Source organism: Mytilus californianus, unplaced genomic scaffold (assembly GCF_021869535.1).
Source record: "Mytilus californianus isolate M0D057914Y unplaced genomic scaffold, xbMytCali1.0.p SCAF_8, whole genome shotgun sequence".
Classification (NCBI taxonomy): domain Eukaryota; kingdom Metazoa; phylum Mollusca; class Bivalvia; order Mytilida; family Mytilidae; genus Mytilus; species Mytilus californianus.
The window spans coordinates 18052005-18185399 of NW_026262734.1; the positions used below are offsets into that span (position 1 = coordinate 18052005).

Sequence of the window (133395 nt, forward strand, 5' to 3'; positions counted from 1 at the left end):
AATATTTCCAACTTTTGTAACAATGTGATGGGACAAATCTGTAGAAATCTTGTGGCGGCATTTCCTGTCGACTTCTTTATTCATTTCTATTCTAGCCATTTACTGTAAAGCAAACTATCAATAAATATTTCTTCCTTTGAAAGAATTAATTCACATAGAATATGATCAATATATACATGATATAGGCAACAGCACTGATATGAGTACAATAAACTTTTATCAGAAGTTGAGAATTATGCGTATTACATGTAAAAACAAACAAAAAGCAAATATAGTTGCCATATTAAAGGATAATAGGAGTCGAATAAACACACATAGAAATAGATCGCCATTTACCTTAATACAGAAAGGTATATACATTTGTAAGATCATTACAATAGACAGCAATATACCTTAATACAGAAAGGTATATACATTTGTAAGATCATTTGAAATAATTTGTGATGTAATGTTTACCACTTTTACATGGTTCCGATATTCCTTCTTTAATTTGAATAATCCAATAGGACTATTGTAGAATTGAATGCTACATGTGAGTCTTATGAAGACGGAACGCGCGTCTGGTGCAGCAAATTATAAGCCTAAAATCGTTGATAAGTTTTTTCATCAGATTTTAGAACATCAAAAAGGTAAAAGAATGCATCATCGAATACATTCATATTCCTTTTTGTTTAATTGAAATAAACACAAGTATGATTTGTCTTAGATTTACCAGTATTACTGATTGTAATATTCTACTCTACCAAGTAGTTGTCAGCTTCAACAAATTGAAGATTATGACACATGAGGATTACTAACAACCAGATATACATTGATTATCATGATACCATCATTATCATGATTATATACAATTTCAAATAGATCAAAAAGGAATCTATAATAAATGTACAATAGAACTAATATGTACAGCTAGTTTGAGATTGAAGATTTGAGAGAGTCTACTGAATGATGTTCTATTTATGACTGAGATTTATGATGTTGTCGGGTAGTTTGTTCCAATCGGTTATTTTTATTTGATACACAATTTTTTTACAGGATTGAAGAACGAAACTGTTAGACGCGTAGAAATTCTATTGATATAAATGATATGAACCTACCGAGATCTTATTAAATGAAATTTCACCAGACGAGTGCTCTTCTTTTATTTTTTTTTTTTAGAAACGGATCTCTGTAGCAACATCCCGAGCCACATACATAACTAACAAAATCTGGCATAATTCAGATTTCTTCGAGCAGAATATAGTATAATTTACATAGATCACTAAGGTAAATTATTATATATATTATACATGTTATAGCTTTAATACATCCGGTTCATTTTGGGTTCAATTATAACTGTAATTTACGTGATTATATACCTTAAAATCACAGTAGATTGTTTAAAAAGTAAAAATTGTAAGGAATAAACATACCATTTACTGGTTGGCGAGAATCTTTAACTGTATATTGGTTAACATAATGTATATAAACAGGTATTGACCAATCTGGACGTCATGTCTAAATATAGATATGATCAGTTTTACCTTTTCATTTCGAACAGTGAGCTAAAAATAAAAATGATTTATTTATACATATCTACGTCACTTTCGTTATTTTTGTAATAATCGGTTATATAGTTGTTAGTAATACACATAAACCATGTTAACATATTTGAACTTGATAATATAAAAATAAGGAGATGTGGTATTATGGGGGCCCCTATATATATATATGATTGCCAATGAGACAAATATACACCAGAGTTCAAATGAAGTGGATGAATCGTACGGCCTTCAACAACGAGAAAAATGCATACCATACAATCGGTTATAAAAGTCCCCAACATGAAAAATAAAAGAATGTGGCTGAGTTAAACATATTTTTTCAGGGGCGGATCCAGCCATTTTTAAAAGGGGGTTCCCAACCCAGGATAAAGGGGGGGGGTCCAACTATTTGTCCCCACTCTAATGCATTGATCGTCAAAAAAAGGGGGGTTCCAACCACCGGAACAGCCCCCCCCCCCTTTTTATGGATCCGCCACTGTGTTTATCAGCGCTCAACCCTCTCCATAACATGGGACAGTGGTATATATAACAGCACACAACATAAGAACAAACTGTAAAACTCAGTAGCAATTGACTTACTAGTAACTCAAAAGATTGACTAATGTTGTTTGCTTCATTTCCAGTGGCAAATATTTCCTATAATATTCAGTTTACACATTTATATAATTACAAATACAATGTTCGATAGGTACAAAAAGTTATTGCTTTAACCAAGGATTTGTATACAAATCCTTGCTTTAACAAAGATGAAGGACGAGAAATTTGCCATGTTTGCGTTACAACGCAAACCTTCGCATTATAACGCAAACATTTGCGAAATAACGCAAACCTTCGGGTTATATAACGCAGACATTTGTATAATAACGCAAATCTTTGCTTTATGACGCAAACATTTTAATTTTAATTATTCATTAAGTTTTGAATATTTTATTCATGATCAAAAACTTTTATTTTGAATTTACATTTTATGTTTATTATATAACTTGAAAGTTTTTGTTTACTTTTTCTGTTTTTTTCCTTTCGCTCTCCTTCTTTTCTTTGATTCAGTATATAATTGCTTCAAGTTTTAAATCAGTCATTGTTATGACAGAAATGAGAAGATACGATTAAAGATCAAGTTGCTCCTGAAATAAAATATATTTATTACTATCTCTGAATTTTAGAATCAAATGTTGAATCCTTGTGTACGGTAACGGATTTTGAATAGTTTGATACTATTAAACTACTGAATGTGCTTTTATATTTTTGAACCGATTGCGGCAGATATGTCGCATATAAATCGTCCGCATTGGCCAGTTTACAGTATGAAGGTGGTCGGTAAAAGTGGTAACCCGAACCCGAACCCGAACCGGAATTTGCCGGAAATTCGCCGAACCGGAAATCTTTAAATATGTTTTGTTATCATTTTTTAGAGATTTTTGTTACAAACATTAATGGACATGGTGTAAAATATAAAGTTTTATGTTATGTATGAGTACGCTTTTGTTCTTAACTTACTAAAGATTGAAAAATAAGTTTTCTATATTTCCACCTTGGTAAAAGTGGTAACCCGAACTCGGGAACCTATTTTCTTTATTTTCTCTGTTTTATCTGATTTCTTGAGGAACACTCTGATTTCGTGTGATGAATATCATCTTTCATATCATAAAAACAAAGATTTTTTTTCAAACTGTATAAAACACAACCATTTATTTCATTTCTAAAGGAATAAGTGGGAAACCGAACCCGAAAGGGAGACAACCCGTTTTTGAAATAGTATGCACAGGTAAATGAACACAATAAAACCGTAACGGATTCCGGATGGACTTTGGTATGAACCCGGGCTCTGGAAAGATTTTAACCACTTCAATGCTTTTAAGATTATTGTCAGGAAAAAACAGTATAAATAACAAGAGAAAAAAACAACTAAACTTTTAAATTAATAAACAAACAAACAAACAATCAAACAAACAAATGAATAAATAAATAAGTAAATAAGTAAATAAATAAATAAATAAATAAATAGATAAATAAATAAATAAATAAATAATAATAATAATGATAATAATAATAATAATTAATTAATTAATTAATTAAATAAATAAATAAATAAATAAATAAATAAATAAATAAATAAATAAATGAATAAATTATTTTTTCTTTGTCTGCCGAATTGTTTATTGTTTTATGGTTATGAATTAATGGAAATAAAAATATAATGAAAAAGTTGAAAGAATTTCATAGAAAGCCAACATAATTCCATAACACATCACCGTGTTTTTTCTATTATTTTTGACAGTCCAAAGCATTACTGGTAAGTTATTGCGGAACGGAAAATATAAGTAAATTGTCGTCGTGCAATTGATTCTGAATGATAAATGTCAAATATAATGAAGATGGTATATTGCGGAATAATGGACATAACTTTTGACATTTCATCAACATAATATAGAAACTGTCCTAAGATCGGTCCTAAGAATTTCTAAGGACAAAGATAAGGATAAAGTTAGGACCGACTGACGGCATGTCTTAGCATGCACATCGAAGCTATCTTATGATTATATTAGCTAGGATGTCCTAACCGCTGTCCTAAGTATTGGCGTAAAATGGCGTAAAAGAAAATGGTAAATTAAAACGAACAAAAATGAAAATATTGTATCAAACCAATAGTCATAAATCTATATTAGAAAAAAATATTAATTTTAAATTAAAGTAAATAAATAATTGTTATATAATAATTGAACATTCAAACTCTATGAAACAAAAAAATAATACAAAAATTATAACTACGTTTTATATAAGCTTATTGTAAATAGTTATAGCTAAATATGTAATCGATAAAAAACATTTTATGTTTTGAGTGAGGTTGAATTGAGATGGCAAAACATTCCACGAGAACAGAGAAAGTGTCCTTTGTGCAGAGTTGCTATCGGTGACGAATACCACTATTTAATGGAATGCGACAGTCTACAGACAGATAAAGCACTACTAATTGACAAGAAATACCTATCGAGCTCTAATGTTTTTAAATTTAAAGCTATTATGAACCAAAAACAGAAATCTAAACTTCGAAAATTGTGCCAATTTATTAGAATTACAAATGACAAACTGGATTCTCTCTGATGTTAACCTGTCGGCTGTACTGCTCCTGATCTTACCGTTGTAATATAACTCATATTTAATGCTTCCTCAACAAAAGTACAACGCAATGTAATGTTTATTAATATGTTTTTCTGTATACCTTTGTTCAACTTAGGTGATACCAGAATAAAATGATATATATGATTATATAAATATATATATCTTTATTCTCACAAACCAAATTACAAAGGTATAGAGATAATTATACATATTTCAATACAATTACATAAATAAATAATGTACGAAAGTAGATAAAGGCATTCACAATTCTTCACCCAGAAAAGTTCAATTTGTTATTGATCTCCTTAATAAGTTTACATAGTTCGTTCAGTTCTGTACATTTTTTAGAATTCATTAAGTCATAAAACTTCAATGTGTTTGGTCTATTTCTATAGTAAAATGCAATACATTGTTTTCTACAGTTATCAAAAGCTGAGCAATTAAAAATGTAATGGTATTCATCACCAATGGCATCTGAATTATAACTACTCTAACTATCTCTTTCTATGTTTTGCCATTTTCCAGTTTTTATTGGAAATTTTATGTTCAAAGTTCGAAATTTAAGAAATAAGGATATCTGCCTGTCATCCAAAATATTTAAATATTTCTCAAACTCCAAAGTATCTTTAAATAAACGATAATTTAATGCTTTTGGTGATTCCTGTAGGCTTGCTAGCCATTTTTGTTTGAATTGATCTATTAAATTCTGTTTGATGGTTACATGTAGCCATGTTCTATTTACAAAATAGATATTGTCCCATACATATGACAAGCCACACGTGTCTAAAATTGATTTGACTTGTTTAATATTGTTTAATATTTGTACCATATTTGACAGATGCTAAGTTATACAAAATATAAGGCAATTTGTCATGTTTTCCAGTTACCAACTTGAACCAATAATTTATCGTTCGTAACTTGATTGAAATATCTAATGGATATCTTCCCAATTCACCATAAATCATAAAATCAGGAGTAGACTTTTTTACTCCAAGTAATATTTTACAAAATTTAATATGAACCCTCTCGATTATTGAATTATTTCCAAAACCCAAAACTTCACACCCATACAAAAGTATTGGTTTCACAATTTTATCAAAAAGATCAAGTTGGCATTCAATTGACAAATTATGTACTCTACCTTTTCGAATTATATCGTACATAGCATGTGTTGCTTTTTCACATTGCATTTTTTTAGCTCTTGAAAAATTTCCTGACCTAGACAGTAATACACCAAGATAAGTAAATTCACTCACAATATCTAGTATTATATTATCATACTTAAAAACAATATTCTGCGGTAGTCTACCTTGTGAAAAAATTACAATCTTACTTTTTTGCATAAAGTTTCCATAACTCACAATATTCATATAAGGAGTCCAGTTGTCTTTGTAAATCTATCTGAGATTCTGCCATTAAGACAGTATCGTCAGCATATAAAATGACAAACAATTTTAAATAAACATTTAACTCTATTTCTAACTCATCAGAGATAGTGCACAAACCTTCTATATTATTATTCTGTAAAAACAATTCCAGATCGTTTAGATAAATGGAAAAAAGCAAAGGAGAGAGATTCTCTCCCTGCCTAACACCAATGGAACAAGGGAAAAATTCAGAAAAATCTGATCCAAAGTGAATACGTGATTTGATATTATTGTACATGTTGACAATAACGTTATACATCTTTCCGTTAATCGAGTGTTTTATAAGTTTTGACCAGAGACCAGACCGCCAAACAGTATCAAAAGCTTTCGCAAAGTCCACGAATGCACAATATAGTTTCTTCTTTTTCCTCTTTAGCAACTCAAATAATATGTGAATAACAAATATATTGTCTACTGTGGAATAACCTTTTCTGAAGCCAGCCTGGTTTTCATTTAATAATAAATAATCCTCTAAGAAAGAACTCAATCTAAAATTTAAGACAGATGTGAAAAGTTTTCCCAGGCAGCTGAGTATAGTAATTGGTCTATAATTTTAGGGATCAGATTGGTCACCCTTGTTTTTATAAAAAGGTATAATATTTCCCATAAGCCATATTTCAGGTAAAGTACCAGAATCAAAAATCATATTAAAAAATTTCAAATAAACGGGTATAAAAATGTGTGATGTGCTTTTAATAAATTCATTGATTATTAAATCATCGCCACTGGCCTTTCCGTTTTTCATTTCTCGTATACACTTGCTAATCTCTTCTGCGGTAATTTCTGAATTCAAAACTTCATTTACACCTTGAATTTTATTCGGTTCAGTTGTGACGTCATTTGTATTCTCGGCGTTATTTACATTTTTGAAAAAGTCAAACAGTACATCTAATGCTATGTTAGGTTTATTTCTTTTCCCTCCCCTTTTTAAAATTTTCCAATATTCCTTCGGATTTTTTGTCCTCAGGTTTTTCATATGTTTTTGAAATTTTTTTCTATATTCCCTCATCGATTTATCCATCTGGCGTTTATATTCCCGTTCTTTCTTTTTCATTTCTTCCCTTTTTGCTTCTGATCTATTACTGTTATAATTTCTTTTTGCCCCCCTGTAAATCTTTCTCTTATTCCAACATTGCTTATCAAACCATGGTTTGTTCCCCTTTTTGCCCATTTTTTTCCCTGTACGACTCCCTTGGCTAGCATTATATGTACCTAGAACATTATCTGCAGCATCCAAAAATATGCTGTTAATTTTTTCAACTACTTTGTTTATTTTGCCTTGAGATAAAAGGTTACTGTCAACTGAATCTAATTCGGCAACCAAATCTGAAATTTTGTCCTTATCAATAAATTCTACGAATTCATTCTTTTTCTCAGCATCCCATTTTTGTACCCGTTTTACTTCTCTTGCATTTTCCACGCTGTTCTCAGCAATATGCACATCTTCCTCAATACCATCTTTAAAATTTAAAGATAATATTAATGGAGAGTGGACATCTGAGAACAGATTGGAAAAGTCTTGAAACTACATATTTACAACGAAACACAGAAAACACAGATTCGAAGTGTCACGGTTTCATTCTTCAAAGTTAAAAGGCAAATCTCGTGCATCTTTCATATTAATACGGAGTACTTCAACTATTGTGCGTTTGTAGATTTTGAAAAAAAAGCCGTTGACTTTGTACATAGAAACTCTTTATATTTCAAACTTCTACAAAACCACATGAACCGGATTTTTTTTTAGAGTTGTAAAAATATGTATCAGATACAAAATCTTGCATAGTTTATAATAATGAAAAGTCCGGCTTATTTTTTGGTATGTGATATAGGAGCAAGACAAGGGAGAATCTCTAATCTATCTCGTTTTCTTTATTTTTTAACTTGCAACACTTTCTAGAAACTACAAAATCTAAAGGGTTAGAACTATATTAAAGAGATACAGAAAATGAATTAATGGTTTATTTTACTGTATGCTGATGATACAATGTTCATGTCAGAAACTTGTAGGATTAACAGATGATGCTAAACTTCTTTTTTTTTAATTAAACACTGGAAACTGAAAGTAAATGTGAAGAAAACAAAAGATATGATGTTTCAAAGGTCGATTGTCAAAGAATTTGAAATTTGATATTGATAATCATAAAATTGTGACAGTAAATGAATATAAAGATGCTGGACTTATATTTTCGAAAAAGGGCTCATTTGTTGAAGGCCGTACGGTGACCTATAGTTGTTTAAGGCCTTGTGGGTGCCCATAATTGCTTTCATTCTCTTTATTAGAACTTTATTTATAGTCTTCTCATTGGCAATCCTACCACATCTTCTTATTTGTATATTTAGAATCTCATGTAGTTTGTTTGTTTTTTATTTGCAACTCTTGTTTGTAATTATCAGCGTGTGATTCAAGTTATGCTTTGTAATCTCATTGTGTTTTTTCCAAGTGTAAATTTTTTAAAAGATGATCTAACATATACATTTCCATGTGTCAGTGTATTAGAGGGGCACATTTATGTTCCACTATATACCCTTTTGTGCACATCTTTACTTTGCTTTTTGGCTTGCCTATGACGAGAGTCGCAGAATGCGAGACATAGGTATTACAATTCGGCGGCGTTTTTATAAAATGACGATGTGATATGATTGCCAATGAGACAACTCTCACAAGAAACCAAATGTCACACAAATTTTAAAAACTATAAGTCACCTTATGGTCTTCAACAATGAGCAAAGCTCATACCGCATAGCCAGCTATAAAAGGCCCCGAAATGACAAATGTGAAACAATTCAAACGAGAAAACAAACTGCCTAGGCATTAAGTTATTGCCTAAATAATGTTAGGCATTAGTCTTTAATCCTAGGATTTAAGTCTAAATCCTGAAAATTATGTCCAGGCATTAATGTTAATGCCTAAACTGAAAATGAGAACAAAAGCCTCAAATTTCACTTATTGCCTGAAATGATGTAAGTCAATTGGCTGAATAATCATCATCAGATTTCAGGAAATAAGCTTAATGCCTTGAAATTTCAGACAATAACTTAATGCCTAGGCGTTAGCTTATTGCCTATGATTTAAGCTTAATGCCTAATTTCGCTTATTGCCGCAAACATATATATAAAGGAAAGATGTTGTTCGTTGGAAAAGAATATAAAGCAAAACAAGGAAAGATATTGTTCGTAGGAAAAGAATATAAAGCAAAAAAGGAAAGATATTGTTCGTAGGAAAAGAATATAAATAAAAAAAGGAAAGATATTGTGGTCTTAGGAAAAGAATATAAAACAAATATGTTTTCTTAGGTGAACACATAATTTAAAAAAAATATCCTAAAGTTTAAATTACTAATAAAATCAAATTCGGGAGAATTGACAACCATTTATATGTACAATGACTATGAGACACTTCAAATTGGGATGCTCAGATGCTGCATAGAATGGGACATGCCATTATAATTTGTGAGGTTATCCTAATGACCAATTTTACTCACAAAGCACTTTTCTATTTAGATAACATTTCCCAATTATGTATAACAAATGTTAATCCAGTGTAATGAATATTGTATTAAAAAAATAATAAAATAAGTCATTGAAGTCTTCCAAGAATTTTTTTAATGCTTTTAAATAGAATCGGAACAGTTGAACTGTTCAATATGCCTATTCAGACAATTTGTATGTTTATAAGTAAAATGTAATAGAAATCACATTGAAGTTCGCAGAAAATTGGTGTAAGGCCTCACTTTGACCTAAGATGAAGAACAGCAATAAAAGTGCTATTCCTTTGCGAGAACAAACGAATAACTATAACTATAGCAACGTAGGCTGACCAGGAAGAAGGATTGGAAATTTGAACCTCCACTGAAAACAATTATGTGATCAATAGAGACTGAAAATTTGCCTTGAAGAAGGCAATAGTGCTATGGACTCCTCATAGAAATGCTGTAAAAAAGTGCTGATACCATGGCCCTAATTGTCCTAATTCTACCATGGAGGTGTCGCACAATCGGTGAGCTACATAATACATCTTGCAAAGCGAACGACTTCTTTAATATATAACAGAAATAATTAAATACCCTAAAACTCAGGTTTACAAATTAAAACAAAAAGCATATCTCAACTTGTCTTCATTTTGCATTTTATTACTTTGATCACAATAACTGATATTCGCATGATAGTGCAAGAAGTTCTATGACGACATGCATAGCAACTGTGTAATCATTCTATCCCAAATTTTAATAATAGTTAAAGCAGGTATAAAATCCCCCTTTTGGTATGGTAACAATCGGAACATTTTGCAGTATACGTTGGAGTGATCCATATCAAGACGATTTGCATTAATTGTATAATTTCTGGAATTATTCATATGCATTCTGTAGCAAGAGAAATTTGCCTACATGCTCAAGTCGGTTCCAATATAAAAGAATATTTTTTTATAAAATCATAGTGGGAAATAACCAAGTTCTGTCAATACAGGAAAGTTGGCGGTATTTTTATAAATTCAGGAAAAAAAGTCACATTAGTTTTTGTATGAAAATTGTCATATGGTCTGCACATGACCAGGTTGTCTCATTGGCAATCATACCACATCTTCTTTTTTATATTTCCTATAAACATTTAAAAATCTACCTTTTACAATAACTAATCTGATACAAGTGTATTATAACTTTTTACCATGCATTCAAAAAACATTTTGACGGTTTATTTCATACATGTACATAATGATTTATCATGTGCATTCCAACATAGTTTTACTTAAATCTTATATCAAATTTTACTCAATCATATATTGTGACTTTTTTCTGTGAATTTTTTCTAGGGATTTGTGACTTTTCCGTTTACTATTTTTATGTAGCCTATAACATATTTACAAAACTTTACATGCAGTCTTTCGCTTATTAGATGTGAATATAAATTGTATGGTGATAGTAATCTTGCTGTATTTGAATTAGCAGTGACCCAGATTTCTCTACCGTAAAAGGTCAGATACCAGCCATTACTATCTCTATCTTAAGCTAAGCTTGGAGGCCTTTGCAGTGGAGGATAACAGAATAATATCACCGGCATATATTAAGCAATTCATTTTTATAGAAGTTTTAAATACATTAAACATAAAAATTCGAGGAATCACACTTAAATCTCAAAATAAACAACAACAAAAAATTGAATACATTAATGTCATAAAACAAACAGATAATTACGATTTCTGGGGGGGGGGGAATCTTTTATTTATTTTTTTATTAGGTTTAACCAAAGTATCATAACCATTAAATACTGAATGTTTTATTTTTTCATAAATTGATGAAAAAAAAATGAAAAAAAACAACATTATAGCCAATAAACTAAGACAATTAATACTCTATCTATTTGGCAAAACAAAAACTATATAGAAAAAAAAAAAGAAATAATAATTCAGAAAACACATTCATCAATTATAGGCCGAAGTTATGGTCCGAATTTGGTATAGGCCGAGTTAACCAGTAGCGTCATAAAGATACAAATACAAAATGGAGTTGTCTCCCTTTCGGGTTCGGGCGACCATATATTTTGGAATTTCCACGATAAAAAGTTTTCGGCAAAGTTGTAAGAACAATTTTAAGTAAAATATGAAAGATTATTACATTCAGGACATAAAATAAGAAAGCGAATTAAAATACTTAGGCAGATTAAGGTTTAGTTTAAGAAAAACTTTCAGGTTCGGGTTACCACTTGTATCGAGGTGGAAATTAATAAACCTTAAATTTATCATTGTTAGTGATGTTTAGACAAAAACCTTTTCATACAAGAGATAAAATTTAATTATACATCAAATGCATACACGTTTGTAGAAAAAAACAAAATACAAAGAGCATAATATATGTAAAATAGATTTCCGGTTCGGCAAATTTCCAGCAAATTCCGGTTCGGGTTCGGGTTCGGGTTACCACTTTTACCGAGTACCCAGTATGAATACTCCGAAACGACGGTAATTGATTAAACTTTGGCGAAATTACCGTATTGTATGGATACATGTAGTCCAAATAATTATGACGGCTTGAAAGGCTATTTTAACGTTTTGATGTGACGCCTTCCTATAGTCTTTCAAGTCGTCATAATTATTTGGACACAATAGAATACATGCCGCCGCATGAAATATGGACCATGAAATATTGGTAAAGAATGTTGTGTGGTTGTGTGTATTGTGTGTGTGTGTATGGGGGATTTTTTTTCCTCATAAAAACATTTTAAAAAATGTGCCCTACAAAAAAAAGCTGAACGGTCGGTGTCAAACCCTTAAATTGTACAGGATTATCTTTTTTGACATTAGTCGGTAGTCAGTCAGACATATTTTAGCAGTACCGTGCACATGATCTTGTAAGAAAATGTCACATGACTGAAGAAAATTTGAGAAATGCCGACGATAATCTATCTTTTCGCTTTATTAATTATTAACAATGCTGCTGCATCAGGAATGTTGTACCCGAGGTTTTCAGAAACTCGAACTATAATTGAAATTAATGGCATGTGGAAATTTAGAGCTGACATGTCTCCTACAAGAAACGAAGGTTTCTTGAAAAAGTGGTATACACAACCACTGTCACAGGTGTTTATCATGTTTACAATTGGTATTTAAGAGAGTTTTTGAAAGAAAATAAATTTGTCGCTGCAGTGTCTCATAAGGAAAAAGTTTTGTCCATGAGTCATGCTAGGACTGTTATACTAGTATTAAATATAATATGTCCCAGAGTTTTGGTTATAAACTCAAACAGAAGTTGTTACAAAATATTTAGGCGTCACCATGAAAATTGGACCAAATAGCAAAATAACCATGCAGATGAAATAACATTACATGCAAATTGACAGCTAAATTTCCTTAAGTAACATCTCAAAGTACACGAAGTATCTTCAAAACAAATGAAAGAGAGGGCATACATAAAAATTTAAAATAGACCTAAGCTTGAGTGCAACTCTTGTGTCTGTGTCCAGCACAACAAAAAAAACAACAAATCAACTTAATTGAAATGGTATAGTACAGAACTCATCGCTATACATGTAATATAGATACCACAATACCAGCTCTGTCTTAGATTATGCTTGAACAGCTACAGTGGCCTTCACTACAAATTAGACATTTAAAATACAATAGTGGGTGATGAGCGATGAGGACCCCAAATTCAACATGGACGTAAACAGTAATTAGATCTTAGCCATTCACACAAGAGAAGTAGCAGACTATTTACTTATACTATACAAATATGGCTTGATGTTATCTGTACACTTATATTTGTATAGGAGATTAGGAAGGTTGATTGCAGGATAAATAATTTTATAGGTATAAGTTGTACCCTGGACAACAAACTTTACAGTACATTCCTATATTCAAGTATAAATACAAAACTGTTTCCAACACAGAAATTTTGAATGCCTTGAAGGATATAAATGATACTTGATATTATCAGTCCCCACCACCAAGGTGTACATAGTTGGAATGTCTGTCTGTTAGGTTCTCAAGACACAAATCATAATAAAAAAAAATATGTCCAACTCGAAACTTTTGAATCTCTTGAAGAGTACTAATGATACTGGATATTATTGTTCTGATTGTTACATGCCTGCCTATGGAGGGGATGTCCTAATTAAGGTCGAAATGTCTGTCTGCAAGTTCAAGGTCATACTGTAAGTTCAACTTTAAATCCCTATATTTAAATATACAAAGTTGAAAGCCATGAAGGATATTCTTGATGCTTGATATTGTTGCCAAGCATGATAGGATGTGTTCAAATTACAAATAGGATGGGAATTTGTGTCATCAAGGTCAAGGTCTATACTTTGTACTTTAGTCAGAGAATTCCAAAATCTATTTTCATTTCAAATTAAGGGCATGCAGTGTTCTCCCAAGGGCCTTTTACCATCATGGTAATGTAATGCTATATTGCTTGAATGTGATGCTATCTGAGATTATTATGTTATAGATTGTGTTATGGATGTGATGCTATAATTTCTAGAAATAAGATGGTATTTTAAAATTCCCTGTTGACCCAAATGCTATATGAAATTTGTGGGGAGAATGCTGGCATGTATCATAATATGAGGCTTTTTAAAGATATAATCAATTACAATAAGTATAGATTATATGAGCTGTAGTATAATGTGACCAATTATCAGAAAAAATGTCTACTTTTATAAATCCATATATCAGTCATGTCAGTAGTATGGATAAACATGCAGATACTTCAATAATCTATTTTACAACAGACAGGAGATGTGATTCCTATGCCAGTACCAGCAAGTTACAATGATATAACACAGGATAGAAAGTTGAGAGATTTTATTGGTTGGGTTTGGTACGAGACCGAGTTCTTTGTTCCAGTAGAATGGCAACAGAAACGTGTTGTTTTAAGATTTGATAGTGCTCATTATAACACTGTTGTGGTAAGTAAATAAAATTAGCAAACATGTGCAACATGATAAACAGATCTGTGTGCATATTATTAGGTAAAATAAAGATATGTGGGATACTTTCATGTTATTCATCAATTTTTATTAATAGTCTTTTGAATTTTCTGGAATCAATGTGTTTGAAACTCATCTAAGAATCCATTATTTAGTCTAGATCTCTGGTGGTGAGTTGTCTCATTGGCAATCATACCACATCTTTTTATTTTTATATAGAATGCAACTTAATGTATTGCTATAATGAAAATTTAACAAAAAATCACATATAGGGGAATAATTTACATTCCTCAACATTGATGTTTGTTGATCTTTGTTGTAGATATTGCATAAAAATGTTTTCTATTTCATTAGTCATGTTAGTCTGTTCTGTTACAATGCTAATAGAAATATGTATTTTAATTCATTTAATTTTTTACATGCATTCACTGTCATCTTACTTTTTCCAGTGGGTAAATTCTAAAGAGGTTTTAAGTCATGTTGGAGGCCATCTTCCTTTTGAAGTTCAACTCAATTCCTCATTGAATATTAATGGAGTGAACAGACTTACTGTATCAGTTAACAATACTCTAACACCGAGCACTCTGCCTCCAGGGACAATCCATTATATGAAAGATACAAACAGGTTAGTTTAATAAAGCAGTCTGTTTCTAGGAGAGGTCATTTACATAAAATATACAGGGAGGTGAGTTTAACAATATATGTACTATGACACGCTGCACTCTACCTAAAGTGCAAACGGGTTTGTATAAGAAAGGAGTCCTTTTGCAGTAGAGATTTATTACACAAAACAGATTGGCAAGTTTAACATGCATGTACTCTGACAAGGGCAAGTTTAACATACATGTACTCTGACAAGGGCAAGTTTAACATACATGTACTCTGACAAGGGCAAGTTTAACATACATGTACTCTGACAAGGGCAAGTTTAACATACATGTACTCTGACAAGGGCAAGTTTAACATGGCAAGTTTAACATGCATGTACTATGACAAGGGCAAGTTTAACATGCATGTACTCTGACAAGGGCAAGTTTAACATGCATGTACTCTGACAAGGGCAAGTTTAACATGCATGTACTCTGACAAGGGCAAGTTTAACATGCATGTACTCTGACAAGGGCAAGTTTAACATGCATGTACTCTGACAAGGGCAAGTTTAACATGCATGTACTCTGACAAGGGCAAGTTTAACATACATGTACTCTGACAAGGGCAAGTTTAACATGCATGTACCCTGACAAAGGCAAGTTTAACATGTATGTACCCTGACAAGGGCAAGTTTAACATACATGTACCCTGACAAGGGCAAGTTTAACATACATGTACTCTGACAAAGGCAAGTTTAACATGCATGTACTCTGACAAGGGCAAGTTTAACATGCATGTACTCTGACAAGGGCAAGTTTAACATACATGTACCCTGACAAAGGCAAGTTTAACATACATGTACTCTGACAAGGGCAAGTTTAACATACATGTACCCTGACAAAGGCAAGTTTAACATACATGTACTCTGACAAGGGCAAGTTTAACATACATGTACTCTGACAAGGGCAAGTTTAACATGCATGTACTCTGACAAGGGCAAGTTTAACATGCATGTACTCTGACAAGGGCAAGTTTAACATACATGTACTCTGACAAGGGCAAGTTTAACATACATGTACTCTGACAAAACCTTTTATTTCCATGTCTCATCATTTGTATGTACTGAGATTAAGGTTGTACCATTGATAGCAAAGTTATTGAAATTTAACACTAGTCTGCTACTACTTTTTCTACTCATTTTTGTAAATGAGTTTAATTCTGTTGATAAACTGCATGTGAACTATTTCCATCACTAAATCTTTATTCATCTTCTTATGTCTTTTTACTTTTTCATTTTCAATTTTTCTTCTTTTTTACAGACAAGTTTGAATCAAACTTTATAGGAAGGACCATGGTTCCTTTAAAAAATAATTGTTTTTTCCTGTATAGGATGGAGAACATGACTTCAAACAGGAATGCTGGATTTTTAATTTCTTCCTTTTTGAATTTTTGGGAGTTTCCAAACGCTATAGAAATAATGCTTTAAAAGACTCTATGCTAATATGTCTTACAATGTGCTGATCTCATTGTGTTTCATAGTCAAAATAGACCATCTATTGTATATGTATTTATTTTTTTACACACAGAAGATATCACTCTGAGAAAGTTTTCAACGATCACCAGTGCCTCTTATATTGTTTCGAAGATGAATTAAAATGCTTTTTTTACCACATTTATTTATATTTTGATATGGAGTGCATACAAAATATTACTTTATTATAGATATCCAGCAGGCTATTTTGTTCAAGACATCCCTTTTGATTTCTTCAACTATGCTGGTATTCATCGCTCTGTCAAACTGTATACAACACCAAATGTTTTTATTGATGATATCACCATAGTAACAGATGTAAAGGGATCTGATGGTTAGTAAATATAGAATAATTTAAACACAAATGTGACATAATTTTGTATGAAAAAAACTTGTATATATATATATATGTCAAAGAGTAATTGTTTTGTAGGGAGACAAGGACCAATCATTTATATTTACCATGTTTACCATACTTTAACAATAGATCTACATTTATCAGATTGATATCAACAATGACAAAAATGGTGATCTTCTTTTTCTTTCCAGAATATGAGTAAACAGCTGATATTCATTATCTGAGAAGATAAACAGAATAATATAAATTTAACCTTTTTCTGTGTTTTTTTTCACTAAAGTAAACAAAAATATAAATCTACCTTCACCTTACTACCAAATCCAAAAACCATCCAAACAAGTTGTTATTTTTATATCCAGGTTTTTTCTTGTATGTGTATTATCATTCCAAAACAGCTGATTTTTTTTCTGAATCTAACAATGTTGAAGCTACAACAAAAAGCCTAATCAGTCTGTTTTTTTCCTTTGACAAATAAAAGGTCAAGTTTTTCTGCAAAGTTTTAAAATTCAATAGACCACTTTCGAGTTATGTCCTTCACAGGAAAAAGTTCGTCAATTATGTGCGCCTTTATGACGTCATTTACCAGATAGAGGAGATTGCCTGTATCCCTGCACTATTAAAGTTCATCAAGCGTCTTCGTGATCATCATTATGCAGGATAAACTAGAAATAATGTTTATTCCTTTAAGTACTTAATCATAATTCCCTAATGACAGCAGTGCTGATTATCAATTACTAGAATTTAATTTGCCAAATAATTCGTGCAATATAGCGTCATATTTTTTTCAACCGCTTGCTCAACATGGGAAGGAAGTGACGATGCTCCTGAACGCATGAATGATGTTCACTAAAACCAAAGTTTTTGACGGAAATGCAACGAACTCAAAAGTGGTCTATTGTGTTACCACTGTCTACGTAATTGCAATGGTAACCAAGGTAAAAATTCACATAAGATATTGGTAGATCATAGTGACTGAAACAGATGTCAAATATAATCTAAAGGGGTTTTGAGGTATATATATATATGTCAAATAGACAGCAACCCAACAACACAGAAAAAAGTAGAGAATCAGCTTTTGCCAAAAAGGCTGTTCAGAAATGTAGATAAATACTAGAGATAACTGCAGATTTATTTTTGATGTTTGAGTTTTCATTGATTTGTGTTTGGAGATAATTCTAAGTCGTGAAGGAAATACAGTCTTCAAAAGCAAGTTTTAGGTCAGGGAACGAAACATTGAGATCAAATTTCTTTTAAAACTACAGAATTGGTGTCCAAGAAAAAAATGATTAAAGAAAAAAGCTTTCAACATGTTCAATCTGCATGTTTCAACTGCCCGATGTAGTTTTTCTAGCACTTCCTGTAAATACCTGAAAAATAGTAACATTTGAAAATATGTATTTATAAACACAACCATATATTGTGACCTATGATTTCTTACTTCCACTTCATTTGTACTCCGGTGGATAGATGTCTCATTGGCAATCATTCCATATCTCATTATTTTTATATGTATATTCTATTAGGACTGTCAAATTGATACATTTTGGATAATTATTTAATGAATATACAGGTATTGTGAATTATTCAATTACTGGAGGAGGACCATCAAATGACACCACCATTACAGTCGAAGTTCTTGATGCAGATGGCATTCCTGTTGCTACTAGTATTAAACAGAATGGACGGATGATTATACGCAATGTTAATCTGTGGTGGCCATTTGGTATGAGTAAAAAGCCCACTGCTTATATGTATACATTAAAGGTGATTGTTAGATAACAAGACGACAGATTTTTCTGATGAATATTATTTGAATTAATTAAAATACGCAACATGAATATTTGATTAAGAACTAGAATAATTTTGTGGTAGTAATGTCAATTAGACATTAGTTCAAAAACACCGTCAACTTTCAGCATTCTTCTACTAAAATCAAACCTTTACCAAAAAGCAAGTTCAAAAATACCTTCCCTCAAAAAATTGGTAAAGAGTTCAACATTTTATTTGGCAAATATTTGTTATCAACATACAAAAAGGGAGATAACTATACTGAACAAGTTCTGGTCTGGATATCCACACAATTATATGATGCAGTAAAGCTCTTTATTGAAGGTAAAGTACTGTGGATTTATTTAGTTTTGTGGGTACCAGTTTTCTTGGATTGAGGAAAAGTTGTGTATTCTGGATACTTGATTTCAAGGATTTGCCAAAGTCTGCATTCTAGCCTATAGAAAATTAATACTTCATTGAATATTTAAATTTTTGGTTTATCTATAATAATGAATCCACAGTATATACATGAATAACTTGGACAGATGGAGACTAATCCACAATATACATCTTTTGCCTTTTGAGTGTCTATAGAACATGAATAACTTTGACAGATGGAGACTAATCCACAATAAACACCTTTTGCCTTTTGAGTGTCTATAGAACATGAATAACTTGGACAGATGGAGACTAATCCACAATATACACCTTTTGCCTTTTGAGTGTCTATAGAACATGAATAACTTGGACAGATGGAGACTCATGCACAATATACATCTTTTGCCTTTTGAGTGTCTATAGAACATGAATAACTTGGACAGATGGAGAACAGTTCTCATTGAAATATATTTGGTCATTATTGAATTTAAATTACAAGATTTGAGCTTAGTCAATGTTACAATGTCAGTTGTTGGAGATTGCACGCTGCTCTGTCTTGTGGTTATTTATGTAGTTTGGTTGATATCTCATTATTTATACTCCTTTCATTCACATATACGTAAAGATTTATTTTCTGTTCATTATCTTTTTCAACACTTACCTTAGAAGGTTTTGAATTCTGTAAATTCAGAAATTTTTTATTACATTTATTAGTGTAATAATGTTGAACAAAATAGACAAATTTTAGATTAATTAGTGCGATTTCAGGAAATGTTGCATACAAAAAATATAATCATAATGCTTTCAAATTTTTGAAATGCAATATTTTATTTTTGTGAGTCATTTTCTGTCACAATTTTTCGCAATGATGATATATTTATACAGTATGTTAAAACGTCAGAAAACCTGCATTAAAGAGTAATAGTAATCATGGTAATGCTAGTATCTCGGTTGTGACATATACATAAAACTTCTAAAAATAGTGTATACGCTATTTTCAAATTGATTTAAGATAAGGAGACCACATGATGTAGATGATAGCAACTAATGTTGAGTTATTTATAGATCTGATATATCTATTTTTTTGCTGACAAAATTTTATTTTAGGTGATATTGAAATCTAGTGCTGGTATAGATGTATACAGACAACCATTTGGTGTAAGGACCGTCAAAGTCACAAGTACACAACTACTGATAAACAACAAACCATTTTATTGTCATGGTGTACCAAAACATGAAGATTCTGATGTAAGCTTTTCTTAAATTTAACTTAAAAACTTTCCTTATGCATGATTTACCAACTGATGCTTTTTGCAAGAAAAATTTGACGTCACAAAGCAAATATTTTCACGTCATAATGTCCAATGACAAGTTTTCCCCTGAATGACCCCAGTTCAACTATGGCAGTTCATCTATAAAATCCAAATTGGAATCTCATCTATTCAAATTTTTAGAGAAATAAATTTTGTTTTTGTAAAATTGAAATTGAAAACTGTAAGGCTAAAATCAAATGATTTTTTCCTTTGTGCTATACACTGTAGTGTTATGTTTAACAAAGGGGATTGATGATGATGATGATGATGTAGAGTTGTCAAGAAAATCCTGTATTTGTACTTAGTTAAAATGTGTAAAATGGTATTTTCTTTCAGTAGAAAAATTGCTTATATTATGATGATAGTTAACAAGAAACATTTCACTTTTGATTGAAAAAACTTGACATCTTTCATAATTTGATTTAATAAGGATAAAAGCCCATATAGATGGAATTGTGAAAAAAAGATTCATCTTTAGTGGTGGAGATTGGGGTATCAATCTCCAAAGCCAGGTACACCAAAAACATTATTTAATGTTTTCCCTTAAGCATTAGGTAATTACATAGTTAAAGCAGAGACGGAGAATAAGGTTTGCCACTGGGATGGCACTTCTTACTCTCACCTGGTTACCCAGCATAACTACCTGTTTACTACAGGACAGGTTGGGATGGCACTTCTTTCTGTCATCTGGTTACCCAGCATAACACCTGTTTACTACAGGACAGGCTGGGATGGCACTTCTTACTGTTACCTGGTTACCCAGCATAACTGCCTGTTTACTCCAGGACAGGTTGGGATGGCACTTCTTACTGTTACCTGGTTACCCAGCATAACTATCTGTTTACTACAGGACAGGCTGGGATGGCACTTCTTACTGTTACCTGGTTACCCAGCATAACTGCCTGTTTACTCCAGGACAGGTTGGGATGGCACTACTTACTGTTACCTGGTTACCCAGCATAACTATCTGTTTACTACAGGACAGGTTGGGATGGCACTTCTTACTGTTACCTGGTTACCCAGCATAACTATCTGTTTACTACAGGACAGGCTGGGATGGCACTTCTTACTGTCACCTGGTTACCCACCATAACTACCTGTTTACTACAGGACAGTCTGGGATGGCACTTCTTACTGTTACCTGGTTACCCAGCATAACTACCTGTTTATTACAGGACAGGCTGGGATGGCACTACTTACTGTCACCTGGTTACCCAGCATAACTACCTGTTTACTACAGGACAGGCTGGGATGGCACTTCTTACTGTTACCTGGTTACCCAGCATAACTACCTTTTTACTACAGAACAGGTTGGGATGGCACTTCTTACTGTCATCTGGTTACCCAGCATAACTACCTGTTTACTACAGGACAGGCTGGGATGGCACTTCTTACTGTTACCTGGTTACCCAGCATAACTACCTTTTTACTACAGGACAGGTTGGTATGGCACTTCTTACTGTCACCTGGTTACCCATCATAACTACCTGTTTATTACAGGACAGGCTGGGATGGCACTTCTTACTGTTACCTGGTTACCCAGCATAACTATCTGTTTACTACAGGACAGGCTGGGATGGCACTTCTTACTGTTACCTGGTTACCCAGCATAACTGCCTGTTTACTCCAGGACAGGTTGGGATGGCACTACTTACTGTTACCTGGTTACCCAGCATAACTGCCTGTTTACTCCAGGACAGGTTGGGATGGCACTTCTTACTGTTACCTGGTTACCCAGCATAACTATCTGTTTACTACAGGACAGGCTGGGATGGCACTACTTACTGTTACCTGGTTACCCAGCATAACTGCCTGTTTACTCCAGGACAGGTTGGGATGGCACTTCTTACTGTTACCTGGTTACCCAGCATAACTATCTGTTTACTACAGGACAGGCTGGGATGGCACTTCTTACTGTCACCTGGTTACCCAGCATAACTACCTGTTTATTACAGGACAGGCTGGGAAGGCACTTCTTACTGTTACCTGGTTACCCAGCATAACTACCTGTTTATTACAGGACAGGCTGGGATGGCACTTCTTACTGTTACCTGGTTACCCAGCATAACTACCTGTTTATTACAGGACAGGCTGGGATGGCACTACTTACTGTCACCTGGTTACCCAGCATAACTACCTGTTTACTACAGGACAGGCTGGGATGGCACTTCTTACTGTCACCTGGTTACCCAGCATAACCATCTGTTTACTACAGGACAGGTTTATATTTATACCACATGTTCTCATCCTGAATATTGTTTGGGATTAGCCATAAATTTCTGATGTATGCTTAATTCAAAATTTCACTAGAAATGGAGACTGGACCTTCATTTACTATAGGGAACCCTGTACTTTAGAGGTTGGGTTCATTTTATGGTTAGGATTAAGTTTAAGGGCTAGTGTTAGGGTTAGGTATGGGTAAGGCTTATTTTTAGGGTTAGTGTTAATTTAGTAGTACATAAATGTATTGCGCTATATGGGTTTGGTCTCCTAAAGTAAATGAAGACTGCTAACTGCACAAATATTGAAATGACAGTGCTTTGAGTGGCAAAAAAATATTATTTCTTTACTAAATGTTTTCAGGAAAATATTTTATCTTCTAGATAAGAGGTAAAGGACTAGATTATGCTCTTATAGCTAAAGATTTCAACTTACTGAAATGGTTAGGAGCTACGTGTATACGAACATCACATTACCCTTATGCTGAGGAAATCATGGATCAGTGTGATCAACAAGGCATTGCAGTTATTGATGAAAGTCCTGGTGTAGGAATTACCTCGTATGTATATACCAGTACTGAATATTTTTATGTATAATTGTGTTATATTGAGTGTATTGTAAAAGTTATTACATACATGGATGAAGCTAAGTGATAATTTTAGTTGTCATATAGCGCTGGTTTTATGATGAGGTTTTCCACACTAAAACCAGAATAGATAGGGCAGGTTTGAGTCTGTAAGCATATATATTACACACTTACTGCATTTTTTGTATGTCTTAAGAATGTGATACTGAACTTATTACAAGAATGCTATAATGTATAGTGTATTTCAAATGTAATGCTGGAAAAGTAATATTGCCATGAATTAAACTCCTCCTATCATCACAACATATTCGAGCCTTTAACCATACCTCAAGCAAGTGGTATTTCCTCTGTTAATTCATGTATTCCTGAAAATGATACATTACTCTGATCTAATTGTCAGGTTGTGTTTCATCATGAAATATATGTATCTATCATATATTAAGTACTTGTTACTGCGATTTTGAATATTTGATAAAGATGGAAACTCCAGACCTGTATTGCATACCCTGTATCACACCCCTTTTGGTACATCTTGAGACTGTTTTTGGAACTCCTCAGTTGTTATCCGCTTGAAATTTCAGCAGACGCCAATGTCAGACATGTTAACCCTCTTGCTGCTTGAGGGACACATGTGCCCATATATTTAATTTTGCTGCCGGAGGGACACATGTGCCCATATATTTTTTATTTATGCAAGCACTTGTTCATTACAGCATCTCTTCCAAATAAAACATCAAAGATTATATAGTGTAATCTTTTTCTTCAATAGGTCTCTAATGTAACGTCATCAAAGCATGACATCATATATCGAATGACAAAGTTGGACATATGACGTTCAGTTGCTGTTTTTCCTGGCATGTCACAAAATGTAACCACATTTAATTAGCGACAACTAGAGGTTTAAGACACAGTCTACAAGGAGTGGAAATGGAAGAAAAACAGAATTTACTTCAACCATGCCTGACATTTGTTCATATCGGACTTCGATTTTCTAATTGTCTGATTGTGTTTGCATAATTTAAAATAAGAACAAAAACTGATCATCTCAGAGTGAGAAAAATGGGGGTTTTCCCCTCTCATTTCCTCTGTAGGGTGAACTGAACTGGGCATAACATGGACCAATTCTAGACACTTTGTCACCAAGTTAAATCGGTGCCAGGACAATTCGGCATCCGTGATAGACATTTGGGCACCCAAGAAAGACAGTTAGTATCAAAACACATCAGCATCTAGACAAATCAGGACCTCACAAAAGTTACTTTTTTTATATTCCACTGTTGAGCTTTCAGACTTTATTATTATCAGCTAATTAAGTGGCCAAAGTGGCCTGATACTGATGTAGGTTTTCTAAGAAAATAATACATGTTTTTGATTCGGAAATTTTGTGTATTTTTTGGGTTCATGCAGTCATAGCAAATATTTTGTAATATGAAATCATTTATGGAGTACATTATGAATTTGTAATCTATGTTTTTAAATTGTAATTTGGAGAAGTAGGTATTGATGGCAGATCCTTTTATCAGATATGTTTCACCATGCATGCAACAATTTGTATGTAAATGTATACTGGTAAATTTCATCTATGGTGATATGCATGGATCTTAAGTTCAATATCAAAATACATGTAACACATTTATTCTATTTATTTCAACTATCAATTCAATTAAAATGAAAACAATAAATAAACATCAACAGCACTACATGAACCATAATTGCTTAGAAGAAGCACACATGAAAGTTAAAATGAAGAACTAAGAACTAATACTGTTCAGTACATCAAGTTTTACTTGTTTATATTGTCATTTTAGTGGTGGGCCATACACACTTGCACATTCTTTTAGGAGCCTGAATGCAATGGTGGTGCTGTTGCAATACTGGTCCCAGAGCGCTACTTAAAAAGTCGGCACTGGGTCTGTCTACTGTGTGATGTCAAATCCATATTGGATGCTATATCAATCCTCAACAAATATAATTTTCGGAAGAAGACTTCAATTTGGAAAAACTAAAATTCTCTGTTTAAATATATGATAAAGTGATTAATACATGATAAAATCGGTACCACATACTGTATCACCATCAACCAATATCTGCCCTTGGGCCTTTGGTCCTCTGACTGATATTGGTTACTAGGGCTGATACAGCATGTGATACAGAATTTACCATGTATTATTCTCTATATAAAAATAAGAAAATAGGATATGATTGCCAATGAGACAACTCCATCAGAGACCAAATGACGTAGAAGTTATCAACTATAGGTCACCCTACAGCCTTCAATAATGAGCAAAATCCATACCACATAGCAAGCTATAAAAGGCCCTGAATTTTAGACATCGCTTTCTACAAAAAATGTATATGCTAATGAATTGTTCTTCTGTGTACACACATAAGACTCGATTCTATATTACAGTATGTTGATTGAAAAAAGTTTATTTCAGAATGTTTTTCTCATTTCAGTGTTCATAATTTTGGCAATGCTTCACTGACACATCATTTAGAAGTAATGAACGAGATGGTTAGACGAGACAAGAATAGACCAGCAGTCATTATCTGGTCTGTAGCTAACGAACCATTAGTCACAGTACCACAGGCAGAGCATTATTTCAAGTGAGTTACAAGTAAAATGATTTAATTAATTTACCTATAGATCTATATTGATTAGATCAATTTATTTTGCTTTGGTGCATTTTAAGAGAAGGTTGTTATTGGAGCTTTTAATCTTCTGGTCTCAAGTAATTACCAATTAAATCAAAGTATAGGTTATTTAGAACAAGTGATGTCCATTCATTTGTTTTACACCTGTATATAGATTTCAACACATGTAAGAGTAATCAGCAGATTATATTGAAACTTTACCAACTCTACAGTTTCATTTTGTTTATATACATATGAACAATAAAGATAGTTTTTGTTCAACATAATTTGAGAAAGAGTTATTTCCCTTTCCCACTATATATATTGAATGTCAACATACACAAATTCCTTCATCAATTATCCAAATTCCATTTCTCGATCTTTAGAAATAGTTGTTTTCTGAACAATTTACATTTGATTAAGCCCTGTTCATCACTAAGATCTAATAAAGATGTCTTGTAAATAAGAAGATGTGGTATGATTATCAAATAGACAACTCTTCTTAGACTTGATTGTACCACATACTTTAATTTAGTTTGTCAAATAAGATAATCAACCAGTTACACCTCCAACATGACAACCAAGGGAAATAAGTGAAATTTAAATCGTGACATTTAGTTGAAAACTATTCTCATTCTAGTTCTCATTTGCCAATGTCATAGATTTAAGCGATTAACTCTCACACATTAGATATTTCGTTACATTTCTTTTGTTCTTATCAGTAATCATAAATGTGATAATTTGTAGATCTGTTATTATGCATACAAAGAATTTAGACCCAACAAGACCGGTTACATTTGTAGCAGCTGTTGGACCTAATGGTGACTATGCTGTAGGTATTATATAATCTATAAAACAATTATAGAACAACTAATCCGAGAATTAAAATATAGAAAAAAATATTCAACAAGTTACCGAACAATGCATTAATTCACTAATACACGCATAATTAATCATCAGTGTTGTTCGGTCACAAGTTGAATCTTTTTCGATATCTAACTTCTTGGATAAGTTATTCTTTTTATTACATTGACCATGAATTATAATATTTTAACAAATACAAAAATACTATTTCTATTATTTGAGTCTTTATAAAACATTTGATAAATAATTTTTATTTTTCAGACCAAGTATGTAGATATATTATGTATAAACAGATATTTTGCATGGTATTCAGACTGTGGCCATACTGAACTTATTCAAAAACAAGTGGAATATGATATGAATAAATGGCGGGAACATCACAATATTCCAATAATAGTAACAGAATATGGAGCAGATACTGTTGCAGGATTACATCAGGTATAATTATAGTAACAGAATATGGAGCAGATACTGTTGCAGGATTACATCAGGTATAATTATAGTAACAGAATATGGAGCAGATACTGTTGCAGGATTACATCAGGTATAATTATAGTAACAGAATATGGAGCAGATACTGTCGCAGGATTACATCAGGTATAATTATAGTAACAGAATATGGAGCAGATCTGTACCAGGATTACATCAGGTATAATTATAGTAACAGAATATGGAGCAGATACTGTCGCAGGATTACATCAGGTATAATTATAGTAACAGAATATGGAGCAGATACAGTAGCAAGTTTACATCAGGTATAATTATAGTAAAAGAATATGGAGCAGATACTGTAGCAGGATTACATTAGGTATAATTATAGTAACAGAATATGGAGCAGATACTGTCGCAGGATTACATCAGGTATAATTATAGTAACAGAATATGGAGCAGATTCTGCACCAGGATTACATCAGGTATAATTATAGTAACAGAATATGGAGCAGATACTGTCGCAGGATTACATCAGGTATAATTATGGTAACAGAATATGGAGCAGATACTGTCACAGGATTACATCAGGTATAATTATAGTAACAGAATATGGAGCAGATACAGTAGCAAGTTTACATCAGGTATAATTATAGTAAAAGAATATGGAGCAGATACTGTAGCAGGATTACATTAGGTATAATTATAGTAACAGAATATGGAGCAGATACTGTCGCAGGATTACATCAGGTATAATTATAGTAACAGAATATGGAGCAGATTCTGCACCAGGATTACATCAGGTATAATTATAGTAACAGAATATGGAGCAGATACTGTCGCAGGATTACATCAGGTATAATTATAGTAACAGAATATGGAGCAGATACTGTCACAGGATTACATCAGGTATAATTATAGTAACAGAATATGGAGCGGATACAGTAGCAAGTTTACATCAGGTATAATTATAGTAAAAGAATATGGAGCAGATACTGTAGCAGGTATAATTATAGTAACAGTTAATGGACCAGATACTGTAGCCGGATTACATTTGGTATATAATTATACAGAAGTAGCAGAAGATGAATTTTTTGTCTCATATTGATGTTTACTCTGAATTGTAATATAGTTTGTTTTTGTTGATCCTTTGCTTTGGTGTTGTAAGGAAGTTGACTATCAATCAGTGAGCCAGTTTTCTTTTTTAGAGTCCATCCTTTGTGTTTACTGAAGAATATCAAGTAGAATTTCTCTCTGAGTATCATGCAGCATTTGACAAGCTGAGGAAGAAATTCTTAGTTGGAGAAATGGTCTGGAACTTTGCTGACTTTATGACAAAGGAAGGTATGATCCATAATATAGGCTATAAAACTAAATGCTTTAAAAGGGAGGGGAGAAGATACAGGGGAAGGGCAATCAAAAACAATAAGTCTAAGAAAGAGAGAACATCATGGCCAAATGAATAAAGAGCTGTGCCATGAGCACATGATACGCCGGTTGCCCTTTAAGCTCGTCTTAATGCTTTAAATGAATTTATGTGATGAACTAGAAATATTGTAAGCACTACACAAATAGACCCCACCCCAAATGATCCCAAATCAATCTCTTTTGCTTTCATAACTAAAGGCAATCAGACCAATCAAGGGTAAGGAACTTTGTCACAACAGCTTAAATATATACTTCATATTTTTTATTCCATTTACTGGCAGTAACTCCTCTATTTATATGAGTTCAGTTATCTAACAGTGATAATATGAAGTGCGGAAAGTCAAGGGACTAGATTACGTGTTATACTATTAATGCAATAGCATTCTGACAAAAAAGTTTTTATAACTGGCATATGTTAACCTTATACCAGCTGTTGACCTGACAGTTATAAATCTTGGAAGAGAGACAGAATACATATAATCTGTGTATGACATGCACATTTATTAAGCACCGAAAGTTATGTATATTTTCATGTTTCTTAAAAAAACATATGATAAGTCATGCAACTTACATGACTTATTTATTCATTTTGAAAACTTTTGTATGCATATTTTCACACTTGCATGCATAGGTATGTATACAAACACCAGTCATTTTTTTTTTCTCAAAAACCTTTTAAATTTGATTTTCTTTTGACATACTACATCATTTATTGCTAAAATGAATAAGTTGCAAACCATACGAACATGAAAGACAACTTCAAAAAGACTGATTGATATGTACTTTTTTTCCCGTTAGGTGTATAGGTAAATAACAGCTATCTAACCTTTGCTAGTTAAATTAGACTTGTTTTTACAGTTGTTACTCTTTGTCATTTTTACGACCAAAATATGTGTCTGTTTGGAAAAAACTATACAGCCATAAAAGATTGTCTAAACAACAATTTTATATCTTAATCAAATGAATTATTTGTCAGATCCTGTTCAGTGTTGATATAGTATATCCTGACATTTATTTATAAGAAACAGATTTTTCCTGGAAATATGACTGTTTTGGAAGCCCTTGTCACAATGCATTTAAATTTGGAAAATATTACACAGGTATTTTAAAATATCTTGTGATAAATATACCATATAACAATAAAATTCCCTGCAGAGCGCAGCTTGATACAACCGCAGAAGTCGAACCCTGAACAGTTGGGTCAAGTATGGAAACAACATTCAAGCTTGATACAGCCCTGAATTTGGATTGTGATTAAATATTTGACACAGCATAGGTTTCTGACAAAGAATGAATGTGGTCTAACAACTTAAAAATTTGAAATTGGACATTTACTTATTATGGTCCAATATCCAAAATCTTAATACATGGTTAGATTAAGCATATCAAAGAACCCAAAGATTCAATTTTTGATGAAATCAAACAAAGTTTAATTTTGGACCAATTTGATAACAGGCCTCAAAATCCAAAATCTAAATAGATATAAGAAGATGTGGTATGAGTGCCAATGAGACAACTCTCCATCCAAGTCACAATTTATAAAAGTAAACCATTATAGGTCAAAGTAAGGTCTTCAACACGGAGCCTTGGCTCACACCACACAGTAAGCTATAAAGGGCCCCAAAAGTTACTAGTGTAAAACCCTTCAAACGGGAAAACCAATGGTCTAATCTATATAAAAAACAAGAAACGAGAAACACTTATGAACCACATCGACAAACGACAACTACTGAACATCAGATTCCTGACTTAAGACAGGTGCAAACAATTGCAGTGGGTTTAAACGTTTTAACGGTACCAAACCTTAACCCTTATCTGAGACAATAGTGAAACATCACAACATAGAAAGACACACTATAAAATATCAATTGAAATGGCTTAATTCAATCAAAAGACATATTCACACAAGTGAACATACACTGAAAAAATAAATTTGATCTATGATACAATGTAAATACAAAATCAATAAAATAAGGGATGAATAATTAAAGTAACAGTATTATACCGCTCTGAAATGTTAAACAATTTCAATTTACACGGTTAGATTAAGGATATCAAAAAAACGCATATATTCAATTTTTGTTCCTATCAAACAAAGTTTAATTTTTTGACCCCCATTTGAACAACTTGAAAACTGGGCCAGAAATCAAAAAAGAAAAAAAAAATTAGATTCAGCATATCCAAAAACCCCAAGAATTCAATTTTTGTTAAAATCAAACTTAAGTTTAATTTTGGACCATTTGGACCTTAATGTGGGCCAATTTGAAATTGGGCCCAAAATTCAAAATCTAAATACACAGCTGTTAGATTCAGCATATCAAAGAACCCCAATAATTCAATTTTTGATGAAATCAAACAAAGTTTAATTTTGAACCCTATGGACCTCAATGTGGACCACTTTGAAATGGGGCCCAAAATCAAAACACACGGTTTGATTCAGCATATTGAAGAACCCCAAGAATTCAAGACTTTCAATTAAATAAACCCCATTGAAATTGGTCAAGCAAGAAATAAGCAATTTATACAAAGTATTAGAAAAGTATTGTTTTTGGCTCCTAAATGGTTAGGGCCATAACCCCCAAAATCAATCACAAACCTTCCTTTTTTGGTATGGAACCTTATGGTACATTTCCATAGAGATCCATAGAATTATACTCAAGTTATTTGTCCGGAAACCAGATAATCCTTGTTTTAAGCCCCTAATTCCCAAACGGTTTGCAATTGGGCCATAACCCCAAAAATCAATCCAACCTTCCTTTTGAGGTATGAAACCTTGTGGTACAATTTCATAGCGATCCATACATTTATACACAAGTTATTGACCTGAAACAAGAAAAATGCTTGTTTTAATTTTGGCCCCTAATTCCTAAACAGTTAGGACACATTAAAAATGTCCTGCAGAGATATGAAATTTTCATCGTTTACTTTTATAAATTGTAACTTGGATGGAGAGTTGTCTCATTAGCACTCATACCACATCTTCCTATATCTATATAATACCTTGGATTCATTATTATTTCATGGTGTACCTATTTTTGTAGATTTCATAACCATAAATTCAAATGTTCAACAAAGTATCAAATTTCTACAAAAAATTACGACAAAAAACAATTTTTCCTCCATCCAAGACAATTGTTATCCATGAAGATAAATAAATCAATAATAACAACATTTAGTGGGGTTATATTAAAATACTATTTTGTTGTTTTGCAGATATAACCAGAGTGGTAGGAAACAGAAAAGGACTGTTTACGAGGCAGAGACAACCCAAAATGTCTGCACACTTGTTAAAGAAAAGATATGAATCTATAATGAATCAAACTATATCAGTAATTCATTAACATTGTCATATTTTAGAACTGAATTATTGAAAGGAGCTCACAGGGTCCATAACATATATTGGTCATTTGATACTGAAGACTAAGAATAATAATAATAAAGTGTGTCCATTGCTGTGGTTCAATATTAAAATGAAAGGAAATTTAAAGTCATAGTTGTGTTCAAAGATTACACAGCAAATTACACATTTATTAAGAAAAAGAATTGGGGCTGGTATGTTTATGGTACTAGAAATTTCAGCTTACCTTGAATATTTTGAGAATTCTGTTTTGAGGGATTTTGATATAATATTGTAACCAAAGCTTAAATTGTTTCATTCATTGCAAAAGCATTTTGTTATCAGGGTTATTGTATAATGTAAACCAACTTATTTTCACGGAATCTTTATTTCGCTTTTAGCCATTGCTCTCCTACTTCGCGATTTAATTTCGCGATTTTCAAATATAGTTGATGTAGTTAAGTAGGAAAGATCCAAGTTTAACGTATTCACAGCGATTTATATCCGCGTTATTTTTCTTCTCGCGAAAGTCGCAAAAAAATAAATTGTACACGAAAATTAGTTGGTTTACAGTATGTCACAACAATATGAGATCTCAGTAATTCATTTGGTATATTGGTTATTAAAATGTACTGTACTGAATTCAAATTAATCAATACTGCCTTATCACATGTTGTTGGCAATTCAAACCAATAAATATAGGTTTTAGTTGTGAATTTATAGTAACACAAATTTTTTTTCTACATGCTTGCATTTAGATAATTAAAATTTTGTATTTTGGTAAAAGGATATATTTATATGTTTATGTTTTGTAGTTTTAGTGAAGGATATTGTTGGTGGAAGCTTGTAGCTTCATAGAGGGTGTTTTGTTTTGTTTAGATTTACAATGTAAGCATAATATTTAGGGGAAGGGTGTGGAATTATGATCACAATAAAATCAAATACTTAAATTTGGTATTTATACAGAATAAAATGAATTGTAAGATATTTTAATTAGAATAAGATATAAATATATGATTAGCCATAAACATAAGTTTTGAAAAGCTTGGTTTCCGATAAAGTTTAGTCTTTGCTATTTCAAGACAATGTTATTGACATATCCTGTACATGAACTGTTACAAGTATGAGTTTCCCTGGTGAGAAGTTAAAAATCTGTCAAATGTGCATCCAAAATAAACAAATATCTTCAATAATTAGGACCATTGTATTTTAGTAATATACACTGTGGTGTACTTTTGTAAAGGGGTTTTCAATATTTGGAAAAATGTTTGCATTGCTCAATCTTTGTAATGGTATTATTCAGACATGAATATTAATAACAAGATAGTTGTCTCATTGGTAATCATGCCACATCTCCTTATTTTTATAATGAATATTAATATAAAGTAAGTCTTGTTTTTTTTGTTTTTTTGTTTATATTATACCCCACTCTACAAAGACTGGCTATATTGAAAACACCTTTGTCCATCCCTCATTTTGTCTTGATGTTTTCTCTCATATATATAATGTTTTTGTGATTCCAACAGTTGTCTCCCATATCTAATGTATCTTGAGATTTGCAAACATTGTCTCTAATAGGATGGTTCCTCCTATGGCATTAACTTAAGTGTGTTATAGTTCTATTTTAAATCACATGTTAAGCTTTAGAAAGCTGGACTTGCATTGTAATTTATCCAGAATATCAGAATATATTATTTTAAATAGTCAAATTGCAGAAACATTCCAGGGTACTTTATTTAAATCTAATTTGAGCCATTATTAAAAAAAATATATATTATTTTGCAATGTTATATGCAGGATGACAATTCTAATAGTTTATGATGTTTACATTTTATAAATATTTAAAAAAATAAGATGTAAAAAAAAGGAAAAAGCTTATATGAATATATCTTGCCAAATAGGGCATTACTCTTATTGAAGTATCATATTTTGTAAATAGAAAATAGAGAAAGTAAGTGAATTTACTTATTCAACAATTGCCTGCATTTTATACATGCAAATTTTGTATGATGTCTCATGTCAGCTTTGGACTGAATCTCTGCATTTTGCAACAAATATGGTAGTAGTCATCATTTTAAACATTTGATCATTGAAATGTATTAAACAAATAGACAACCGTAGACAATTGCAGGAGAGAATTACTGCAAATAAAAATTAGTTTAATAAGAATGCATTTTGTCATGTAAAATTAGGAAAAATTCTTTAAACAACTCCATTTTGAAAATGCACAACCTCAGTTATAAGCAAACTCTGCGAATTTCCAAAGATCTTGGTTAAAAACACTTTGTTCCTAAATCTGAAAAAATGAGAAAAAATTATTTAAACAAATCACAACAGTCTGATTAAAATCAAATCTATCAGCGCTCCCATTTTCTAAACATTAATAGCAAGTAAGAGGTATGACAACTTCAATGTATGTGCTTGCCCTACATTACCATTCTATAAGCTGGTTTTGGACTTTGTCCAATCCAGCCAAAACATAGATAAATTCAAATTAGAATTATTCTTCACATGTGTGTTAAGTCTATTAAACTTTCTCATGTGCATGAATTTCAATGGAATAAAATAAAGTGACTATCTGTGTCAGATATTTATAACTGCAATACTGTAGAACTAATTTCAGTTACACTAAATGTTGCCTAGTGGGTAAAGACAATATTAATATTTTTGTGTTTTAATTTGTTTAGTTTCTTTTGTTGTTCAACCCATTTCTTTGTTGATAACTAGTATTGCTACTATATTTCTCAATATTGTTACTTTTATAAAACAAAGGGCAGTATTGGACAAAATGTTTATTATTTTTTATATACAAAACATTTTATCATATTTTGTTATCTCTATATTATATTTAGAAAATAAACTTTGTCATATATTTGTACTTTATTATTACCTATAAGTATAATTACAATACCGAAGCATGAACAAAATAATTCAAAGAAAAAGATTCTTTTTAGCTCACCTGGCCCATAGGGCCAAGTGAGTTTTTCTCAACACTTGGCATCCGTCGCTGTCGTCCGTTAACTTTTACAAAAATCTTTTCTTCTGAAACTACTGGACCAAATTTAACCAAACTTGGCCACAATTATCATTGGGGTATCTAGTTTGAAAAATATTTATGATGACCCTGCCTGCCAACCAAGATCGCTGACATGGCTAAAAATAGAACATAGGGTAAAATGCAAGTTTTGTCTATTTTAATTGAAAACCGTTATAAAAAAAGAAAATCTAACTGTGGCAAAAATGTTCAGAATGTTGAGCTCTACCAATTGTTCATATACATTAAAACTGTCTGGGAATTTCTTATAGGAGTTATTGCCCTTAAATGACAAATTTTACCATTTTTTTTTTCACTTTTGCCTATTATCTTGAAATCTATAATAGCTACAGAGAAACTTTAAACAGCAAAAATAATCAGCTAGACAAGGTCCACATGGTCGAAAGCGTCAGTCGACTCCTTGTTAGAGTTATCACCCTTTGAAGATGATTTTTACCAATTTTTTGCTTAAATAAGCAAAAATGACCAGCCAATTAAGACAATATAGAGGAAATCGTCTGATGACTCCTTATTGGAGTTATTGCCCTTTAATGAAGATTTTTACCATTTGTTTTGCGTTTTGCCTTATATGATAAAAACGATAATAGATAAATAAAATCTTTAAATAACAAAAATGATCAGCAAGGCAAGAACTACAAACAAGTCAAATGTTGCCGATATAGTTAGTAGACTGTCACTCTTTATAGGAGTGATTGCCCTTAAATGAGGATTTTGTTTTTACCCTCTATTGTGTTTTGAGCAAAAACTAAAGAAGACAGAGAGAAACTAAACAGACAAAACGATCACCAATACAAGATCAACTAAAAAGAGATTTTTGTCATGAATTTCTCGTGAGAGTGTCCTTTGTTGAATATGCACAGGTTAGAGACACAGGCTCATTAGAGCCTTTAGTTTAATTTTATCCAACCTAAACTAGACTTGTAACCCAAGGAGAGCATGTCATAATGTTGCACCAATAAATTATTTGATGATATTTGTTCACCCTTCAGGGCCATCTGCTTAGAGAAGTAAAGATCACCATATTTCTTTGCCTTAGTCACCCTAAAGATACTACCTATAGAAGCAATAACGAATCTGCATTTAGATTTCATTTATTCAGTTAAAATTCAGTCATTTAGAGAAGTATTTTCTATTACTGTGGATTTATTATTTTTCATTGGATACCAATTTTCGTGGATTTCGTGAGTACAGGTGAACCACAAATTTAAATGTTAAACGAATTACAAATTTTCCATAGACTTGTATGCAGACTTTAGCAAAACCACGAAATAAAATATCCACGAAAGTGTAAGTTTTCCTCAATCCATGAAATTGGTACCCACGAAAATAAATGAATCCACAGTAAATAAGGATTGTATTATTTGTATACTGAATATCCCACACAGTGAGAACAACATTACTACAAAAACTTTTACAATCTATTTTGCAAGTACATATGGTCGAACGAACAAACAAATGAACGCCCCTCTACTATCGTAGGTGGGAAATAAAAAACGAAAATAAAAAAATATCAAAATATGAGGATTATGAGAAGAAAATTAAGGGAAAGTTGTTTAAATTCAATGTGTGTTTGTTTTACTCTTTATAACAGAACAATCTTAAGAATCTGAGTTGTTTCTTAATATAAAGCACAAAACGGTTGACGTGAGAGCCTTGGAAAGGAGTCATTGGTAAAAGTCTTCAGATTGCTTGACAGCAATCTTATGTCAAAAACCATGCAACAATTTCCAAATTTACAGTATTAAATATAGCTCTAAAATGCATTCAGCTGTATGGAAGATGTCTGACAGAAAAAGACACATTTGAATTTGACTATTTAATCTGAATCCATCTCGACATCGGGTTCACTAGGTTCAACAGTTTGTAAACATTCGTCAGCAAATTCCAGAAATAAAGGTTCATGCATGAATTTCTCCATTTGTTTGGCAGGGTTCTTTGATTTGGCTAAATCTTGTAATATTGTTCGTAAATGTGGGTTCTCTAACATTTGTCTCAAGGGCACAGAGTGCTCTGCAAAATAAGATAAAAAACATTTTTTTAGATAATATTTGAATAAGCATTGTAAAACTCGCTGTATTGTAATACTGTAATATTGATGTAAGATTTTGACAGAATCCAAGGTAATAAGACTAAATAGTCTTCAAGTTTGTAGAAGTTCAGATTTTTGATACAGTTTAAATATACTATTTCAAAGACCTACATACTTCCATGAACTGCACTAAAGGTATAACCCTAATTGTTCACAGTTCATGTATGTATATGTACACAGACATGAGAATTATTGTGAGCTTTATTTCAGTGTGTATAGATAAAGTAGCTAATATCGATACTTCCTGTATGGAAGGCTAAAGCCTTAGGATAGAATTGGAGCAGTAGTTTAATTTTTTTTAATAAATGAAAATAACTCTGGTATTTTTAGTGAGATGATAAAGACTTACTTAACAGGAGTTGGTATAATAAAAAAAAAGAAATAAAATAACAAGAACCAGAACCAGAACAATAAAAGTGACGCTACCCAAATTCGTACTTGATCTGAGTTTTGTGGTAATAAGCATTGTGTATAAGTTTCATACCATTTGGTTGAAGCAAACTAATGTTAGAGAACGGAAACCAATTTTCGGGACATACAGACGAATGTACAGACGGACAAGATTAAAACTTAAAAAGTAGAATATAAGGCATCTGTATACAAGTTAAAGTTATGAAGTATCCAGATCTTCTGAAAGCTTTACAAAAAAATTTATGCCATTATGAATAAGTATCCTTATGTCTCCCACTCTGCAACTATGGCATACATGTAGGTAAGAAAAGATCATTAATTGTGACAATAGTGACTGATACTAAAATCTGTGAGTTCACTTTAAAACTGGTTTCTTCTCTTGGGTAGAAGTATGTTTTTTGTTGAAGCCCTTAAAGATGAACTACTTAACAGTTGGATGAAAACTTTTGAATACCATTAGAAAGATTTTTGTGTGAATGAATGTGTCAGTTTTTAGTTGATGCTAAAATTTGCATAGCAATTTACTAATTCTTGTCTTTTTTAAGTAACATAAATGATTTATTAAAAAGGGAGATAACACTCAAATCTCTGAGATTTCTATTGCAAATCACGACATCTCTGGGAAATTTTGTCAAAAATCATCATACATATAAAGTCTTTGATATGAGTGCTGAACCAACTATCTCACAGCACCTAATTGCTTTTCTGTCTCCAGTTCAATGTGCTTATCATTATTTCATTGAAACGCTCAAAAGCATTATCTTTTGAGATTGGAATCAAAGAAAACAAATGAATTGTTTTTTTTTCAGAATGACAATGAGATCACTGAACTTCAATAGTTTACATTACATAATATCAATCAGAAAACAATACCTAATTCTTCCAATTTTTCAACTGAAACTCTATCTTCTGTTTGTTCATCTGCTAAAAAAAAATAAAGTATTTATATAAATTTAAAAAATAATTTCAAGTGGTTAATCAATGTATACAAATAAAAGAAATAGGAAAAAAAACCATTGTGACTTCTTTGCTATACGTGTCATAACACCAATTCACTAACTCATATTTGGACCTTGGGTAAAAGTAGCCCTACGCTGACAAAAATAGTGCTTTTAATGTTGTTCTTCACTTTAAACTAGCAAAATGAATTTACATGAAGGTAATTTTTTTTTATTGAGAAATATATGTTAATCATTTTGAGCCCATATTTAAATGTGCATCCTGTAGGCAGAAAATGAATTTCATTTATGTTTTGTTAAAGTCATATATTACAGTCAGTTCAGACTGAGCTTTCAATTTTGCCAAAATAAGTTGCAATATGACACAATATGATTTAATTTATTACAGATTGACCAAGGAGTCAGATAAAGAAAAACAAAAGACTTATGATAAACTTTTATGTCTCTTTAGGTGTCACATAACTAATTCACTCTCACATTTAGAACAAATTGAATTTGAACAAGGTGAACCAACACCTGAAGTTGTATTCGTGCGGTTGGGTAATAGTGGGTGGATACCGAAAGGTATTCACAGTTGTCTTTCACTATATAAGTAAAATAAACGACAATAAAGACAACAACACCCATCAATTACCGCATGGTAGGAGTTTATTCTGGTCGACATGTTTTGCCAACAAGCGTGGCGTCTTCAGGACAATATTACATATGAAATCAAACAGTGAAGTACAAATTTTGCGGTTGTGTGGTTCGCCGAAAGTAACGTAACAATAGAGGTTGTTATGACGACGTTATAGATATAAATAGAAAGTGAAAGTAAAATAAAATAAGAATCTAGTTAAGTTAAAAGTGAAAGTTAGTCAATAAAGTCATTAACGATGTGGTTAGCTGCTATTCTTACACGTCTGTGTAGTTGTTCTCATGGAGGTTTCTAGTGGTAATATTGTAGAAATGATGAAAGTATAGATCATACAATGTCAGTTCATTTCCAAATTGGACAACACCCCACTGGCCATCCCTTACCAATTCAACTGGCTTCGCTCCAAGGGAGGTACTGCTTCCAATCGCGTAGGTAATAGGGTGAAGTGTATGATCGCCGCAATTTTGTGAATTGTAAATCTTGGTAGATTCGTTCATAAACTTTCACTTTTAACTTAACTAGATTCTTATTTCATTTTCCTTTCACTTTCTATTTATATCTATAACGTCGTCATAACAACCTCTATTGTTACATTACTTTCGGCGAACCACACAACCGCAAAATTTGTACTTCACTGTTTGATTTCATATGTAATATTGTCCTGAAGAAGCCACGCTTGTTGGCGAAACATGTCGACCAGACTAAACTCCTACCATGCGGTAATTGATGGGTGTTGTTGTCTTTATTGTCGTTTATTTCACTTATATAGTGAAAGACAACTGTGAATACCTTTCGGTATCCACCCACTATTACCCAACCGCACGATTACCACTTCAGGTGTTGGTTCACCTTGTTCAAATTCAAGTTTACTTTTTTACTGTGAACCCCTGCATCCGAAAGGATCCACCTTTGCCAAACTAGCGTTGTACCTAACAACCATCCAGCATGGATGAAAAACTGGACCATTTAAAACGTTCTCGATCCGTTCCCGAAAATTACCAGATACGAGGAAAAAAGGAGAGATTTGGAAACAGAAGCAACCACAGAAACATACAAATAAGAAGCAGTCCATCACTGAAGATTAACATATTTATAAAGAAAAGCTTGATCCACGGACACTTTATTAGCAAAGTAAATTTTTATGAACGAATCTACCAAGATTTACAATTCACAAAATTGCGGCCTATTACCTACGCGATTGGAAGCAGTACCTCCCTTGGAGCGAAGCCAGTTGAATTGGTAAGGGATGGCCAGTGGGGTGTTGTCCAATTTGGAAATGAACTGACATTGTATGATCTATACTTTCATCATTTCTACAATATTACCACTAGAAACCTCCATGAGAACAACTACACAGACGTGTAAGAATAGCAGCTAACCACATTGTTAATGACTTTATTGACTAACTTTCACTTTTAACTTAACTAGATTCTTATTTTATTTTACTTTCACTTTCTATTTATATCTATAATGTCGTCATAACAACCTCTATTGTTACGTTACTTTCGGCGAACCACACAACCGCAAAATTTGTACTTCACTGTTTGATTTCATATGTAATATTGTCCTGAAGACGCCACGCTTGTTGGCAAAACATGTCGACCAGAATAAACTCCTACCATGCGGTAATTGATGGGTGTTGTTGTCTTTATTGTCGTTTATTTAGAACAAATGTAAAAGTTGCCCTACTCTGACAAAAAAGAGCTTTGTTGATGTCATGGTTGTTGTTTTCTAAAACTAGCAAATAAATTCACATGAATGTATCTTTTTCTGATTTTATATTTTTATTTTGATCATTTTGAGCCCATATTTACTTGTGCATGAACTTGCAACATAATTGTAGGGTAGATGTGCTAAATAGTCTGCTAGTTAAGATTATCAGTACATGTATATAAACATGATATTTTTAGTAGAAGGGGAATTCCAGAACATCATGTGTCACTACAAAATCAAAGTACAATATATACCTAATTCTTCCAACTTTTCAACTGAAACTCTTTCTTCTGTTTGTTCAACTGTTAAAAAAATAGAAAAGTATCTGTATGATTTAAAAAAATAATGTCAAAAGGTTAATGCATGTATACAAATAAAAAAAAGTGATAAGGAAAATTGCAACTTCTTTGCTATATAGTAAACACTTAAGGCAATAAATTTTGCAATCTTTATAATTTGCATGTTTTCATTTTACAACACCATTCCTAATTGTTGTTATCATGTTATAGAGTAAAACAGCCTTTTAGATACGTACACAACATAAAAGATCAAATTTGTAAAAATCAAAGCAAAATAAAAATAATAAAATGCTTCGCTGGGCGCAGCTTGATACGACCGCAGAGGTCGAACCCTGAACAGTTGGGGCAAGTATGGACACAACATTCAAGCTTGATAAAGCTCTGAATTTGGATTGTGATTAAATATTTGACACAGCATAGGTTTCTGACATAGAAAGAATGTGGTCTAAGAACTTGAATTTTTTTGATTTACCTATTATGGTCCAATGTCCAAAATCAAAATACATGGTTAGATTCAGCATATCAAAGAACCCCATATATTCAATTTTTGTTGAAATCAAACAAAGTTTAATTTTGGACCCCAACTTGGACAAACTTGAAAACTGGGCCTATAATCAAAAATCTAAACACATGTTTAGATTCAGCATATCAAAGAACCCCAAGAATTCAATTTTTGTTAAAATCAAACTAAGTTTAATTTTGGACCCTTTGGATCTTAATGTAGACCAATTTAAAAAACGGGACCCAAAATTACAAATCTAAATACACGGTTAGATTGGAAATATCAAAGAACCCCAATAACTCAATTTTTGATGAATTCAAACAAAGTTTAATTTTGGACCCTTTTGACCTCAACATGAACCAATTTGATAGCAGGGCCCACAAATAAAAAATCTAAATACATGGTTAGATTCAGCATATCAAAGAACCCCATATATTCAATTTTTGTTGAAATCAAAAAAAGTTTAATTTTGGACCCCAACTTGGACCAACTTGAAAACTGGGCCAAAAATCTAAAATCTAAATACATGTTTAGATTCAGCATATCAAAGAACCCCAAGAATTCAATTTTTGTTAAAATCAAACTAAGTTTAATTTTGGACCCTTTGGACCTTAATGTAGACAAATTTAAAAAACAGGACCCAAAATTAAAAATCTAAATACACGGTTAGACTTGGCATATCAAAGAACCCCAATAATTCAATTTTTGATGAAATCAAACAAAGTTTAATTTTGGACCCTTTTGACCTCAATATAAACCAATTTGATAGCGGGGCCCACAAATAAACAATCTAAATACATGGTTAGATTCAGCATATCAAAGAACCCCATATATTCAATTTTTGTTGAAATCAAAAAAAGTTTAATTTTGGACCCCAACTTGGACCAACTTGAAAAATGGGCCCATTATAAAAAATCTAAACACATGTTTAGATTCAGCATATCAAAGAACCCCAAGAATTCAATTTTTGTTAAAATCAAACTAAGTTTAATTTTTGACCCTTTGGACCTTAATGTAGACCAATTTAAAAAAACTGGACCCAAAATTAAAAATCTAAATACACGGTTAGATTTGGCATATCAAAGAACCCCAATAATTCAATTTTTGATGAAATCAAACGAAGTTTAATTTTGGACCCTTTTGACCTCAATATGAACCAATTTGATAGCGGGGTCCACAAATAAAAAATCTAAATACATGGTTAGATTCAGCATATCAAAGAACCCCATATATTCAATTTTTGTTGAAATCAAACAAAGTTTAATTTTGGACCCCAATTTGGACCAACTTGAAAACTGGGCCAAAAATCAAAAATCTAAATACTGTGGATTCATTTATTTTCGTGGGTATTAATTTTTTCGTTGATAGAGAAAAAAAGACGTTTCGTGGTATACGTAAATTCGTGGATCGCTGATTACGAAAAAAAAAAATCAGATATGTAATTCGTGGATTTCTTTTAGATTTAGGAGATCATATAACCTCCTTGTTTGATCAATAATAAAACAAACAAAAAAGAAGGAATTCATTGAAAAAGTTTTGAATTGTCAAAATCTTCGCTTGGTCATTCTAGGTTAAAGTGTTCATTGAAAACTTCTATCACAATAATGAACAGAGACAACTAATTATTTGTTTGTTTTACAATTTATAAATTCTTGTCGGAATTTCATAAGGCATTCAAAACTCTATGATTGAAAGCTCATTTCCCTAATCACGATACAATAAACAGTCATATAAGTAAAAGGTGTGAAAATAAATGTTCCTGTCATAAACAATATTACCTACGGGCAATATCCCGGTACTTAATCCTATTGATTTTTAATCACCATGCAGTAAACCAAACTATGACACGGTAATTAACAACTTGCAGTTATTTTCCATGAAAAGTTTTAATCAATTTTAAAAAGTAAAGTATCACTGATATTCGATATATTTGTTATTGATTTAATCAAAATACTTGTATCTTCTTTCATTAAAAACACGTGTTATGTTACAATGTTTATCGCTAGTCAGCACTATACTAGAACTGCATAACATAACCTGAAATAAACATCCGACTCCATACACATTTTTCGGGATTATTCTTCGTTGAATTCTTAAATTCGTGGTTCGCTGTGACCCACGAAACCCACGAAAATTGGTATACCACGAATAAAAATGAATCCACAGTACATGTTTAGATTCAGCATATCAAAGAACCCCATTAATTCAATTTTTGTTAAAATCAAACAAAGTTTAATATTGGACCCTTTGGACCTTAATGTAGACCAATTTGAAAACTGGACCCAAAATTAAAAATCTAAATACACGGTTAGATTCGGCATAACAAATAAATAAATGTGGTCAAAGATTTTTAAAATCTAATGCGCCATACTGTGCAATTAAAGATTACTTCTTGAAATTTTTCATTTGAAATTTGAAAAAAAAAAATATTTGAAGAATAATTCTTTTTACTTTCTGAAATCTGAAATGAGAAAAAATTGACCCCCACAATTTCTTTTTACCCCCCCCCCCCCCCCCCTTTTTTCCCCAAAAAAATTCTTTCCCTCAAGATATGGTCATAATCTCAATCAAATTTCCAATGGAGTTTGCAACCATAATTACCCATTTAAATTTACCATAGTGCTAACTTAATCTATTTTATAATAGAATTTAAAATATAGTGTCAAATCTTTCATATGGATTTTTTTGTAAAAAAAAAAGATGCAACATTTGCAGATATTTTTACTGGTCTTCCTTTATAAATATGCATTTCTTTAAACATAATTTAAAAGCAGTGTAAGGGAAGTAACCAAAACGTTGTATTTGGATTACCTCCCTTACACTGTTTTAAATTATCTTAATTGTTCATTAACCATTACTTTATACATAATTTAAAAGCAGTGTAAGGGAGATAATTTCAATGATGTATTTGATTTATCTCCCTTACACTGCTTTAAATTATGTTTTGTACTAAAGTATTTGTCCTTTAACCAGGACAACCTTGTTTTTCCCCCTTTTTTGCCCCTAATTCCTTAACGGTTTGAGCCATAACCCCCCAAAGCAAATCCTAACCATCCCTTTGTGGTATGGAAACTTGTAGTATAATTTCAGAGAGATCCATACACCGTTCCACAGTTATTGTCTGGAAACTAGAAAATGCTTATTTTTGGCCCCTTTGTGGCCCCTTATTCCTTAACTGTTGGAACCATAACCCCCAAAATCAATCCCCACCTTCCTTTTGTGGTATTGAACCTTATGGTAAAATTTCAAAGAGATCCATTCACTTAAACTAAAGTTAGTGTGCGAAAACCAATGTTTCTTCGGACGACGACGACGGACGACGATGACGACGCCAACGTCATACCAATATACGACCGCAAAAATTTTTTGCGCTCGTATAAAAATCTAACATAAATTTCTATATCAAGCTATGAAGAGACTAAAAAATAATTGTGAAAATAAAGTTTTGAGATTCATTCAATCAAAGCTAAAGTTTCAAGAAAATCATAAAATTGCTACCTGAATGAATAACATTGGTGTCTTCTTCACTTTTCTTTGACTGTTCTGTCTTGTCTTTGGTGTCTTTGCAAGCTTCTGTGAATAACAATGAGATTGTGTATAGCAGTACTTGTATTTTCAATAATGTTGTAACAATTTACATGATTTAAGGCTATTTGCGTGCTTTGTGTTCACTTCCACTCTTGCTATGGAGTACAAAAAATTACATTGAGTTGGTAATTTGGAAAAGGAACCTTAAACCCTTAAAAATTACCTAAAATGAGAGGGATTTAAAAATTGATAAAGGAGGACACGACAGGAAGGGAATTGTTTTCATTTATATTGCACATTCATTTCAACAGGGGTGGTACATGTATATCAGATTCTCTACTATTCCTGAAAATTGTTTGTGACAACAGATTTTGAATAGCTTTCTTTAAAATAATTCATTGAATCTCTTGAAAAATAACTCCTATAAACTGCCTTTTGTGGGGAATTTGAGAAAAATAATGAAATATTTGAAACCACATAAAGTTCAAGCAATATTCTTAGAAATGCTTAATAAAAAAATTCTAAAACACAAATGGTTTGTTATTAGCCTAGTAATGCTTATAGATAAAGGCAAAAACTAATTAAACTTTTCAATGTTTTTGAAAAAAGTAAATGCTAGAATGATTCATCCAAATTAATGGTGCAGAATGGAGTTTCAAATTATTTAGAAATACCATAACTAAAAACTGAAAATTAATATAAAAATATGAAGATGTGGTATCTTTGCTAATGAATAAGAATATTTTATTAAATCCAATTGTTTCCGATCATATACATATATATATAATATCAATTCTACAGTAATGTTTAATATATATTACAACATGTACAATGAGACAACATAACCATTAACAAGAGACAAAAGAATGTTAACAACTAAGTGTCATTGTACAACCTTCAACAATGACATGAATGAGTAAAACCCAACAAAATACACACCGTATAGTAAGCAATCAAAGGCTGCATTATGACAAAATATGTAACAATTCAAAAGAGAAATCTCAGACAGCCTGAATTATGTTTGTTTGTCTAATTTCTATTTCAACTACTGTATCACTAGCCTAACAACACTAAGGCTGTGATTTCAAACCTCACACTTGGGACGAGTGTTTGACTCCAATCTTAATTGACTAGGATTGTCAGTTTTCCTGCTGAAGGTCGTTGGTTCTCTCAGGGCACTTTGGCTTACTCCACCAATAAAAATTGACTGCTATAAAATAACCAATAGTACGGAAAGTGATGTTAAATACCAATTAATCAATTAATCCATCATATTTTTAATGGGTATGATCTGTAATCACTGACCGAACAAGTTTACAATTTTTTCATATTAAATAAATATTACAACATGCACAATACTTCATACCAATCATCCTAGAAAATTCAGGTGTTTTATACATACCTTTGTGTTTTTTGTAACATAGCAATGAGCAACTGAAAAATAAAATAGAAACAAAACTCATGTAGTTATGCAATCAAACAAATATGCACAAGTATATTTCTCTTATCATATATCATAAAAAAGTTTACAACAATTTAGTCCATGGTTCTTAATACATAAATTATACCCATGGTTAAATAAATGGGGAATGTGTCCCATGGACACAGATGATGCCCCCGCTTGCATATCATATACAGTTATAAAGGCACATAACTGAAGAATGGTAAAAGTGACGCTACCCAAATATGTACTTGATCTGAGTTTTGTAGTAACAAATATTGTGTACAAGTTTCATAACATTTGGTTGAGGCCAACGTAAGTTAGAGAACTGAAACAAAAAATTCAGCAATTTTTCCATTTGTAAACAGGCATAACTCTGGAACAGTTAAAGTGACACCACCAATATTCAAACTTGATCAGTATTTTGTGGTAATAAGCATTGTGTAAAAGTTTCATAACATTTGGTTGAGGCAAACTAAAGTAAGAGAACGGAAATGAAAAATTCAACAATTTTTCCATTTGTAAAGGGGCATACCTCTAGAACAATAAAAGTGATGCCACCAAAATTGAAACTTGATCTGTGTTTTGTAGTAATAAGAATTGTGTAAAAGTTTCATAACATTTAATTGAGGTAAATTAAAGTGAGAGAACGGAAACGAAAAAATCAGCAATTTTTCCATTTGTAAAGGGGCATCACTCTAGAACTGTAAAAGTGACGCCACCAAAATTCAAACTTGATCTGTGTTTTGTGGTAATAAGCATTGTATATAAGTTTCATATCATTTGGTTGAGGCAAACTAAAGTTAGAGAATGGAAACCAATTTTAGGACGTACGGACAGACAGACAAGGGTAAAACTTAATGCCCCCTCCACTACGACGGGGGTAACAATGTAACAAAGTAAATGATAATTATATATTAATGGTCTTACTATTTCAGAAGGCAAGCTGGACATTTGTATTTGGATTCATTTTCTGTGCAAACTTCACACACTTGCTTGTTTGTCATCTGAAAATATTAAGAAAAATGTATAGCTCCATTCATTTGTGTTCAACATATCAAATATTAAATAGATCATAAATTTCTATTCTCATTATTGACATGATTAAAGGAAATGTGTGTGTGTGTGTGTGTGTTTGAATGTTAGATGGATGCAACATGTAAAAACACCTGTCTGCATATTACATGTATTTACACATTTACGTATCTTAATCATGTTAATTAATATTGTGAAAACGATTTTGATATTATTTCATATACCCTTAATAGTTTCTACACATAAATTTGTGTACTAATAGGCCTACAGTCTAACCCTTCAAATTTTTGTAATACATGTAATAAATAAGTATTGAAATAATGATCTGATGGTTTCCAATTGTCATTTATATTATTCCACACAAGTCTTATACACCTACCTCTTGAAGTAACAAGTTCATCATTCTAAATGTGAAATTTTTGAGTTTTTTAGATAATTACCTAGTGGATCACTGTTTACATATTACTCAGAAGAAATTATTTCGAGCATTATTTATTTTGATTGGTTAGCAGCACATTTGAAATTTATTGTTGAAAAAATTATTTACCCATTACTTAAAAGAGTATCAAAATAAGCTTAGATATTTGATACAAAAACAGGTCGAAATTCTTTAGCTTACTCTACCTACAGCTTTAGGAGAGGGGGAGCTTCATTGGCCTTTGACGCAGAGGTTCCTAAAGAGTTAATTCAACTGCATGGAGACTCTTTTCAGTGCATGAGTATTGTTCACACTGTGGGGTGCTGTTCTTATCATATGAGATATTGTTTCTTGTATGGAGAAAAAAGTTTATGTTCATGGTTGATATTGTTTCTTGCTTGCTTGCTTTGCTTATTTAGTTTTTGCTTGATGTAATTTCTTGCATGCTAGATTTACAAGCATATTGTTTAATATTCTTTATCTATTTAGTTATAACAAGCATTCTGTGAGTATTGCATGGCAATACATAGTCCCCTACGGGTTAAAAATTCATTGTAATGGAGCAAACCTACCACTAAATTCTTCAAACAATTTACTAAAGAAAAGGAAAAAAATCCAAAATGTCATTTATCTTAATACAATGTCTTTTACAAATCTTTAAAAAAAAAAAATGAGTTATTTCCCTTTCAAAAGAAATCTAGTAATTAATAAGTGTTTCATCAAAAACTTAATTCTAGGGAAAGTTAAAAAATGAGTTAATTCCCTTGGAATAGAAATCTAGTAATTAATAAGTATTTCATCAAAAATTTAATTCTAGGGAAAGGGCTTTAACTGAACAAGGAGAAAAGCTAAAATCGTGAAAATCGAACTTGACCTGTAACTTGTCATGATAAAACACTACACCAAATATCAAATCAATATCTTCAAGCATGAAGAAAAAAAGTCTGGAAAACTGTTTTGCCGGACTGATGGATGGACGGACGGACGGATGGACGGACAGACAGACAGAGTGCAAACCTAAAGTCCCCTTCGACTTCGTCAGTAGGGGACTAAAAAGTATTGTTCAGCACAGTTGTTTGTTTTTTGGCTGTCGTTAGCTTGGCGGCTAGCTCAAATGTGTATTCGATGTTTTTGGCTTTATTATGTCTATTTATTTCTAATGGCTTGTCACTTATTTGCTTACTAACAATTTTGATTTGACTGCCAGTTAAATATATTTGTTTGTATGTCTTGTTACTATATATTGTGCCGTAATAAAATTGAGTAACTTTGATTTCGTTTGTGAGAAGCCTGGTAATTGTAAAAAGTAATCAAAGCACTGTAAGCGCTATAGGCAGTTAACCAAAAACCAAGGCAAACGTAATTATGAAAACTGTGGCAGTGTTGCTTCATTTTTTTTTTAAAGATTTGAAAGAACAAACATCAAATATTCGTATATTGTACATGTATGTTTATTTAATGAATTGATTATTAAGGCAAATTAATTAATATTTTATCAAGGTTTTCAAAAGCAATGCATATATCAATGTTTATTTTTAATGATGAGTTTGCAGTGGTACAAGTTCATATTATGATTGCAGTTGTTCTAGTTGGTAGTTAACGTTGGTACCAGTTGACTTTTAGTGGTACAAGTTGACGTAGTATGAAAGGACTTGCTTCCCTGGCAGGAACACTGCGTTTGGGTTCTACAGTACAAAAGTTATGAGACACAAATCAGCCATCGGTTTACTACTACAGGGATCAAAAGTGAGGTCTGATTGACCTGCCCATAGTAAATGTAAATGACCCTTACCTTCACCAAGTCCATGATGTCACTCCATCCCAAGTTTGGAGTAAAATCACATGTGATTATAAAACAGTTGGTCAAACATTCTTGGGCTTTACACTACTTGAAAGATTTATATGTTTTCTTTAAAATGAACCATAAATGAAAATTTTTATAGGCCCAGAAATAATTCAAAAAATAAGTAAAGTAAATTCAATTAACCTAGACTTATTTTTGCATCAATCAAATTTTATAATAAACAAGAAATAATTGTAACAGGATGCTGTTACGAAGTCTTCCAAACAGAGATCCCATAATTCGTCATTCCCATGGTCGCCTGACATTGGGCAAAGTCCAGTACAAATTGGTTAGGTCTAGTAAAGTGATATGCATATGTGACCCTAGGAGATTGACCCTGTATGTCATTCAAATCTTCTTGAAATGACGAACAGGAATAAATATGGTTTAGGGTTGGGTCTCTCAATGTTTACAAGTTCTCAAAAAAGGGGGTGGGGGAGTGATCCCCAGGGGACTTACCCATTATTTCATTTGATTTAGTGTATTGTCCCATACAAGAATATATATGGTTTGGGACGGGGATCTCAACCGTTTACAAGTTTTCAAAAATAAGGGGGGTGGGGTGACCCCGTAGACTCCCCCTATATTTCATTTGATTTGTTTTATTGTCCCATAAATGAATATATATGGTTTAGGGGTGGGGATCTCGACTGTTTACAAGTTTTCAAAAATAAGGGGGGTGGGGGTGACCCCAGGGATTCCCCTATATTTCATTTGATTTGTTATCTTGTCCCATAAAAGAATATATATGGTTTCGGGGTTGGGATCTCAACCGTTTACAAGTTTTCAAAAATAAGGGGGTGGGGGTGACCCCCGTGGACTCCTCCTATATTTCATTTGATTTGTTTTATTGTCCCTTAAATGAATATATATGGTTTAGGGGTGGGGATCTCGACCGTTTACAAGTTTTCAAAAATAAGGGGGGTGGGGTGACCCAAGGGACTCCCCTATATTTCATTTGATTTGTTGTCTTGTCCCATAAATGAATATATATGGTTTAGGGGTGGGGATTTCGACCGTTTACAAGTTTTCAAAAAGAAGGGGGTGGGGGTGACCCCTGTGGACTCCCCCTATATTTCATTTGATTTGTTTTATTGTCCCATACAAGTATATATATGGTTTAGGGGTGGGGATCGCGACCGTTGACAAGATAAAAGCACATTTTCAAATTCAAGGAGTGGGATGACCCCCCAGGGACTCACCCTATATTTTATTTGATTTGTTCTATTGTCCTGTTATTATTACTGAAGACCGTGTGTGTCTGTCACTTACTGTTTTCAAGTAATAGTCATTTGAAAATTTAAAAAAAATAATTCCCATAGGGTTCTATAGTAAACCCCTCCCTTCTTTAGGCCCTCAAAATATCCCTAAATAGACCCCAAGGCACAAACGAAAGATTGATGGCTCCGCTAGACATGTTAGCCTAACATTTTATGAAACCCTAAGTAAATCTGACAAGCGGTCCGAGTTGTATTCTTAGACGGTCCGAGTGGACTCGGTCCGACTTGTCTAGGGGACGAGTTGTCCACATTTCTTAAAACATCCCATCAACGTCGATTTTCATCTTTGTCATTCAACAACAACTTAATTTGGCAAGTTCAGTGATGAACGGAATAATTTAACATGTTTAATAAAAGAAAGGAATTTAAATGTGCATACATTTAATTGAAATTAATTGATTAATCACAATCTTCTTATACGAAAAGAAGATCATGATAAACAAAACTTACTTTATAACATCAGAATACTTACTAGCTTACGTTTCGTGTAAGTTAAAATTACCGCCACGTTAGACTACTATATATATCTTTATTTCCTCTATCATAGAGATTTGGTGTACATGAACAATATTCCTGCGCCGTTTGCCATTTGGGAAATGTAAACGACTTGTAATTAGAGATTTTCGGCGATGAAATATTTCATACAATTGTTCTTTGACATCTTAGCCAAAAGCACATGGGATAATAAACTACGTACGGATTTCTAATGAGCACTACTTCCTATGTGCAACTTCAAAAATTTTGGGTGGTTCGACGATCATTTAAGGTTTTTCTGGTCATATTTTTTGTATTCCAGAATTGAAAGTATGAAAAAAGTGCCCAATTAGTTATTAATAACATATTAGCCAGCTAGATAATAACAATAGCTCTTTTTACACCATTCAGTGGGAAGAACACAAATCTAGGGTGGTAGCATAAGGCAGCTTAACTGCCTAAAAATAACAAATAAGGTTACTTAACAATGCTTAAAATTGTTGACTTTTGTCCGATTGTTTAATGAATATTTGAATACATATAAATCCCCAAAAGCCCCGACTTACTGCCCTAGAGCACTGCTAAAATCAATATACAAGACATGCAAGAGAAAGAGATATGTGATCTATGTAGGCAAATAACAGAAAAAAAATGTTATTTAATGGAAAATTACATAGGTGATTACTGAACTTTAAAATCACTAAAATATGTGATAATGACATCACTTGTTTAAGTCATACCCCTGACTGATCTTGAGCTATTTGGCTTCAATTATAGATCAGTAGATATATTGGCTGTTGTTTAATCTAATGTGTTTGTCCCCCTCTCCCTCCTTTGACTTTGTTTTTTTGTGTTTTTTTTTTTTTTTTTTTTTTATTTTTTTGCTGGAGCACTATATACATGATATATGTATCAATATATACATTTGACTATTACAACATAAAGCATTTGTATTTGGCTTTGAAAAAAAACTTTCATCTAAAATTTTACTAATGAAGAAAATATGATAGCTAAAGACTAGAAACAAACTGATTCACCAGTGGGGAAGAGTGACCATTGCATGATTAATTTTGATTTTTGTTATTTGAAAAATGAGAAAACTTCAGGCGAAAGTTTTTCATATTTTAGAGGTAACTATGAACTTTTTAATGAGAGATTAAACAACATTGACTGGGATGTTTAGCTAAATCATAAAAGCATTGATGAAATGTGGAAATGTTTCTCTTCAATAATGTCAGATAATATTGATAATTTTATTCCTAAGAAAAGGACTGACCTTGAATTTATAAACCAACCATTGTGGATGGATAGACATGATAGAGCTACTAAGTCTGCAATTGTCAAAAAATGTAAATCTTGGAAAAAATATAAATATCTTAACGAATGTACAAATGCTGTTAGAAATGCCAAACTTAGTTTTAAGCAAAAAGTGGCCTAAGAATCAAAGACTAATGTTAAATCGTTTTGGAATTATATTACATGTAACAGTAAACTTAAGACTAGATCAGGAGTAGGCACTCTTGAGAAACCCGGATGGTACTTTAGCATCAAGTACTGCTGATAAAGTTGAAGTTTTAAACCAGTGTGTTTACTCAATACTCATACAGAGGGCTTGAAAGATTATTACACCAATTCAGAGTCGAACAATTTTTTAGATGACATTAATATTTGTACGAAAGATGTGCTAAAGAAACTTAAAATATTAAAGACAAATAAGTCAGCAGGATGTGATGGTCTACATCTGAAAGTTTTTTACGAAGTTAGACATGCTGTTTGCTATCCTTTGTTTAAAATTTTTAATAAGTCAATTAAAGAGGGTAAAGTTCCAGATGATTGGAAACCAATATTTAAGAAAGGGAATAAACTGTGCCCTGGTAAGACCTTAAGTATATCTTATGAACAATCTTTTTACAAATAGTCAATATGGCTTCCGACCAGGTAGATCATGTGTTACTCCTGGAGGTTCTGGATGAATGGTCAGAATTAATTGATAGTGGTTTTCCACTGCCACTAGACTCGATTTTTCCTTGATTTTTCCAAGGCATTCGATACCGTGCCTCATCAGCGTTTATTTTTGAAACATAAAAAACTTGTAATCAAGGGCAGTATTTTAAATTGGATTACAAGTTTTTTATCTGGACGTAAGCAATGTGTTCGTATAAATAATACAACTTCATCATGGTCAGATGAAGTGCTAAATGTAAAGTATTACATATTAATCCTGACAATGACCAATATCGTTATGTCAGTAGAAGCCATGGCTTATTTCATGACCCTAAGATAAAGGTATAAAGGTATAAATTCTATGCGACCTACAATGCAAATTTGAAATAATTTGTCAACATTTTTTTTTATAAACAATCCCACGTGAAGTGTCAATAAAGTGTGGCTTCAGAGTTTGTTACCCAGTATGACTGTTGAGTAAAAAAATAGTCAGCTTCCTTGTTGCTTTTGTTTTTCTAATACATTGATTGTTTTCCTAATTTTGGATTAAGTCTTTAAAAGATACGTTTCTTTGCTCACAGATACAGATACAGAATTTAATAAAAAAAAAAAAAACATTTTGACAGCTGATTGACACTTTATCGCTTGGTATTTGATATGCTATTCACCAATGTTTTCCTATGTACTTTTATTAGTTATGAGCAAATGCAATAATACTAACTATATTTTGGGAAAAAAATACTGTAAAATTCTTTTCAATTAACCATAAAAATATTTTTTAAAATGATGAAGTTGAGTTACAAAATATTTTGTATGTGGGAAATTTTCTTTCACAAGGGAATTTCCGGCTGAAATGGCAAAACACAAAATCTCTGTATTTCGTAATTGAAACATTGAATAAGTCGCAAAAACACAATGCCTTCCGGTAGGCAATTAGAGTCTGTAACAGTTTTAATCCCAAGAACTTTAGATCAGAGAATATTTCTCACAAAATTTGAGTCAGGAGGATTATGGTTACCAACTAGTCAAAGAAATGAGGAAGAAACTTTACATACAGTGGCACAGAATCTCTTACGAAAGGTGATGTCGATCAGTTCAAAATACATGACATGTCATGCATACTAGATTATGCTATAAAACGAGAGCTCTTTAGTCGTGATTGTTTCTGAAGCAGTGTTCTATTTCTGGTGGGGTTCATGTAGTTCAGCCACCATGTTGATTTGATCCATGTCAACTCGTACATGTAGGCAACTAGTCCAAATAATTATAACGTCTTGAAAGGCTATTTTAATTTTTTTTCTGGGACGCCTTGTATTCACATGCAATATAGTAGTTATTTTCTATCATTGAATTTTTTTAAAAATAGATAAAATATTTATGTTGATTTGAAATTTTAATTAATATGAGACAGGCATTACCTGTGAAAGGGGAAGAAGTCTATATAAATTATTTTTTTTAATTCAAACATATTTTAAGTTTTAAATCTGTTAAAAAAGAAACAGAAATAACGTATCGTTTCCAATTTTAGTTCTGTTATAGGGATGTTAGTTGTGACTTGATTTTAGTTATGACGTCATATTCAAGGTAAGCAAAGAAACGCTATCATCAGGTAACGTTTTTTCATATCAAAGAATAATTAGAAATGAAATTGTTATTGTGTTCCTTCCTATATTTTACTGGACTGATAAATATATATTTCACTCAAAGTCTCATGACAAATGAGACCGGAAGAAGGAAGTAGATTTCTGCGCAAATGCGGGAATTAAAAAAAGTGACAAAAAAAAAGTTAACGATTTTGAGTTCATTAGAACAATGAAAATTTCGGGAAATTTTCCCGATTTTTTTTTTTTTTTTTTTTCATTGATTTTTCTACTGTAATAGGGTACTTCTCCCCTTTTAAAATATTCTTATTAGTGATTATTTTACCGGTTGAACCTACACACAGAATCAATTTGGATTTATTGAAAAATTATTAAGAAGTGCAGCATTATCATGATTATGAATACATGTATCTAAGTCCTTTAATTGAGGTTTAATTTTCTTGTGAAAAGAAAAAAAAATGTCTAGCATAAATGTACTTTTTTATATGCCTGTTTACGTGACGTATTATGGTATACCGTTGTCTGTCCGTCCATCGTCAACATGTCGGACATTAACTCAAAGAAGCTTTAACCAATTTGCATAAAACTTTGGTGAATTGTTTATATCTATTGAAGTGAGCTCCCTTTCGTTTTTTTATAAATTTTAGATTTTATGTTTCCGAGTTATGGGGTTTTATTCATTAAAAAAGGTGGATTTTCCAGTTTTCAGACAATAACTCGAGAATGCTTTCACCAACTTGCAAGAAATTGTGGTGAATTGTTTATATCTATTGACATGAGCTCCCTTTTGATTTTTATATATTTTAGATTTTACATTTCCGAGTTACAGGGTTTTATTCACAAAAAATCAAAAATGCTTTCAGCAGTTTTTATGAAACTTTGGTGAATTGTTTATATCTATTGATGTAAGCTCTGTTTAGAATTTTATAAATTTTACATGTTACATTTCTGAGTTATCAGGTTATGGGGTTTTATTCATTAAAAAAGGGGGATTTTCCAGTTTTTGGACAATAACTCAAAAATGCTCTCAGAAATTCTCATGAAACTTTGGTGAATTATTTATATCTATTGATATAAGCTCCCTTTACATTTTCATAAATTTTTGATATGACATTGAGAATTAATTGAACTTTATTTGTTTAGCGAAGCATTTTATTACCTTTTATGTCTGTTTGTTTTATTCACGCATCTTTGTCAATATAATGGAATTTGATGCAACTGTCATACAAGTGAGAGGTTTAGCACTATAAAACCAGGTTCAATCCACCATTTTCTACATAAGAAAATGTCTGTACCAAGTCAGGAATATGACAGATGTTGTGCATTCGTTTGATGTATTTGTGCTTTTGATTTTGCCATTTGATTAGGGACTTTCCGTTTTGAATTTTCCTCGGAGTTCAGTATTTTTGTGATTTAACTTTTTACACCATGACAAGTTATAGATCAAGTTAGAATTTCGTTCCATTACAATGAATTTTTAACCGGTAGGGGACCATGTATTGCCATGCAATACTCACAGAATACTTGTTAATTTTAGTTGGCCTTACATGCCCCTTTACAAATGGAAAAATTGCTGAATTATTCGTTTCCGTTCTCTAACTTCAGTTTGCCTCAACCAAATGTTATGAATCTTATACACAATGCTTATTACCACAAAACTCAGATCAAGAACGAATTTGAGTAGCGTCACTTTTACTGTTCTTGAGTTATGTCCCTTTATAACGTTATATGCAAGTGGGGGCATCATCTGTGTCCCATAGACACATTCTCCATTTATTTATCACTAGATCAGATACATGCATACTATACATGTCTTTGACAATATCAATTATAAAATACAAAATTATCATTAATATTACGATTTATCTGATTAAACATGTTAAATGATACATAATAATGCTGCAAAAATGGGTACGAGTTGGTAAAAGTATGGGTTGGTTGAGTACAAGTTGGCAAAAGTATAAGTTGTCAGTACCCAGTTGATCCATCCATTATTGAAAGTTGACTTGACTCATAATATGAGGTAGGTGTTACCAGCTGTGAAAGGGGACGAAGTCAGCAAACAGTTAGAATACTTTACAATTTCCTGTTGCGTAACAGCAAATTTATAAACATTTATTTTAAAGAAAAATATTGTAGTAAAATATACACATGATTTATATGTTTTTTTCCCTAGAAGTTTCAAACATTTTTCATATTTTTCTAATCAAATCACAATTTTTAACTAAATGTATTTATTAGTCATTGTATTTATGGATGTAAGTCATGTAAGTTTTGAACTTTTGATGGATAATTCAATAATGATATCATTATTCCAAAATCAGAAAGTTTTCTCTTCATGTCTTTGGTATCAATGCTATGTCAGTATGTGACATACAAAATGTAAAAGAAAAAGATCTTCATATAAATACAATGTTATTATTATGTAACTAACATGATTAAGTCATTTACATGTAAGTGTAACCTTAACATTACCTTAACATTGCAAGAAAGAATACACTATAATTATTGTAAAAAACTGTTTTGTATTACAGATAACAGGACAGGCAGTTGCGATTAAGGAAGTAGTAAAGACAAACTTCGTTCTTTATGTATACGCTCCTACAGCTGTCAACCTCATATATTTGGCTACTCCAATCAAAGACATATCGACGGTAATTTTGACACTTGTCAACTTGTTGTATTTTATAATATTTACCTTTAGTTTTTATGCCCTCTCCCTAATGGAGGGGGCATTAAGTTTTACCCTTGTCCATCTACGTACGTATGTACGTCCGTACGTTCCAAAATTGGTTTCCGTTCTCTAACTTGAGTTTGCCTTAACCAAATGTTATGAAACTTGTATACAATGCTTATTATCACAAAATACAGATCAAGTTTGAATTTTGGTAGCGTCACTCTAACCGTTCTATAGTTATGCCCCTTTATAAATGGAAAAATTACAAATTTTTAGTTTCCGTTCTCTAACTTGAGTTTGCCTCAACCAAATGTTATGAAACTTATACACAATGCTTATTACCACAAAACACAGATCAAGTTTGAATTTTTGTGGGGTCACTTTAACCGTTCTAATCATTCTAGAGTTATGTCCCTTTATAAATGGAAAAATTTCAAAATTTTTAGTTTCCGTTTTCTTACTTAAGTTTGCCTCAACCAAATGTTATGAAACTTATACACAATGCTTATTACCACAAAATACAGATCAAGTTTGAATTTTGGTGGGGTCACTTTAACCATTCACGAGTTATGGCCCTTTATAAATGGAAAACAATGCAAAACTTTTAGTTTTCCGTTCTCTAAGTAAGTTGCCTCAACCAAATGTTATGAAACTTATACACAATGCTTTTTACCACAAAATACAGATCAAGTTGAATTTTGGTGGCGTCACTTTAATCATGATCGAGTTATGCCCTTTAAAAATCGAAAAATTGCAAAATTTTTAGTTTCCGTTCTGTAACTTAAGTTTGTCCCAACCAAACATTATGAGACCTATACACAATACTTATTACCACAAAACTCAGATCAAGTACAAATTTGGGTAGCGTCACTTTTATGGTTCTTGAGTTATGTCCCTTCACAATGTTGTATGCAAGTGGGGGCATCATCTGTGTCCATGGGGACACATTCTCCTTTTTTTTTTTTAACTCAACTGGACCATAGGCACAAGTGACTTACTGTCATCAATTTGGGTCCATCATTCATCCAGCATTAGATAAGTTATAATATCTATTGACATGATAGATATATATATAAAAATAAGGAGAAATAGTATGATCAGCAATGAGACAACCCTCCAACGAAGACCAAAGGATATACAGTCAAACCTGGTTTATAGGCTTTCGTAAATCTTGGGTTTCAAGGCAAAATATTTAGAATTTTTAGTGCATTGACAAAACCATCTGCAGTTGTCAGAAGTTATCTTCTCTTTTGCATGTTTAGAAACTATTGGATAAATTGGCAATTCAGGGTCCTTGGGGCCTCCAGTTTTTTTGGATTGCCATTTTATTGGCATGTTTACCCCACATCTACATTTATCTATATTGATTAATGGCAGAAAATAAAGGTCAAGAATCAGATATCTTAGGATTTTTGGCATACAATGTAAGAGAGGCATATGCTAGATTTTATTGAAGAAATATGTTTGTTCATTTAACAAAAATATACATTAACACAGAAACTTTTTATGGCCTGAGAAAGAAATTACAAACAGTGAGTGATACCTGTAGCATTTTTATTATACGACCGCAAAAAAATTTTGAGGTCGTATATTGGTATGACGTTTGCGTCGTCGTCGTCGTCGTCGTTGTCGTCGTCGTCCGGCGTCGTCGTCCGAATACACAATGGTTTTCGCACTCTCACTTTAGTTTAAGTGAATGGATCTCTATGAAATTTTACCATAAGGTTCAATACCACAATAGGAAGGTGGGGATTGATTTTGGGGGTTATGGTACCAACAGTTAAGGAATTAGGGGCCAAAAAGGGGCCGAAAATAAGCATTTTTGTAACTTCCAGACATAACTTGTGTGTTAGCATATGGATCTCTTTGACATTGTACCACAAGATTCCATATCACAAAGGGTCAATGCTGGGATTGATTTTGGGGTTAATTGCCTCAAAATTTTAGGAATAAGGGGCCAAAAGGGGGCAAAAAACAAGCATTTTTCTAGTTTCATGACAATAACTTGTGTGTAAGTGTATGGATCTTTCTGAAATTTTACTACAAGGTTCCATTTTACAAAGGGAAAGCTGGAATTGAGTGTTGTGGTAATTGCCCAAAACGTTTAGTAATAAGGGGCCTAAAAAGGGGTTTAAAATAAGCATTTTTTAGTTTCTAGACAATAACTTGTGTTCAAGTGTATGGATCTCTCTAAAATTGTATTACAAGGTACCATACCATAAAGGCAAGGCTGTTATTGAGCTTGGTTTGGGGGGAAAGGGGGGTGGGGGTGATGAATCATAAGGGGGGCGGGGGTCAAAAAAGGGGTAATTTTTTTTTTTCCTTTTTTTTTGTTTAAAATTTACATTTTAAGTTAGTTATTTTTTATCACGAAGAGAAAGTAGGAATTGAGTTTTGGGGTTAATTGCTCAAACATTTATGAATAAGGGGCCAAATATTGGTCGAAAATAAGGATTTTTTTAGTTTGCAACAAAAACTTGTGTTCAAGTGTATGGATCTCTGTGAAATTGTATTGCAATGTACCATACCACAAATTGAAGGTTGTGATTGAGGTGGGGGATGATGAATCAAAAGGGGGTTGAAAAAATGTGTGGGGGGTAGGATTTTTTTTTTCCTTTTTTTTCCGTTAAAATTTTCCATTTAAAGATGGTTGTTTCAGATTTATATATGAAAGAAAATAATAATGATACGGTTATATATCATGAGGAATTGAAATTTAAAATTATGTATATTGGAAATTTAGGTTACATTGGAAAGTAATAATTGGCTTTGGGGGGGGGGGGGGGGGGTGGTTATGGCTCTAATGTTTAAGGAATAAGGGGAAAAAAGGTTAAAAAACAAGGGTTTCCATTTTAATAGACAAATAATTGAGTAAAGAACATTATTTAAAAGCAGTGTAAGGTTGGTAATTCAAACTCATTTAAATATCTCATCTACACTGCTTTTAAATTATGTAAATTGGAAATTTGCCAATAACTTTATTGTTAATAAATGCATTGGAAATTTGCCAACAATTTTAGTGTAATAAACTTCATTGGAAATTTGCCAATATAAAATTTTGCTGATGAAGGTTTTTTGTTTACCTTTAGCCTTGACTATGAAGTCATTTTCTATTTTTATAGCCTTATGATGTAGTTGAATTATTTAATACTTTTATGATGTGTTTAAATGGGGTTTTATCATGTTTATGGTTGCAAATTTATTGTTTTAGTATAATAAACTCCATTTAAAATTTGCCAATAAAAAAAATTTTTGTTTATTTTTAGCTATGATTATGATGTCATTTTCTATTTTACTTTTATGGTTGCAAAGAAATTTTTATTTTTAGATATTACTGTTAAATGATGCTGATTAAGGTTTTTGCTATGTTTAGCCATGACTATGATGTCATTTTCTATTTTAATATCTGTTATGATGTATTTAAATGGGCTTTTATGGTTACAAAGGAATTTTATTTTTAGATATTACTATAAAATGTTGCTGATGCTGATTAAGGATTTTGTTTATTTTTAGCCATGACTATGATGTCATTTTCTATTTTAATACCTTTATGATGTCATTTTCTATTTTAATACCTTTATGATGTAATTTCCATTTTTAGATATTACTGTTAAATGATGCTGATTAAGGGTTTTTTGCTATGTTTAGCCATGACTATGATGTCATTTTCTATTTTAATATCTTTATGATGTATTTAAATGGGCTTTTACGGTTACAAAGGAATTTTATTTTTAGATATTACTTTAAATGTTGCTGATTAAGGATTTTTGTTTATTTTTAGCCATGACTGATGTCACTTTCTATTTTAATACCTTTATGATGTATTTAAGTGGGCTCCCATGTATTTAGATTTTTGATTATTTATACATGTTACCAAATTGGTCCACATTGAACAAAAACGGTCCAAATTTCAACTTTATTACATTACATCAAACATTGAATTCTACATATTCTTTGATATATTGAAATTAACAAACAATTTAGTTTATGGATATTCCACCATAATAGGTAAATTAAATTTTTTCCAGTTCTTACACCACATTCATCCTGTGTCAGAAACCTATGCTGTGTCAAATATTTAATGACAATCCAAAGTCATAGCTGTATCAAGCTTGAATTTTGTGTCCATACTTGCCCCAACTGTTCAGGGTTCGACCTCTGCGGTCGTATCAAGCTGCGCTCCAGCGAAGCATTTTATTTATTCTGTCTAGACATGCTAGAAGTAGAAGAACTTGAAGAAATTTGTTTGAATATTCAATAAAAAAATACTTAAAGAAAAATCTATGCCCAGAAAACATTTTTTTTAGGCACTTTCATGTGAACACTGACTTTCACTATAGTTAACTTCATATTATTGATTATCATTAGCATTATCATAATTGTTTCTTTGCTTACATCTATTTAGATATAGATTTGATATCTAACGGTATATAAGAAAAAAATATTTTAGAATTTAAGATAAAGTAATATTCTACATAAGTTTGATTTATTCTAAAGTTAAACTGTACACCAGTTGCCTATGAGTATCACAAATGGTCCAATTTAGATAAGCAGCACATACAATGACATGAAAAAAATAATCTTGCATGATGACAAGACAATTATTCTGTTTGTGTTATTATTGTCACCATCTGTTTTTTTTGGCTACATACCTGATAACTAAATATAACTTGATTGATATGCTATATAACAATACCTCATGGAGATACATCTGTATCAGTAAGATTTAGACAAGAAATATCAAATAAAAAGCATGAGCTATTTATGAAGCTTTACTCCATGTTTATTGATAGTGTGATCAAGAAGGGGAATGGCTGTCATTAGAAGAAATGGAGGACAGAATCAAGATAGCACCAAGTGGAATTCTTGGTCTGGAACCATTACATCTTGTGAAGAACCTACATGATGGTATGTATCCCTTATGTTATGGTGTCAAGGTCATTGCTTACTTTACACATATGTGCATGTTTTGTAAATAAACACATATAACTTTTGATGATTTATTTCTTTTATTAAGTCTCCCAAACGAAGTTTGGGAAGACTTATTGTTTTTGCTCAGTTCTTATTATTATTATTATTCTTCTTCTTCTTCCGCCGCTTTTAAATTTGAACTTGTCCGCACCCGTTCTCCAAAACCGCTTGTCAGATTAACTTAGGGTTTCACAATATGTTAGACTAACATGTCTAGTGGTGCAATCAGGGTTTTGTTTGTGCATTGGGGTTTATAAAGGGGTACTTTGAGGGGCAAAAAGAAAAGAGGGTTTTACTATAGAACCCTATGGGATTTTATTTTTTAAAATTTTCAAATGATTATAAATGCAACCCCCACCCCCTGCCATTTAAGAAAGTTCTAATACCTTGTAAGTGGTCAAGATCCCCACCCCTAAACCATATATATTTTGGTTTGTTATGCTAAGATGGTTTGAATGATATACAGGGTTAGTCCCCAGGGGTCATCCCGACCCCCTGCCATTTGAGAAAGTTTAAATATCTTGTAAATGGTCAAGATCCCCACCCCTAAACCATATATATTCTGGTTTGTCATGATAAAGCACATCAAATGAAATACAGGGTTAGTCCCCAGGGGTCACCCCCACCCCCTGCCATTTAAGAAAGTTCTAATATCTTGTAAGTGGTCAAGATCCCCACCCCTAAACCATATATATTCTGGTTTGTCATGCTAAGATGGTTTGAATGATATACAGGGTTAGTCCCCAGGGGTCAACCCGACCCCCTGCCATTTGAGAAAGTTCTAATATCAAGTAAATGGTCGAGATCCCCACCCCTAAACCATATATATTCTGGTTTGTCATGCTAAGATGGTTTGATTGATATACAGGGTTAGTCCCCAGGGATCACCCCCACCCCCTGCCATTTAAGAAAGTTCTAATATCTTGTAAATGGTTGAGATCCCCACCCCTAAACCATATATATTCCTATTTGTCATGTCTCGAACATTTGAATGACGTATACGGTCAGTCCCCAGGGGTTCCCCCCACCCCCAATGTTCTAATATCTTGTAAATGGTTGAGATCCCCACCCCTAAACCATATATATTCCTGTTCGTCATGTAATGAACATTTGAATGACGTATAGGGTCAGTCCCTAGGGGTTCCTCCCCACCCCCGATGTTCTAGTATCTTGTAAATGGTCAAGATCCCCACCCCTAAACCATATATATTCTGCCCAATGTCAGGCAACCCTGTGAATTACGAATTATAGGAGCTTCGTTTGGGAGACTTCGTAACAGCATCCTGTTACAATCATTTCTTGTTTTTATTTTATTTTAGATGGCTATCTTATTTATGACCCCCTTTCATTTTTGGCCATGGCGAGTCCAAAAGTGAGACAAAGAAATCTTATTGCTATGTAATTTATTATTTTAATAATTGAGAACATGCTTATGATAAGTCTTTGTTGAAACTTAAATATATTGCTACATTATGAATGTAAATAATCCTCATAAAAACTTAAAGCTTTCGTTTTCATTTATTTTACAGTATTTTACAGTTTTCTCATTAAAAAAAGCGCAAAGTTTTAGAATCTATTTATACATCCATTTAGACACTGAATGATTTAAATCCATCCCCCCATGTTGATAGACTGCAGTATTCATACATAGAAATAGATTGAATCACAATTACCCTCTAGTAAAGGTTAGTATATAGGGTTAGGAGGAGGAGGAGGAGGAATGTTATCTGATATTCTGTTATAAAAGTACAAATATTTTTAACTTGAATTATAGGTGCTCATGGTAACAATATTGTTGAGACTTGTGTGGAATACATTGAAACAGAGAAAGTAGACTCGTCACAACTAACTGCTGCTGAATCACTGATCAAATCAGCTAAGTTTGGCAAGAAAGGTAGGAATATATCAGTATCAGGGTCAAATCTTCCAAGTTTGGCAAGAAAGATAGGAATATATTAGTATCAGGGTCAAATCTGCCAAGTTTGTCAAGAAAGGTAGGAATATATTAGTATCAGGGTCAAATCTTCCAAGTTTGGCAAGAAATAATCAGTTTTCCGCATTTTTTTTTGTCATTCTTGAAGATATTGATTAGATAATTGGTATATAGTTTTATCATGACAAGTTACAGTTCAAGTTTGAATTTTGTTCTGGTCTGATGATTTTGTGCAGAGTTATGGTCCTTACACTTAGAAAATTCACTAAACTAATCAGTTCTCCGCTCTTTTTTTTCGTCATGCTTGAAGATATTGATTAGATAATTGGTATATAGTTTTATCATGACAAGTTACAGTTCAAGTTTGAATTTTGTTCCGGTCTGATGATTTTGTGCAGAGTTATGGTCCTTGGACTTAGAAAGTTCACTAAAATAATCAGTTCTCCGCACTTTTTTTTCATCATGCTTGAAGATATTGATTTGAAAATTGGTATATAGTTTTATAATGACAAGTTACAGATCAAGTTCAAATTTTGTTCTGGTCTAATGATTTTGTGCAGAGTTATGGTCTTTCGACTTAGAAAATTCACTCAAATAATCAGTTCTCCATACTTTTTTTTCGTCATGCTTGAAGATATTGATTTGAAAATCGGTATGTAATTTTATCATGACAAGCTTGTTACTTTTCTGATGTCATTAGGCCAGTAATCTCAAATTAAATCCGTTGTCGTTAAGTTCCAGAATGAGAGATTTGTTAAATAGTTTATATGAGTAGTAGAAGATGTTAGGTGGGGATTAAACATCAATGAGACAGCAACCTTACAAGACTATTAACCATAAAAAGGTATCAAGAGTTTACTTACTCTTCAATGGTAATTGATACGATTGACAATCTTGAGTGAAAACAGCAGGACATGGGTAAGCCCAAAATCAGATGCAATCTGTGATAGTTTTTGTTTCATTAATTCACACATTGTTTAGACTTAAGGTAGATAAATACCTGTCAATTGTTAGAATTAAGGTAGATAAATACCTGTCAATTGTTAGAATTAAGGTAGATAAATACCTGTCAATTGTTAGAATTAAGGTAGATAAATACCTGTCAATTGTTAGACTTAAGGTAGATAAATACCTGTCAATTGTTAGACTTAAGGTAGATAAATACCTGTCAATTGTTAAAGACTGTATTTTGACCTTCAGATGTCTTTTCATTATTTTGTTTCTTTAGTTTGCTTTCTCATTGACATTTTCCACACATTTCCTTTTATTCATACTCAGAAGGTTGAGTTAGATAAGGGCTGTGCAAGAAATAAATGTATGTGGGTCAGAAGGCACTTTTTATTTTACCTTGTCGTGCATAATATTTTAAATATTTCGTAAAAATGTTCAGTTCATCTTTTCTTAAATAATCACCACCTATCAAATTTTAATAGAAATCCCAAGTCATGCAATCATTTTACTTGATGTGCTTAATAATTCTTGAACAAGTAAAACATTTTATTATCTTATGTGACACATCTTTTTTAGAGCAAGCTTTGTATTTCCAAGAGTATATGGATTTCTGTTTACCAAGTCTGTACATGAGTTATGAGGTATTTGAGAAATACATGCAGTTTAAAGGTTTAAAAGTTGATGACAACATGGCAGATTTTTTCAGGTAAAACACTGTGTGGGTAAAAGTATCTTTCTTTTCTTCGCTTGTACATACATGTATATTCTTATAATCCTAGTGTGAAGAAATAGAAAAGTTGGGAAACTTTTTATTCATGATACATAATTTGAAGTATTTTTATTAGTCAGGGGAATTACTTTAAGAAGTGATTTTGAAATCATTTGATTAAGTAAAATTTTGTCCAGAATTATTACAAAATGGAGTTATCTACCTTTATCATGTTTGTTTTAAGTCTGAAATCACTGAAATGAGTAGTACATTTATTGCACTAAAACAAGTGATTTTATATTTTGTTACTCTTTCTCCAAGATTTAAAGTGTAACTGTGCTGTTTTTAAGAATATAACAGAGATAAACATATCAACTGAGCAAATTAACTCTATAAATATTAAACACGATAATATTTAGTGTTATCTGAATCTTTTAAGAAAATCACTTGTTTGAGTAGTATATGGTAATTATCTGCTTAGAATTCACCTCTTTAAGTATCATTTTTCCAGCTGACCCCTGGCATGTTCACCACCCGAGTTGTCCCCCGCGCAACACGTTGTGGGGATATAGAAATACTGGGCTTCCGGTCTTGTTAACACTCTCACATGAACAATTCTCGCCAGATTTTTATGAAACTTATATCATAGGTTGAATTCAGAAATGTTTTGGACGAGTTCGAAAATCAGTGCCGATCAATTATTTTTAAAAGAGTTATGTCCCTTGGAAACATTAATTATATTGAAAATTGCATCGATAGCACTCTCATTTGTACAGTTCTTGCCAAATTTTTATGAAACTTATATCATAGGTTTATATTAGCAATGTTTTGGACGAGTTCGAAAATCAGTGCCTAACAATTATTTTTAAAAGAGTTATGCCCCTTGTATACATTAAATATGGAGAATTGCATTGTTAGCGCTCTCATATGTACAATTCTTGCCAGAATTTTATGAAACTTAAATCATAGGTTTATACAGGGCTCACGCTACCATGCGACTGGGGCGACAAAGATGCTTTCACGGCCGTCACTTCGCTTTGCTGACCGTCAAAAGTGAAATCTAATCGCCCTGTTGTTTACAATACTTGCTTTCAGTCGCTTTCGTCATCGGCAATATTCAATTTTTACCAAGTCAACGAAACAGCAATTTTTCAGTAAAAAGTAAAGAAATTCAAAGACATAAATAATTTATTTTCTCCAGAAAAGAGGTTAAAGCATTGATTTTAAAGATGGTTGCATGTTATTTCATAAAAACAATTTTTTATCACTTCCTGTACTTGTTAGAGAACGTTCATCAAATCATTCTAATTTTCGGCAAAATAAGTTTGTTACTTCATTAGAACTTGATGAAATTTGCCTGAAGTAAATTTGTTATCCATGTATTGCATTAAAAACGTCATATTCCTTTCCAAATAGCGTGTCAAACATTGTTTATTTTTGTAAATTTTTCTTCGTCTGCCATTGAAATATTTTAAACTACTGATCAGAACCGGACCAGCTACATTATCCTCGAAATCCACGAAAATTGGTATTATTCTTAATATTTCAGAAGGTAGAAGACCTGGATGCTTCATACTTTGTATATAGATGCCTTATGATATGAAGTTTCCGTCTGTCATATGTCCATTGTCCTTGACCTCATTTTCATGGTTCAGTGACTACTTGAAAAAAAAGTTAAGATTTTTTGTAATGTTACTTTCTCTGTTATTATGAGTAATAGGATAACTATATTTGGTATGTGCATAACTTGCAAGGGCCTCATGCCTGTCAGACAGTTTTCACTTGACCTCGACCTCATTTCATGGATCAGTGAACAAGGTTAAGTTTTCGTGGTCAAGTCCTTATCTGAGATACTATAAGCAATAGGTCTACTATATTTGGTGTATGTAATGATTGTAAGGTTGTAATTTGGTGTATGTAATGATGGCAGGTGTCAACTGACCTTGACCTCATTTTCATGGTTCAGTGGTCATAGTTCAGTTTTTGTGTTTTGGTCTGTTTTTGTAATACTGTATGCAATAAGTCAACTGTATTTGTTGTATGGAAATATTTTATGATGTTCATGTCAGTCTGGCAGGTTTTATTTGTCCTTGACCTCATTTTCACGGTTCATTGCTCAATGTTAAGTTTTGTGTTTTGTTCTGTTTTTCTAATACTGTATGCAGTAGGTCAACTATATTTGGTGTATGGAAATATTTTACGATGTACATGTCAGTCTGGCAGGTTTATTTGACCTTGACCTCATTTTCACAGTTCATTGCTCAATGTTAAGTTTTAGTGTTTTGGTCTGATTTTCTAATACTGTATGCAGTAGGTCAACTATATTTGGTGTATTGAAATAATTTAAGATGTACATGTCAGTCTGGTATGTTTTATTTGACCTTGACCTCATTTTCAAGGTTCATTGCTAAATGTTAAGTTTTTTACTGCGGTCGTATATTGGTATGGCGTTGGCGTCGTCGTCATCGTCGCCTTCGTCCGAAGACACATTGGTTTTCGCACAATAACTTTAGTTTAAGTGAATAGATCTCTATGAAATTTTACCATAAGGTTCAATACCACAAAAAGAAGGTTGGGATTGATTTTGGGGGGTTATGAAACCAACAGTTAAGGAATTAGGTGCAAAAAAAAATGCATTTTTGTAACTTCCAGACAATAACTTGTGTGTTATTTTATGGATCTCTCTGACATTGTACCACAAGGTTCCATATCACAAAGGAAATGCTGGGATTGATTTTGGGGGTAATTGCCTCAAAATTTTAGGAATTAGGGGCTAAAAAAGGTCAAATAACAACCATTTTTTCTAGTTTCATGACAATAACTTATGTGTAATTTTTTGTATCTTTCTGAAATTGTTCTACAAGGTTACATATCACAAAGGGAAAGCTGGAATTGAGTTTGGGGTAATTGCCCAAAAAGTTTAGGAATAAGGGGCCAAAAAGGGGCCAAAAAACCAGCATTTTTACAGTTTCCAGACAATAACTTGTAATCAAGTGTATGGAATCTATGGATCTCTCTGAAATTGTACTGCAAGGTACCATACCACAAAGGGAAGGCTGGGATTGAGTTTGGGGGTAATTGCCGTAAACATTTAGGAATTTGGGGCCAAAAAGGGGCCAAAAAACAAGCATTTTTACAGTTTCCAGACAATAACTTGTGTTCAAGTGTATGGATCTCTCTGAAATTGTACTGCAAGGTACCATACCACAAAGGGAAGTCTGGGATTGAGTTTGGGGGTGATGAATCATAAGGGGGTTCAAAAAATTGTGGGGGGGGGGGGGGGGTTCCTTTTTTTTTTTTTTTTTTTTAATTTTCCATTTTAAGTTGGTTATTTTTGATTCATATATAAACATGATAAAAGCAAATAATAATGATATGGTTTGCTTTCATCAAAAATTGAAATATTGGGGTTCTATGATATGCTGAATCTAACCGTGTATTTAGATTCTTAATTTTTGGTCCCGTTTTCAAATTGGTCTTCATTAAGGTCCAAAGGGTCCAAAATTAAACTTCGTTTGATTTTAACAAAAATTGAATTCTTGGGGTTCTTTGATATGCTGAATCTAACCGTGTATGTATTTAGATTTTGGATATTGGACCGTTATAGGTAAATTAAAAAGTTTTAAGTTCTTAGACCACATTCATTCTGTGTCAGAAACCTATGCTGTGTCAAACATTTAATCACAATCCAAATTCAGAGCTGTATCAAGCTAGAATGTTGTGTCCATACTTGCCCCAACTGTTCAGGGTTCGATCTCTGCGGTCTAATCAAGCTGCGCCCAGTGGAGCATTTTATTGTGTTTTGGTCTGTTTTTCTAATACTGTATGCAGTAGGTTAACTATATTTGGTGTATGGAAATATTTAATGATGTACATGTCTGTCTGCCAGGTTTTATTTGACCTTGACCTCATTTTCATGGTTCATTGCTTATGTTAAGTTTTTGTGTTTTGTTCTGTTTTTTTTCAAACTTTAAGCAATAGGTCAACTATATTTGGTGTATGGAATGATTGTAAGGTGTATATGTCTGTCTGGCTTGGTTTATCTGACCTTGACCTCATTTTCTTGGATAGATAAAATATGTGTAACGCGGGGGACATTGGAACTCTGTTCTTTTATTTTGGTTATTACCAATAATTGTTTAAAGATTTTGGTTTAAAATTTGCTATTCAAAAGAGAATACAAAGGAAGATCAACAATTTCATACATAACAGAATCAACACCTGGTCATGTTCAAGACAAATATAAACTACAAAAAGTTGGGATAGCCTGAGATTTGTTTGCAAATTTTGTATGCCTCTGTGGTCTTGTGGAGCAATAAAGGATGCTCAATACTAGGGCCAGAGGTCATTGTTTCAACCATACCAAAGACTTGAAAATTGGTATTAAATGCTTGTGCTAAGCATCCAGCATTTTGTAGTTTGAGCAAAGATTCAGTGACTCAAAGTCAGATAATGTGTCCAGATAGTGTGATACAGTACGGGTAGAGACTTATTACTATAAATAACGGACTGGGACATGTCGGAAATGAATAATCCGACTTTTTTATGGTAGGTAGTATGGTCATTAATCAACAAATCCAGGTGTGAACGGTAATATAATTGTCCTTTCATCTCAATCCGTGCTACTAGATTATTACGCTTCACTGATTTCAGAATCAGGTTACCTGTGATTTAAACCTCTCAGTCACTTTATTGATTAGTTCTACGTCGTATTTGACATAAAATATTTTTACAGGTGAAGTACTGGAGACAACTTTGTTTTAATAAAAATAGCCTATTTTTTTAATTATGGCTTTTTATATTTCAAATGCTGTTTATATTCCTCAAAATATTATTTTCTATGTTCCCTGGTTTTTTTTTGTTATGTATTTTTTTCGTATTTGTTGGCATACAGTTTTTAAAATATTTTCTTTTTTATTTCTGGAAGGTTATTTTTGTATTACTGATTTATTTTCCACGTAAACCCATTGATTAGCAGAATGATGTGCAAAGTGCTGCTGCATACGTTTTAGTTTGACAACACTACATTTGTATTTAATTTTCAGTCTGGGTTGGGTCAGTTCTGAAATAAAAATAATTACAGTGAGCAATACTTGTATACTAGTAGTTTGGTGATTCTTTATAATTGTGAATTTACTTTTTACTGTAAACAAATATTGTCCGAAAGTTGGTGATATATAACTAAAGTAGTACGCAAATAATAACACTAGAAGAAGATAACGATTCTTCTCAGGAATTGATTTATTTTTATATTTCTGTGTTTGTTAAATATGCATGAAATAATTGCCACTGACATGAATGGACATTAAAACTAGAAGCATTCAATCGTTTGATGACCAGTTAATTAAATATTTACTATGATTTGTAGTCTAAAGAAATGCAATTACTCCTATTTAAATAATTTTATGGTGCTGCATTGACTCTTAATTGCATAATATTAATTTAAGCACAATGCATGTTAACTTGTATGTTGTATTTTTGACACCAATCTAAAAAAAATATTTGCCGTGAAAAGACAATTTCATGATACACATATCAGTGATCAACAGCATGTGATTGAACTTTGAACTTGACTTCACTCTCAATACAATGTTGAATGCTAAAAATAGCTGGGATTAATTTTGTCAAATGCACGTGATTTTCATATGGCGGGAAATATCGTAACAGTTAACACAGGTGACCTTACTGACCGACCGTGGGAAAATCCATTCATGATTTAATTTGATACGTAATGATTGGCAGTATTGTGCGTTAGTTTTGAGGCTCTTGATCGAGATCCATTAATAATTGATTTACCAGAATAGAATATTTAATCCTTGTAATTATAAAAAAAACAAGCTTTAGTCTTCTTTAACTATTTTATTTATTATATTTATTAGTCAACACCCAGATTCCTATTTAAATAATTTATTCGGACACCTCCTTTAAAGTTCGGGAATTATACAATTTAAACTGCCAACATCGATTTACAAAATCTTACTGACTGCACAAGCTTTAGAGAATGGCTAGAAATACGAGGCAAAAGTAAAGACGGCTAATCATGAATAGTGTAAAACTTTGATCTTCATGTATTGATTGACACAATTCGTAAAATATGTTTATAAAAACACGATTTTCATTAAAATTTCAAACATGGAAATAGAAAGGCAATATCTTTGTTATAATACAACGAGTGTCAACAAATCTGTTATTTCTATTATATGTAAATTTATTAACAAACAAAATTTAAAATAGTGCTGGGTCATAGAATATTGACGTGCATATGAAAAGTTTTTTTTATATAAAAACTAGGAATCGAAAGATGATCACTGCGTTATAAATATTGTTAAAAAAAACAATTGTTTCAAAGAGATTAACGGGAAATATATGTCAAAATAGAAAGCACGGATGATCTGGCTGACCAAATTGTTTTACTTGCGAGAAATGATTGACAGGTATGAATAGACGTAGAGGCTCCGACGGGGAACGTGGTATCGAAAGGAAAATAACAGTTTATTCACAATGCCTATATTCAATTTGTTTATATACTTTATAAATATGATATGTTGGCCTTATACTTAAAATTGTGTTTCTATTAATAACTTTAAGGAACAGGACGTTAAAAGGGGGAAATATTGTAACCATCAACGAAAACCCGTATAATTTACGGGATTGATGTCTCAACATTTTGATTAAAACTTCGATTGAAAACAGTCCTGGTTGTTATAATTTTGAATAAAATGAAATATTTACGGTTTACAAATACAAATACGAACAGTTTATTGGCACAAACACAATAATTATAATTGGCAACACATTTTTACAGTACATTGTTAAAAATCGTCTTTCTTTCATTTTCAAGTTAAAAAAAAGTTGATCCCATATTTATGATATTAAATTTTTATTTTTATTGTTATTTTTTCTTTTTGAATATAAAACAATATTTTACATTTATTATCTATCCTCCATAAATACTAAAATATCTGTACAGGTAAAATTTAATTCTAATCAAGCTGGTACAGATTGATTTACGACCTTCCACTCGGATATTGTACAGGTTGATATCACAGCAGGTGTTAATTACACTCAGACAACTGTCCGGCCAGTCTGACATCTAGACGGATTAAGACATCCATAATAATAAGTCTCTACCCGTACTGTATGCCTTTCTGTTGACTGTGTGTTATAAACTAGCACCTTCAAAATTTGGCTGGTCCATATTGTACAAAGGAGTTTTCATATAGACATCACATAAGCATGTTTTTGTTATGATATACATGTAGTAAATGCCACTGGAAGTTTAAAATCAATTCATTCATCCATGTATTACTGTGTATTTTTATTTTGATAAATTGTTTTTCCACACATCAAAAAATGTAGCTTCACACTATGGAGTGATCATTGAAATATTCTGTTTAATTTTATTCTAGGGCATTGGACCTTCTCAAGAAAAGTTTTGATGGTCATATGGTTGAATTCAAGGGCATTGGACCTTCACTGGAAAATGTTATGATGGTCTATTTAATTTTATTTTAGAACAACAGACCTTCCTAAGAGAAAATGTTATTATATATCTGATTTTATTTTACAAGAGACAGTTTTGATGGTCTATTTTACATGAGAAGCCTTAATGGTCTATGTGATTGTATTTCAGAGCATTTGACCTTCACAAGAGAAAGTTTTTAACCTTCAAGGAAGTATTATTAGGTTTAGCAGCATTAGAACCTAGTACACAGCATGGTGGTATGCCTGCTGAGATGAGATGTAGATATATATTTAGATTCTATGATAAAAACTCTGATGGACACTTACAATATGATGAATTCAGGTAGTTTATATATTAACATCAAACTTACAAATGACCATGAATGCTTTCTTTTAGCTATTTCTTATTAATGTTTAATACTTACACATACATAATTTTAAAGAAAGATCAAGAAATAATATAAAGAGATGTGGTAAGTTTGCCAATGAGACAACTGAATTAAAATGAGTTGGTTTATTTGACTCTGGATTTTCTTTATCCTGCTTGAGGTATGCACTCTTTAATTCATTATTGAAGACCTTACAGCATAACCAAACATGAAGAGCAGCACTAAAACCCTGGTACATGTACTATGATGAGATATGGATAATTTTTCACAATGGGAAAAGACTGCATGCAGCAATGTTTCATTTGTGTTTATAAACTCAATCCCATATATCATGTATATATGTGCCTTGAATAAACATATTTAATTATTATATGTCTGTATTTTAGACATATGGTTAAAGACATCAGAAGTTTTAAGAATTTGAGTTTAGATGATGAGTCTGTGGATGAAGATGCTGTAAAAAGTGCTAAGTATGAAGATATTTTATAATAGTAAGGTAGCATAATGTTTTTTGGTCTGTCCATCTGCCCAATATTTCATCTGTCTGATATTCTGTCTGTCCAATATTTCTTCCATCCAATATTCTGTTTGTCAGATATTCCATCATTCTGTTATTTCGTTAGTCTGTCTCTGTTCAGGGTTATAGTTTTTGTTTAAGATAGTTAACCAGGAGGTTGCGGTCACATTAACGTGAAACTTAGTACACATGTACATTATGATATTGTGCAGTTAATTATTTTGAAACAAGATTGACAGATCAGGTCCTGAATAAGCTACTTTCATTTTGAAAGCTACTGACAGCTCCTTTGAAACAAAAGTGCAAATGCTACAGAATAGGTATTTAAACTACAATGTAATTTTATAACTTACATAATGTTTTGCAGATTATTTGGAGCTGAGAGTAAGAATAAGTTACCATTAGGAGAATTTTTACAGGCTGTGGGACAGTTGAAGTTCAGAGGAACATCGGTGCTATTTAGACTTCAACATTCATCTACATCCTCATTGAAATCGTAAGTTTATGTATGAAATAAGTCATTGTTTGAATTTGATTGGAGATTTCAAATATTTCAAAATTATGCAAAATTTACCACGCTGGTCATTGCAGCTTTTAATATAACTTAAAAGTGCAATTTGGTATGAAAAACTAGTTGCATGTCTTATGACAAAGCATGTATTTGATTTTAAAGATTATATTCTTGAGGTTTTACATTGAATATATATGAAAAAAGAGATAATGAAGAAAATCGTCGGTCAAAAAGGAAGGGGCATCTTTTTTTGGCATTAGTTGATATAAAGGGTGTTTCTGAGAAGCTGTATGTTTAATGGTTCTTTGATGTAATAGAAAATTTAATCTCATGTTGTACCTCAAGAATTGGACCATGTGTGTGAAAATGCCTCCAGTTTAAAAAAAAGTCCATCATAAGTGTACACGATAATAATATGGATAGAAGAATTGAAGAAAATATAAAAGTTTCTGCTTGCCTGAAAGTTAATGTACATATAGACTCAACTGGGACGTCCCTTTAATACTTGAAGACCACAAAAAAAAATTTTAAAAGTATTTTTATGCCCCCGCCGTAGCGGAGGGGGCATTAAGTTTTACCCTTGTCCGTCCGTCCGTACGTCCGTATGTCCCAAAATTGGTTTCTGTTCTCTAACTTTAGTTTGCCTCAACCAAGTGTTATGAAACTTATACACAATGCTTATTACCACAAAACACAGATAAAATTTGAATTTTGGTGGCGTCACTTTGACCGTTCTAGAGTTATGCCCCTTTAAAAATGGAAAAATTGCTGAATTTTTCGTTTCTGTTCTCTAACTTTAGTTTGCCTCAACCAAATGTTATGAAACTTATACACAATGCTTATTACCACAAAAAACAGATAAAGTTTGAATTTTGGTGGCATTAATTTTTACCATTCTAGAGTTATGACCCTTTACAAATGGAAAAATTGCTGAATTTTTCGTTCCTGTTCTCTTACTTTAGTTTGCCTCAACCAAATGTTATGAAACTTATACACAATGCTTATTACCACAAAACACAGGTCAAGGTTGAATATTGGTGGCATCACTTTTACTGTTCTAGAGTTATGCCCCTTTACAAATGGAAAAATTGATGAAATATTCGTTTCTGTTCTCTAACTTTAGTTTGCCTCAACTAAATGTTATGAAACTTATACACAATGCTTATTACCACAAAACACAGATCAAGTACAAATTTGGTTATCGTCACTTTTACAGTTCTTGAGTTATGTCCCTTTATAATGTTATATGCAAGCGGGGGCATCATCTGTGTCCCATTGACTCATTCCCCATTTATTTTTTAATGATTTAGATTAGAAAAACCAGTTGAAAATTCCTCACCTATGAAAGACGACAGTATGGAACCACCATCATCAAAGAGATGTCGTCCAAAGATGTTAGACTCTGTCAGGAACTCTCCTCCCAGAAAATTAAATATGACAGGTAATTAGTAATATCGGGGAACTCCCCTCCCAGAAAATTAAATATGACAGGTAATTAGAAATATCGGAATTAAGAACTGGAAATTTGTTATTAAATTTTGAACTAGATTTTATATTTCTCAACCTTTAATTTTCTGTATAGAATTATTTAAAATATTCAAATACTGTGTCATATGTTTCTATGTCCCTTCATGTATTAGTAGCTGTAGGAAATATAAATTTGAATAGAATATAAATTAAAATGGATCACATATTTTGTTTCTTAAACCTGTCTAGAATGAGTTTCAGTGATACATTACATGTCCATTTATATTTGTTTTGATATAAATCCTAAAATATGTTTGTATGATTGGTATAATATAAAAGTTGATTGTTTAGAAAAATAAGTTTGGTCCAGCTAAAAGAGGTTTTGATTTAATCTTTCTATCAGAAAACAATATACTATTTGATTTAACTGATTAAGTTTCTAAATGGTATGGATATGTTTTAAAACAAAGCAATTCTCCACATTTTGAACATATTTTTAAAAATTTGTGATAAATGACTTAATATTTTGCATTTACATACTTGTATATAGTTACCAGTGGTGAGTGATTTAAAAGAGAGGGGATGTTTTTTTTTTAAGTCACTATAAATATGGAGTTAATCAAATAATTGCTATATATAACTAGAGGTGTTGATATATAAAGGATTTGTATGGTGAAGCAACACTTGGTTTGCACATAGTTTGTATGTTTAGTTTTGGTGTTTGAATAGTTTTCAGTTTATAGATTTAATGTAATCTATAGGGAACATATTTATATGAAATAATTTGTGAAACTGTACATCAATAGAAAAAAAATATGACTAATGAGACATTTTACGTAGAAATTCCAGTAAGAAATGTGCAATTTCAAATTAAATCATAAAACATATCACCTTCAGTACGAAAAAAAAAAAGGTATGGAAAGATATTCCAAAAAAGCACAAACCATGAAGCAATCAAATTGAAAACTGATGTATTGCCATCTTGTATAAATTGTATAGTTTTCTTCAAACCTAGTGCGACTGATCACCATAACTATATAGAATTATATTGTTTTAGGAAGAAAAGACTGAAAGTGATCAATTGAAGGTCTTAAACCGTCATTTTACTTTTGACTTTACTATAAAACTTTTCTAAATATTTCTTTTTTTGTAATCTTTATGAAACAGTTTTGAATTCATCTTCCTTTTCTAGAACTCCTCCCATGTTTTATATTTTGAATTTTATGATATTTATCACTGGTAGAATTATGATTACAGAGTTGTCTATGGATGAATTGCACAGATATTTTACAACGACTGGTATTTTTAGTAGTTTAATGATCTATGATATGCAATAAAATGCAGTTTATTTTCTTTGGCTGTATTTGCCAATACAAGGAGTTCAATTTTTAGTTATTGAAGTAAATGTGCTGTTTTAATGATTGAATGTTTGAATGTTTCTTTCTGAGTTTCTGTTTCAAATTAACCCACATTTTGTCTTTTGTTCAAATGTCCCTTTTTATTTTATGAGCCATTGGAAATTTACTGTAATTTATTTTGTTTATACACAGTTTGTTATGCGCATGCCATAATTTGACAATAATAATCAACTCTTAGAATATGACAAAGAAAGTGTTTAAGGCATTTTCCAATGATCATGGATCACAACTGTCAGTTGTACTTTTATTTAACTTAACAAATTTTGATACAGCAATGCAATTATTCTTTGGAAAATTAATAGTAGGTCAAAAGTTTTACACCTATTGAAAATTTCCCTATTGTTTCACATAAAAACACATTTTTAATAAAAATTCTACTGAAGAAATTTCTTGTCTGAATTGAATGAAATTTTTTTCACTAAATACAGAAATGTCTACAGTTTCTTGCAATATTATGAAATATATATTTATAATGTATACTTTTATGGAAATCACTGTTTAAAGATATCTATTAATTTCATCATGAAAAAAATCATATGGATTTATAGGAGTAAATGACACTTCATTTCAATATTTTTATACAAATAAGGATTTCTCAGTAATTAAATATCCTAAATATATTTCATAATAACCAGAAAAAAAAAAATGTATTTATGAGTTTATCATTTAAAATTTCATCAAAATCAGACCTTAAATTAGCTTTTGACAATGTTTTAAAAAAAACATGTTTTATATGAAGTACACCGATAGGTGAAACACTTCTAATTTTTTGCAAATTAATGATAGAGTAAAGACTTTTATTCATGATATATATTTATTTTGGACATAATCTGTCTATCTTGTTTGAAGACAGTTCAATTTTGAAATAGATTGATAATTAGCTTTTATCAATTTTGTTATGTAGCAAGAAAATAAGTACTGTGAACACATTTTTAGCTCACCTGGCCCTTTGGCCCAAAGGGCCAAGTGAGCTTTTCTCATCACTTTCGTCCGTCGTCGTCGTCCGGCGTCGTTTGTTAACTTTTACAAAAATCTTTTCCTCTGAAACTACTGGGTCAAATTTAACCAAACTTGGTCACAATCATCATTGGGGTATCTAGTTTAAAAAATGTGTCCGGTGATCTGGTCAACCAACCAAGATGGCCGCCATGGCTAAAAATAGAACATAGGGGTAAAATGTAGATTTTGGCTTATATCTCTGAAACCAAAGCATTTAGAGCAAATCTGACATGGGGTAAAATTGTTTATCAGGTCAAGAAAGTTCTGCCCTGACATTTTCAGATGAATCGGACAACCCGTTGTTGGGTTGCTGCCCCTGAATTGGTAATTTTAAGGAAATTTTGCAGTTTTTGGTTATTATCTTGAATATTATTATAGATAGAGATAAACTGTAAAAAGCAATAATGTTCAGCAAAGTAAGATCTACAAATAAGTCAACATGACCAAAATGGTTATTTGACCCCTTAAGGAGTTATTGCCCTTTATAGTCAATTTTTAACCATTTTTCGTAAATTTTTGTAATCTTTTACAAAAATCTTCTCCTCTGAAACTACTTGGCCAAATTTAAACAAACTTGGCCACAATCATCATTGGGGTATCTAGTTTAAAAAATGTGTCCAGTGACCCGGCCAACCAACCAAGATGGCTGCCATGGCTAAAAATAGAACATAGGGGTAAAATGTAGATTTTGGCTTATATATCGGAAACCAAAGCATTTAGAGCAAATCTGACATGGGGTAAAATTGATTATCAGGTCAAGATCTATCTGCCCTGAAATTTTCAGATGAATCGGACAACCCTTTGTTGGGTTGCTGCCCCTGAATTGGTAATTTTAAGGAAATTTTGCAGTTTTTGGTTATTATCTTGAATATTATTATAGATAGAGATAAACTGTAAACAGCAATAATGTTCAGCAAAGTAAGATCTACAAATAAGTTGTCATAACCAAAATGGTTATTTGACCCCTTAAGGAGTTATTGCCCTTTATAGTCAATTTTTAACCATTTTTCGTAAATTTTTGTAATCTTTTACAAAAATCTTCTCCTCTGAAACTACTTGGCCAAATTTAACCAAACTTGGCCACAATCATCATTGGGGTATCTAGTTTAAAAGATGTGTCCAGTGACCCGGCCAACCAACCAAGATGGCCGCCATGGCTAAAAATAGAACATAGGGGTAAAATGTAGATTTTGGCCTATATATCTGAAACCAAAGCATTTAGAGCAAATCTGACATGGGGTAAAATTGTTTATCAGGTCAAGATCTATCTGCCCTGAAATTTTCAGATGAATCGGACAAGCCATTGTTGGGTTGCTGCCCCTGATTTGGTAATTTTAAGAAAATTTTGCAGTTTTTGGTTATTATCTTGAATATTATTATAGATAGAGATAAACTGTAAACAGCAATAATGTTCAGCAAAGTAAGATCTACAAATAAGTCAACATGATCAAAATTGTCAATTGTCCCCTTAAGGAGTTATTGCCCTTTATAGTCAATTTTTTACAATTTTCATAAATTTTGTAAATTTTTGTAAATTTTTACATAATATTTTCCACTGTAACTACTGGGCCAAGTTCATTATAGATAGAGATAATAGTAAGGAGCAAGAATGTTCAGTAAAGTAAGATCTACAAACACATCACCATCACCGAAACACAATCTTGTCATGAATCCATCTGTGTCCTTTGTTTGATATGCACATAGACCAAGGTGAGCGACACAGGCTCTTTAGAGCCTCTAGTTTCTTTTAAATTTGAAAACAAAACATGGGAATTTATCACAACCATTGGTGTTACAAGCTGAATGATATATACTTTATTGTATTTTTGGAATTGCATGATACATGTTTAAAAAAAAATAATTTGTAAACTTTGAACCTGAAGTTACATTTAGATATAGGGAAATCTTTGTTAAGGTATGCAATGATCCAGGATTACAATTTGCAGATTAAACAACCTTTTTTAGCTCACCTGGCCCAAAGGGCCAAGTGAGCTTTTCTCATCACTTGGCGTCCGTCGTCCGTCGTCCGTTGTCGGCGTTAACTTTTTACATTTTGAACTTCTTCTAGAGAACCACTGAATGGAATGAAACCAAACATGGCATGAATGTTCCTTATGAGGTGCTGACCAAGTGTTGTTACTTTGTAGCCGATCCATCATCCAAGATGGCCGCCAGCGGGGGACTTAGTTTTACATAGGACCCTTTGGGAAATACATAAAAATGTCTTCTTTTAGAGAACCAATAAATGGAATGGAACCAAACATGGCATGAATGTTCCTTATGAGATGTTGACCAAGTGTTGTTACTTTGCAGCCGATCCATCATCCAAGATGGCCGAACGCGGGGGACTTAGTTTAACATAGGACCCTATGGGAAATACATACAATTGTCTTCTTTTAGAGAACCACTGAATGGAATTGAACCAAACATGGCATGAATGCATGAATGTTCCTTATGAGTTGCTGACCAAGTGTTGTTACTTTGCAGTCGATCCATCATCCAAGATGGCCGCTAGGGGGGGGGGGGGCTTAGTTTAACATAGGACCCTATGGGAAATACATACAAATGTCTTCTTTTATAGTACCACTGAATGGAATGAAACCAAACATGGCATGAATGTTCCTTATGAAGTGCTGACCAAGTGAAGCTACTTTGTTGCCGATTTACTGTTCAAGATGGCCACCAGGATATTTTATTAAATAACGGGACCAATATTAAACCAAATTTGGCCTCAATCATTATTTTGGTATCTGTTATGATTTTTATCTATCTTTACGTGATATCTAAAACCAAAGTAGAGTCAGGTGAGCGACACAGGCTCTTGAGAGCCTCTAGTTTAAATGCCTTGTAATAGAAATGCTGGTTGTAAAATAACATATAAATCAGTTGAAATTGACAAATATATGCACATATTGAGGTCTCAAAAATGAATATCCTCTCTGGGAAATTTGCATCCGTATAATGGTATGGTGATGTTGTCATCATCCTCTTCCAAAAACATTTGGTTTCCAGACAATAACTTGAGTATGAGTGAATGGATCTCTATGAAATTGTACCACACGGTTCCATACCACAAAAGGAAGGTTGGCATTGATTTTAGGGGTTATGGCCCTAACCATTTAAGAATTTTGGACCAAAAAGGGGACAAAAGCAAAGATTTTTCAGGTTTCCTGACAATAACTTGAGTATAAGTGTGTGGCTTTGTATGAAATTGTACCACAAGGTTCCATACCTCAAAAGGAAGGTTGGATTGAATTTTGGGGGTTAAGTCTGTATCCGCTTAGGAATTAGGACCAGAAAGGGGTAAAAAACAAGCAATTGCTTAAACTATGTTTGAATTGCTTATTTCTGACCAATTTCAATGGTTAAAATATTTGGGTTTTATTGATATGCTTAATCTTACCATGTATTTAGAATTTTGATTTTGGGCTGTGTTTTCAAGTGAATCCAAATAAGGGTGCAAAATTAAACTTTGATTGATTTCAATATGCTGATTCTGGAGACAATTTCCCTCCATATTGACATTTCTATTCAAAGGGAAATAACTCAAACCACAATTTAATGATCATCCTCTCTAAAACACACAACATTTATGTCACCTTTTGATATCACTTTTCAGAACAATTCTAACCACAAATTCACAAATTTGATTAAGATAACATCCCAATTACTTAGAATTACAATCCCATAAACCACAATTACAAATTCATGCCCAATTTCATGCCACAATTTTATCCCATATTATTATCCTAGTTTGCAAAAAAATTAAAAAAATCTTCAGGTCATTATGCATGCTGATTATAATATAATTCTATTATCCTTTTAACTTAGATATAATTATATTCTGTGTTCATTTCCACTACATCATTCATTCCTTAAATTGCTAAATTATCAATATCAATTTCTAAATGCTAACAGTTTAACAATATCAAGAAAAATGAATGTCCTCCCCTTTCTAATCACTGAAAGGTACAATATGTTTAAAAACTTCAATCATTACCTGATGACAAAAAAATCTCAACTACCATACACATCCATCTTTACCCCACTTGTAGCAATATTAAAACACCAAACAATTATTAATTAATGTAATAAAAGGTTTCCTACCAATTACAGCTTAAACTAAATTCCTTTATGGAGCATTTTAAAAACTTAGCTAACATTGTCTATTAATAAATAAATATATTAAATTCTTGGTGTACTTGGATTGATTGATGATTGTTGTTTGTTTAACATCCAGTGGCAAATATTTCATGCATGTTCAGAACGAGAACAAAAAGGTGTACTTGAATATGCTGAATCTAACAGTGTACTTAGATTTTGGACATAAGACCATAAAAGGTAAAAGTCCAATTTCAATTTTTTTAGTTCTTTGACCACATTCATTCTGTGCCAGAAATCTATGTTGTGTCAAATATTTAATCACAATCCAAATTCAGAACTGTATCAAGCTTGAATTTAGTGTCAATACTTGCCCCAACTGACATCTGCAGTCGTATAAATAAAGCTGCACCCCACAGAGCATTTCATTAATTTTAGTTTTAGATTACATAACAGCATTAGCCTTTTAAAATATTTTTCATGTACATGCATGAAATGAATTTTCCTATTTTATTACATATTGAGTTAAATTGCATGAGCTGATGAAATAAAAATGATGAATTATTGTCAGATTAATTTAGTCATTGAAAATTTCTGATTTATTGTGGAAATACAATTGTCTTGTCATTTTGTGGGAAATCATTGGTTGATAGTGGTTTATAAAAAAATGTCAGTTCTTGGTTTGGTACCTGGATAATTGTGTTTTGTTTGATATAATGATTCAAAGTAGTGGTTAATGGTAAAATAAAGCAAAAACATTAAAAAACTGCACAAACAATACATTTTGTAGTACTTAAAATGTACATGGATGTCGTAGATATTCAATGTTTGAATGTCAAAACCATACAGAATATTATTGCTGTCTATGAAACATTGTGAAATAAAGCAACACAGCTTATAAAAAGATTGAAAACAGTTGCAACAATGCTAGGATTGATAATTCACATTGGACAAGTTCATAAGGATCTAGATTTGAGAAGGGTTCGATAATTGATATCATTTTATCAAATCTTGAATGAAGAAGGTAGTATCTCTTGTAACTCTAAATTCCTGAATGACACCAAAATGTTTACACATGCTGGTTCAGGGCCACAACCTCGAAGTTAAGTAGCTTTGGTACAGTTTATCATTCTGCTATGATTCGAGTCTGAATTATGGTGCACAGCTGTGAACTCGCATAGTAAATTTCTTCTGAAAACATTCAATACAGAATCACAGGATTAATGAAATGAAAATATTACATTGATATAAATATGAGGAGATGTGGTATGATTGCCAATGAGACAACTATCCACCAGAGTTCAAATGATGAAGATAAAAAGCAATTATAGGTCAACCTACGGTCTTCAACAATGTCAAAAACCCTTACCGTATTGTCAGCTATAAAAGGCACTGACATGAAAAATATGAAAAAACTCTAACTAGAAAACTAATGGCCTAATTTATTCAATACAATTTATGAAAAACAAATATGACAGACATGAACCAACAACAACTTTTGAATTTAAGGCTCTTTATGTTCTGATATAATTACATATATTATATTAGGTTTAGCGATTTTCAAAATTTTTTGGCAACTTAAATCGTCATTTCGCCGGCAAAATTATGGCCTGACATATATCATACTGATGAAACCTTTTTACGTCTTAAATTTCAGATACAGATGGTGAATTATTTAAGCTACCTGATGTTAGACCATTATCAGCCAAACATCCCCAATTACCTAGATATGAATTAGCTACACATACCATCAAAGTGAGAAGAACAGGTGTACTGGCTGATGTAGTTAAGTTATGGGATTTACAAGGTAAAATTTTAAACATTGAAGAAACAGTAGTTCTTTTCTCATAAAACGTGAGGATTGAATTTTTTTCTTTATTTGTATCATACTTTTACTGATAATTGTAGACTGGCTGAAAAAATAATGGGAACTGCTGTCTTTACTTCTTATCACATGTCTATGGAACATAGCATTACATTTGACAATAGACATCATTTAATTAAATAGTATTCTCCTTAGAAATTCCAAACAGCATCCTGGCTTGTGGAAAATTTTAAAAGCATCTTCCACAGAGTACCTTGCTATAGATAAGTAGGAATGTATAGTCATGAATTCAAGGGTCTGTCAATGGTCGTATTTGTCAGACATGACCTAAACTGAAAGGCAAATATCTGAATTTCCCTGCTGTGCTGACAGTTATTATGCCCCACTTAGGGGCATTATGTTTTTCGGTCTGTGCGTCAGTTCGTTCATCTGTTCGTTCATTCTTCCGTCTGTTCGTCTGTCTGTCCTGCTTCAGGTTAAAGTTTTTGGTCAAGGTAGTTTTTGATGAAGTTGAAGTCCAATCAACTTGAAACTTAGTACACATGTTCCCTATGATATGATATTTCTAATTTTAATGCCAAATGAGAGTTTTGACCCCAATTTCACGGTTCACTGAACATAGAAAATGATAGTGCTAGTGGGGCATCCGTGTACTATGGACACATTCTTGTTTTTAGTTATAATCTTTTGCTATTAAACCACAGAAGAACATTAACATTTTGTAGGTACAACAGCAGTATCTGGTAGTGCCTTCAGTCATCTGGAGGGTGACATCAACAGATTTCAGAGGATGGGATCAATAGACTCATTTAACCAGGTGTGTATAACATGTAAATATATATGGAAGACTGTGATTGTCATTATAACTGAACTGTCAGTATGAGGTTGCAATTAAGTTAACGAATTATATATGCTTAGCTCAAAAGAAGCACAAACCAAAAAATTCACAATAGTAATTTCATCATTATGATGTCATCATCTTTATTTTTGTTGTTAAATAGTTATAACATTAGAATGAAAGAAGGTTCAGGACAGTTTTTACTCATATTTATTGTAACTACAGATTAACAAAATAACAACATTAAGTGTGGGACATTCATGCACTATAAATATGTATCAACCATTACTAGCTGTTAATTGCCCTATATTTGATGCTGATAGTAATCTCATAGAGTGTAAGCTGTTGTCAGTCTAATTTTTATATTTTTTAAATCATCATCATCATCTACATTTGGACAGTAAGGTGCTCTCGTTCATCTACATTTGGACAGTAAGGTGCTCTCGTTCATCTACATTTGGACAGTAAGGTGCTCTCGTTCATCTACATTTGGACAGTAAGGTGCTCTCGTTCATCTACATTTGGACAGTAAGGTGCTCTCGTTGAGTGAAAGTCTTTTTGCGCCAGCACAAAGTTAAAGCAATCATCGATCAATCATAATTATGGACAATTAATTTTGTATGTAAACAATGTGAACAATTTTAACACCACATATTACATTTTGTAGTTATTTAGTACTTTCAATAGTTTATCTCTGTATTTGTATATTTATATTTGACAGAGGTCACATCCAAATGAAATGTTGACTGGACTGAGATATTTTGAAAGAGCTTTAAAGGGAGATAATGGAAGTCCTGCCAAGGTGATATTTTTAACCAATCGACACACATCACTGTAACTGACATTTTATGTCATTGTAATTGTTTTGTCTTTCATTTTGAGATGACGAAGATGATATTGTTTTCTTTATTCTTAAGTTGATTTAAAGTTTCTCTGATCTTTTGGTGATTGAAAAGATTAATAATAGGAATATCAGATGTTAAATTAATCATGAAAATGATTGATGACAAAAATATGAACGATATAGTTCTTAACAAATTACATAATGGATTTGCCCAGCCCTCAAAATACAAAGACTATTGTGTATGCTTTGGTTCTTTATTTCTAAGAGAGTGGATATATCTTACTGTTGTGAGTTTATTCTGCCACAATTGATTATAGAATAACTATCCAAGAATTCAAATGTGTAAAAAAATTCAACTGGTGAAAGAACAACTCCTTAATTTATGAAATTCAATGTTCTTAGCCAATGAGTTATTAATCAGTGCTGTTCAGTCACAAGTTTAATATTTTTTTTATATTTGATTTTTTGGAGTAGTTATGACTTTCATTAAATTGGCTTTCAATGTAAATTTAGTAGAAATGCTAGGAACTATATCCTTTTCTTTGTGTTCTCACTTCTTTGACAACCTCTAGGCCAAAATAAAATATATGTAATAGTGACATTTTTAGTGGTCTTGTCATGTTTGTAAATTTAATTTTATATATGTGTTTTATTTTATGAAACAAAAGTTACTAAAAAAATCAAAATAATTATTGTGAAACCATTGCTGTAAAAATAATCAGAAGTTAATCAGAAAATAAATAATAAAAAGATAGCAGTTAAATCTTTAAATAAATTGATTGAATTATTTAATTAAAGTGTTAGAATTTATTGTATAGAAACTGGTTTCTATATATAATGTGAATTATCCTTACATTATTATTCAAATGAGGTTAGTCTGGGTAGATTTCCCGCTAGTCATGCATTCTTGATTATGGTTTTCCTTTTACGGGTAGATAGTTATCTAGTTAGTTCGCTGCTGAAAGTTGATGGGGTTGGATGTTCTTTTTGTATTGAAGATTTGTCCAAAGACATGTGGTTGTTATAGTTGGAAATATCAGTGAATGCACATCTTTGACTGACAAGTATGATTTGTCAGTGAGCCTAAAATCCATAATGTTGGGTGTTTATTGCGTTATATTGAATACGTCTGGTGCCAATAATAAATTTATTAACTTTTACTAGATTGGTTATGTTAGCCACATGAAATCCGTTACATATATGTGTGTTTCCTAGTACATGCCCACAATGACAATGGGTAGGTATGTAGGAAAAACATTTTATTTTGAAGAATTATTTTCTTGTTTTTCTGAAAAATGATAAATGGTCAAATTGGAAATTTATGTAATTTAAAGGATAAATTCTGGATTTAGTTTTTTTTTCGATCAGACCTCAATAAAATGTTTGAGATTGCGACTGAAAGTGAGATTGGTTGGGTAACTGGAAACACACATATGTTTTATTAAGACCCTTTTTGTTGTATGATGTCAGAAGTGTGAAATTTCCGGATTTATTTTACATGTGAAATATCAATTTTTATTTGACTTGTAAATCAGTATTTCATAGCAACCAATGTAAGAAAATCTAAACTTCTTTAAGTGATACAAAGTTATATTTATAATGCTAACAACAAAGTAATAATGTGTATTGTCAGTAATCTGTTATTTTTCTGTTTTGCAGCAAGCTTTTGACTGGGGTCAAGTGGAAAAGAATGCTTTGGCTAAATGCCTTCTAACGTTATGTCGACAGACCAAAGAAATCTTATCTGATGAACCAAGGCTTGTCAAACTTACTGCTCCTGTTTATATTTTAGGTACCATATTTATGTGTAGTTTATACTTTTTAATCTTTTTTGATTCAGTTAAGGAGTTTTTGATACAATATATGTATTATGCAGTTACGGAACACAATATATTGTAGAATACAAAAATGTGTCCATCAGTTTTCCTGTCTCATGGCAAAAAACCTTAATCTCCTTTTTCATAGATAAAGCCATGCTTGGTTGTAAATAACAAACAAAGCTTATTGCATAGGTATAAAAGTTGCTTTAAAAAACAGCAGCTGCATAATATTTCAGAAGTAATAGCACATGTACAGAAAGGATTTATATATTCTTAACTGTGTGAATGTCTTGGGTAAAATCATGAAAAGAAGTATAATTTTTGGCAATTAAGGGTTTTCATACATTTCCTTGAGAATAGGATATGAAAGAATGCAATCAATATTAATTCCTCACTTAAGGGTTACATTAAAAAAATGATTGGCTTAGTTTCAACATTCCTTTGCTTCAGGTGATATTCATGGTAACTACAGAGATTTAGTGTGTTTTGAGAAAGCCCTGTGGAGAATGGGGCCTATGTTGACACCAGCATCTTTCTTATTCCTTGGTGATTATGTAGATAGAGGAGAATATGGGGTTGAGGTAAAAATGAATTTTATGACCAGATATTTCAATATTTTTATTTCTAATACATTTTTGATTTAGTTTACATTCATTTCTTGACATACATCTCAAATAAAAAATTCAGAGACATCCTTTTTTCCTTCCAAAAAAATTTAGTTTATGAATACTTAATGCTAAAAAAAAAAAGAACAGATCTATTTATTTTTCACCAAAATGTTCATTTATTATACTTTCTTCCTTGAAAAAGATTGTTTTTTATGCTTTTGAATTACAGAAGCAAGCCTCCTTAAATTTCTTCCTTTATTAGTGTTTGAGATGAAGAAATTCCAAAATATTCTTTCATTAAGGTTATTTACAATTCAGGTGATTTCCTATTTATTTGCTGAAAAACTGTTAGCACCAGAAAAGTTTGTACTTCTAAGAGGTAACCATGAACTCAGAAGTGTTCAGGAAATGTTTTCTTTTAAAACGTAAGTATAGTTTGCAAAAAGGATTAAAAGGTGCATTATTTAATAGACGACTTTCTAATTTGTGCATTTTCCCGTAATTTCCACATGTCACAATGAGTATGTTATTACGTCACAGTAAGAACCAATTGTACGATGATGTCATTTAAGCCGATTGACCCCGGGTCAACCACTGTAACTCATTCATAAAAAACAACTCGAGATTAGTTTATGAAATAACAATAAAAGTAAATTTTCAATTCCAATTATGAAAAATTAATGGCAGTATTTATTTATTTTGACATGTCACTTGTGATGCATTTGATAACTCTTATAAACAAATATTGGGATCAGGGCTTCCAAAACGGTCATATATTCCGGACTTGACCGAAACTTTCATAAAAAGAAAACTGCTCTCAGCCTCAAACGGTCAAATAGAATTGGTGTGCCACATTTTGTTATTCAAGGCATTTTCATGAAACGGTCATTTCAATTTTTACCAACTATCGATCGATAAAAATGTCCGTTTGGGGCTTTGGGCATGTCCGTTTGGGCATTTTAGTTTATAATTGTGGCAATCTATTTCACAAAGATATTTCGGTCATAATTGGGTTTAATAAAATAGAAGCAGCATATTTCAGATACTTTGAAGTGTCTTAGTTAGTCTAATCCTCTGGGTACATAAATGTACGGCTTGGTCTTTAGCTAGTGTACATCAATAAAAAGTAGAAAAAACACGTTTTCTTTTATTTAATAACAACAAGCTGTCAAACAATTATCCCTTCAATAAGTTATATTGAAGCCATAAATCATTCACTGATTACAGGTTTGTTACCTTTGATGAGGTGTCCTTAGCTTGTCTTTATCAATAGAATTAATGATGCATAACAATGTACATAAAGGTAATCAGGTAAACGAGGTCAAACATGTAAGCGTGAATGGATCAACATCCTATTTAATTACGCTTTATAGATATTATTTTAAATGAGCATTCAGTTTAAAAAAGTATCCTGATATTTAAAAGTTATTCTTCAAATAAGGATATTTATAAATGAATAATTATGATATATATTATTTTATTTAACACTGTACATTGTGTCAAATACTGGGGTACTCTCAAGGGGAAAATTTACTAAAATATATATGAAAAACACCGAGAATTGCTTCGCTTGGGTATACCAAGCTGAGTTGTCCAATAAATAAGGGGGGCGTTCTCTATTCTTGTTTTCATATTAAAAACTGTTTTTATAATTAAAATCATAAAGAATAATATCCAATCATGACAATCTCCGACTGTTATAAAGACTTTGTCTCAAATTGAACTTTACAAATCTGCCAAATTCGTGACCGATTTCCAGACAATAAAATTTTCGAAGCATTCTCTGTATTTGAACCGTCGAACTTTCCTTGTAGTGTTGACGACCTTCCTCGCTACGGTGAACAACAGTTAGAGTGTCTCTGAGACCATTATAGTATTGTCAACCAAGAAGAACTACAAATAGAATGGGGCATACTTAAGTATTTGATCTTCAACAACTACAAGGGACTTTCGTTTGCCGATCTGTTGACTGCAATTATTTCAAGAAAAGACCAGTTCCCAAATACAATTTCGCTACTGGAAATTTCACGTGTTTTGCCGGTTTCTAGTGTTAAATGTGAAAGGGGTTTTTCAAGGCAGAACATTATCAAGACAAAACTAAGGTGTAGTCTAGGTATTGACGCTTTAGATCAACTTATGAGGATAAGCTTAATAGGTGTAGATGTTAAAGACTTTGACCCTGTTCCTGCTATCCGCAAATGGCAATCCGTTCGTAACCGCCATGTTTATCAGAACAATGCATTTAGCAAGCTCATGAATGTAAAATCTTAAATTAAACTAAATGAACTCTAATCTTGTGCTGTGATCTGTGCTTCTTTTCAATGTGCTCATTGTAATATTTATTGCGTGTGTTTGTCAACATTGTGCTCTTCTGATATTTTATTGTTGTTATATGCTTACATAAAATATCATGTTGTTATTCATTAAATTATTTATCAACTGAGTATGTTTTTATTTATTCCTTATTTTCTAAATCAGGTTGGGAAATTGTACAAAGAAAAATGTTATCACTGTTCAGTAGATTTTACACGGTTTTAAACAATATCCTTCATTGGGCCTCCTCAATGTTATCTATAAATACCGCATCAGTTGTAAAAGTCACGTGGTCAGGTAATCAATACACAAAAAGAAAAGTATCACGTGTATTGATGATCAAGTTGTACTGCAATTAAAGCCAACATCAACATTTTCAAATAAGATGGCCTTAATTTACAAAGTGTTAAGTACTCACAGAGAGAAGATAGATTATATAAACAGAAACAAAAACATGAGAACAGTCAGGTACTGAAGCTGATTGATGCAATGATGGTTACTGTATTACGATACACAGAAAAATGACACAATACCGAGGATAATATTTTATTTATTTTTAGAATGAAGTAAACAAAACAGTTATAAATAATTTTATTGCATATAACACTACTAATTATTTAGACACATATATCAATTTATGCATCCTCTCAGTTACATTTAAGTATCCAGCTGATCATTGACCGTCAAAAATATTTCTTTGAAAAATGTCCGGCTGTCGTCAGGAAATTTTGGAAGCCCTGATTGGGATCCATAAACAAAAAAATTAGATACCTGAACACCAACCACCAACAATGTCTATGAAGTTTTTGTAAAGCTAATATAGCAAAGTTAAACAGATTGGAAAATATACATGTAAAAGAATGAACTTGTGCTTACCATACCTTGTCCTTAGCATGTTTAAAGATACTCTAAATTCAGAATTTTTTGTAAGGTTTTTATTAATGTGAAAAGTGGGTGAATATTGCAATATTTAATGACAAGAACTTTCATTCTGATAGCTGATACATATATCTGTATGCAGCTTTTTCTAAAATGGAAATAATTAATTTCTAATATTGGTTTCTCATTTCAAAATTACAATAATAAATGCACGCAATAATTTCTAAATTTACAGTACATGTATGAAGTGTGAAAGGAAAACTGAAATTGTGCTGAAGTTCTTATCATAATTCAAACTGGTTATGTCTTAATTTCTTTACAGTGAGTGCATTTCTAAATTTGGAGATAGTATTGGTCTTCAGATCTGGGACGCTGTCAATGAATGCTTTGATTGCATGCCAATAGCAGCTACTGTAGATGACAGGGTAGGTAGACTATGTCAATGAATGCTTTGATTTTATGCCAATAGCAGCTACTGTAGATGACAGGGTAGGTAGACTATATAAATGAATGCTTTGATTGTATGCCAAAAGCAGCTACTGTAGATGATAGGGTAGGTAGACTATATAAATGAATGCTTTGATTGTATGCCAATAGCAGCTACTGTAGATGACAGGGTAGGTAGACTATATAAATGAATGCTTTGATTGTATGCCAATAGCAGCAACTGTAGATGACAGGGTAGGTAGACTATATAAATGAATGCTTTGATTGTATGCCAAAAGCAGCTACTGTAGATGATAGGGTAGGTAGACTATTTAAATGAATGCTTTGATTGTATGCCAAAAGAAACTACTGTAGATGATAGGATAGGTAGACTATTAAAATGAATCCTTTGATTGTATGCCAATAGCAGCTACTGTAGATGACAGGGTAGGTCGACTGTTTAAATGAATGCTTTGATTGTATGCCAATAGCAGCTACTGTTGATGACAGGGTAGGTACAGTATTTAATATTGCTTTGTTCTGTAGCATTAAATATTTTTTTTCATTTATTTTTCTTGAAATAATACCACAATTCATCATAGAGTGTTAGATTATTTTTATGTATTAAAGCAAGATAACATTTTCAATATTTCTCATTTCTCTTAATGTATATAAAGTATGGCTGTCAGATCAGAGTGATATATATGAATTTGGTATATTTTATACCAACACAAAATCCAAGATGGCCACTGGTATTTAATATTACATACACACAGTTAATCAATCAGTAAAACATTCTTGTACAAATAAAAGTGAGAGAGGAATAGGGATATGTAATTATATTGTTATATTTATAACTCTCACACCTATGCACACAGTTCTAGATAAAAGGGTTGAAGAATATATATTATTTTTTATAGAAGAAACAAGATTGTGTTTAAATTGAAGCACTGAAGAGAGTTAAAACCACAGTAAAACAAACGTTGAAAACTTACAACAATATTTCAAAACTAATATTCTAACATCTCAAGACTGTTTTCCGACTTCCTCAGTTGTTATCCGCTTGAAATTTCAGCAGACGACAATGTTGTCCATGTTAAGCCGCAGTCCTTGATGGTGGAAATGTAAGAAAAAAAACCATTAACATACTGGAAGACATTTTACAATTAGACAATAGAATAAACGAATGTTCTGTCAAAAGTTGAATAATCAATAGTTTCAAGTACATTTTTGATTGTTGTTTTAACATTAAGATGAGCAATCCATGTCAAATCCATATTGAATGCTATACCAACCATCAACCAATATCATTTTTGGAGGGAGAGTTCCAATTGGAAAAAAAAACTAAAGTCCCCTGTTTAAATATTTGATAGTGATTAATAAATGTGATGCTGATTTTACCATGTATTATTCTATATAAATTGTTATAAGGGCTTATTGTTAAACTTGTTATCTAAACCTTACAATAACACAGTAGTTATAACTAACCAATGAACATTGTAGATTTTTTGTGTACATGGAGGTATACCAGGGCCTGAATCAGAAAGTTGTTTGATAGAAAACATCAACAAAGTTCCATGTCCACTCAGAGATCCAGAAATAGAAAGTCCACTAGCTTGGGAAATAATGTGGAGTGATCCAATCAGGTTTATATTGTGTTTTATACCTTAATCATGATTCTATCATTGTGTAGTTGTAACCATGAAAATTTGCTTTGAAAATTAAATTTCTTTTGAAACTGTTTTTAGTGTTCACATTCTGAGAAAAATATCATATTTTGAAATACCATAAATTCAGAAATTATTGCATGCATTTATTATTGTGATTTATGAAGAATGGACAGAAATGTGAGATTGTTATTGCGATATCAGGAAAAGCATCATGCAGATGTATGTACAAGATATGAGAATGCAAGTTCTTATTATTGCAATTCTCAACCAGTCGCATTATTTGCATTAATAAAAACCTCACAATAATTTCTGAATTTACAGTCACTCTTTATTTTGAGGTGCTCAGAGTGCTTTTGCATCGGGTATATTTAATTTACGTGGCAAATAATGGTAGAAAATGAGAATGCAAGGATTGATATTCAAATTGTATTTAATTTTTGAAGCATGAAACCATTATTAGCAGTCTATTTGAAAATTCACTGAAATACACAACTTTACCCCAGAATTATTAAATCAAAAGACAAATTTAACTAGACTTTCTTTCGTACATAGAACAATGTCTTATTTTAGAATTTAAAAATCCTCACTATCAACAGTACTTTCAGGATTTTAGCTTTTTAATTCAAAATTTTATACTATTTTTATTTTTGTGACTTTCAGTGTAGAGCAAGTGACACCAGAGTTAAAGGAGGAGTTAGAGAAACAGAAAGGTTATGTGTATAACTCACGGCGAGGCACGGCACATTTCTTTAGTATTGAAGCATTAACGTCATTTCTAGATATAAATGGACTATCACATGTCATCAGGGCACATGAAGTACAGGAGGCAGGTTTTCAGGTAAATCATGTCAAAATGTACAATATTGTTGGCTTATTTTTCATTTAGCTTTAATTTGTGAAATTAGAAAGAAGTACTGTAAATTCAGAATTTATTTTGTGCATTTATTATTGCGATTTTGAAAAATGTATAAGAAAGTGAGATTAATTATTGCAATTTCAGGAAAATCTTCATAGAGATATATGTATCAGATATCTGAATGCGACTTCTTATTATTGCGATACTCACGTGCACCCAACTGCATTATTTGCATTAATAAAAACCTTGCAATAATTTCTGAATTTTCAGTAATCGAAGCATGTAAGTAGCAGATTTATATCTGAAATATGTATATTAAAATTATTAATAAACATACATATAAGATTTGGATAGCAGTGAAGGTGTAAATTTGTGAGTAGGAAACAATTGACAGTCTTTAAAAAAATGTATTATTTGTACATTGTAGATTGGTAGATTATTTTTATTTATGTTCTTATTCAATACTTCAAACGAACATAAAGCATTTACAAAGTAAAAACTCAACACAGTTTTTGGTTATCAGCTCGCCCCGACAGCACAGAAAGCTTATTTTTATTATAAACAATAAACAAATGTCCAATTTGCTGTCATCGACCGCTGCCATCACATATAAACACAATCTACAATAGAAAAATGTTCTATAAGTTGAAGAAAAAATCATTTCGATTTACATACATGTATTTTATCAACTATTTTCTACATAACATACTGATTCACATTCCTATGAAGTCTTAATAAAAGGGGTGGGTGGGTGGGAAAACGAACCTTTCTGTCGGATAGGCGAACCTCGAATGACAATTCTAGATATCTTATTATAATTTTAGCGCTAAAATTCTAGCATGAAGTTATCATGATTGATATAACTTAAACCGGTAATAACTTACTGATGGTCCAATCAAATTAAACATAAACATGTTTTGATTTAAACACACGTGTTAAAAGTAAACAAATACACGTGTTCCCGAGTAACCTTTATAAATACATTTATTCAGTTATTTCAGATATTTAGTCCTCTTCAATGTGGTAGTCACTTAAGTGAATAGTGCAAGGGTAATAGGGGTTCTTTAAAAAGTACTTTATCATTGTATGGTGTAAGGAAACAGAGCCTTCACACGAACTTTAGGTGTAAGTTTCAAAGAATTTTTGGCAGAAAAGGATATTAATGCATATTGTAGAGTGACATACCTTCATGCAGACCCGTTATATTGTGTGAACTAGCAGGATAAAATTCTGACCCAGCAAGTCAGTCTAATACAAGGAAGGGTATCTTTATATCACATTAATATGTTTTCTTCCTGAATATGCCTGAAATATTTGCCACTGGACATTATTCATAAATCAATCTTTTTTTACAGGTACAGCAACAGGGTAAATTATTAACTGTATTTTCCTCCTCTGGATATTGTGGTGGATCTAATGAAGCAGCTTGTGTTTTAGCTGACAATTTCAAACTTAGAATGATTCGACTCGATACAACTTGAAAAGGGAAATAACTCTAGTCAAAATACAGTATTGTGAAAAGGTGGAATTCACCAGTTTCAGATGAAAATGGCAGCTAAAGTTATGTACTTGTTTTGTTAGTGACTTTGTTATGAAATGTCTTATTGTTGAAGGGTGACAACAAGAAGAAGTGTTGAACATTAAAATATATATTTAAATAGCCAGTACAGTTAGATTGAATGGGTTTCTAAGCTAATAGTCTTGAACAGTTGAAAATAGGGCCATAAAAAAGACTACGAAAAGAATAGAAAACGAATGCTTTTTATGGAAACATTATTTTAAAGTGATATTTTAAATGTTTTCTTTGTCATTTTAACTGCTTCTACATTGACCATGTTGACACTTAGATCAAAACATTGAATATTAAGATGTCTCATATTAATGTGGATTCATTTATTTTTCTGGGTACCAATTTTAGTGGATTGAGGAAAACTAGCATTTTCATGGATATTTGATTTCAAGATGTTGCCTAGTCTCCATACATTTGCCATACAAGCCTATAGAAAATTGGTTGCTCACCTGTCCCCACAAAATCCACAATAATTGGTATCCCACGAATAGTAATGAATCCACAGTATTCATTTAATACATAATATCATGAAGCAGCATACTCATTAATATTTTCTATGAATCAATTTTTGTCTTATACATTTTAATGAATTCATTGAAGTACTATCCATCTTTGTGTTATAGTCTGTGTCATGTATTGATTGTAGACATTGGTTTAAATTTTAGTCTCTATAAATGACATTTTTGTAGCTTTCATGCTATTTTAAGAAATATTTTCAAAAACTTTAAATCAGCATTTTGCAGCATGGCAGCTAATGCCATGATTAATTGGAAGATATAACCTCAAAAATGTGTATGGAAGGATAGCAAGTATATTGGATATATATTTTGTTTATGTTTTCAAGTGGATGGTACATAGAAAATAACTTCTCATTATTTTTCACAGTGAAGTAGCTTTCATTTAATATAACTTATAATTACATGTAGTTAGATATTTCATAATATTTATGTTTTTATAAAAACTTTGTGCTAAATTTGAAGAAAATTTGATAATACACTGTTGTGATACATCAGTTGCCAGACATATATTCAGTACTTACAAATAATAAATCAAGTTATAGTTGTTTCCACTTGTAGTTTCTATGGCAAAGTAACATGCATATTTGTTTGTATTTAACTAGGTTTATCTGTTGGTTATTAATTTTTGGTTGTACAGAAGGCATTTAGGATGATTGGAAAATGCTCCTTATGTCCTTAACATGTGACAATTCTAAAATAGTCAAAACAATTCTTTACAAAGGACAAGGTTCACTTTTGGCAAAATATGACCTTAAATTTCAACTTTGTCATGTAAAATAATAAGACTACTGATTGGTTCTAAATTGGACCAATTTCAAAAACCTTAATAATAGGTAAAACAAATTTCTTCACTAGAGTAAATTATAGGCCCCAATGTCAACATATGTTGGGGAAGTTCTGACACTTATGCTTAAGGAAAACCTTGGCTGCAACCTATGATACAAAATATTCTAGGTTTGCTGTCATTTTTACTCCTCATTTTTTATTAGTAATTACCCATTATTTGTGTCAAAATGTGAAGATCAAACAATTTGATATATGAACGCTTTACAGTGGCTCATATGGTATGAAAGTTCATGTAGAAAATGCAGCGAGAGGTCAAGTGAGACTTGTGATAGGGAATATTTACAACATTTTACTTGCGTCATTATTCTTGTATACACGTACACACATACACACCCACATAGATATATTAATTGTTTCACCACATCCTTGTGTCAGGTGTTTGTCAATTAAATCAGATTTACTTCTATATGTTGTAACTGTGAATTTATTCACATTAAACTTTGATGTTCTCAGCTCAAATCACAACATTATGTATATTTTATATTGTAAGTCTCCAAGACATATTGCTGTAAAATTTTTATTTCAGAAAACAGATGTAAATGTTTTTAAGATTTTAATTTTATTTATATTTTTATCTATAAGGTAAGATGAAAAGAATGTATGTTAATTATTTATAGAAATATTATTATTTTCAGTTGTTAAAAATTTTTCATGTTGTGAATAATTGATTCAGAAAGGTAAATGCATGAATCAAAAACAACTGTTTATTCAGAAGTTATTGTGATGCTTTTATTAATTTCGAAATATGCTGAAGTATCAGGTACCTAATAATAAAAAACTCCCATTCATAATTTCTGCATTGATCTCCTTAATAAATTTTAGTAATCGCATAATTAGAATTTGCATTTTTTGCCAGAGTCGAGGATTCACAATAATAAATGCAGGCATTAATTTCTTAATTTATGGTATGACGATTTGCACATTTTGTAATTATAAGCCACTGGAATTGATTTATGTTAAGTGGTCGAATGAAGGAATCATAAAAAATCATCAACTTAGCTTTTAATTCTGTTATGATCTTTATACACTATATTAATATAGTTTTGATAGTAGCTATATATAGTCATGTATTAATCTGTAAGTCAGTTTAACTGATCAATGCCAAAAAACAGTTCATAAAGAAATGTAACTTATTGTGGTGATGTTAATTTATTTTTGTTTCAATGATGTCACACATTCCATTTAAAATTTCATTATTGTTTTAACCACTTACTATGTAAAGATGATTTAGTTTAATTAATAAATTTGTTGATGAATTAAGGAATTATTATGGAACTAAGGTTCCAACTTCCTAAGGTAAAGTTTACCTTAGATGAATTGGTGATTCGTTTTACTCCCTTCTATTTTGATGATATAGCTCCCCACCTATCAAGGTATTTACAAAAATGTATATACATCCTTAGCTTTCAAAGAGGGGCGTTACGGGGGGGGGGGGGGGGGGGGTATCTGCACGGAAGAACGCGAAATAAAATCGCCATTTCACGATGAAAGAAAAATAAAAAATTTCTTGCATGTTGATCTTTTTACCGATTTCACGAAACACGGTGAATAACGAACCTTTTTCACGGCTGCACGTGAAATAAAAATGGCAAAACACGTTGCACGAAAATAACCCTTTACCACCCTCTTAGCATGTTTGTGTTTGAATGTTCCTCATGAAGGTATCCATAAGATCTATCAAGTGTTATTTACATTAGAGCTATTTGGTTGAATATTTTAGCCTGTATACAGAAACTTTTAATATGCCAAGTTTTATAAACTACAGGTGAATATGTGTAGAGACACTCAAATGATTCACATTAAAACTGAACAAAATTAGCAAATTTGGTAAATCTTGGGGATTACGGGTAAACTCTAAATATAGGCTTTGAAATAAACTTAATTTGACATGAATTATCAAAGTACTAAGGATTTTCCACCCCAGGAATAGATTACTGTAACTGTTTTTGGCAAAAAATTTCGGAATTTTAGGTCCTCAATGCTCCTCAATTTCGTACTTTATTTGGTCTTTTTAACTTTTTTTATTCCAGGGTCACTGATGAGTCTTATGTAGAAGAAGTTCAGCTGGGGTACACAATCTGGTATCTATGATGAGTCTTTTAAAACTTGGATAATATATTTTTTTTACATAAAATCATTATCATCCTGTTTAGATTATACTAGTGTAAGCTGGGGGACTTAATTTTTAGTATGCAAAATGGAAAGATACCAGTTCTTATGAGTAACCTTATAGGCAAATATTTTATATTTTTATAATTTATTGTTTATTGTAAGATTCAAGAATCATCTATTTTATTATGTAGTTATAAGAGTGTAGCTTTTGTTATAGTGACGAAAAAATATTTCAATATATTGTACATATAACCAGTTTTGTTGGGCATTTATACCATTTGTTTTAGCTATTAATCCTATCTGTATATTAAAGGTCAGCAGACATATTTAGTCCTTATAATGTCTAACTATAACTTGTTAAAGTTTTTACCAGCTATTTTATTTTCAAATTATGACTTTATAGCATTATATTTTTTTACTTGCATATTTCTAACCCCTTTTAGATAAACTCTCAATAACCTACAACAGCAACTAAGATATGTAGTGTTCGAAATTTAAGTGTTTCAATTTATTCCTCTGTCACTGTTACTTTACTTTTTTTGGAAAAATGGTTTTTGGGATTGTAAACAAGTTTCCCCTGCCTGATTGGAATGCAATTTGTACAGATGGAAGATGTAGAGAAGGAAAAGAAGCCTTTTTATTTTAGAATCAATAGGACAGGTTCAAGGTTACTGTTACCATGAATAGACACTTTTGGATTGCTTGATTGAGATGAAACTTAAAAAGATATATATGAAAGGATGATTTTGGAGCCAATAAGTTTAAAGTTGGCAACATTATTGGCCATTTGCCTCTATACCTGATGGGTTAGCCAAAGTCAGAGGAACCCCTTGCCAATTTGTTAAAAAAGGATGCCATTTCTTCCCCCCCCCCCCCCCCCCCCCACCAATGAAAAACAAAAACAAAAACAACAAGAAAAAACAAAAAAAACAACTGCATGTTGTTGCTATTGAGAAATTAGTGCTAACCTGACCTATGTGCGGTTTGGGAAACAATTGTTGACAGTTTTAACTTTCCAGTTGTTTGTAGTTTGCAACCTTTAGTTACAAAAATATGGAGTAAATGTACATGGGACAAAATCGCACACAATACATAGAAAACATAGAAAATTATCAATGAACAGGGCTTTTATTCCTGTTCTTCATCTTGACAGTTGATTTAGGGTCTTCAACAATGAACGAATCATTCATACCCTACAACAAGGTCATGATGGGCTATTTATAAAGGGCTTTTACCATTTACAGTTATTGTGAAGATTAAGCATATCAAAGAAGATGAGTGACGATTGCATAAACAATTGATGTTAATATGATATGAGAAGACTGGCTGAAATTTTCTTCTTATGTTGCCTTTAAACCCTTTTGTTTATGATTACATCTGGTTTTGACAGATATTTGATGAAAATCATAAGATATTGGCAGTTGTAAAGGACTGTTGCTAAATGTAAGGAAAATATACTTCACTTTATGTTGATTCTACCTGTAACGCTCTCTAGTTATCTGCATGTTTTTCCTCCTCTATCTTTCAGAGGGCTCCCTTTCAGTTATTAGGCCTTTTCATTTCATCTCCGCATCTAGTAAGTGTTCTACTACTAATCTATCAGTGCTTCTAACTACCTCCTTTACTACTTTCAAAGAACTTTTTATTAACTTTTGTAATAAAACTTATGAAAATAATGGTATTAATTATTTTTAGAGTGTTAAAAATTCATTAGAGGTTTTAGATCAAATACATGATTTTGATGGTCCTTTTAATTCTGTTGTCAGTTATGATTTTTCTGCTCTCTACACTACACTTCCACACAATCTTATCAAGAAAAAGTTTTCATATTAAATAAATGGTCTTTTGAAAAATCTCATTGCAAATTTATTTGCTGTAACTCATTTAAAGCCTTTTTCTGTAACGAAAAAGGAAAGTATTCTAGATACACTTACTGGAAATGTGAAGATATGATTGAAGCTTTAAATTTTCTCCTGGACAACATATATGTACGTTTCTGGTATCGGGTCCGTTCGCCATAATAACATGTTCACCCTGGGTCCATTCGCCCTGAGTTCGTTCGCCCATAGAGTCTGTTCGCCCTACTTTTATTAAAAACTATTAATATTATTATACAAATTTAATAAACTTATTCAGATATTTATATGAGAATAAGAAGCTGCTGAACCAACCCCTTTGTGGTGAAGTGAAGGTAGAGTCACTAAAGAGGATACCCGATGGTATGCAGGGTTGTCAATAAAAATAAATAAATAAAATACTGCTGGATTGACAACAACACTTTAGTGAACTGCAAGTTTTATTGTGTCGACTAGTTTCGCCGATTAGATCGGCGTCTTCAGGACAAATTATATAGAAATTACAATCCCTGAAGTATAAAAAAATGGTATCTACATTTTAACGTCATAATGTGTTTACTCCATTGTCTTTGTTGTTCCTAGTTACCAATGTATGAATGTAATGAAAAAATTACAAATGTATGAACATAAAGGTAGTAAATTAAAAAATATGTGTAACATGAATGTAAGTACAATGTCAGTGTACAGTTTGTATAAAGTTTCTTCCTAATTTGGACAACACTTTTAGGGCACACCTCTACCACTTCGACTGGCTTCCCTTTGGCCAGAGGTACTACTTCCAATCGCGTCGGGAATGCCGTAAAGTGGTTTACCGTCGCAAAATTTCTAGGCAATTTCGGGATGCTATCTCTGTTTTTACATATATATGAATAATTTTGGTGTTGCTGGCATCTAACTAATTTAACATTTAATTTTCTGAAGGCACGGAATGATCGTACATTTATTTCTCGAATCCTTTGCGGCTCTTCTTTGTAGTACTACGTGGATTCTGCTGTCTGCTCTTCGTTTGTTATTTTCCTTTTATTTGTTTGTAGTTCGGCAGAGGTTGATGGTATCGGTTGGTTGCTGGCTTCTTGAAATTCTTCGGTATCGTTCGATTCCATGGTGGCCAAGTGGTCGGCGCTGTGTGGTATAGGCGGATCCGTGGATGCAGGGGTTCAGAAATCGGGATAAAAATAAGAAGCTGCTGAACCAACGCCTTTGTGGTGAAGTGAAGGTAGAGTCACTAAAGAGGATACCCGATGGTATGCAGGGTTGTCAATAAAAATAAATAAATAAAATACCGCTGGATTGACAACAACACTTTAGTGAACTGCAAGTTTTATTGTGTCGACTAGTTTCGCCGATTAGATCGGCGTCTTCAGGACAAATTATATAGAAATTACAATCCCTGAAGTATAAAAAAATGGTATCTAAATTTTAACGTCATAATGTGTTTACTCCATTGTCTTTGTTGTTCCTGGTTACCAATGTATGAATGAAATGAAAAAAATACAAATGTAAGTACATAAAGGTAGTAAATTAAAAAATATGTGTAACATGAATGTAAGTACAATGTCAGTGTACAGTTTGTATAACGTTTCTTCCTAATTTGGACAACACTTTTAGGGCACACCTCTACCACTTCGACTGGCTTCCCTTTGGCCAGAGGTACTACTTCCAATCGCGTCGGGAATGCCGTAAAGTGGTTTACCGTCGCAAAATTTCTAGGCAATTTCGGGATGCTATCTCTGTTTTTACATATATATGAATAATTTTGATGTTGCTGGCATCTAACTAATTTAACATTTAATTTTCTGAAGGCACGGAATGATCGTACATTTATTTCTCGAATCCTTTGCGGCTCTTCTTTGTAGTACTACGTGGATTCTGCTGTCTGCTCTTCGTTTGTTATTTTCCTTTTATTTGTTTGTAGTTCGGCAGAGGTTGATGGTATCGGTTGGTTGCTGGCTTCTTGAAATTCTTCGGTATCGTTCGATTCCATGGTGGCCAAGTGGTCGGCGCTGTGTGGTATAGGCGGATCCGTGGATGCAGGGGTTCAGAAATCGGGATAAAAATAAGAAGCTGCTGAACCAACGCCTTTGTGGTGAAGTGAAGGTAGAGTCACTAAAGAGGATACCCGATGGTATGCAGGGTTGTCAATAAAAATAAATAAATAAAATACCGCTGGATTGAGAACAACACTTTAGTGAACTGCAAGTTTTATTGTGTCGACTAGTTTCGCCGATTAGATCGGCGTCTTCAGGACAAATTATATAGAAATTACAATCCCTGAAGTATAAAAAAATGGTATCTACATTTTAACGTCATAATGTGTTTACTCCATTGTCTTTGTTGTTCCTAGTTACCAATGTATGAATGTAATGAAAAAATTACAAATGTATGAACATAAAGGTAGTAAATTAAAAAATATGTGTAACATGAATGTAAGTACAATGTCAGTGTACAGTTTGTATAAAGTTTCTTCCTAATTTGGACAACACTTTTAGGGCACACCTCTACCACTTCGACTGGCTTCCCTTTGGCCAGAGGTACTACTTCCAATCGCGTCGGGAATGCCGTAAAGTGGTTTACCGTCGCAAAATTTCTAGGCAATTTCGGGATGCTATCTCTGTTTTTACATATATTTGAATAATTTTGGTGTTGCTGGCATCTAACTAATTTAACATTTAATTTTCTGAAGGCACGGAATGATCGTACATTTATTTCTCGAATCCTTTGCGGCTCTTCTTTGTAGTACTACGTGGATTCTGCTGTCTGCTCTTCGTTTGTTATTTTCCTTTTATTTGTTTGTAGTTCGGCAGAGGTTGATGGTATCGGTTGGTTGCTGGCTTCTTGAAATTCTTCGGTATCGTTCGATTCCATGGTGGCCAAGTGGTCGGCGCTGTGTGGTATATGCGGATCCGTGGATGCAGGGGTTCAGAAATCGGGATAAAAATAAGAAGCTGCTGAACCAACGCCTTTGTGGTGAAGTGAAGGTAGAGTCACTAAAGAGGATACCCGATGGTATGCAGGGTTGTCAATAAAAATAAATAAATAAAATACCGCTGGATTGACAACAACACTTTAGTGAACTGCAAGTTTTATTGTGTCGACTAGTTTCGCCGATTAGATCGGCGTCTTCAGGACAAATTATATAGAAATTACAATCCCTGAAGTATAAAAAAATGGTATCTACATTTTAACGTCATAATGTGTTTACTCCATTGTCTTTGTTGTTCCTGGTTACCAATGTATGAATGAAATGAAAAAAATACAAATGTAAGTACATAAAGGTAGTAAATTAAAAAATATGTGTAACATGAATGTAAGTACAATGTCAGTGTACAGTTTGTATAACGTTTCTTCCTAATTTGGACAACACTTTTAGGGCACACCTCTACCACTTCGACTGGCTTCCCTTTGGCCAGAGGTACTACTTCCAATCGCGTCGGGAATGCCATAAAGTGGTTTACCGTCGCAAAATTTCTAGGCAATTCGGGATGGTATCTCTGTTTTTACATATATTTAAATAATTTTGGTGTTGCTGGCATCTAACTAATTTAACATTTAATTTTCTGAAGGCACGGAATGATGGTTGTGTAACATTTTTATATGTTAGGTCAAGTGTGTTATCTGATTGTATCAGGTTTACGTACATCTGTATTTTCACACATAGCCATTTAATACAGTTAGAGATCATCAGAGATTATATTAATTAGGAGTTATATTTAGATTTCTTTGTTTGACTAGTGAGCCCTATGATTTGCATATGGTGCCCTAGTAAATTTATGTAAGGAGCACGGAACACTAGGAGCCCGGATCACCGGAGCACCCGGAGCACCCGGACTTCCGGAGCACGGACTACACGGAGCCCGGTTGCCCTAGTAGTCTATATTTGTATACGGGCTTGTATACGGGTCATATAAAAGAGAGAAAGAGCGTGAGATAAGGGGGAGAGAGAATTTATAGTGAGGAGAGGACAGTTACGTTTATTTAGTAGAGAGGAGAGCCGTATTGTTGAGCCTGAAGTTAGATGTACATTGTGTTATACTTGTAACTTTGTTATAGTCTTATGATTTTAATAATACAGTATTGAACTTTTATTCGACTTCGTGTTTATGTTCACTTGCAAGACTTCGTTTAGACTACACCAGGATCCATTTATTTATTTATGTGACCAGGATTCCCTTAATCACGCTACCAGTAGATTTCAATGGGTAACCCTGTTAAAGAGTATACTTGGCATTTATCGTCCGTGTACGAGTGAAACTTAGACACCCAACAACACAAGACAACCACAAGAATACACACTTTAGTTCAAGTACCATACTACACTTTTTCGTCACATTGGTGGCAGCGGTGGGATTTACTGTGTGTGACTTCAACGAACTTGTTAGCGATTATTGTATTTGTTTACTAATACAATGGAAACACCAAGAAGAACAATAAGGACATCAACTCAGGCTCCAACGCTCTCTCAGGTAAGGCAGAATTGCTTTAAAAATCAACTATTTTCCCCAGCAGATTCTGGGTTAGGTAATTCGCCTGCCACTGATACTCTTAATGATATTCGCACGGAGACTATGCCAGAATTCCGGTATCGCCGGAGAATCGGGCACTGTTCCCCAAAAAACCATCATTATAGAGTTGTCCAGGTGAAGAGCAATACGCAAGCTGAAGATGATAGTGGAAATGGTTGGAGGAAATTTTGGCTAATATGGATAAGTTTGCTTTCTCTCAGTAGTGGCCTCGTTGCAGTCGCATGGATCTATTTTCCAAACAATAGAGTAGTACAGAAGTCTCAAGAATATGTTATGATTGGATTATTAGCGATAATATGCTTGATAATTTCAACGATAGTTTTGAAATTTGTATGGAATTCCGTCATTTCTGGTTACAAGGCAGAGAACAATGTATATACATGGTCCAGGAACAGGCGAAGCCCTAATCATATGTATAATGGGCTAAGCCGTACTCCGGATAATGTTATTACTGAAACTGGTACGCCCTATGACTCAGATGAAATGTCCTCGTACTCGAGTCCTAGGTCTAATCGCCCTGTTAAAAACGGGCAAAGGCAAATGGAGCTTGAGTCACCCGGGCAAACATCGGAAAACATGGGCTTATCATCAGGACATGTTCAATTGCCAGAGTCCGATAGTCAGGAAAACGAATGTACTGATATATATGGAACGACTACGGAATACCCGAACTCTCGGAGTATCCGTGGGAGAAATGTTCCTCCATCGAATGAATATCCCGTCCGTAGGACCTTTTCCGGAGCTAGCAACGATGTTTGGAATGAATTTATTCAATACTTTGAGAATCTGTCGGAGTTAAATGTATGGAACAACGAAAAGTCACGAAGGGTCCTTCTTAGTACTCTTAGGGGACAAGCGGAGACGTATGCATATGGGATGCCATTAATTATACAGAGGGATTATAATCGCCTTAAACAAAAGATGGAGGAAAGGTTTGGACACACGGCCATGAAAGAAAGGTATGTGACTGAGGCAAAACTGAGAAAAAGACAACCTGAAGAGTCCTTGAGAGATTTCGGCCAAGCCATAGAAGATTTGTACCGTAGAGCGTATCCGGGCAATCCTGAAATTGTAGAGGAGAACTCTATCAAAGCGTTCCTTGACAAGTGTGGTCAATCAGAAGAATTTCGCCTGGCTGTCAAGAGAACCAGACCTTATACCCTGCAAGAGGCGGTAATAAATTCAATGCAGGAAGAATGCCTGAGGGCGGGAGAAAAGGATCTTGTTAATGAGTTCAAACCAGTCCAGCGGCCGATATTTGAAGTTGAACACGGGGACAGCAGAGAAATTGTAGCTACAGAGACAGAAGGAACACAAAGAGAAAATGTTGATAAGAGTAACGTTCCTAATTATTATCCACAGAATAACGGGATAGGATTCCAAGGGCGGTCCTATAACCGTGGTAGAGGGCGTGGAAGAGGCAGATCCCCGATGTTTAGAAATCGTCCACAGAATTTCCGGAACCAGGGAGGGAACCGTAGAGATTTTGGAGAGAATGATTTAAACTAAAAGAGATCGACACCGGAGGCCAGGTGTCGGTCAGCTATGGGCGGCCTAATCAAAAGGAAAATTTTATGATAAGTCAGAAAATAAGAAGAAAACGTAAAAGGAAAAGACTTAAAGAGGGTAAAAATATCCTAGACAGCTCTAGTAGCGAGGGCAGTAACATGTCAAGACCCCTCGGCCCTAATTTTGGCGCCATGGAGAATCTGGAACGCGTTACTGCACAAGCTCGAGTGAAAAGTATGGGTTGTATGATGGTACAGGGCAGAATAGAAGGCGTATTAGCTAACTGGAAAGTAGATACAGGAGCTAAAAGCACGTTTTTAACTAAAGAAACATTTGAAATGGTTGTTGATAAACCTGTACTCCAACCCGAAGATATTAATTATGTTACGGCCAACGGACAAAGACTTGAATGTTTGGGAAAAGCATGTATGACTTTGGTATTTGGCGATCAAATTTTTGAACATGAAATAATTGTAGGAGGTGTAAACAGTAACCTTATAGGTGAAGATTTCATTACAATGTACCGTTGTGTATGGGACCATGACGAGTCCAGTTTAGTAATCCAAGGCAGTCGTATACCTTTGGAAGCGTCAGATAAAAACATGGGATCTAGGCGAGTTATTGCTCTAGAGACAATCTTAGTGCCAGTCGGGCATGAAGCTATAATCAAGTCAGGTTTGACTAACAGGACTGGTATTACGGACAAGGACAGCTTTGTGGATGTCCTTACTCCGGAAAGGTGTTTTCTGGAAAAACACTGTTTAGCAATCGCTAAAACCTTAGTAGATGCGACTAATGAAATTGTATATACCCGGTTGTACAACCCTGGGCCAGTAGAAGTAAGAGTTTACAAACATACTCATATGGCTTTATTTACGCCAGTTAGTAGAATTGGACCAACTATTGACCTATGTCAGCTGAATCCGGCACAGCGTGTAAATCAAGTGACAGAAGATACTGATACCCGCATAGTACCAGAACACTTACAATTAGTTTTTGAAAGAGGTTGTAAACATTTGAAAGGTGAAGAAGTTGAAAAATTGAAAAAAATTTCTTATAAAAAACCAAAATTGTTTCGCGAGACCAGGCGAAGTTGGGCGAACGCACCTAGGGATTCACAAAATTAAGCTGAATGACGAAAAACCAGTTAGAGAACCACCTAGACGGATTCCGATGTTTAAACGACAAGCGATAGAAGAAGAAGTAAAAAATTAGAAGAACGGGGTCTTATAGAAAAGTCAGTTAGCCCTTAGTCATCGCAAGTGGTAATGGTCCAGAAGAAAGATGGCAGTTGGCGCATGTGCGTTGATTACCGGAAGTTAAATGAGAAGACGATCAAAGATGCCTATTCTTTGACGAGAATTGATGAAAATCTTGATGCTTTAGACGGAGCGGATTGGTACACTTCACTTGATCTCGATATGGCATATCATCAGGTCCATATGTTTGAGAAAGACAAGGAGAATTCAACACTCCAAAAACTCGACAGCAGTTATAATCCACGGCGATAATTTAAAACCATATAGGGGAAACAAGACTGCCAAATGGTTTCGAAAAAATAATGAAGAAAGAATACCTGTAGAAATACCAGACCTAACGGAATTTTTATCAACTCCTGACCTTAACGAAAATTCACACACACAAAATCCATTAATTACGACTGAAAGAGATGATGATGTTGAATCGACTCAAGAGGAAGAAAAAGGTAATGAAATGGAAGATGTCATAACTGATAGCAACGATCTTGACAATATACCTGGTGAGCCTGTCGATAATTACCTGGATAAGAGTCCGATTGCTACCGATAAAACCCGGAGGCCGGACGTGATCCCGTTACAAACCTGGATGTTACATAAACCAGCGAAGCGTGGAAATATTGTGCCAAAAATTAGTACTAGTATTCAAAGACAAGGTGGTCGGACAAGAACGGGAAGACAAGTTAAGGTGCCATCAAAATATCAAGATTTTGTTACTTTAATTATGGAAGAAAACAACAACAATGAGAAACATAAGTGTAATGATTGTGGACAAGGATATTCGAATAAAAGAAATTTAAAACGACATAGGACCCATGTTCACGAAGAAGAAGTGAAATGTTACAGGTGCCCTATCAACCTTTGTGATAAACATTTTTATCGGCGTGAATATTTGATCTTACATTTGGATTTTACTCACAAATACAGCGACGATGAAGCAAAAAGGCGAGCAAAAGAAGTTACAACACTGACAGGTTTAAGAAGTGAGTTGGAGGCCCCTAGAAAGAACGTGACAAGAATGGATCGAGACAGAGAGTACGTCTACCGCAACCGCAAGTACATCTACCGCTAGTACATCTGCCGCAAGTACTTCTACAGCAAGCACGTCTGGTTTTGGTATGACACAGTGTAAAACAGAAGGCTCTCTATCTGGAGACAACGCATTTGTGGATGTTATTGAAGTGCATGAAGACAGTTCAGAGTTTGGTGTTGATGACCAAGAAGAAACCATGGACGAACTGTTGGAAAGTTTAAATCAAATTTCTGGAGAATATGACAATCAAACTATGGTGAAACAAGAACCTGAAGAAGATGATAGACCAGATGTCAAGCTACATGTATTTCCGTCAAATGTAAAACAGGAATTCGAACCAAGTCAAAGTCCATCAAGCATAAATTCTACGTGTACGGTTACAAAAGAGGTACAAGTTGACGAATCAAATGATGAGGATGTTACAGAAACTGTGGAAACAGTCTCCATCACCTTGGTAACAACAAGGAGGTATGTGGGAGAGGATCTATTTTCTGAAAGAAGGGAACAAATATTCTCATCCTCTTTGCATCATGACCCTAGGGACGTAGACTGGGAAAGTTTTTTTGAAGGAGTCCAAGGTGAAATTGCAGCTCATGCTCAAGACCAACATAGGAGACAGGCAGAGGCGGAAAATTCAGAATAAACATTTAAGTGACTTTAACAATATTTTTGTTTGTTTGTTTGTTTGTAAATATATTTTTAATAGTAATCAATAAAAAAAAACCCTTTCGTTTGAAGCTCGAAACCCTTAGTTTATGGTGTCTCGAAGCCTTTTTTTTTTAATTTCAAGTTTATACATGCATTTTATTTAACTGTTACATTTTTTTTTATTGAGTTGTTATACATACATGTATTATACTTAATCTAGTCAAGAATTTTAAATAAGTATTATTTTTCTATAAAACAGGTTTATTTTTCAAGTTGATATGAATTTTGTTTATATGGAGCCCTGTGACCCTTGTTATTTACTTGGTGTAACTTGGCCCAATTTTGAGTGTACGTTAAAACATTTTAAAGAATCAAGTTTTGGATTCCGAAATATTTTTTTTTTTATGTTCCATGATAAAAAAAAAATATATGATATCTCTTTAAGTTGTGTTAAGTTTTGTTATTACGAATTGCATAATACTCAAAACAAGTCAGGGGTGCTATTTTTATATTCTAAAAAGTTATGATAAGGTTTTTTTTATTATCATCTATCTCAGGGTACATGTACATTTTTGTTTATATATATATTTTTTTTTATCTTAGAAGTTCTTTTGATGCAAACCATAATATGTTTTTGATATATATACATTTTTTTTTATATATACATGTACTTGTTGGCTACGTGTGTATTTGTTATAAGGTGCTCAAGAACTTTATCTAATTAGATTTTTATTATTTATATATAATGCTGTATACTGAACAGTGGAAGTTCATAGTTAAGAGGAGGGCTGTGTAACATTTTTATATGTTAGGTCAAGTGTGTTATCTGATTGTATCAGGTTTACGTACATCTGTATTTTCACACATAGCCATTTAATACAGTTAGAGATCATCAGAGATTATATCAATTAGGAGTTATATTTATATTTCTTTGTTTGACTAGTGAGCCCTAATGATTTGCATATGGTGCCCTAGTAAATTTATGTAAGGAGCACGGAACACTAGGAGCCCGGATCACCGGAGCACCCGGAGCACCCGGACTTCCGGAGCACGGACTACACGGAGCCCGGTTGCCCTAGTAGTCTATATTTGTATACGGGCTTGTATACGGGTCATATAAAAGAGAGAAAGAGCGTGAGATAAGGGGGAGAGAGAATTTATAGTGAGGAGAGGACAGTTACGTTTATTTAGTAGAGAGGAGAGCCGTATTGTTGAGCCTGAAGTTAGATGTACATTGTGTTATACTTGTAACTTTGTTATAGTCTTATGATTTTAATAATACAGTATTGAACTTTTATTCGACTTCGTGTTTATGTTCACTTGCAAGACTTCGTTTAGACTACACCAGGATCCATTTATTTATTTATGTGACCAGGATTCCCTTAATCACGCTACCAGTAGACTTCAATGGGTAACCCTGTTAAAGAGTATACTTGGCATTTATCGTCCGTGTACGAGTGAAACTTAGACACCCAACAACACAACACAACCACAAGAATACACACTTTAGTTCAAGTACCATACTACACTTTTTCGTCACAGTACATTTATTTCTCGAATCCTTTGCGGCTCTTCTTTGTACTTTGTACGTACAAAGAAGAGCCGCAAAGGATTCGAGAAATAAATGTACCATCAATCCGTGCCTTCAGAAAATTAAATTAGTTAGATGCCAGCAACACCAAAATTATTTAAATATATGTAAAAACAGAGATACCATCCCGAAATTGCCTAGAAATTTTGCGACGGTAAACCACTTTACGGCATTCCCGACGCGATTGGAAGTAGTACCTCTGGCCAAAGGGAATTAAGCCAGTCGAAGTGGTAGAGGTGTGCCCTAAAAGTGTTGTCCAAATTAGGAAGAAACTTTATACAAACTGTACACTGACATTGTACTTACATTCATGTTACACATATTTTTTAATTTACTACCTTTATGTACATACATTTGTATTTTTTTCATTTCATTCATACATTGGTAACCAGGAACAACAAAGACAATGGAGTAAACACATTATGACGTTAAAATTTAGATACCATTTTTTTTATAGAGGATCTATTTTATTAGGGGAATTAGTAGCTATCAAGCTGGTAATAGATTTTCTTATAATTCCAAACAACAGAAAAAACACTGAATCCATCAAAATTTTCTCAGACAGCCAATCAGCAATTGGAATTTTAACTTTAAATTGGAAATCAGATAATTACGGCAAAACTATTCATGATATTAAAATCGGTATATTGGCACTAAAATCTGAAGGAATCATTGTTTCCATTGAATGGACCCCTGGACACGCTGATATACAAGGTAATGAACTAGCAGACCAACTAGCTAAAAAAGCAGCACAGGAGGCAGAAAAAATACAAAGCATTCCAATATTTACAAAACAAAATATACAAAAAGGAGCAAAAGACAGTGTAATGTTAAAATGGCAAATCGATGGGACACCAGTGATAAAGGAAGAAGATATTATTCCTTTCAACAAAATGTAAAAAATACAATTCCAAAAGACAAACCGTCAACTGAAATATATCGGATAACTACTAGTTTAAGAACAGGATATTGTAATTTAAACTCTTACAAATCAATGATATGCCCAGCACTCATCGACAAATTCAGATGTGGACAAATAGAAACAGTTGACCATTATCTACTGTATTGTGAAAATTATGAGTGAGGAGGCTAGAGAGAAACTCCGCTCTGCACTTTACTTCATAACATCAAAACTAACACTTGAATCAGAAGTATTATTAGCAACAACAGAAAATGAAAATTACAAACATCACATAGAAGATATTCAACATTTGTTAGGGGTCTTTATTAAAGATACTGGAAGGTTCACAAAATAGATAGTTAAGGTTTTATAAGGGTTAATTATTTATTATTTTTTTTTTTTTTTAATTAATTATTTAATTATTTATTTATTTATTTTTTTTTTCTCTGCAGTGCCACATCATAAATACAAATGTACTAATGAGTTTTATACAATAGTGACATAAAATTACCAGAGTGATCGAAAATACAGAGAGATTATAGTGTCAAGTTGACACTTCTAAAGACTAAAGACTAAAGGGATTGTAATTTCTATATAATTTGTCCTGAAGACGCCGATCTAATCGGCGAAACTAGTCGACACAATAAAACTTGCAGTTCACTAAAGTGTTGTTGTCAATCCAGCGGTATTTTATTTATTGATTTTTATTGACAACCCTGCATACCATCGGGTATCCTCTTTAGTGACTCTACCTTCACTTCACCACAAAGGCGTTGGTTCAGCAGCTTCTTATTTGTATCCCGATTTCTGTACCCCTGCATCCACGGATCCGCCTATACCACACAGCGCCGACCACTTGGCCACCATGGAATCGAACGATACCGAAGAATTTCAAGAAGCCAGCAATCAACCGATACCATCAACCTCTGCCGAACTACAAACAAATAAAAGGAAAAGAACAAACGAAGATTCTAATGCAATTATTTTGTATCTGATTCAATGGTTCTGATCGGATGACAGTAAGCGTAAAATTCTCTATCTCCTTGTCTGTAACTAAGGAAGCCGACATTTTGAATTGCGGAATGTATAAACATGTAATTTCTACAATAATAAGCAAATAAACTCACATGTTGCACCTAGAAATCTTCTTTTTATCAAATTTTATTACATTCTGAAGCGGCCAAGAAGCTAGAAAACGCCCGGTGTTAACGTTTGACGCCGGAAGCATGCCTATGACGTCACCTAGTTTAGGGCCAAAGAAGATAACATCTTTTCGCGGAATTTTCTTTAATGAAAATTTTACACTGAAATAATGATTGAAATTGAACTGTGTACTTGTTTTGCATTAGCATAGAGATAACTGTATTGTATTTGAAGCTTTGCGGACGTCCATCGGTAGTTTTACTGTCGCAAATACCCGTTTACCTGTCTCAGTCCGCTACGCGTCGCCAGGTAAACTAAATTTGCGACAGTAAAACTACCGATGGACGTCCGTAAAGCTTCAAATACAATACAGCTATCTCTTAATTAGACAGCAGAATCCACGTACAAAGAAGAGCCGCAAAGGATTCAAGAAATAAATGTACCATCATTCCGTGCCTTCAGAAAATTAAATGTTAAATTAGTTAGATGCCAGCAACACCAAAATTATTTAAATATATGTAAAAACAGAGATACCATCCCGAAATTGCCTAGAAATTTTGCGACGGTAAACCACTTTACGGCATTCCCGACGCGATTGGAAGTAGTACCTCTGGCCAAAGGGAAGCCAGTCGAAGTGGTAGAGGTGTGCCCTAAAAGTGTTGTCCAAATGAGGAAGAAACTTTATACAAACTGTATACTGACATTGTACTTACATTCATGTTACACATATTTTTTAATTTACTACCTTTATGTACATACATTTGTAATTTTTTCTTTCATTCATACATTGATAACCAGGAACAACAAAGACAATGGAGTAAACACATTATGACGTTAAAATTTAGATACCATTTTTTTTATACTTCAGGGATTGTAATTTCTATATAATTTGTCCTGAAGACGCCGATCTAATCGGCGAAACTAGTCGACACAATAAAACTTGCTGTTCACTAAAGTGTTGTTGTCAATCCAGCGGTATTTTAGATATTTATATGGTATAAATTCTCGAAATTCATGAAAACACATGGACATATTCAAAAGTTGATGGCTTGTTTTGGAGCATTAATAGTTCATAATAATAATTCTCACTGATTGTTGTAATAATTGTCTTTAGTGGATTAATAATAAAAACATTTTGTTTTGATAAACTAATCAGCTTGGAAGGAGTAAAAACAATGATGCACGAATTGTTAAACATGAAATGGAATTTTAATAGATATAGGAAGATGTGGTATGAGTGCCAATGAGACAACTCTCCATCCAAGTTACAATTTATAAAAGTAAACCATTATAGGTCAAGGTACGGCCTTCAACACGGAGCATTGGCTCACACCGAACAGCAAGCTATAAAGGGCCCCAAAAATTACTAGTGTAAAACCATTCAAACGGGAAAACCAACGGTCTAATCTATATAAAAACGAGAAACGAGAAACACGTATGAACTACATAAACAGACGACAACTACTGTACATCAGATTCCTGACTTAGGACAGGTGCAAACATTTGCAGCGGGATTAAACGTTTCAATGGTACCAAACCTTCTCCCTTTTCTGAAACAATAGTATAACATCACAACATAGAAAGACACACTATCAAATATCAATTGGAAGGCTTAACTCAATCAAAAAACGTAAATAACACACAATGAACGAATAAATTTGACCTGTGAGTCTGTGGCACCTGAATGCAAATACACAGTTAATAAAAATTATAAGGGATAAATAATTAAAGTCAAAAGTGAATAAACAGGTTTAAACAAAGTTAAAGTATGATATCACTGTGAAATGTCAAACAATTTTTAGAAAATCATCACTTTTGAAGAAACCTGCGTCATATTATACACAGGTAAATGAAAATAATTTTGTTGTTAAGTATACTTCTTCTTCTGTGTGTATAAAATCTTCCGTTTAGAAATACCAAGAAATTTCTTTAATATCAATAAAACTAATCTAACACTTGGCACATATGGGGTGAATATCAACAATAAAACTATACAATTAGTGCTAGATAAAACTTCCTGTACAGGTGCAAGAACCGTATTTAAGGAGAAAAGAAATAATTTTGATGTTCATAATATGAAGAAGTGAAAATTTGTAGTAATACCAAATAATCAAAGCTGGTATATAGACAAGATCCATGTTAACATTAAATAACAAAAAAGCATTACAAATAGTATCAACAGGTCAAATTAAAAAGAAAGTACGATTTGAGAGTACTCACAGTTACTGACAGCTAGTTAAAAGCCAAAACAATTAATAATAAAAAATCATGCATCAGAGACTGAAATCAACTAAAATACATCCCAGGGATTTAGTATTTTAAAGTCAATAACAGTCAAAGAAGATATGACTTGTGCAATGCCAAAAATAAATGTATCGACAGGTAGTAGGATAGTTAGGAGTGACTTCTTTATAGATAAAAATGAACGTGTGTGTGTCTTCAAGATTAAGTTCATTTATTATTAAACTGCATAAATTAACTTCCTAGAATTATTAAATTTGTTAACAAATATCAATAAAGATAAGTACATTGTTTCAGAGACATATATATACATGTGATTGTATTCCAGAAATCTACTATGCAAATCGAAGGAAAATAATTATTTGGTTGCAGCAATACAAATATTCGGCAAATTTTTCAACAAACTTTAACATACTCTGTTCAAATAATAAACATTATGCAACTAGACAACAATAAAAAAATTCAGGGCGAATGGACCCTGGGCGAACAGGTATTAGGGCGAACAGGTACTAGGGCGAACGTTAATCAGGGTGAACGGACCCGGATTCTACGTTTCTGCGATAAAATGTATTGACAGGTAGTAGGTATTCCTATGGGCACTAACTGCGCCCCTTTAATAGGTGTAATACCACCTAATCATAGTACGTCACATCAGGTCGAAAATGGGTCGAAAAAAAATATTCCCTTGAATTTGACAGTTGTGGGTAATTGATCCTACATTTCATTGCAGTAAAACATTTCTGGGTCATAAACATATATCTTGGGTATTTCAAAGCACCATTATCTTTTTTATTTAGGGTTTCTATAGAATATTTTTAAAGCTTGTACACAGGTTAAAAAAGGGAGAAAAATTGATTGGTTAACTTCCAGTGATGGTTATTTTCTTATATGCAATGAAATGTTATGTGAAATTTTTTCTATAGTACTGGACAGGATAAAACTTTACTCATGCCAAGTATTTCTTTATTTGAAACAAAGATAAATTCTGCACAATTTTTTGAAAAGTGCAAATTTAACAAAGACTAAAAGGGGAAAATCAATGGTGGTATTACACCTAATAACAGATTTATTACTGTATTGCTATGAATCTCAGTTTATGACCAAACTCAGTAAAGACACGCCATTGTTACATTTGGTTGATACATTCAACAATACCTACCGTTATCTTGATGATATTTTTTCGTTAAATCATATACACCTTACAATCATTCCATACTCCAAATATAGTTGAAATATTGCATATAGTTTAAGAAAAACAGACCAAAACATAAAAACTTAACACTGAGCAATGAACCGTGACAATGAGGTCAAGGTCAGATGATATCTGCCAGACAGAGATATACACCTTACAATCATCCCATACGCCAAATGAAGTTGACACATTGCTTATAGTTTCAGAAAAACAGACCAGTACATAATAAACTGCTTCGCTGAGCGCAGCTGGATACGCCCGCAGAGGTCCAACCCTGAACAGTTGTGGCAAAAATGGACACAATATTCAAGCTTGATACAGGTCTGAATTTGGATTGTAATTAAATATTTGATAACTTATAGGTTTCTGAATAAATGTAGTCAAAGAACTTGAAATTGGTTATATGAAAGATTTCTTGCTGTTGTGCAATACACTGTGCTGTTGCGCAATACTTAGTAAATCTGTTGTCAGACTATAAACAAATAAAATCTTATAACTCAGAAATGTAAAATCAAAAATTTATAAAAATCAAAAGGGAACTTACAAAAATAGATATAAACAATTTACCAAAGTTTCATAAAAAATGCTGAAAGTATTTTTGAATTATTGTCCGAAAATTGGAAATTCCCCTTTTTCGTAATGAATAAAACCCCATATTTTTAATTCAAATAATGAAAAAAAAAAAAAAAATACAAGAAAAATAAAAAATAATTGAAAGATAGATAATCAGATGAATTTCAAAGAAATTAAAAGTTGTTTTGTTTGTTTTGGTTATTTATTTGCACAGATGAACCATGTAGTTTTTTTCTCATATAAGAGACAATATATCATATGACAATTCTATTTCTATTAATTTATGTTCACATATACAATGTAAAAAAATAACTGATCATTCACTGAAAAGGATGGCAAAACCATTCCAACTCTGGTCAAAAATATCTACTCTTTTATTTTTAACAGCAATTAATTTTTCAGTGCTGTATAAGTATAAAGATTTTATTTTACTTTGCACTGCCTGCAATGTTAAAGCTTTCTTAAAATATTTGCAGTTGAAAAGCTTTCTTAAAATATTTGCAGTTGAAAATATATTGTTTTATTTGCAAATAAATCAAATTTGCAGCATTCCCCCTAATGATTTTGTAATATCCCCAAACAGAAAATGTTTTATGGTAAATGGAACACTTATACCATTAGACAAAAACCACGAGTCAATTTCATCAATGAATGTTTGAACAATTTCACAATTCCAAAATAAATGTACTATAGTTTCTACTTTTTCTTGGCAAAATGTACAATTTGGAGTGTCAGTGAAATTAATATAGTCTGAAATTTATAAAAATCAAAAGGGAGCTCATGTCGATAGAAATAAACAATTCACCAAAGGTTCTAGCAAATTGGTGAAATTGTTTTTGAGTTATTGTCTGAAATCTGGAAAATCCCCCCCCCCCTTTTTAATGAATAAAACCCCAAAACTCGGAAACGGTAAATCCGAAATTTATAAAATAACGAAAGGGAGCTCACGTCAATAGATATGAACAATTCATAAAAGTTTCATGCAAATTGGTGAAATATTTTTTGAGTTATTGTCCAAAAACTGGAAAATCCCCCCTTTTTTAATGAATAAAACCCCAAAACTCGGAAACGGTAAATCCGAAATTTATAAAAAAAAAAAATAAAAGGGAGCTCACGTCAATAGATATGAACAATTCACAAAAGTTTCATGCAAATTGGTGAAATTGTGTTTGAGTTTTTGTCCGAAAACAGGAAAATCCCCCTTTTTTTAATGAATAAAACCCCAAAACTCGGAAATGATAAATCTGAAATTTATAAAAAAAACGAAAGGGAGCTCACGTCAATAGATATAAACAATTCACCAAAGTTTCATGCATATTGGTGAAAGAGTTTTTGAATTAATGTCCGACATGTTGACGACGGACGGACTGACAGACGGACAGACAGACGGACAGACAGACGGACAGACGGTCAACGGTATACCATAAAACGGCCCGTAAACGGGCGTATAAAAACTTAACACTGAACAATGAACCGTGAAAATTACCTCAAGGTCAAACAAAACCTGCAAGACTGACATGTACATCGTAAAATATTTCCAAACACTAAAATACATATTAAAACCCCAAGAAATCAATTTTTGAAGAAATCCAACAAAGTTTTATTTTGGACACTATGGACCTTAATGTGGACCAACCATGCCCCAAATCAAATATATAAAGACACCCTTAGATTCAGCATATCAATGAACCCCAACATTTCATTTTTTTAACATAAAAAAGTTGTATTTTGGACCCAATGGACCTCAATGTGGATTAATTTGAATACAGGCCTCAAATTAAAACATCTAAATAAACAATTAGATTCAGCACATCAAGGAACACCAATAATTTAATTTTTAAAGATATCAAATAAAGTTTAATGTTGGACCCTTTGGACCTTAATATGGATCATTTCATAAACAGAACTTATAATCCAAATTCTAAATACCCAATTAGATTCAGCATATTTAAGACTCCAAAGAATTCAAGACTTTTGAATTAAACCCCATTGAAATTGCTAAAGAAATAAGCAATTTATACAAAGTATTGGTTTTGGACCCTTTTAACTAAACCAATTGGGTCATAACCCCTATATTCAATCCCAAACTTTATTTTATGGTATAACGCCATGTGGCACAATTAAATAGCAATAAATAGACTTATACTCAAGTTATTGTCCAGAAATCAGAAAATCCTAGTTTTTGCCCCTTTTCAGACCCTTTTTATTAAACGGTTTGGACAATGACTCCTAAAATCAATCCCAACATTCATTTTGAAGTATGGAACCTTATAGTAAAATTTCAAACAAATCCATACTCTAATACACAAACTTGTGTCCTGAAACATGAAAAATGCTTGTTTTTACCCCTTTTTCGCCCTTAATTACTAAACAGCTACAACAATAACCCCCAAAATAAATCCCCACCTTCCTATTGTGGTATGTAACCTTGTGCTTAAATTTAATAGAGATCTATACAGTTATACTCAAGTTACTGTCTGTGAACCAGACAAATAATTGTCTTTGGTAGGCCCTATTTGGCCCCTTATTCCTAAACAGCTACTATGATAATCCTCAAAATTAATCCCAAACCTTCCTATTGTGGTATTGAACCTTGTGCTAAAATTGAATAGAGATCCATACACTTATACTCTGTTATTGCCTGCAAACCAGAAAAAAATAGTTGTTTTCGGCTCCTTTTGGACCCCTACCTATTAAACTGTATGAACCTTGACCCTCCAAAAATCAATCAAAACTTTCCTTTTGATGTATGGAACCTTGTAGTAACATTTCATAGAAATCTATACTCTTATACACCAATTATTGTCCTAAAACATGCAAAATGCTTGTTTTTGGCCGATTTTTGGCCCCTGATTACTGAACAGCTACGACAATTACCCCCAAAATAAATCCCAAACATCCTATGGTATTATGTAACCTTGTGCTAAATTGAATAGAAATCCATACACTTTTATTCAAGTTATGTCTGTGAACGTGAAAAAAAATTGTTTTTGTTAGGCCCTTTTTGGTCCCTAAGTCCTAACAATAACCCCAAAATTAATCCCAACCTTCCTATTGTGATGTGGAACCTTGTGCTAAAATTTTGACCAGAGAAATATCTCTTATACTCAAGTTATTGTCTTAAAACCAGACAAATAATTCTGTTTAGCCCCTTTCTCGTCCCTAATAACAAAACAGCTAAGACAATAACCCCCAAAATCATTTCCAACCCTCCTATTGTGGTATGGAACCTTGTGCTAAAATTTCTTACACATCCATACACTTATACTAAAGTTATTTTCTGCAAACCAATTTATTTTCCACGAACCAGTAAAACTGACCTGTTTTGGCCCCTAATTACAAAACAGCTAGGACAATAGCCCTCCAAAACAATAGCAACCATCCTTTATGGCTATGGAACCTGCGCTAAAATTTCATAGAGATCCATGAATTTATACTCAAGTTATTGTCTGGGAACCAAAATGTCTTCAGACGCAGACGCATACAACACCATTACATAATACGAACGCAAATAAATTTGCGGTCATATAAAACTCACACAAATATGTGCTGCTTTTCAAAGGCTACCAGAAAAAGTAAACGATGATCTGTTTGTGTCAGTTCTTTTTATTTTGGTTTCATTCTTGCTAGATATGTATTATTCCATTCTGTCAGAATAAATTGATAACAAGAATACAACTTCTAACCTGCAATTAACACTAGAAAATCATTGTAAGCATTCCATTGTGGTGAATTAAGATTCAAAGTGGACAATTTAAATCAAACATGATTTTCAGTATCCAAGTCAGTGTTTCCTATCTATGGTATTTACACTGCCAGCTGTTTAAAAACGGATTTTAAATTTCCAGAAATAGAAGCAAGTTTTGTTAACGACCCCACTTCCCAAAAGATCAGATCAGATCCTTCATGATGCAAAATGTTAGATATTAGTTAACGATCGTTCGAATTATGAGTATTGAATGTCTCTATGGTATCTTAACCCTCTTGTTTTCGAAATTTCAAGTGTTCATTATCCAATTCCATCTTGACTTTCTACTTTTACAGGTTTACAATTTATTCCTACTTGGTAAGTATAACAAGCTAAATTTGAAGAACATTCCCAGAGCATAATTCACGGAATGTTTTATTAGTTATCATGAGGAATTTCCTTAAATTGATGAAATTGTCAAAAATAGTGATTTATGCTCCCCCCTGCTTCATGACATTTGCACACGATTTCAAAAAGTCAGCACCATTGGTCCATCTTTTTTTTTTATTTTACACTTCTTGTCACCATACTATGAGCATACATATTGAAATATCAGATAGAAAAGGCCCATTAAAGATACCAGACTTATTATTCAGTACTACACTATTCATGAATTCTAACTAATCAGGACTATGACAAAGCAACATACAGAAACATGATAATATTATTTCATTTATTAAATCTTGAAAGTCATAATAATAATAAAAAAAACAGAGATATGTCTCACCTGTCTGCAAAACATTGGAAAAAGGCAATCTGATGGACAGCAACATTGCAACAATTTAAAGTCCCTGGATCATAACCTAGAGGACATGGCCTTGAAACAGTCATTAAACTGATATGTACTGATAGTAATGCAACTTTATTTAGAATATCATTGATCTATCACAATATTTCCTATCAAACTGACTTAAGCAGAAAAAATAACATTGAAAATCACTAATTGTCATCGTACCATTGATCTAGGGGGCAGAACCTCAAAATAGTTAATGAACTATTATGTTATGATTGTAATGCAAATTCATAGAAAATACCATTGATCTATCACAAAAAAAGTAAAATAACAAAAATACAGAACTCCGATGAAAATTCAAAACGGAAAGTCCCTAATCACAAGTAGTTCCTGTCAAAATGACTCAAGCAGAAAATTTAATATTGAAAATTGCTAATTAATTCAAAGTTACTGTGCCATGATCTTGGACAGGACCTCAAAATTGCTTATCAATTCAAGGTTACTGGACCATGACATAGGGGGCTGGGCATCATAATAGTCATCAAACTGATATGTACTGAAAGTAATGCCAGGGTCGTAACTAGCCTCTTTAAAAGAGAGGCAAAGTATATTCGAAAACAAAATTTGGCGAGGGGTCTGGGGGCCCTCTGGTTAAAAAGGCAAAAAATCGTGCATTTAGTGTTTCCCGGACCCTTATTTGAAACGCAACTTTTGTTTTAATTATTTTGTCGACAATATTCTGGTCTCAAAGCAAACTATATAGATTCAGTCTAAGACTTTGTAGTTTTTAGGGACAACATCAAAAGACCGATATGTAAGATAAAGCAATAATCGTAATTCATATAGTCAAGAGTGTGGCTACTGCTTTTTTCTTTTCAGTTTGTAATTTTTTAGACTTAGGTTTAAACCCACTGCATTTGTTTGCACCTGTCCTAAGTCAGGAACCTGATGTGATGGTCAATGGTTGTCGTTTGTTGATGTTGTTCATAGTGTTTCCCGTTTCTCGTTTTTTATATAGATTAGACCATCTCACCATATGAAATTACTGGAAACGTAATCTAAAACAGTGAACAAGGAAGATATTTTTTAAAGTAATACTAGATGTATTTAAACTACAGTGGTTTGTTAGAATGCAAATATAGCGTATCTTAACTGTTACCGGGAAATTTTTTACTGTTTAAATTTTATTGTGTTCATTTTATTTAAATGAAGTATTAATATAGGGGGAACTTGCTCTCCTTTCTTTAGGTGTAATACACCATTGATTTTCCCCTATAAGTCTTTGTTAAATTTGCACTTTTCAAAAAATTGTGCAGAATTTATCTTTGTTTCAAATAAAGAAATACTTGGCATGAGTAAAGTTTTATCCTGTCCAGTACTATAGAAAAAATTTCACATAACATTTCATTGCATATAAGAAAATAACCATCACTGGAAGTTAACCAATCAAATTTTCCCCCTTTTTTAACCTGTATACAAGCTTTAGTAACCATGTAACCTCAAGTTTCCAAAATATTCTATAGAAACCCCAAATAAAAAAATAATGGTGCTTTGAAATACCCAAGATATATGTTTATGACCCAGAAATGATTTACTGCAATGAAATGTAGGATCAATTACCTACAACTGTCAAATTCAAGGGAATATTTTTTTTCGACCTATTTTCGTATGCAACCGGATGTGACGTACTATGATTTGGTGGTATTACACCTAAAGAAGACTTTTTTGTTAAATAAACTGAATGTGACTTTTTTCCTTTGTAATACTGGTTATTTCAAGCATTCCTGTCAAGTTTTGTCATAATGAGTTCAATAGTTTGAGAAAAATCTAGTATAATGTAAGATGACATCTACAGCGATTCGAGCAAAATTTCTTCGAAAAATCCAAACCAAGCCGCATCATGATAGAATATAGTGTGGACCAATAAATGATCAAATATTTATCTCATCTGCCTACAAACAGTTAAAGATGATACAAAAGATGACTTTAGGATGATAAATACTACTAATGGACCTCTTTGTCGTCCTTATAAGGTCTCTTTTGGTCCATTTATACCTCTCATTTCCTCAAAATTTCTACTTTTTAGGCCAATAAATAAAAATTTTAGGGTAACCTTCACTCATTTATGATAGAAATGTTATAATAAATGATTAATTGAAGTATTCAATCTGAATGAACTATCCGTATAAAAGTTTACTGTCTCCAAGGAGGTTTCGATAAGTCCTTACGTAAAACTTAAATGTAGGCCGCGTTCCAGAGAGGGACATAAAAAGCTTCTCTTTTGGTGAATAATTTGTTGTTACTGCTTTAAAAATAATTTCATTTACTTAAAACTATATATTTATTAAAGTATTTCTTAGGAAAATTTTTCTAGTATAGCAGAATATAAGAAATAAGGAGAAAAAGCTCCCCAAAGCTCTAAGTATGGCTTGTTCTGTCAACTAATATTCATGGTAAAGTCCTATTTCAAGGCAATTTTCTCATAAAATGTGTTTTGGAGACTCAATCCACTCAGAATATTTCATTACTTGTAATATTTCACTTAAATAGCAAGAAATTTTAACACATGAGAGTACTCACAAGGTCAAAGGTGCATGTACAGCTTCCCATATTAGGTGTAATACCACCATTGATTTTCCCCTATTAGTCTTTGTTAAATTGGACTTTTCAAAAAATTGTACAGAATTTATCTTTGTTTCAAATAAAGAAATACTTGGCATGAGTAAAGTTTTATCCTGTCCAGTACTATAGAAAAAATTTCACATAACATTTCATTGCATATAAGAAAATAACCATCACTGGAAGTTAACCAATCAAATTTTCCCCCTTTTTTAACCTGTATACAAGCTTTAGTAACCATGTAACCTCAAGTTTCCAAAATATTCTATAGAAACCCCAAATAAAAAAATAATGGTGCTTTGAAATACCCAAGATATATGTTTAAGACCCAGAAATGTTTTACTGCAATGAAATGTAGGATCAATTACCTACAACTGTCAAATTCAAGGGAATATTTTTTCGACCTTTTTTCGTATGCAACCGGATGTGACGTACTATGATTTGGTGGTATTACACCTTTAGCATGATCCGTGTATTTTATCTAATATGTTGTTAAAAAATTGAAAACAACACGTTTAATAATTTCATGCGTCCGAAGCGCTTTTCTGGATTTTCCTTCATCAGGAACGCTCAAAGCCAAACATTTGAATCCGAGGGATGTATAAGTACCGAAACCGTTGAAGAGCTATATGACAAAAATACCTAAAACAAAGAGCCAAAGAGATACATTGCATTTTAACCAGATTGGGTTGTTCCCAGTATCTGCAGCCCTTACTAATTAATTAAGTTGCTATTTGGGTTACTAATACATTAGCCAATCAGGGCCCAGTATTTATTTGAATTATCCAAGTCAGGAACCTGATGTGATGGTCAATGGTTGTCGTTTGTTGATGTTGTTCATAGTGTTTCTCGTTTTTTATATAGATTAGACCGTTGCTTTTCCTGTTTGAATGGTTTTACATTCGTCATTTTTGGGGCCCTTTATAGCTTGCTGTTCGGTGTGAGCCAAGGCTCCGTGTTGAAGGCCGTACTTTGACCTATTATGGTTTACTTTTACAATTTGTGACTTGGATGGAGAGTTGTCTCATTGGCACTTATACCACATCTTCTTATGTCTATTAGGTGTGATCTTTTTGTGACTTTAAATTCATTCACAGTGAAATACTTTAAGTACCAATCAAGTCGATGCTAGGGGCCGTATTGATCTTGTTGTAGGGTATGAATGATTTGTTCATTGTGAAGACCCTCCAGCGACTGTCAAGATGAAGAACAGGAATAAAAGCCCTGTTCATTGATAATGTGTATTTTTTTCTATGTATTGTGTGCGATTTTGTCCCATGCAAATTTACTCCATATCCCTTTGTTTTCTATTTTAGGGCCTCAACACCGCTTAATGCAAGTTTAGCCGTTCAATGTAAAAGGTCATATGGCAATACCTTATTTTCTGTTTAAATTTTTTGATTCCGAGAGATTGGATTATTTCACATTAATTTAAACCATGTCAGCTTTTTAGTTTTATTTACAGAATGGAGAGCCAGTCTTGTATTTTTCAATATAAAGTTTAATTTTCTATGAAAAAACGACAATTTTTTCTATGTCTGGTAGCATTGTATCTTGACAAAACTTTTCTCACATCGGTGGGCCTGTAACATTGTTAAACCACATATGACAGTTCACTAGTTATTTTTTTTTCTTTCAAATTTCCAACATGGGGCATTTGCCTCATTTGCCTCAATGTAGTTACGGCCCTGAATGCAACTATAGAAAAAAATCATTGACTTATCACAAGTAGTTCCTATCAAACTGACTTAAGCATAAAAGTTAACATTGAAAATTGTTAATTAATTCAAAGTCACTGTGCCGTGATCTAAGGGGTCAAGGCCTCAAAATAGTCGTCAAAGTGATATGTACTGATAGTAATGCAACTTCAGCAAAATATCATTGATCTATCACAAGTAATTCCTTTCAAACTGACTTAAGCAGAAAAGTTAACATTGCAAATCTCTAATAATGCATAGTAACTTTGACCTGATCTAGGAGGCAGGGCCTCAAAATAGTCGTCAACTGATATGTTCTGGTAGTAACACAACTTCATACAAAATATCATTGATCTATCACAAGTAGTTCCTATCAAACTAACATAAGCAGAAAACTTTACATTGAAAATTGCTTATTGCCCCGAAATACCTGTCAAACTGATATGTACTGATAGTTATGCAACTTTATAGAAATTATCATTAATCCATCACAAGTAGTTCCTATCAAACTGACATAAGCAAAAATCTTAATAATTGTTTACGCATCCTTCCCCTGCCGTTGCCAGAAAAGCAATATCTTTGTCTCTCTTTCTGCGACTTTCGTCAGCGCAGACAAGACAAAAACTTGATACATCATAAATCGAGACGGATGTTTTCGTAACATTAATTTTATTTGACATTGTATCTCTATCTTAAACGATAGTGTTTGGGACTTTATTGATGTAAAACTTTGTAAATCAATACTAAGTACTTAATCAAAATGAAATACATCATTTTAAATATAAAAATCTTCACAATGTACAAATATAGTTTATACAAATATCTAAAATAAATAAAATTGCACTGTCAACAGTAAATATTTTTAAATATCGCCTTTAAGATTTTTTAAATTAAATAAAATCAAATCAGCACAAAATATGTTTTGTTTACAGTAAAAATATAACATATGTTATTTTCAATCTCACCATTTGAAATCACTGGAAACGTAATCTAAAACTATGAACAAGGAAGATATTTTTTAAAGTAATACTAGATGTATTTAAACTACAGTAGTTTGTTAAAATGAAAATATAGCGTATCTTACCTGTTGCCGGGAAATTTTTTACTGTTTAAATTTTATTGTGTTCATTTTTATTTAAATGAAGTATTAATATAGGGGGAACTTGCTCTCCTTGCTTTAGCATGATCCGTGTATTTATCTTAACTCAACAGTCGGTACCTTTGGCCGAATTATTAAATGCTACAAACACTAACAAGGATGTGCAAGGACATATTTCTTGTTCGGGAAATTCTGTGTAAACAGGTACCAATGACTTTGACTCTGTTAATAATATTGTTTCGTGGAAAGATCCACAGATATTTTTGAAATCTTCTTTTACTGATGTGTCCATTATTTATCATGATATTGTTGATTTTGTTCAAATGCATATGTCGGGGACGGGTATGTCTGAGGAAAAGCTTTTGCCAGATGCATCTGGGGGGCAACTTGTTTTCAAGTCCGGCCCTGCCAAGCCAAAATTGGAGTCCTTAAATTTATGTCAATGGTCATTGTCTATTATGTACAAGCTTTTATATTCAGGCGAATTGCCTCATGCCCAGATTCTGGATTATCTGTCATATACCGCTAGGATTTTAGATCTTATAGTCACATGTGAGATGGTTTCTGTTCTCTTTTTCGATAGGCAGCACCGGCAACTGCAGAAGCAACATACATTTCGTTGGGGAACAGATGTACATCACTTACAATCGGTGTACTTGCGACCAACAAATTTTGCTAAACCTCAGACTACGCCCCCAAACCTTTTGTTAAGCATGATATGCAGTATGCATCACATACATCAGGGGGTAGGGAAATCTTTAAGCGATTTAACAGCAGAAAGGGATTTTTCATGTCTACTTGTAGGTTTAAGCATGTATGCGCTGTACCTAGTTGTGCTAACAAACATCCTGCCCACACTTATTCTTCATAAAACCTTGCATAAAAGCAGGATTAGTGGTAAAGCCTTTGCGTGACCTAAATCTGTAAGTATGGGGAAAAAAATCAAGATGATTTTGATAAAGATTTCATTTTACATTGCATTCAATTTGGATTTGATATAGTAAAGTCTTTAGACATTCCTCCCAAAGTTCAGGCAAAAAATCATCCATCTGCTATGCCTTCAAGTCCTTTTTATAGTAAAGCTCATGATCAGATTTTGGTAGAAATCGAAAATGGCTATTATGTTTTTGCAAAAAACAACCCCAAAAAAAATTAGTCCGCTTGGTGTAATTTCAAAACCAGAGGGAGGTGTTAGGCATATTCAAGATTGTATTAGGCCTGCAGGCAGAGCAGTTAATGATTTTGCGGGGAAATTTCAAAACAAGAATTTCAGACTATTGATGATGATATTTAACATGTAACTCCCAATTGCTACATGTCAAAAGTTGACTTGAAGTCAGCGCATAGATCTGTCAAAATTAGTGAAGCAAGTTAAAATGTCACAGGCTTTCGATGGATTTTTCCTAATGGAAAAGAATACACATTATTTGATCGCAAACTCCCATTTGGCTCAAAAATATCCCATAGTATCTTTCATCCTTTGTCCCAGTCTGTAAGACGTATTATGTCACGCAGGGGTTTTACCACTGTTTCTTACTACAATGATTTTTTCATCTGCGAGAAAACTAAATCACCTTCCAGGGAAGGTATGAATTCACTTATTACCTTGCTATGGGCATTAGGGATTTCTATAAGTTGGTCAAAGGTTGTTGATCCATGTCAACAACTTACTTTTCTGGGTATTGAAATAGATTCATCCAAAATGAAAGTTCGACTTCCAAGCAAAAAGGTAGCAGAGCTAAAACGGATTTAGCTGACTTTTCAAAGCATGCGACAAAAAAGCAATTGCAATCCCTTGCAGGGAAATTAAATTGGGCTTCTGCATTGGTACGTGGCGGAAGAGTTTTTCTACGGCGAATCATAAATAGCATTACACGATTAAAGCGAGACTGGCATAAGGCAAATCTTAAAGGCGATATTGCAAACGACATTCTTTGGTGGCATAATTTTATGTCCACTTTTAATGGGAAATCTCTGATTTTAGACCGATTACCACTGACATCTGTTGCAACAGATGCATATAGATCAGGAGCTGGTGGCTTTTATGAAAATGATTGGTTTTATGTAAACTGGGCAAAAGATTTTCCCTCTGCATCAAATTTGCATATAAATGAGCTTGAAGCATTTTCTATTGTCCTTGCAGCAAAGCGTTGGGTGAGCGCATGGCAAATTAAGCAAGTAAAAAAAGTGTTTTAAGACTGGCTAATTTCTCATTAAAAAGACATTCTGCATGTCCTTCGACTTTCAATCAAGCCAAGAAAGGTATCAAAAAGGTCATTTCTTGCAAATATTATCGTTCAAAGAAGAGAAGTGGTAAGATGGATATATTGAGAAAAGTATGGGAAATCCTCTATAATTGACTGTTGGCACTGTGGCTCTTTATCACCAGTTCATGTTAAGGGAGGAGGCTGGATTACTTAAAGAGAACCAAAACCTACACCAGGAAATGTGACAATCATAGTCAATTAAGATCAGAATTGACCACACATTCCACCAGCAGGTTTTTACATCACAAGCTCACTGTTATGGGCTAGTTACCACTGTAATAATAATAATAATAATAATAAATTCTTTATTTAAAGAGGGTAAACTCAGTTAGTTACAATAAACTAATCTTCCCTGAGGCCCTCACATACAAATTACAATACAATCAAAAAACAGATATTTACACATAGTTAATTTACAGTCAATTAGTTCAATGTAATATTACTAACATGATAAGATATAAGGCTGTTCAAGATGTACATGTAGTCAAAAAATCAAATACAAATATAAATAAAAGAATATACAAATACATTGTAGAAAACATAATCTTTTCAGGACTGTGTTAAGTACTTCTTGATACTTTGTTTAAAAGTATAAGTGTTTTGAGCTTTACGCATTTTGTTTGGTAGTCCATTCCATAACACTGATCCAGAATAAACAAAAGATTTCTTAAATAGCTCAGCTTTTGGCTTAGGAACTATCAGATTACCTTGAGTGACGCCTCTCAGGGAGTAAGGATTATTATCTGATTTCAGTTTAAACTTTTGAACTAGGTACATTGGTGCTTCCATATGCATACATTTATATAGAAGTTAATATTTGTGGTATTTTATTCTATTGTCAACTGTCATCCACCCAAGTTCTTTAAATAAGGGGGCTGAGGGGGATAAAGGAACTGCATCTAGAATTAATCTTGCTGCCCTTTTTTGGAGTTTTAAAATTCTTGCTATCCCTTCATTTTTACATTCACCCCAAATAATACAGCAGTAGTCAATCAGGGGCAGAATATACCCATTGTAATATGTTTTCCTTGCATTTATATCTAAAAATTTCTTTATTTTAGAAAGGAGGTATATTCTGGATGATATATTAGTACAAACTTGGTCAATTTGATTTCTCCAGTTAAGTGTGCTGTCAATTTTAACACCTAATAATTTTTCACATGAAGAATTTTGTAATACTTTTGAATCTATTATTAAGTTTGGTTGATAAGTCTGAATTGATAGTTTCTGCTTTGTTCCAGTAACCAAACATTTTGTTTTATTTGCATTAATGAACATGTTATTCATTTTGCACCACTCTTCAACCCTGTATAAATCTTCTTGAACATCATCATGTATATTTTCTATGTTTTTCCCTGATTTATGAAGAGTGGTGTCATCAGCATATAGGTCTGTTTCACAATTTTCAATGCATAAGGGAAGGTCGTTTATAAATAGCACAAACAATAGAGGACCAAGTATAGAACCTTGGGGGACACCAAATTTTACATGTTGTTGTTCAGAGTAAACATTACAAATGTTTACCTGCTGTTTTCTGTTATTCAGGTATGACTTGAAAAAACTAACAGTAGCCTCACTAAATCCATAAATTTCAAGCTTTAAACAAAGAATGTCATGATCTACCAAATCAAAAGCTTTTTTAAAATCTAATAAAATTGCTAGGTTTAAATTACCATCATTCATTTCTTGCAACCATTTGTCAATGATATTAATAAGTGCAGTTTGACAAGAATGCTGCGGCCTGAAACCAGATTGTGTAGGGTGTAAAAGTTTAAGTTTAGATAAGTATTTGTACATGTTATTAGAACTGTAGATGAACTACTTAAACCACTCGGCCACTGAGGCCTCAAAATCCCACCCAATCATCAATTTGCAGCTTGAACTCAATTTTGACAAACTACTTCAACAAGCAATAAAAATACAGATACATTGCTCTACTTCTTATCAACTGTGTAATCAAAGTGTAGCAGGACTGCAAGGCAAATGCAACCAAGTCAATAATTTTGTGACTTTCAGTTTTCATCCTTGTTTGAACTTCCATCTACATAATGATAATCACGAGTTAGACTAGGATTAGCCTCAATGTTAAAAAAATATTTGCAGTGAGAAATCATTTTTCGATCATTTTGTACTAAATTTGATTCAATGGCACAAACAATATCAATTAAAGATGTTACAATAATGGTGTTAAACAAAAATATCAATTGGCATAAACATTCATGATTGTTTTATATCCTAATGAGTCTTTGAAACTATGCTTAAGGTAGATCATAAGTATATACTTTTTGAGATAGAATTTTCTTATACTTTGCCAAAAGGAAGATTTTACTATGCTTTTTTCAAAAATATAATAA

General features: G+C 32.6%; 4 protein-coding genes across 9 annotated transcripts in view; 2 read left to right on the top strand and 2 right to left on the bottom strand.

Moving 5' to 3' along the window:
• Window positions 1–1533, bottom strand: part of LOC127711063 (UPF0046 protein K07C11.7-like) — a 3123-nt gene extending 1590 nt beyond the window's left edge. The window contains exons 1-2 of one of the 2 annotated variants that reach the window (XM_052217027.1): window positions 1413–1533; window positions 1–102 (exon numbers count right to left, since the gene is read on the bottom strand). The exon at window positions 1–102 is cut by the window's left edge and continues 572 nt beyond it. In XM_052217027.1, the coding sequence (XP_052072987.1) occupies window positions 1–99 (99 nt within the window). In that variant the 5' untranslated portion in view covers window positions 100–102; window positions 1413–1533. Of the gene's footprint in view, window positions 103–1097; window positions 1283–1412 lie in introns of those variants that run through there. The other variant, XM_052217026.1, reaches the window with a different exon arrangement.
• Window positions 1534–12441: 10908 nt separating this feature from the next.
• LOC127711058 (beta-glucuronidase-like) lies at window positions 12442–34823 on the top strand. Of its 2 annotated transcripts, XM_052217016.1 has the most exons (12): window positions 12442–12662; window positions 14315–14491; window positions 14962–15137; window positions 16826–16968; window positions 18563–18756; window positions 20248–20388; window positions 23057–23232; window positions 25717–25866; window positions 26641–26725; window positions 27019–27195; window positions 28395–28530; window positions 31828–34823. In XM_052217016.1, exons 1-12 carry the CDS (start codon window positions 12471–12473, stop codon window positions 31953–31955), a joined length of 1875 nt encoding a protein of 624 aa, XP_052072976.1. In that variant the 5' UTR covers window positions 12442–12470; the 3' UTR covers window positions 31956–34823. The 2 variants fall into 2 exon arrangements, with proteins under 2 accessions (XP_052072976.1, XP_052072977.1); XM_052217017.1 differs by lacking the exons at window positions 26641–26725; window positions 28395–28530; window positions 31828–34823 and having other exon boundaries at window positions 27019–27166.
• Window positions 34824–36564: 1741 nt separating this feature from the next.
• Window positions 36565–54032, bottom strand: LOC127711066 (zinc finger HIT domain-containing protein 3-like). 3 transcript variants are annotated; one of them, XM_052217030.1, is made up of 7 exons: window positions 53952–54032; window positions 47516–47592; window positions 46547–46578; window positions 45115–45189; window positions 41070–41117; window positions 38380–38427; window positions 36565–37016 (listed from the first exon to the last, which is right to left on the bottom strand). In XM_052217030.1, exons 2-7 carry the CDS (start codon window positions 47590–47592, stop codon window positions 36823–36825), a joined length of 474 nt encoding a protein of 157 aa, XP_052072990.1. In that variant the 5' UTR covers window positions 53952–54032; the 3' UTR covers window positions 36565–36822. The 3 variants fall into 3 exon arrangements, with proteins under 3 accessions (XP_052072990.1, XP_052072989.1, XP_052072992.1); XM_052217029.1 differs by having other exon boundaries at window positions 38380–38430; XM_052217032.1 differs by lacking the exon at window positions 41070–41117.
• Window positions 54033–54413: 381 nt separating this feature from the next.
• LOC127711057 (uncharacterized) lies at window positions 54414–99733 on the top strand. 2 transcript variants are annotated; one of them, XM_052217014.1, is made up of 20 exons: window positions 54414–54659; window positions 57715–57834; window positions 62651–62765; window positions 64603–64722; window positions 66289–66418; window positions 74055–74228; window positions 74661–74744; window positions 75159–75287; window positions 76613–76743; window positions 78027–78068; window positions 84945–85094; window positions 85838–85929; window positions 86672–86752; window positions 88454–88586; window positions 89065–89195; window positions 89541–89647; window positions 92737–92839; window positions 94344–94486; window positions 95171–95348; window positions 96722–99733. In XM_052217014.1, exons 1-20 carry the CDS (start codon window positions 54495–54497, stop codon window positions 96845–96847), a joined length of 2454 nt encoding a protein of 817 aa, XP_052072974.1. In that variant the 5' UTR covers window positions 54414–54494; the 3' UTR covers window positions 96848–99733. The 2 variants fall into 2 exon arrangements, with proteins under 2 accessions (XP_052072974.1, XP_052072975.1); XM_052217015.1 differs by lacking the exon at window positions 78027–78068.
• Window positions 99734–133395: the final 33662 nt, after the last annotated feature.

Coding starts and splice junctions, on each gene's coding strand:
- LOC127711057 (XM_052217014.1), top strand. CDS start 54,495: ATGCCTTCCGGTAGGCAATTAGAGTCTGTAACAGTTTTAATCCCAAGA. Junction 78,069..84,944: donor CAGATATTTTACAACGACTG/GTATTTTTAGTA, acceptor CTTAAATTTCAG/ATACAGATGGTGAATTATTT. Junction 85,095..85,837: donor TAAGTTATGGGATTTACAAG/GTAAAATTTTAA, acceptor AACATTTTGTAG/GTACAACAGCAGTATCTGGT.
- LOC127711058 (XM_052217016.1), top strand. CDS start 12,471: ATGCCGACGATAATCTATCTTTTCGCTTTATTAATTATTAACAATGCT. Junction 15,138..16,825: donor TATATGAAAGATACAAACAG/GTTAGTTTAATA, acceptor ACTTTATTATAG/ATATCCAGCAGGCTATTTTG. Junction 25,867..26,640: donor CAGGCAGAGCATTATTTCAA/GTGAGTTACAAG, acceptor GATAATTTGTAG/ATCTGTTATTATGCATACAA.
- LOC127711066 (XM_052217029.1), bottom strand. CDS start 47,592: ATGACAAACAAGCAAGTGTGTGAAGTTTGCACAGAAAATGAATCCAAA. Junction 38,431..41,069: donor TGAAAAGTTGGAAGAATTAG/GTATATATTGTA, acceptor ATTTTTTTTTAG/CAGATGAACAAACAGAAGAT. Junction 37,017..38,379: donor TGAAAAATTGGAAGAATTAG/GTATTGTTTTCT, acceptor CTTATTTTGCAG/AGCACTCTGTGCCCTTGAGA.